The sequence below is a fragment of the Pinus tabuliformis genome, chromosome 5_1 (genome assembly GCF_031772625.1).
Source record: "Pinus tabuliformis cultivar Carrire ecotype Pingquan chromosome 5_1, CPIR1, whole genome shotgun sequence".
Taxonomy (NCBI): domain Eukaryota; kingdom Viridiplantae; phylum Streptophyta; class Pinopsida; order Pinales; family Pinaceae; genus Pinus; species Pinus tabuliformis.
In genome coordinates this window covers 41,937,301-42,081,479 of record NC_142305.1, presented here as the reverse complement: position 1 = coordinate 42,081,479, position 144,179 = coordinate 41,937,301, and the positions used below count along the sequence as shown (strand labels likewise).

Sequence of the window (144,179 nt, the reverse complement as noted above, 5' to 3'; positions counted from 1 at the left end):
TCTGTGTGAGTTGCCATCAAGGACAACACTTTTATCATAATGCCAACAGAAGTATGTGCCTAGACTGAAAAAGAACATGGTATCAGTTGTGATGTTGGAGGACAAAGGCTACAATGTTGTCTTCAGTAAGGGAAAGGTTTTCCTTAGACACATCACCACGAGACAGGTGAAACAGACCGGTTCACGAGTTAAGAACCTGTATGCTCTTGAGGTTCAAGATGCATGCAAATCCTTGAGGAGCAAGGAAACTATTAGAGACTTGGTGGTTGAGAGGGAGAGTAAATTACCTCTCAACATGCAGTCCTAGAAGAAGTCTTAGACAATTGTGGAGGAGCCACAATTGGAGAAGCAGAGAGGAGACCGAGTCAAGAGATCCACTCATGTAGATACCTCCATTAGGGGGGAGTTTCGATCCAAGTGGGTAGAGGGATCACATGCAGCCATACCTCTAGGTGTGAGGTGGGGTGATGTGAAGTGATCGTCCCAAGAAGGCTGAAATTGGGCAGGGTCCATTGAGAGATTTTATCTCATGGATCGTACCTTGCTACGGGAACCCAAAGTACATAGCAGTGGGAGGAATCAGTGGGATTGATGCAGTCAAAGATCAAAGTGACAGAGGCTAGAGCAACTAGATACTGAAGAGCCCAGAGAAGGTTTGACAACATTGCAGAAAGGCAGAGTCAACAGAAACGCAAAGTTTTCAGTTGATAGAGGCAATAGCAATCAGAGTCTTTGATGACAAATGCATCATACTGATTCAGGTTGGATGTTTTTTTTTTTTTTTTTTTTGGAGTTGTTGGAGCAACAACACTAGAGAGAAGTGTTGCATGCATAACATTCCAAAGGTTCACAAACAGGATCGAGTTGAATTCCTTTCTTGTTGAGAGGGAGTGTTGAAAATAGCAACAAGAAATGATAAAAATAGAATCCAGAAATTCCAATTTTAATTTGTCCTTGAATTAAAATTGTGAATAAAAATCGAATTTAGTCTCACCAGCTGCTTGGAAATAATTAATTAATTCATTATGGATTAATTAGTTGGATAAACTCAAGTTAGAAGTCTTTCTGAAGTCATGCAAGAGTTATCCCTTAAATTAATGAGATTATCCCTTAATTAAGGAGATAAGATTGAGTTATATTTGAGTTGTAATTAGTTACCTCAGTTTACTAAGTTAAGTCTAGTTAAATTAGTTCCAAACTGTTTGAGGAACTAATTGTGAGTTATCAGTCAGTTGATGCATGCATGCACTCAACTAGTGTACTCCAGATAACTGAAGATTCCCTCATCAGTAACTCGTGCATGTCTATTCTGAAAAAGACCCAGTTGAGATTAAAGACAAGGACAATGTGCTATCAGTTGCATGTGTTTTCCTATAAAGGAAACTTATGCGTGCAGTCAAGGTAAGGTTCCTTGAGGATTGCATAGTTCTGACAGTGTGTTAGAGTAGTGTGTGATATCATGTTACACTTGGTGACAGGAGATCATCCACTAGGAACAACATAAGGAAATAGGAGCTTGGAGGGCAGAGGATAAGGCTTGTGAGAAGCTTTGATTGTCTATGAGCATCCATAATGATTGTACTGAGAGCTGGCTAGCTGTGAGAGCTAAGGCTTTGTATAATTCTAATGTATTTCCACCTTGTATGATAATACAGATAGTGGGGTTTTTAGCTGAGGCTTTCCCCAAAGTATTTTCTATGTTTCATGCGCATTGATTCTTCTTCTTCTGGTTATATGTGTTCATCTCTGATTCAAATCGATCTTTAAGCTTCCACAAATTGATAATAGAAGTAGGTTATAGTATTTTGCTTCGGTTATATTGCATTATCAGGTTAATCTATAGTCAGATTTTCTTTATGGTCTTAGAGCGAGATTTGTAGAGAATTTGCATAATTTCTACATCACCCCACAAAGATCCAGCTAGAAGTGGGATATTAGGATCACCTCTGTAATCCATCCCAGCATACTGAAAGTCCTCGATTGGGACAATCTGTTGGCCTAGCCAGTCAAAAAACTTTGTCGTATACCTCACTACAGGCCCATCACCACCATGGTGTGCCATCAGTGCAACCCACCTCATCATGCGTGGATCCCTCGGACCTCCTTCATCTACCAGAATCTATCGTGGCTAAAGAATAGGAACCATCTCTAGGGAAAAAGCAACAAGAATGGCACCATAATCGAAATTCTTCAGTTTACCATTTTTGCACCTAGTCAACTGGCCCTTCATGTTTACCACTACTGCCTCGCACTAGTTGTATACCGTGGATTCCCAGCATTCCACGGTTGTTTGCATATGTGCCCATTTGGCTAGATGAAGGGCAATACTGCCACACAGTTTGCACATAGTGAAAGAAATTGTCCTCAAGGGTAAAAGTTCGATGGACTGAATGTCAATCCATCCATCTTTGGGCGATGCACCCCTGCAAAAAACGTTGTAAGTATCCATGAGTATTATCTCCCTCTACTCTCGAACCAAATAGTGAAAGATCGGCTCCCTGATGAGACAACCCAGTCAGGAAATAGATGTCATCAACATCAATGGTGAGGCAATAATCAACAATCACAAAGCATTGTTCTTGGACAATCCAGGTCCTCACCAATCATGTCATCAGATCTACCTGGGCTTTCATCCCAAGGATAATCCAATACTTCAGGAGGCCGCAAGTCATGAGAGCCTACAAAGTGGTCGGATCCGCCAAAGCAGCCAAATCATTGGGTTCATTCTCTTTGTCCCTCCACTCCATTTTTTAGCAATCAAATGACCTGAAATGATCATTTAAAAGTAGTTAGAAGCATTTTTGAAAGTCATTTCATGTTTTTGGGGTTCAAAAGTTGTTTTAAAAATAGCCCACGATGCCTGCACGACCTCCCTTTTATGGACATGTCATAGCTGCACGGAATTTTCCTGCAAAATTCTGCTCAGCCCGAGATTTTCCGTGTGGAAAATTTTATCGAATTGCACGGGCTCGATTGAATAGGACTCGTGCAGGGTCGAGGACGCATTTTTGAACAATACTTTGCCCCAAAAAACCAAATGAAGGACTAAACTGAAAAACTAAACAAATAGAAAGCTTAGTTATGGAGAGATCTTCTACTTGGAGGAAACAGTGCGCAATTTCATCCACCGGTTGGCTCAGAATCAGTCTTGGAAGTTTCACAGTAAAAACCCCTCTCTACTCTAAACTTGTGAAAATGCAAATGGTAAAAATAAATTACTTTTTCCCACTTTTATAAGTTTTTGAAGCTTAAAAAATATTCTTTTTATGTTTTGAACCCTTTTTGGAGGGAAAATGCCCTTTTTGAGTAGTTATGATGGGTTATTGAGTTTAAATGTGCAAGATCGTTTACGGAGTCAAGATAAATCATTTTTGACATTTTAGCAGACTTTTATCACTTTTCATGCTCTTAAAAAATTATGAAAAGAGAAAATCATGGAGTCCTCTTTTAAGCCCTTTTCAAACTCTTAAAACATGAAAAGATTGTTGAGTACTTGCTTGTTCGAACTCGTAAAAGTAAATGAACAACCGTCCACTCAGTATAAGTTTACCCCTTTTATGGACTGAGTTATGACTGCTTACGAAAAAGGTATACATTGATCAAACATGGTCAATAGAGTTCTCTCTTGTATTATTTTATCCTTTTTCGGACCCGAGAGACTAAACTGGCGAAAAAGAACCCGATGGAGTCTACTTATGTTTTTCTTCTGACTCTCTAAAAATGAAAAACGTCGAGCTTTACTTTTTCCGAGCTCATTAAAATTTTACAGTAAAAGAACTGAATGAGTTTCCTTTTTTGTGTCTTTTTCAAACTCTTAAAAGAAAACGACATCTAGTTACACTTTTACTAGATTCGTAAAATTAAACAGTACAGCATTCGTTAAACATAACGAGACCGAACCACTCCTTCTTAGGGTTCGTTAAAAATACTTCGATGGACTCATCCAAAGGATGAACTTACAATCCAAGAATATGTTATCCTCCTCAAGCTTGTAAAAAATAAAGAGGTACTTGCCAATAATGGTGGGGGGAAATTGGGGAAGGTGTCCATTATACATCATTATTTGAAAGGTAGCATGTCGCTCTTGAACACAGCACTCCATCACATTCATGTCCGGGTTGGGAAATCCATTTGCTTTACAATTAATCAAACCTCATTGAAAGTGTTCATGGTTTTGGGTATTATCGTTAAGTCAAATGCTGCCAAATCATTATAGTGTCGTTATGTGTTAAAGAGAAGTTCAACCTTGGTTCAAATCCCTTTGCAAAATCTATGCCTTCATTCGTGTCAGCCATCCTTGAGTCAGTCCTTGAAAACTATTTTCAAAACTTGATATCATCTTTCGTGTCATAGGCTTTCTTATGACGGATCGCTTCCTATCGACTTCAACTCATTATCTAGGAAGTTTATTTAGAAACCTTCAGTACCTTGGAGTCTGCATGCTTTAATGGCAAGTTTCTCGCTTTCGAAAATAGGTTCTCATCATTGGCCTTCGATCGAACGATTCTATGAGTGTTCGACTTCAGATCACATATTCGCACTTCATAGATTGTATTGGGAGTACCTTGAGAACCATTGCCACTATTGATGGTTTCTATCACGCTTATTAATGGTTCACATCATTGACTGGTAATCAAGTGGTTTCTACCATGTTTGACTTCGAGACATTCATGCATGGTTAGAATCATACTATGGATCGATAGATGTAGATCAAGACCCTGGATCTAGTTTCATCCATCTAGGTTGTGAGGATATTTTATATTCATGATTAGGTAGACAAATGGTTGTGTCTATGTTGTGTCTACCATCTATATGATCTTAGTTTTTCCATGCTTGTTCATTGAGTTCACTTTACTTTGAGTATGGGAATGCCTACCTCAAAGATGATTTTTGATATATATTTTGCACTGTGTTCCCTTGAATGTTCCTTGCAGGTTTCTGTTCATTTCCTTTGATCCGATCCTTGGAATGATAAAGCGCTTCAATATTTTAAACTTATTTTTCAGACTTTACACTTTAGGGGGCAATCTATTACACGTCAATTTGTTACCATGACACTTGATCAATTTATGGATATTTTTACCATTTGTGAACATGTTGAAACCAACTCCCTTAGAAGTCAAACAACTCAATATTTTTTGAAGTACATGAGAAATTTGGGTCAAATAGCTCTCACACCTTGTTAAGTTCCACCTGTGCCAATTTCTCTAGCATTTCCTGCGCATGTGCTGAAATTGACTCTGAGAACAGCGCAGAGCTGCACTCTGTCTATAACTATAAACCCGCGCAGGTGAATTCTCATAAGTAAAAATAAAAAGTACATTCTAGAAACATAGTTGGTCGAATATTTCCCAACTGAATTCTTCTAGGTGATGACTATTCGAACTATAACCCTCTTAAGATGAATTTCCATCCCTTTTCTCATGGTAACCTCATCCCTCATTAAAGGAGGTTCATCTTATTCTTAGGGATCTGAAACTTCCTCCCCTTTGGTCTATAAAAGGACTAGATGGTTGAGGGATGAAGGAGGTCAGAATTCAAAGAATACAAACTTATGTTGTTGGTTTGATATTGGAGAGCTTGTCATCTGAGGAGGAGATTGAAGGCATTTGGGAGGGACCTCACAACATCAAGGTGAAGGTTGTAAGGCTCCTCTTATCTTCTTATTAATAAAATGAGCACTTTCTCCCCTTGATTTTGTCTTTTGTGAATGATGAATAGTTTACAATTGTTTATTATGTTTATTAAGGAAAGTTCAATCCCTCATTTCCTTGATCATTAGGATAAGTTGTTTGGATTATTATATCACATGTGCTTTTGATCCTTTTCTGGTTTATGTTTATAGATCTTATCAAGCATTGAAGAACTACATCAAGTAACAACAAGGGATATTCATCAGGCATTTCATGAAATCGGTAAGAGGTCTATCCATTAGCAATACTATCTATAATTCAAACAAGTTTAACTTAGGAAAAGAGTCAGCTCATTTGTCATGATTGTTTCTAGTTTCCATTTAGGATCTAGGGAGATCACTCTTGTCCGCAAGAGGGATTATCTGGTGTAAAAATAGGGGAGGCTTTTATCCCATGTGCGTGGATGCTTTGAGTTGTACATGCACATAATGTGCACGGTCATCCTGTTGACGACCTCTATTTGGCCATCAGTTTGGGGGTGGAAATTCATGGACTTAGTGAGCTTGGTATCCAACATTAACTAGAGACTTGATCAAAATGTACTTAGGAATATGCTTTCCTGATATGAGATAATGGATTGTTGGATCCCAAAGTGTATCCACGCTCATTCAAATAAGAGCTTAGCAGTGACGTGTGTTTTGATACTCTTCTTGCAGGCCACTAGAATGGCCATCTTAGAAAATCTTTCGATGACCACAAAAAATGCAGTCGTTTCCATGCTTAGTAGAGGTAAGGCCGGACATATAATCCATGGATATGGATTCCCAAGGTTGACTAGGAGTGGGAAAATGAGTATATAGGCCTTGCTTCTTGATGGGTGGTTTGGCAATGGTGTAGGTGATGTAGGATCTGATGTACTTCCCAACATCCTGTCAAAGGTTCGGCCAATAAAAATACTTCTGCAACACTTCCATTTTTTTCTCTACTCTGAAATGTCCAGCGACCTGACTACAGTGTACCTCCCAAATCATATTGGCGTGATCGCTTGAAGGAAGACATATGTGTCCCAGGTGGCATAGAAATGCATCTTGGAGGTGAAAATTGGAACTTGCTTGCGATCCAGGAGTGTCTGCTATGTTTTGCCGAATTCTGGATCTCTCTTGTAAATATGTGGCCACCCCCAAAGTCTCGTGCCCATAGTAGTCGAGCACAGTGATCAATGTCATGACCGACAGTCGGTTGAGGTAGTCTGCAACATTATTAGTGTTGCCCTTCTTGTATTTAATGTTCAAATGGAACTATTGTAGGTATGTGGACCATTTCTAATGGCGATCGTTCTGCAGCTTCCCTTGTGTCTTTATGAACTACAAGGGTCAGTAGTCTATGTCGATGATCGTTTCCTTCCCCATAATGTAATTCTCCCATTGCCGATAGGCCTGCATAATGGAATACATCTCTTTTTCATATGTGGGATACTTTCAAACTATGTTTGAAAGTGTCTCACTGTGATATTCCACTGGATGCCCCTGATGAGTAAGAATTGCACCAATAGCATAGTCGGTGGCATCTACCTCAATATCAAAAGGTTGTTGCAGGTCTGGTAATGTGAGCAATGATGTAGAGCAGAGGTTATGTTTCAACTAGGCAAATGCCTTGGTGACTTGACTTAAAGGCCAAGTGATATGAGAGAACCCGAACACAATCCTGAGGTAGAAATTGGAAAGACCCAGAAATATGTGGAGCTCTGTTAGAGTGGTTGGGGATGGCCAATTCTGAATGACTTATATCTTGGCTGGGTCCACATGCACACCCTGCTCATCAATTATGTACCCTAGATATTGAACCTCGGTCATACCAAAAGTGCATTTCTCCAAATTGGCACACAACTTGTGTTGTCACAGGGTTTGGAGGACTTGTCGAATATGGTGGAGGTTCTCTTCCCAGCTTCGACTATATATTAGGATGTCATCCAAATATACCACAATGGATGAGTTGGTGAAGGGTCACAAGATGTCATCCATTAGCCTCATGAAGGTTTTGGGGGCATTTTTCAACCCGAAAGGCATGACTAGCCATTCGAAAAGGCCCTCATTGGATTTGAAGGCAGTCTTCCACACACCAGAGGGTTCAATTAGTACCTGGTGATAACCAGACTTCAAGCTGAAATATTTTCCCCCCTTGAGCTGGTCTAGAAGGCCATCAATATGTGGGATTGGATACCTATTCCAGATTGTGATCTTGTTCAACACCCGATAGTCAATACAAAGTCTCCAGGTCCTGTTCTTCTTCTGTACCAACACGATTGGGCTCCCACAGGATGATGAACTTGGCCTAATGTGCCCTTTCTGCAACAGCTCTTGAATATGCCTCTTGAAACTGCCTCCAACCTTCTTATTTCACCATGCTTCTCATCTAAGGATTTGATGAGATTAAAATCACTGCTAATAATCTAGGAAGATGGGGAAAATATTTTGCAGGTATTGATGATAGAATTGAGGAACAAATGTTTGTCTTTCATTATAGTAGGGTCATAGACATTGGATAAGTGACAAGAGTCCCCAAAGCCAATAAGCTAAAAATGTATGGTGATTATATGGAAAGAAGCAAACATATTGATAACCTTGATATCTTGGTCATTCCAGATGATGGCAAGTCCATCTACTTGACACTTTCTACCCCATTTGTTGATTATATTGTTGAGAGTCTCATTGGATATTTTTGTTTATTGGTTCATCATCATTGAGAGGTTTTTTGAATAACATTTTTCTTTCAAAAGCCTCTACTTTTCCTTATAGTTAAAACCTCACATATTCCATTAAATTATTTTCATAATTAAAATTTATTGAAGCCACAAAATACTTCTGTAATTACCTTGACTACCTTAAATTTACCAACACACCTCTTAACTCATTTAAGAATTGCAAGTTACTCTTTTTACCTTATTTCTTTTTAAACAAAGTGTTTCGGTAGAAATCACATGAGAGAATTTTTTGACCAATACATTTAAAACCAACAAATGTGGTCCATCATCAAAACTTTATTAATTAAAAATAAAATATCATATTAAAAATGAATATCTTTATTTTATCACATACAGTATTGAAAACTAAATTTAAAAATAAACACCTTTTCTTACCCATACAAAATTCTTTTGAAAACCACATGTTCATGCTTCTAGAACAATTTTATATCCCCAACAAAAATTCATATAACAAGAAGAATCTCAACATCTTAAATTCAAGAAAAACAAAAATTAGTCAAGCGTTTTGGCCAGTTGTGGCGACAACAAACCCCACCTCTGCCGTCGAGAGTGTAGGGGGCTACAAATAGGCAATCAGCGAGGTCGCATTATACATGTGACTAAATTCCTTATTTGCGGGCTCTCACAGGACGACGCCTATAAACTAAAACTAGCCACAAGTGGCATAGTCTACTTTTTAAGTTTTGTCTCTTCTGAGGTCATATTTTTCTTTAAATATCTGTACGGCCCTGCTTTGTTTTCGAAAATATCGTCTGTATTTTTCAGCTTTTATTTTTAAAAAATTTGTGTCTACATTCACGGTACAAAATTCAAGTCTACATTCACGGAATAAATTTTTATTTGTTTTCCCAAAATATTTTGGATTAAAAGAGTTTGTCACTTTTGTGGATATTAAAAGAGTTGAAGATGTAAAATAATTTCTCTTTTATTACCGAGTTTTTACTCATGTTGGTTTTAAATTTCAAAATCTTTGTTACACTATCAAATTTCTTGACTTCTTGACTTGTTAATAAAAAATAGTGATGTCGAAATACTTTTCTCCCTCTTTTTGGTTCATAAAAATAAAATATTACATAATCTCAATTAATCTCTTAGGTCAGGGAAATCATATTAGTCTTAGCGGATGTTAATCATTATCATCATCATTATCATTAAAAATAAAATAAAATTTCAAATGATGTAATTTGTAAATATGATAATAAATACTAGGTTGAATGTGTTTGTGTTTTTTATTAAAATAAATTAAAGATGATGGTTAACCTTCATTGGAAAATGTATATTATAATTTATTTATTTAATAATAATAATTTAATTTAAATTTCGATAGCAATTTAATATATGATTTTTATTTTTAATAAAATAAGAAATCTCCTTTTCATGTGTGTAATTTATAAGGCCTTGTCGATTTGTCTGGACTGTCAAAAGTGGTCAGAATTTCAGCAAATCTTGCAAAAACAATGTTTAAATCATGTTTTTGATGGTGGAAATGGATCCAGTACCATCAAAAATCTCTGGGGCACCCAAAATCTTGAAGTTTGATAACTATAATCTAGATTTATAAAAATCACTGCCCAACACATTACCTTATTATAAATTTGAATTGTTTACAATTTATTTATTTATTTATGAAAAGCTTAATCATTATTTACAATATTTTTATTTATTTATGAAAAGCTTAATCATTATGACGATGATAAAGACTATTTTGATAAAAGAATTCGTTCATAAAGATAATGATATTTGATTCTTAATGTAATTATGACATATATTATAATTTTTTATTTAATAATAATTTAATTTAAAAATAGACATATAATTAATATATTGAACTTTATCATTTATGAAATACCATAATCACTCAAATAAAGTGATTTGATTACTTAATTTATAAAAAAATACATATTATGCTTTACTACAAATTTAACTCTATAATTTTAGTAAAATAATTATTTTTAAAAATATTTATTAATTACTTTTTATTTATGAGTTATATTTTAAAATAGTAAGTAATAATAAAATAAATATATATTTTAAACAAGTGTTATGTAGTATTTAGTACCTGCCACTTAGTTTTAATATAGTTAATTGGAGTCTACACTGTTGATAGGTTGTGAGATGATCAATTAAAGCCTTCATTAACAAATAGAAGTGAAAGTGAAAATGTTATGCTAAAATAGTGTTTTTTGGTGAGCACCATATCTCATTGGCCTTAATGAAGCTTTATAACTTTACTTCTTTGCAAGTGTTTCAGTTAAACATGCAAATTGATATGGAGAAACTTAGTTTTGAGTGAATGAGATGTCAATGCCAAGAATTATTTTTTGCATAACCATTTATCTCCTACAAAGTTCATGGGCATTGTACATGATTGATATAGAGGTGAATACAATTGTGTTTGTGGCACTGAAAGGCAGAGGAATGTGGGACAAAATTTTTATTGCTATCTCTCAAATGGTGCTTTCTTTTGCACAACAAAATGGAGTTGGGATGATCTGTAATTTTTGACTTAGTATTAAATTAAATTTTAATTGTAAAGACAAGTTAATTAATATTTATGAATAATAGACAATAACAATTGTTTTATTATTAATTTAACAACTAAATTATAACTACTACAATTATAAAAATTAAATCACTAATAAATATAGATAAACATCACAACACAATTTCTAATCAAAATACTTAGATCTTAAAACATTTCATATCGTCAAAATTTAAAAAGATCATTAAAAAATTAAATAGTTTCTAATCAAAATACTTAGTTCCTAGAACATTTCATATTGTGAAATTTTTAAAAATTCATTAAAAAAATTAAATATTAAAACAAATAAAATATATGGGGGATTTACGCAGTGCATTATATTAGATATCATTTTTTGGGATTCAACTGCGTTAAGTAAGTCATTCAAACGTATGACCATTTCCATGAGAGGTAGTCGTAAAGTGACTAATTTCTCATGATTTTTTGAATAGTTCACTTAGCACTCATTGCATCGGGTGATGCTCACAGGGGTGAAGAAGTGGGATTGAAACTAGTGAAATGTGGAGAACGAATCACATAGCATCAATCATCACTTCCGGGGCTTGCACCCGGTAACCAGGACTTCCCAGGAGGTCACCCATCCCAGAACTCCTCTGGCTCAAGCGCGCTTAACTGTGGAGTTTTTCCCCACAATCAAGCCCACTTAGCTTGCTACCCCATTTGCAAAACCTTAGCAAGTATTGTGCCTCATGAACCATTCAAGTAGAGATCCCTTGACTCTTTTTGAATTTAAGTATGGGGGATTTACGCAGTGCATTATATTAGATATCATTTTTTGGGATTCAACTGCGTTAAGTAAGTCATTCAAACGTATGACCATTTCCATGAGAGGTAGTCGTAAAGTGACTAATTTCTCATGATTTTTTGAATAGTTCACTTAGCACTCATTGCATCGGGTGATGCTCACAGGGGTGAAGAAGTGGGATTGAAACTAGTGAAATGTGGAGAACGAATCACATAGCATCAATCATCACTTCCGGGGCTTGCACCCGGTAACCAGGACTTCCCAGGAGGTCACCCATCCCAGAACTCCTCTGGCTCAAGCGCGCTTAACTGTGGAGTTTTTCCCCACAATCAAGCCCACTTAGCTTGCTACCCCATTTGCAAAACCTTAGCAAGTATTGTGCCTCATGAACCATTCAAGTAGAGATCCCTTGACTCTTTTTGAATTTAAGTATGGGGGATTTACGTAGTGCATTATATTAGATATCATTTTTTGGGATTCAACTGCGTTAAGTAAGTCATTCAAACGTATGACCATTTCCATGAGAGGTAGTCGTAAAGTGACTAATTTCTCATGATTTTTTGAATAGTTCACTTAGCACTCATTGCATCGGGTGATGCTCACAGGGGTGAAGAAGTGGGATTGAAACTAGTGAAATGTGGAGAACGAATCACATAGCATCAATCATCACTTCCGGGGCTTGCACCCGGTAACCAGGACTTCCCAGGAGGTCACCCATCCCAGAACTCCTCTGGCTCAAGCGCGCTTAACTGTGGAGTTTTTCCCCACAATCAAGCCCACTTAGCTTGCACAATACTTGCTAAGGTTTTGCAAATGGGGTAGCAAGCTAAGTGGGCTTGATTGTGGGGAAAAACTCCACAGTTAAGCGCGCTTGAGCCAGAGGAGTTCTGGGATGGGTGACCTCCTGGGAAGTCCTGGTTACCGGGTGCAAGCCCCGGAAGTGATGATTGATGCTATGTGATTCGTTCTCCACATTTCACTAGTTTCAATCCCACTTCTTCACCCCTGTGAGCATCACCCGATGCAATGAGTCCTAAGTGAACTATTCAAAAAATCATGAGAAATTAGTCACTTTACGACTACCTCTCATGGAAATGGTCATACGTTTGAATGACTTACTTAACGCAGTTGAATCCCAAAAAATGATATCTAATATAATGCACTGCGTAAATCCCCCATACTTAAATTCAAAAAGAGTCAAGGGATCTCTACTTGAATGGTTCATGAGGCACAATACTTGCTAAGGTTTTGCAAATGGGGTAGCAAGCTAAGTGGGCTTGATTGTGGGGAAAAACTCCACAGTTAAGCGCGCTTGAGCCAGAGGAGTTCTGGGATGGGTGACCTCCTGGGAAGTCCTGGTTACCGGGTGCAAGCCCCGGAAGTGATGATTGATGCTATGTGATTCGTTCTCCACATTTCACTAGTTTCAATCCCACTTCTTCACCCCTGTGAGCATCACCCGATGCAATGAGTGCTAAGTGAACTATTCAAAAAATCATGAGAAATTAGTCACTTTACGACTACCTCTCATGGAAATGGTCATACGTTTGAATGACTTACTTAACGCAGTTGAATCCCAAAAAATGATATCTAAAATAAAATATATTTAAAATATTTTCTAAATATTATACATTTGTCTATAAATTGTGGTTTAGTATTAAATTGGTTGAATTTGAGACATTAACTTTGAATAAAATCAAGAATAAAGTTGCAGTACATTAAACCACTTTAACAAAATTCACACATTATTTTTTTCATGGTAAGTGAGACCAATCTTTTGTGTCTGGTTCGAGGAAAGAAGGTAAAACAACTTTAACAAAACAATTGAAAAATATGAGAAATTGAAGACTATCCCCCCAATAAATGTTGGACAATCTCTCGTTAAGCAACTCCTTGAAGAAGAATCTAGAACTTCAAAGTGGGATCCTGGCAATACCCCCAATGCTACACACTGGTAGAATTAGTTTGGATCTCTAGAATTAGTTTGGATGTCATACCCCAACCTTTGTACAGAGTTTGAATCCCATAAAATGAAATGAGGAGCTCTAGAGCAGCTCTAGAGCATCGCATTGAATCTTGCACCCGCCAAGTGTCCAGTTGGAGTTTCAAATATTTTGACCTAAAAGAACAGATACATGGGAAACCATTAATCACAAACACACAAAAGGAGAGAGGAAAAAAAAAACTTCTTGAATTCTTGAATTCAAGAAGATCAATTTCTTGAATTCTTGAATTCAATTTCTTGTAATAAAATCAATTTATTGAATTCTTGATATACCTTAAAGGGATGAATGACTCTTTTGGGATTGTTTGGCATTATCACAGAGGAGGAGCTCCCACTCCATAGACAATCATCACAAGGAGATTTAATGTAAATTCCATAATCTTATGGTTAGTAATGGAAGTTATTAAAGATGACAGAATAAGTTAAGTATAAATAAATTTAATAACAATAAAAAATAATGAAATTAAATCAAATGTTAATTGAAAATAATAATAATAGTAGTACTTAAAAAACAATAAAACTTTTATATATATATATAATAACAAAATTAAATCACATGTTAATTTGAAAATAATAATAATAGTAGTAGTTAAAAAACAATAAAACTTTTATATATATATATATATATATATATATAAAATAAAATTAAATCACATGTTAATTTGAAAATAATAATAATAGTATTACTATAAGTCAAATTAAAAAACAATAAAACTTATATATATATATATATATATATATATGATTTTTTAATTTTTTTTAAATCCGTCATCTTAAATTGAAAATATGGAGAAAAAAAATATAATTTTTGAAAATGGAAATAATACAAAAAAAAATCAAAATAAAAAAGTTAAGTAAAAAGGAAATAAAAATAAAAACAAAAAATTAGTAATTAATAGAAACGTAAGTTACTAAACAACCCATAATAAAACCTCAACCAATCACCTTACAAATAAATTCCTAATGTTAAACTATCAATAAGTTGTAGAAATTTTTGGTCAAAAACAAAATTAATATGTAGTCAAAAGCAAAACTAAATGTATAATGTGTAGTAGGTAGTATGTGCGGCTCAGTTTAAATATATAGGGAAATTGAAATTTGGAATGTTGAAACATTAAACTCTTATGAAACTATATAACTTTATTTAATGATAGGTTTAAGTTAGGGAAATATTTTTTTACCAACAAGTAAATTAATATATCCATTGACCTAATTTATATATCTACTGCCATTGAAATTATGGCAATCTAGGTGAGTTTGTTTTGTGCTCAGTGTTGTAATTAATAGAAATGGAGCAAAAATCAAAGTCTTTATAAATTTTGATGAGATTCTAAATTTATTAATTTTCTATCATTTAAAAAATTTTTAGTAATAATATTTAAAAAAAATAGTAACAATGTTTATTGAGTAATTTATATTTTAATTTTGAATTAAAATCATTATTATTTAAATAAATCTATTCAATATATTTAAAAATCTCAAAACACTTAATTTATACAATTTTAACAATTAAAAAATTATTTTAATATTTTATTATTAAATTTAAAATTAATAAAAATCTTAATCTTCATATATTCACACTTAAAAAAATATTATATTATAACTATAAACAAAATACAATGTAATAAGATAATCAAATGTAATTGGGCTAAGATAAATAAAAGACAAACAATAATGGTATTGGAAGCAGACCTACACCGTGATCGAGGTTCGTATAATGTGCTTCTCTCTTAAAAATTGGAATGATTAAATAATTGAATGGTATAACCTCCTACAGAACTTATGTTGAGAGTTAAGCGGTATCTAGGGTAAAATGCAAAGGACCAGTTTTGAGAGCAATCTCAATGGAGTAAATTCCTTGTCACATGACACGAAGTTGCATACCTTATATTGCGTAAAAATTATATTTAGTAGGCTTATTTTGGATTATTTCTGTCCTTAAAGGTGGAGAGTATAGAAATAGTGGCAAGATTCCTTGAATTGTTCATTCTAAATTTTCAATACCAATACCATAAGTAAATTTGTTGCATTCGAAAGGACCAATTTTGAGAGCAATTTCAATGGAATAGATTCCTTGTCACATGACATGAAGTTGCATACCCTATATTACATAAAAATTATATTTGGCAGGCTTATTTTCGGTTATTTGTGTCCTTAATGGTGGAGTATAGAAATAGTGGCAAGATTCGTTGAATTGTTCATTCTAAATTTTCAATACCAATACCATAGAAATAGTGGCAAGATTCGTTGAATTGTTCATTCTAAATTTTCAATACCAATACCATAAGTAAAGTTGTTGCATTCGAAAGGACCAGTTTTGAGAGCAATCTCTAACAGAATAGATTCCTTGTCACATGACACGAAGTTGCATACCCTATATTGCGTAAAAATTATATTTGGTAGACTTATTTTGGATTATTTCTATCCTTAAAGGTGGAGAGTATAGAAATAGTGGCAAGATTCGTTGAATTGTTCATTCTAAATTTTCAATACCAATACCATAAGTAAAGTTGTTGCATTCGAAATTCTGCATTGTTTTTGTACCAAAGGAATCCATTTACAGTTTTGAGTTTTGATTTAGTGATTTAGCATAACATTTGAATGAGGATGTGCTACTTCAATAGGCTTTCAGTATGTTTGACAAATGCACATAACCAGGATATCAAAAGACTGATAATATGTTCAAAAGACCCACAATATGTTCAAAATTGAGGAATTCCAAGTAGACATATGGCAAAATCAAAACAAACCCATAAAATATAAATAAATCGGACAATTTTGAAATGGCAGATTCAAAAAATAAAACATTTAGTCATTGAAAGATTTGAAAATCTAAATCAACCATTATCAATGGCGGATGTGCAACCATAAAACACCAAACCACCCTACCACGCTGCTTTTCTTCCTCTGTGTTGGTCTGTAACTTCTAGGTTTTCACCAATTAACATTGTCAATGGGCAATGTGCAACCATAAAACACTAGACCCTACCACTCTGTTTTTCTTCCTTTGTGTTGGTCTGTAACTTCCACGTTTTCACCAAGCCCTTGAATCTGCCCAATGGTGATTTTGAGGTTACATATGTTTTTAGGTAATTCGTTAAAAATATAGTAACCTATCCAAATGTTGGCAATGATAGGGGAGCTAAATCCATAATCTTTCACCTCCACTTAGCCTAATATTTCTATTATAAAAAAAAAATAACGGAAAAAAAAAAAAACATGATAATTAGGAAAAAAATATATATTTAATTTCATTTATATGAAAGTTCACATTGTAATATTAAAATTTTACATCCACCTTTGAATAGATATTTTTTTTTTGATATGGATTTTATATATTTTGTTTTAATTGAAAATTAACAAATTAACAAATTTCTAATAAAACTTATTAGATGACAAATCAGCTATAAAATTAGGATTAATATTGATTTTTTTTTTAATTTTTTTTTTAGTTTTTTCCACAAAAGGTTTTTCAAAAAATCACAGGCTTTTTTATTTCTTTTTACTTTTAAAAAATCAAGAAGTTAAATAAAAAAAATCATCAAATTAAATAGAAGGGAAATAAAACTAATTTCTTTTTAGCAACTATTAAATTAAGAAGTTACTAAAAAGCTCATAATAAGACCTCAACCAATCAATTTACAAATAAATAAATTTAAATAATAATAAAAAATGATTTCCTAATGTTAAACTATAGATAAACAACAAAAATGTTGGGTCAAAAACAACTCATAAGCAGTTAAAGGCAAAACTTGATCTGTTATACCATGCCTCTGGTAGATATAATAATGATGTGTAGTTAAAAAAAACCATATATTTTTAATAATAAAAATTATTTATATTCACAAAATATATATTATCATTATTAAAGTATAAATTAAAAACATTCAAATTTATTTAATATAAATAAGGGAAAAAAATGTCTTAAGTATATTTTAAAATTGTTTTTGTTTCGTTAAGAGTTTATCTTTCTACAATACAAGGAAATAGGATAATGACTCAAGAGCTAGAGTTAGTTGGCCAAAAGTCTGCTCCCTTATAGACTATTAGCTGGTCATTCTAGGTGGTATGATTTTCTTTAAATAATGGTGAACCAGCCCACATTAACGGATAGCAACCATAAATAACTGTCCTCGGTTCTAGTTTGACAACTAAATTATAATAAATTTTCCTATTATTTAAAAAACAAGATTGAAAAAAAGGTAAGGTGTATTTATCGAAAAATTTTGACATTACTTCACCCGCAAGCAAGGTTTTGTAAAACACGTTGAAGTTTTGCTATTGCTTCGATCGCACAAAAGACTTTGTAATCCGTTTTTACTGGGCCCTCGCATGCACGGTTTACACCACACCATCAATCATGGTCGGTTCCCAATGTTTTTGAAGAACAAATTGACTAAACATAGAACGAAGTAATTCCGTTGAAAGTCATTATATGTGTTATCACGTAGTGGTCACCCGTCAATTTCTGGGAAAACATTACCAGTCAAGTTGATATGAATATGCCAAGATTGTGAAATTATTTTGTAAAAGATTATAGGTTAAGTTGAAACTAATTTATCGAAGGCAAATATATTATATTATTATTAATATTATAATAATATAAATAACCAAAAATCTTATATGTACAAATTAAATCGAAGTAAGAAAAATAATAATATTTTTAAGTTAAATTTAATTAATTATTATTTTTAATAATTTTATATCTCAATAACGATAATTTTTTTAAGTGAACAATTTAATTTATCAATAAAATAAAATTATAACTTTTCTTTTCATAAATAATCAATAAATCAAATTATTTAAAAAAATTATTAATGATAAAGAAGCTTAACTAATCACATTAATGTGTTAAATATATTGTGAGATTATTTTGTAAAAAGCTTATCTTAATTTTGGATCTATCCAGAGTCTAGAAGAATCACATCTCTTTTCACTCAAAAAAAGGTTTGTATCTCAGGAGAATTGACCCTTTTCTGCACTTGGTAGATCCAAAGTTAAGATGGACCTAGCCTAGTTTAATTCCCCCCTTTAAATAGTCTATATTCCACATGAATACCATGGGTGAATAGTATAGAGTTATTTTATTTTAATGTTAATTTTATTAATTTTATTTTATTTTGACCTAGTAAAAACATTTCTATTATTTATTTATTTTTTATGTAATTTGACCGAGGGAAAATGTTTACAGGATAAAACAGGGTATTACAACATCGCTTTCATATTGTGTTGGAGAATGCCTCTCCCCGCAATAAAACATTACAAGTGAATTTAACAATAATATATCATAGATAACCATATTACATTATCATTAATATTATAATATTATACATAAATGTAATTGTAAAAAAATATTTATTATGAGTTAAGCAGATTATACATATGGATTAAATTTTGGTGGAAAGACAATAATAGTTTAAAACCTTTTAAATTAAATCTAATTATCTAATTTTTCATTGAAATATGATTTTATATTTCAATTAATATATGATTAATCTCATTTTCGTAATAACAATATTTTTTTAAAATCAACAATTTAATTCATCAACTATATATATCAAAAAAATTTAAATTCTAAATTTTAAAGAAAATTATAAAAATTATTTTTCGTAAATAACAAATAAACTAAATAAAAACTTAAGATTCGTGCTTATATATATCTATATATATATATATATATATATATATATATATATATATATATATATATATATATAAGGAGGTCATCAACCCCACCCTAGAAGATCAAAAGTATCTCTCTGTTTTAACTAGCTCAAAGAAGAAAATTAATATAGCCAAGATTAGAACGAACTCTCATGAGCTCCATAGTGAAACGGGTCGTGTTCTTAAAACACCTTGGATGGAAAGGTTCTGCCATCTCTGTGAGAATACAAACATCGAGGATGAAAATCACTTCCTCTTAGAGTGCCCGCTTACAACCACATTAGATCTTAGTTTCAAAATCTTTGTTGCAATACTGACCTTCCTAGCCTTTTACGTTGTCAAAATTACAGTGAGCTCGAGAGGCTTCTCTCCAAGCTTTTTGAGCATAGGAATAAAATCTTAAATCAAACTAAATAATTTGTTTCTTTAGGTTCGATAGATTGGATAGACCAAAGTTTGGTCTCAGTGGACGTTAACCACCACCACCACCACCACCACCACCATCATCATCATCATCATCATCATATATATATATATATATATATATATATATATATATATATATAGATATATATAATTAAAAAAATTAAAAAAATTACTTTTCATAAATAGCAAATAAGCCAAAAGAAAAAGAAAAAACAATGTTAAGAAGCTTAATGAACCATATTAAAAAGCAACTCATATTATTTATAACCTTAAGTAAATCAATATCATTTACCATTATACATGTCAAAATATCAAGCACTTCATAAAAACTTAGTCATGAGCTAAGTCACCTGACACATGGATTCAGGATTCCACGGATATAGGGATTCGGATATGGACATGTTGATCCCCCAGAACATCATTTGGTCCTATAAATATTCTATTTAGCATTCAAAAATACAATTTAAACAATGAAAAAAACACATTGTATTTTGGACTTTGCACGTGCATAAATTTGATCCTTCTCGGCTCATGTTAGATCCCTACTTAAGATATATCTATATCTATATATATCTATATATAATTATAAAAAATACTTTTCATAAATAGTAAATAAGCCAAAAGAAAAAGAAAAAACAATGTTAAGAAGTTTAATGAACAGTATTAAAAAGCAACTCATATTATTTATAACCTTAAGTAAATCAATATCATTTACCATTATACATGTCAAAATATCAAGCACTTCATAAAAACTTAGTCATGAGGTAAGTCACCTGACACATGGATTCAGGATTCGACGAATACTGGGATTCGAGTGTCGGATATGGACACGTTGATCCCCCGAAATAGGACACGTTCAGATATATATATGTATGTATGTATGTATGTATGTATGTATGTATAGTTCTTACACAAATTCTCATTCATGATACAAATTCATTGAAATTCATTGATTTCAAACATAGATCTTCATCTAGATCTTAGTTTTACTGTTTACAAAGTAACATTATGCAGAGTACATACAAAATTCAAATACAATTGTAATTTGTGACATGTCACATAAATCATAAATCATATATTCTGAATTCATAATACATATTCAATTCATGAATGATCCAATAGGAGAAAGAAAATATAGTAAGATAAAGATACTGTAGTTTTCTCATTTTGTCATCAAAATCAAAATGTGTTACATAGGTAGTGCAATTCCAATGGAAAATAGAAATAGAAAATACAAAACAACTATAAGTATACAAGCCTCAAGGAAGTAGGTAGCTCATGACTCATGAGTCATCAATCCTCATAGTCATCATCAAAATCAATATCATTGTCCTCATCATCATGGTCACCAATGCTCTCCTCTATTGCATCCTCCTCCCCTGTATCCAAAGTCATCTCTGCATCTGCTGGTGTGGAGGATGACCCTCTACAATATCACCATCATCAAATGTGATAGGCTCTAGCACTAGATCATTAAGATCCATGTTGGCCAATGTTAACTCAACACTGTTGTCTAGACCCATATCATTAGGAAAGACATCCCATATCTTTGCCTTTCCCTTCAACCACTCATCCCTCTATATGTAAATAAGATGAAGGTTGGTGTGCACATGCACCATTGTCTCTGCCTTGGACTTCTCAAGCCTTCTCTTCTTAACACTATACAAATTCCCATATGTGATCCAATTCCTCTCGCAACAAGAGGGTGAAGTCACCTGAGAGAGGAGCCTCATGGCTAATTGCTGTAGAGGAGGGCTTGTTGCCCCATGATTTTCCCACCACGAATAGGGCTTCTTAGCCCCCCTGTCTCTAATCAGACCATGTCTTGCAAATCGACCAGTGCCAGTGGAAAACTCTGCAAAGGCATCCTCCACCTCATCAAGCAATGCTCTATCCATGTGAGGAGGGAATCTGTGGGAAGGTCCACCATTCAACCACTCATGGTTGTAGTATTTTGGGTTCAATGAGTGAGCCAAACAATGTAAAGGTGTGCAATTCTTGTCCCATTTGCTGACAACAATATCCTATATAGTGGTGAAGAAGGCCTTTGGTGATGTCTCATACTCAAGGTGCACACTCTGTAAAATAATGCTCCTCACAGACTCAATCATGGAATCCCATCCCTCATAAACCTCTCCTAGGATGGGTTGGTCTATATCTAAAAATCGAAGCAAAGAAATGATAGGGTCCATGATTTGAATAAGTAGATATACCCTCTCCCACCAAGCATCATCTAGCATTATTTCCTTCACTTTTTTAGAGGCTACTTTATCTGTCTTTCTCCAAAAAGACCAAAACTCTGAAATAACCATGGCCCCAAGAGCGGTCTTGACCTCCCTCAACCTCTTTAACATGATGAATGAAGAGGAAAATCGTGTATCGGCAATCTTCAACAATCATAGATTGTTGTACTCCTTGTAGATAGTGAGGGCATTTGTATGATTTTGTACAAAGTTACGGATATGCCATGCATCCTCAATAGTGTTACCAATCCAAAGCGCATTAGAAGCAATGGATTTCAATGCTAATTTCAATGAATGGACAATGCAAGGTGTCAAAAACACTTGTGGATATTTAGCTTCCACAATCATGTCAACAACCTTGCAAATAGGTGCATTATCTGTAATGATTTGTACACAAGAATCAACACCTACATCTTCAATAAATTTAATAAACAACTAACCCATATATTGTGCATCCTTGTATTCTCCAAGTGTATCCACTACTTTCAAGAAAACTGGACCATTCAAGGAAGATACCATGAAGTTGATGAGTGGGTGTCATGCTGGATCTGTCCATCCATCAGAAACAATGCTAACCTACCATGAAGTTGATGAGTGGGTGTCGTGTTGGATCTGTCCATCCATCAGAAACAATGCTAACCCTAGATGTTGGCCATGATGCTTTAATAGGCTCAAGCATTTTTTGCACTTCTTTTTTTCCTTTGTCAACAATGTGGTTCTAAGATTCTCTAAACCAGGAGGCACATACCCTGATGGAGCCCCTTGAGTTAGAGCTTGACACATCTCAATAAATAGAGGTGAGCGTGAAACATTAAAGGATATGAATTTTTGATAGAAAAAAAAGGCAATGGTGAGATCAAGCTCTTCCCGTTTCTCCTTTTGAAAAATCTTGTCCATTGGACTAAGTGAAATTCTCTTTGTTTTGCTGCTTGTCCCCCACTAGAACTCTCACACTGGAATTTTTTGTTGGCTTTCCTAAAAAATGGAAGGGGGTCGTCATTCTTGGTTTTTTATTTATTTTGCAGCCACATTTTCCATACCAACATTGGACTCTCTTTCCATTTCTTTCCTCTTTTGTAAATCCACTTTTGTACAAGCTCCAACTCCACAACCTACTAAAGTCAACAAATGGCCTTTCACACAGAAATATGTGCTCGTGAAAGTATTGTGGCAAAAGTTTCATCTCCAATTCACATTGCCTCCTCCCTTCACCTTACTGCTTGGCTCTTGCTCTCTTGTGACATATTTCCACAAGGGATATTTCTCAATATTACATTGAGGAGGAAGTCTTCCCTTAGCATTACTTCCAATAGAGGGAATACTTGCAACAGACTCTGATGAAATTGGAAGAGGGGAATCTCCAATGGGGACATTCTTCCCCTTCCTTTACCCCTTCCCTACTGCCCTTGATTGAGCCATGAATATTGTAAACAATAAACCAAAAATGCACAAATTTTTAAAAGAAATACATATGCAAACTGTTGTAATAAAAATGCAAAAAAAATAAAGAGGAAATGCTCTTACTTGTTGCTTGAATCTCCTTGAAAATGCTTCCACACCCTTTACTCCTTGCTCCAAAACACTCACAACAAACCCACAACAAACCCACAACAAAATGGAGAAGTGAAAGTGAAACAAAACAACAACAAAATCACCTTTTTAATGTCGCGCGGGTGACTTTTTCCAGATTCGTGTCTGGAAATCAGGATACATCGTGTCTGATTGGGACAAGATACGAATTTGATTATGTCCCAATTGGATACAACGTGTCCAATTTCTGGACACGATTTAGCACGAATCGTGTCAGATTCGACGAAGTCACGACACATTGGCGAAACCACTACCACTATAACCTTCAGGACGATCTTATTATGTTGAAATCATTATATATATTATCATATAGTGTTTATCCATCAATTTTTGAGAAACCATCAATTAATTTGCTAGATATATTGTGAAATTAGTTTGTAAAACACTATAAATAAAATTGGCATTAATGTATTATAGATAAATATATTATATTATCATTAATATTATAATATTATAAATAAAAATTGACATAAATATATTATATGATCATTAATATTATAATATTATAAATAATATTTATTATGAGTTAAATATATTATATATATATATGAATTAAATTTGAGTAAGAATAATAATAATATTTTAAAGATTTTTTTATTTATTTTTTAATTATTATTATGTTAAATCTAATTAAGTAATTTTTATTTAAAAATAATTTTGTAATTGAACTAATATATGATTAATATTACTTTCTCAATAATAATAACATTTTAAAATAAACGAATCAATTTCTCAACAAAATATCTAGTATATATATATATATATGAAAGAATTCTAAATTATTAAAAATTTTTGTAAAAAATACTTTCACAAATAACAAATAAACCAAATCAAAATGCAACCATTTAAAAAAATATTAGAGCTAATTATGAGCCACAATGAAGTAGAATTGTGTTATCATAGTGAAGAAGAGTTGGGTTGTTACTCTTTTTCTTTTTCTTTTTTATATAAAAATAAATTGGTGTATTCCATAGAGTTTATTTGGAGGAGAAAGTGATTGAAAAATCTTGAAACATCTATTAAAAAAATGCAAATACAAAATATCATAATTTTTTTTTCTTTATATAGGAATTTTAATTGTACAATATTTAATGCCTACTTTATGTCAGCATGTAAAATGTTTGTAGATCAAATGAGAGTGGAGGATAGTGTTTTTATACATGAAGTTCCCGAGGCTAATTAGAAAAAAAAATGAATTTGATTGGAAAGTGTTAATCAATGAATCAATAGTTCTACGTTTCTCTTAACATAATGGGACAAGTTTACCCGTAAATTTATGCCTTTTGTTGTGACTAACTTCGAACGAATTTACAAGTTCTGGGTGATTTAAGAATATTATTTACAAAATATTTGAACATAAAAATGAAAGTAAGATTTAATATTCACAAAATAATGCTTGAAAATCAGTAATTTTTTGAAATATAAGTATGCATATTAAAATTCAGCAAGCAGAAATAAAAAATGAGACATTTTGAGGCTTCTTGACCTCAAACAACTATAGTGTGGAAAAAAAGCAGTAAGAAAGTCTCAATTTGATTTTGTCGTGGTCAAATTGAGAAAATTTGAATTTCCACATCAACAGATAAGTTGGATGCAGTTAACTTGTGTGACATGTGGCTCTTTTCACTTAGTTAGCTCAGTGAATTTGAGTTAGAGGAGTCAGAGTTCAATTAAGCATGTGTGATTGCTAATTTGTAGCAATCAAGGTTAGTTATTTCAAGTTGTTTTCAATTAAACTAGTTTTAACTGTTGGAGGAACAAGTGGAAGGTGAGTTGTGCAGTGGGACATCAGTCTAACTCAGTGATCATCCATTTAACTGATCAATCAACCCAAAATAGCTAGTGCATACAGATATTTTGAGTTCCCCAATCATGGTGGAGATTCCAGGGCATTGTAACATCAGTTTTAGACTAGTCTTGAGTGTAAAGGTGTTGCATGCAGTCAGATGATCAACCTTGGGGATTGTGCAAGCATTTTGGAGGAAATTCCTAAATAATAGGGGCCTAATTTCCTTAGGAATTGCACAAGGAAATAGAGGCTCAAGCAGAGGCAAAAATTGACTAAGTCTGGGTCAAAGCTTCGTAGTGAGCAAAGAGATAGGTTATTCACTTGTAGGTTGGGCTCAAATTTAGAAAGAAATTGTAATACATCTCTATTCATCAGATTAATGAAAGCAGGCAAAAGGGTTTTTAGTAGATTGCTTTCCCCTAAAAAAATATTGGGTGCATGTGCGTTATTTCTCATTGCATATTTGTGATTGATGTTGTAAATTGTGATATTAATTTCGCAGAGCAGTAGAGTAGGATTGTGTCTTGTGATTTAGATTAAAATTTCATGAACAATTGAAATTCAGGAGGATCGAATTTGCAGTTCAGTGTAGTAGGATCTCTACAGAGTTGGGAAGATAACCTTCAGCAGGTTGAGACTAGAGTATGCCTTGGAAGGCAACTCTAATTTTAGTGCATGGAAGGATCACATGGAGGTGTTATTGGATGACAATGGATTGGTTGAGGAAAATGCAACAAGAAAAATCCTGATTTAATTTTCCCTTGAATTAAATTAGGAGAAAAATTATAATTCCACATCACAAGACAACTTGTATGAGTTAACTAAGTTAATTTGATTTAGTTGGTTCAGTTAATTCGAGTTGAGGGTCTAACTTGAGTTATGTAGAGTGTATCCTACTTTATAGGAGCCTTGGTTGAGTTTATTTTTAGTTGTAATTGATTAATTTAGTCTAACTGAGTTAAAGTCAAATAAACTAGTTCTAATTGTTGGAGGAACTAGTAGGAGGTCTAGCAATGGGGTGTTGCTTCATGTGTTCAACCAGTTAACTGATAATTCATACATAAATAACTCATTCATGTGTGATATGAGAGTTACCCAGTTGAGATTACAGTTCAAGGGAAGTGTACTATCAATTGTATAATAATTCAAATTGTATAGGTGGTGCACACAGTTAGAGGAAGGCCTATGATGGATTGCACAATTCCAATTGAGGAATTTCCCTAATTAATAGGGGATTATTCCCAAGGAAATATGGACTTGGGAAAGTAGAAAATTGGTTAAGTATTGGGAAAGTCTTGTCTATGAAGTTGCGAGACAAATAGAGATAATGCAAAGGTTACTCGGGCTTGCGCAAAGCATTGTAATCTTCTCATATTTTTTGACTAATGCAATATAAAAATAGTAGGGGTTTTCAACTGTGGCTCTTTGTTGGCTTGATGGAGCCTAACCCAGGATCAACGTTATCTACGCCAAACAACAAAACCCTAACTGTTGGCCCTTTCAACAACAACCCACGTAGCGCAGGCTAAAGTCTCACCCAAAGCAGTATCAGGGGATGACAAAACTAGGTTTCTACATCTAGAGGCCTGTGTGATAGGCCTCTTCAGTGCTAGGGATTAGGTCTACCTTCGCTAACCCTTAACCCTTCCGAACATAAAATTACTATAAATGTGCTTAAACAACTTCCAGATCTTCGCGAAGGCTCTTAATCATTCATAACATGCATAAATATTACCGATGTACTATTTTTGCACACGAGATAAGTATAGATTCATATAAATTATAACATAGAGCGAAAATACAGAAACTTGCAGAAGTGAGAAAGAAGACATAGATGCATCAAAATTGGCTCCAACTGTTTTTATTAAGTATAATCAATTCAGTACATACTTCCTTTCCCTGCACACCAAGCTGTAGGGGCCCGTGCACTCAGCCTGCGGACTTACCAAGGTCTCTGCGCACTCAACTGCAGGAGCCTTCCCTTTTTGCCTAAGTACAGGAAACAAACCTTTCATGTCTTAGCTTACTCACCCTTACAAAAATTATTCTTAATTAGCTATGTCTTAGACTCACTATAACTCATATATATATATATATATATATATATATATATATATATATATATATATATATCATTTTGCTTACAATACCATGGCCTGCGGACCATGGGCAGGTCTCAAAACCTCCCTATTGCTTACCCAACTAAGGGACTAAAGCCCCTTTGACTCCTACTATCTTTGCACTCTGCTTCCACATTTCATGGAGACTTTACATACTTACAAAGAGATATTACAAAATTTACCCAAACTTTGACCAAAACTTAACCCCAGGGACCCCATCCCAACATGCCCCCAACATAAATTGGTTGACTCACCCTCGATTCACTCAATTGGCACTACAATATTGTCCTGGAGTTTGCGAAACTCCATCTTCAAAGCCTACAAATTTGTTGTACCATGCACCGCAACTTTTTGTACTTCTTCGACTAGCTTCTCTATAGTAGGGCCTTTCACTGCAAGGCCCATTATTCGGTGTGTCTATTGGATGGTCTTCAACTTGTCTTGAACTGATAGAGTGAGTTGGCTTGCTTCCTCTGTCCATGGTTGTGTTCTGGACCTCAAGTTGGCCTCTTTACGATGCAGCTCTTCAATCTCTTTCTACAACTATTTTCCTTCATGGAGTCAGACGAAGCTCTGGACTAGCACCAAAGTTCGCGTAGTCGACCTGAATTCGTCAAAATGTTGTTGCTTCTCCCGAATATCAGTACCGCTCTTCTGCAAAGTGGGATCCTCCTGAAGAGATGTCCAGAGTTCCATGACCTGCTTGGATAAAGTTGTGCAGTCCTTAACTTCTATGTCCAATGTGGCCATCCCCTCCTTAATCACTGCTCCACGTTGCTCCTGGACTTCTAGTGGAGTGGTTGGTTGCAACTTCAACTGCAACTCTGAGATCTATAGTTGAATTTTAGATCAAACTCAACCAATTTCATCCTTTGATTCCCTAACCGTTGCAGCCAACTTTTGAATCTTCTCTGCTAACTTTTTCTCTACAGGAATGTTGAGCTTTGGCAGCATATTACATGGCTGTGTAATTGCTGCTTCCAAGTTCTGGCTACGCGTGGCCATTTCTTCCTTCTCCTTTAGTGCCTGTGCCTTTTTTGTGAGTATATGCTCATTTTTGGTCTTGAACTCATTGATCACCAGCAGTGTGCGCTGCTCCCTGACCCTTAACTCGTTGGATACTCCTTGGTGCAGTTCATGGAGGGTCTGGATAGGGAGTTTTGTGAGATTGACACCCAGATCCTTAAGCTGTGACACCCTGGGTGTTTACTTCCTCTGACTGGGTGCGTAGGGCCCCATCTAGCAACTGAATGACTATGAGGTCCATAGTCTGATTTGTATCTAGCACGATCACACTCGCTTGTTGCAGGCTTGCATGAATCTCGCTCGCCTGGCCAATGCTCGCTTGCAGCTGCCCCATTTGGATCTGAAGATTGCACAAAACCTTCTGCACATTTCCCAACGCCTGCTGGTACTACTCGAACTACGTCCATAGTTCTATTGTAGTGTCATAGAACTTATCCCCGATTTCTTCCAAGGCCCCCTCAGCGAGGACCATTGGATCGACATGTGCGTGCCTGTCGGACTTCTGCTTCTTCCTATGTCCTGAAGTTGGCTCCTTAGAGCAGTTCTGTACTCTAAAGGGGGTGCCCTGCTCCGCACCCCCGCCTCCTTCAACATCGAAAGCCTCCTTGTCCTCGGTATGCTAAGAAGAAGACTCCTCAACGTTGATAGTAGTCTCCTTAGCCATATGTGCTTTCTTAGTAGCTTCCTTAGCAGTAGCTTCCTTGGCAGCAACTTCCTTCTTCTGCTGTGCAACTTTCTCTCGAGCTGCAGCTTGCTCAGCCTCCTTCTTTTGTTTTGTTGTGGTCTACACAGAGGAAATTTCCTTGGCCTTTCTTGTACCCGCACAAATATCTAAGGGGCACAACCACTCCCCTGGCCATTTCCCAATGACCTCCTATGCATATGCCTCACTCACCAGGTAGGGTAACTTGTACCATGTTTTCTTTGGATCCCACCTTGCACGGATAAACAACCTTGGTCTCTGGCTGATTACCATGCAGAGATCCATCTTGACCATCACCCAAAACATTTTACTCTCCATGGCCTGTGCAGGGTCCTTTATCGCCCATAGCGAAGCGAACTTCGCAGCTTCTAGTAAATCAAGTTCTTGTGGAGGGAATTGATTTCCTTCTAGCAGCCTCCACACGACTAGCACAATCAATAGTAATAGCTAAGCATAGTGAAATGCCTTGCCCTCATCTTGGGCTTCACGACAATTGGCTAAAAATTCCTTGCAGAGGTACTGCGCCTAATTGTACTGGACACCTTTAGCACATTGGGTAGCTAATGAAATTACTGGTGCTGGAACCTCGTCCATGCGAATTCTTCACCAAGACGAATTCGCTCTTCATTTGGTCCACGAGTTTCTTTTCTTTAGTTTTTCCTTCAAATGCCTTTGTTGGATCCACCCCTTGATAGGGCAACATAATGATGCAGTGGATTAGCATATCAATAATGGGGATGGGTTCTCCCAACCAGAGACACCCATCATGCACCAGGGTGGGCAGTTGTCGAACACAGACTGTTTTGATGGTGGTTATGCTGAAATGTGACACGTAGATCATGTTCAGTAGGCCTGCTTTCTCAACCCCTATGACCCACTTCATTGGCTCCAGTCGCATTACTCAGGTCTCTTCATAATAAATCTTCACCAAATACTTGTTCGGTGCAAGTTGTGGGAACTTCTCATGGTTTTCCAGATCCCAATCCTCCATCTTGAGCGAGGGAATGCGCCCTAATAATGTGCCTTCAAACACCACCTTTTCTGGCAGCAGTGGTGTAGAAACCATGAATTTGGTGGTATCTAGGTCTTTCGACACCTTCACTTAGCCTTTTTGTGGTGGGATATACTTCAGGAGTTGAGTCATAGGCTCACCCTCTTCGGCTTCAATCTCCTCAATTCCTCCATGAAGCTCTTCTTCATCAATATCCAGGGGCTCATGTGGTTGCTGTGACTTATCATTTTCCCCTTTTGGCGAATATCTGAGGGGTTTTTCCACATTGATTGCCTCACTGGAACTTGTTGTGGCTTCTTCTACTTCTTCTCAGTGACAGACGGATTAGGTCTAAGAGACCTAGACACAGTTGGAATAGGGGGTCGAACTTCAGTTTAAGTGGTTACAACTTCAACGGTTGTGGCTTCAGACATTACGGATTTAGATGGCATGGCTTTGGTTGCAGCTTCTGTTACGGGGGGAGTGGCCGTCATTCTCTCAAAGATGATCTCTCTGTGCCACTCAGGTAAGATGGCGAATTCTGGCTATGCTAAAATGTCTTCCCAAATCGTCTCAGACATACAACAAGCTCTCTTGTAGCAAGGATTAAGGCAAACTCATTGAAAGAAAAGTGTTCGAATTTTGGTCAGCTTGCCAGATTTATAGGCAAGTTTGAATTCAAATCCAACCATTCCATCCAAATTTCTATCATTAATGCATCTTTGGTGGTAGACTTCCAAATATTTGCTCCATAAATGCGCCCTCCCTGCTCCTTGTAATGAAAACTTTTCCATCCAATCATCTATAGTGCACCCAACGACTACTTTTTGACCCAGCTGTATGACACCAACCTCCATGGCACATCCATCTTGGCACAACTCTCCTCGGCGCCCTATTTTCTTCCATCGCACCGCCCCCTTACTTCGTCTTTTCAACTTTATGGCAGTGTAGTTTATAGTCCTATACTTCCTTGCAGCTGCCTAGAGTACTAAGACTATCCCTCCATCATATAGTCATTGCGCATAAGCTTTGATAAACTTCCTGTATTATCTAGTGTGGCCTAGAGTTGCGCGCAATTGCTTTACATTCTTTGGAGCCTCTAAATTGACAATAACAACCATCTTCGCAGGGTCTACCATTAATCCCTTCTTGCAGACGACATGGCCTAGCAATATCTTGTAGGGCACACAAAGGACACATTTCTTCAAATTTAGAGAAATCTGGTATTTGTGACAAGTATCCAACATAAGGCGCAGACTTGCAACGTGGCGATTTACCAACCCAAACACAGTCTAGCCATCAAAATAGACTTCTAAGAATTTATGGATGAATTCCTTAAAAGTTGCAATTACAACCCTTGAGAAGATCGCGGGCGAATTCTTCAGCTCGAATGGCATCACTGTGTATTGGAAGCATCCCACTCCATTGCGAAGGTAGTCTTCCTGCAATCCTCCAGCGTGATCTTAATCTCATGGTACCCTGAGAATCCATCAGTGAACGAATAATATTCCTTCCCCCCAACGTTCTCTAAGACTTCATCTATAAATGGCGTTGGAAATGGGTCATGAACACATGCATCATTGAGCTTTCTCAGATCTACGCAAATCCTGATTTCATCTTGTTGCTTCTTTTCCTGAACAACCATAGGGCTTACCCAAGAAGACTCTTCCACTAGCTCAATGATTACAACCTCCAACATTTTGTCCAGTTCTTTGCGCACCTTCCCCTTATATTTGGGATTTAGCTGGTAGGGTTTCTATTTCACAGGCTTCGCATCGGGCTTTAGAGTGATCTTCATTACACCCATATCCCCTAATATTCCTTTTAGATCTAAGAACTTGGTAGGAAACAAGTCCTGGTATTTGCGAAGTAGTTCCGCAACCTTATTGACTGTATCTTCATCTCAATAATCACCTATCTTTGCAAACTTAGGCTGCACATTGGATCCAATGTTCACTTCCTTGGTCTTCAAAGGTTTTATTAAATCAGGGTTTGCTACTTTGGGTCCTTCAACCTTGCGCTGTCCCTCGGATTCTGGAATGTTGATATTTTGTGGATCCTCTTCTTCTTCTGCAGTCACGTTGTAGCATTCCAGTGCATGGCGTAGTTGCTTATTCGATTTTGGTTGAACCCATTCTATCAGTTCCTCAAGCGTCCTGAATATTGCGGCCTTAATTTCTTGAATCTCTTCATCAATACACACAAATCCATCCTCAAAGCTGAAAGTTAACAAGAAACTTTCCCTCAGGATATCCCACTTGGTCGTCCCATGGCGTAGCTCTGTTTCCAAGTACCAGTTCATCGAAATAGTATCTAGGGTGTGACAAAAGATATGTACCCATTCAGGTTGAGGCTCTTCTCCCCAAGCTTTAGTCCATCGTGCCAAGTTCTCACGAGGATCATCCTTTCTAGTGTATTTTTCGGCCATATGGGTATTAGCGTACCCAAACCTTAGCTTCACCATTCGCTTGTACTCTTTCTAGTTAGCAAAGCTATGCTTATGTGTCCCCCACCATCGTGTAGGCGTAGTGCACAACGCCAGATCTAGCACCTGGAACCGATTTTCCTCTTGCACCTTATTTTCAAAATGATCCAAAAAAAAGTGAACATCAATCAGACAGTCATAATGAGGTAGATGTCGTACCTTTGTAGATATGCAGTAAAGCGATTTTGTCATCTTATTGTAGCATAGAGTTGAGACTTCATGCAACCTATTCTACTAATGCTCGAGTTCTTCATCTAAATCTGAGGTACAGGAGTTATCCCTATCCCATGTAATTTTCCCATATATAGTGGGATTGATCCAATCTTCATTGCTCATTGTGATCTTGTATATTTGATCTAAATTGTCTTCTTCTTCATAGTTGCAGAATGGTTCAGTGTAGCGCACTCCTTCAGTGGGATCCAGCGGGACAATAATGCGGAGTGTCTTCCTTTCAAATGTCATTCTTTGCTTTTTCAAATTAATTACTGCATCCATGTCAAAGGCCCAATCAATTCCTAATAGCGCAGGGTAAGGATTCTTGTCATCCACTATTTCAATTACTTCAAAGTCAACTAGAGTGCTTGTGCCCTCAATGTCTATTATTACCCCATACAGGCGGCCCATAGGAATGATCTTCTGTTGATTAGCCATGCCTAGCTATATAGGAGACCATTGTAGCACATGTCTCCCCATCCTTTCCCATTTCTGCTTTGGTAGCACGTTCACATCAGATCCCAGATCTAGGATAACTTGATCCATTTCGTACTCTCCAATCTATGCGTTCAACCTCATTTCGTGCCCTGTCTGCTTCTTATGTTTACTCAATTTCCTCATAGTGCGTTGTTCGGGAGGAGTCTTGATTTTACCTGTAAGGTTGTCAATTATCTCCTAGAGCCCTTCCACCACCTTCCTAACACACAACAAATTCATACATGTTTTTAGAAAAGTAGCCAATAGCGAGGGATCCACATCTTGTGCTTCATTGTTTTCAGTCGGTTTCTCCTGACTTCTTGACGTAGAAGCCTCAACAAAGTTCTTCTTGGCTTCCAAAAAAGTTTCTTTAGCCTTGTTGAGATCAAATCTGACCTCTTTTTCTTCAGCCTTGTGCACCCAACCCTCGGTTTTTGGTTGCTTTCCTTTATCTTCTCCCATGGCAATACCACTTCGTGTCACAATATTGATGCCATGGTCTTATTCTTGAGGCTCCACCCTCATCATCTATATATTTTGCGTGGTCAGTTGAGTCCTTTTCTCCTGCATTTTGGCTATCAGCACTGTGTAATCCTCTATCACATGGTCAAACTATCTGCAATACTGACAAGATGGATGCATTGGATTTTGAGAGTCGTGTGGAAAATGTTCTGCTTCTCCACAGTTGTAGCAAATAAATTGTCCACGACCTCTTCCAGCCCCTCCTCCTCTTCTTCTTTCGTGGCCCTGGAATCCTCTGTGCACTACAGACATGCCCTGATCCCGAGGCCGAGTTTAAGCTTGCATCCGATATGTAGGCGTTCGATCCATCATCAATTCGTAGCTTTGATAGTTTCATTCATCATGCCCAATCGATTTACAGAAGGTACAAAACACCTGTTGCAGAGTCTGTACAAACTTTTGCAAGAGGTAACAATGGTTAGTTGCATGCTTCCAAGCTATCTGGAAGATAATGCACCATAAGGGTACTCCTGCGCTTGGTCCCGCAATGTTCTCAGGTTTCAAAGGAACAAGACCTCCTCCAATCAGGTAATTCTGATAAACAGGACAATGATCCTTATCATGTCCCTTATCTTTACATTTTATGCACCAAACTTCAACGCGCATCTCAGGCTGAGCTTCCTTTCCTGTCTTCAAGCTCTGCAACTCCATGTGCAGGCTTGCCAACTGTGACTAAATCTGTTGTACTCCAACATTCATATCCTACACTAGTGAGGCTTCCAACCTCATCACAATCTCCACAACCTCTGCTTGCGTTCCTATTTTCTGTTGTGATAATGGAAATATCAGATGATGCAATAGCGAAGGAATGTACTAGTATGTGTGTTGATCATTCGTGATTTTCATATTAGCTCGCCAGATCAGGCATTTTAGCCTCTGATCGAAGTCTCATGCGAAATATTTTACCTCTGTTGTATTTCCTTAAACTCTGTTATACACTGCGCCTGAGATTTAGGCTTCTTAAACTCATTGTTTAGTGACTACTGAGTCTCTGCCATCGTTGTGCTGGGTTGATCTATACAAAACTTGATATACCAAGTCAACGCCCTGTCCTGCATCGCTGTGACCAGCTGTGCTTTCTTCATATTATCATTAGTAATCTAATATGCCTTCCACCCAACATCCATGATGAGCCATAATTGTTCGGGGTCCTCGCTTCCCACCCCTTTAAAGATCGGCATATTCATCGTGTTCACCATGTTGAATGGTTAATGCAGAGGTGGAGGTGGAGGTGGAGTAGATGGATGGGGTATCCCCCAGATACCCTGGCTTACTATCTGTAAAGCACTTCACGGTGTTCTCAGAATAGTTCCTTCTTCGTCTCTATCAAAAGATACTAACAACAGATTGTATTCAGAGCCTGATTCTTCATTCCTTCTGAAGGGTTTTCTTCTTCGCGTAGTCCCAAACATCAATGTAATGGCATAACCCATTTATCACACAACATCTTAATCCATATTTTCAGAGATTTTAAGTACTTGCCTCTTAGTCCCTTGAAGAACCTGTGTTCTACTTCACTATAGCTGATGGTCATATCGATCGCGAGCTCAGTGATGAATCCTCCTAAGATATGATCAATCCAGTGATCAACGACCCATGCGATGTTATTTTCTGAAGCTTCCAAGCGCTTCACCAGTTCTTGGGTCCACACAATAGGACCATCAATCTTCCACGTACCCTAACTATCCACTAACTTGGATAGCCACTCATGCAACTTGCAAGGAAAGAAATAGAAGAAGGCTTCAATCTCGTCTGTTTACATGTATATATTCAGGAAGTCTTCCTTGGATAAATGCAAATTTCTGTTCTTCTGTAAGTTTTCGATCAATCCACTTCTCAATTTCTTTCTTAGTAGGGAACCACTTATTAGACATCACACATTCCTTAGACAGATCCCAGTCCTGGCAACAAAACCATTTGTTGGCTTGATGGGGCCTGACCTAGGTTCAACGTTATCAGTGCCAACCAACAAAACCCTAACTGTTGGCCCTTTTAGAAATAGCCCGCATAGCACAAGCTGAAGTCTCACCCGAAGCAGTATTGGGGGATGACAGAACTAGGTTTCTACATCTAGAGGCTTGTGTGATAGGTCTCTGTAGTCCTAGGGCTTAGATCTACCTTCGCGAACCCTTAACCCTTCCGAATAGACAATTACTATAAATGTGCTTAAACAACTTCCAGATCTTCGCAAAGGCTCTTAATCATTCATAACATGCATAAATTTTATTGATCTACTATTTTCGCACACCAGATAAGCATTAATTCATATAAATTATAACATAGAGTAAAGATATAGAAACTTGCAGAAGTGAGAAAGAAGACACAGATGCATCAGAATTGGATCAAACTATCTTTATTAAGTATAATAAATTCAATACATACTTCATTTCCCTACGCACCCAACTGCAGGGGCCCACGCACTAAGCCTACGGACTTACCAAGGTCTCCACGCACTCAGTGACAGGAGCCTTCCCCTTTCACCTAAGTACATGAAACACACCTTTCCTGTCTTAGCTTACTTGCCCTTACAAAAGTTCTTCTTCATTAGCTACCTCTTTGACTCACTATAACTCATATACATACAACATTTTTCTTACAATACCATGGTCTGCAGACCATGGGAGGGTCTCAAAACCTCCCTATTACTTACCCACCTAAGGGACTAAATCTGTTTTGACTCCTACTATCTTCGCACTTCGCTTCCACATTTCACGGAGACTTTACATACTTACAAAGGGATATTACAAATTTACCAAAACTTTGACCAAAACTTAACCCCAGGGACCCCATCCCAACATTTTCCCCAGGAAATCATTGTGTAATGTGTTTATTTAATTCTTTCTCTTGTATTCTTTGTGATCATTTAATTGTTTCTGCTAATGAGTAGAGTAGACTCAAGTATATTGTTTTAGTAAATTACAATTAGCAGTTTGAATCTACAAGGAATTTCTACATGGTATCAGAGATGAAATCACACTAGAAGAGAAGAATACAAGTTTGTCTTTGCAAGTGAAACCGAATTTACAAGATCATTCTTCAGAGCCAACATGATATCGTTCTATGGATTGAGACTTGAATATGCCCTTGAGGGGAGTTCAAATTATATTTCTTGGAAGGACAGGATGGAGGCAGTGTTGGAAGACAATGAGATGAAGGAATTCATAGAAATGATATTCCTAAGCCTCCAACAATAGATTCTCAAGATCTGGCAGAGTGGAAGAAATGTGTGGCAAAGGCAAGAAGGATCATACTAGGAGTTCAAGATCATATTGTCTCAAACCTCCATGGGAAGGATACACCATTTGTAATGTGGAAAGCTTTAATAGACTTGTTTTAGAACAACAATGACCGCAGGAAGATGGCACTGAAGGACAAGCTTCGGAATATCAAGATGGAGAAGGGCAACACAATACCACAACACTTGAGCAGGTTCGCCCAATGTCAAGATGAGATTAGGAGAATTGGTATTACAGTTCCTGAATATGATCTGGTCAGCCTAACACTTCTTGGCCTTCCCAAGAGCTGGCACAACTACCAGGATTGAGTAAATGGGGGGAGCATCTACCAAAGTGGGAGCATTTGTGGTCCGACTTGGTGCAATAAGAGATAATGCGGAACATCACAGATGGAAGCTCATACAAGCATGATGATAAGGAGAACTATGCCTAGGATAGAAAGGCAAAGAAAGGGAAAGAAAAGAATTTCCAATCTAGAGGGGTTTCTAGTCAGGGCGGTAAGAAGAAGGACTTGTGGAAGATTAAATGTTTTCACTGTCATGAGCTGACACACTATGCCACGAACTATCTGCACAAGAAGGCAGATAAGAAGCCCTCAGGAGGAACGATAGGTGAAGCTCTTACTTCACAATTCGAGTTGGATTTCAACCTCATTGCATGCATGGTGACATTGGTGATGGGTAGTGTGTGGTATCTGGATAGTGGAGCCTCATTCCATATGAAGGGAAACAAAGAATTTTTCAGTGACTTGGAGGAAAAGGACCTCCAAATGCACATACAGATGGGAGATGATGGAAGGTATAGCACAACTGGCATCAATAGTATTACTTTTTAGAGGGAGTCTAGTTCTCCCCTCACATTAAAACATTTCATGTATGTTCTGGGTCTAAAGAAGAATTTAGTTTCAGTTTCTATGTTGGAAGACGGTGGCTACAATGTGATAGTTAGCAAAGGAAAGGCTTTCCTTCATCACATAGCCACGAGACAAGTGAAGCGAATCAAGGTTCAGGTGAAGAACCTCTACAAATTAGATGTAGAAGAATATGTTGCTTTGAGCACAAAAGCAAGGAAGGTGCAAAGCTGAGACATAGGTGAATTATGACATAGAATATTTAGCCATTTGCACCATGGAGCCTTGAAGATCATGCAACATATTTCTATAGGACTTTCCAAGGGCGCACTAGAGCAGAGAGATACATGCAAAGGGTGTACACTAGGGAAGTACACCAACACCACATTTCATGATAAGGACAGTTGAGCATAAGGGATCCTTGAAAGATTTCACTCAGATGAGTGTGGACCATTCTCGATAGCCTCTACGACCAAGCACAAGTATTATGTGATATTTGTAGATGATTTCTCACGTAAGAACTGGATTGCATTCATGTAGAATAAAGATAAGACATTCTCTAAATTTTGTGAATTTAAAGCACTTGTTGAGAAAGACATTGAAAATAAAGTGAAGACTCTCAGGAGTGACAATGGTGGTGAATATGTGTCAAATGAGTTCAAGAACTTCTAAGCATCAAAAGGAATTCGACGGGAGTTAATAGCACCCCATAACCCATAGCAGAATGGGGTTGCTGAAAGGAAGAACAAAATTATTGTGGGATATTCAAGGGCAATGTTACATGATTAGGGTCTATCATTTCACTTATGGGGTGAAGCATGCAACACAACTGTATATCCGCAGAACAGGAGTCCTCATCGGATTCTTGGGATGAATACACAAGAAGAAGCATTTGTAGGGAAGAAACCAGATGTGGCACACTTAAGGATCTTTGGTTCATCAGTTTATTATCATGTTACCGAGGATGCAAGGAAAATGCTAGAGCTGATAGTTGAGTTGGGTATATTTGTGGGTTACACTTATACACCTCACAACTATCAGGTGTACCTACCATCTCACAAGATGACAGTTTTTCATAGAGATGTGAAGTTTGATGAAGAGAAGGCCATGAAATGTTTCCTAGAGAGGGAGCTTTAGTTACATGCAGATGAGGAGATTTTGGCTCCAAAGGAAGAACCTCAGGATGATGTGGAACAACACATGCAGAGAAGCAAAGAGTGGAAGAACCCACCCATGCAGAGACATCCATATATGTAAGGAAGTGCACCAAAGAAGTTGACAAGTTGATGCATGATTCTAGAGAGAATGTGGGAGCACCCACATCACAATGAAGGTAGAGGAGGTCACCAGATCGATACATTGGCTACGTGGCTATGATGAGTGAGTGTAGAGAATGAGGCATCCTCATTCGAGGAAGCAATGTGGAAACTAGTATGGGTTGATGCCATGTTAGAGGAGTATGAATCCATTATCAGGAATGGTGCTTGGGAAGTTGCCCCAAGGATAGAGGACAAGTCAATGGTAGGTTCCATGTGGATCTACAAGGTGAAGCAAGCACCAAATGAGAGTGTTGAGAAACACAAGGCTAGATTTGTGGCCAAGGGGTTCTCTCAGCTGGAGGGAATTTATTACGAGGGGACCTTTACTCCAATAGCATGGTACTCTTCAATCAAATCTACTCTAGCACTTTCAACATATATGGGATGGAAGATACATCAGATGGATGTGAAGACATCCTTCCTCAACGGAGTGATTGAAGAAGATGTGTACATAGAGAACCCGGAAGGATTTGAGACCTTCAATAGAGAGTCACATGTGTGCAGACTCAAGCGATGTTGTATGGATTAAAATAAGAATCTCGTGCTTGGTACTCTAGGACCAACAACTATTTCACCAAGTTGGGATTCACCAAAAGTGAAGCAGATGCAAACCTTTACCATATTGTGGTTGAAGGTAAATTATTGATTATAGTATTATATGTCGATGATTTAATTCTAATAGGTGATGATAAGTTGGTTAAATCTTTCAAATAGGATCTTGTAAGAGAATTCAAGATGAAGGACCTAGGGCTCATGAGTTATTTCCTTGATATGCAAGCATAGCAAGGAGATGAGGAACTGTTTGTCTCTCAGGGAAAGTATGCCAACAAGATGCTAGAGAAGTTCCACATGGAGAGAAAAAACCAATGGAGACTCCTCTAGTGGGGAATTGGTGGAAGGAAGATGCTACTTTAGGTGAAGTGGTAGAGAATACCATTTACAGGTAGTTTTTGGATTCACTTATGTATTTGGTGAACACGTGACTAAACATGTGATTTGCAGTTAACCAGATTAGTCAAGAAATGGTTAAGGCAACCAAACTCTATTCAAAGGAAGCTAAAAATAGTTTCTTAACTTAGCTTATCTGTATGCTTTTAGTTATACTTAACAATATTCACCATTCATACAAGTGCGCAGTAAAGAAACAATATATTCGCAAATAATATTAACCATGTAATAAATCAAAACAGATACACAGAATTGGTAACAAAACCTTTCTTTATTAATCTCTTTTCTGATTACAGAATCGACTCCACCCTGCGCACTCAGCTGCAGGGGTACGCACACTCATTTGCGGACTCTACTAGGCCTCTACGCACTCAGCTGCAGAGACTTTTCCTACTCTACGACCTCAAGTGCATGTTCCAACATGCTGGTACAGTCGCGCACTGCACCTCCAATTTCTTCCAACCCTGCTGCGATAACACTAACATGTTGTTCTCTAATTTCTAGGGAAGTGGAAGGCTTCACCTTCAACCGCAGCTCGACGATCTGGAGATTCAACTCTAGCTGCACCTTTTTCATCTCTTCCCTGGCCTCGCGGACTCTGGTTGCCAAACTATGGATCCGCACTTCTACCAGTAGATCTGCTGCGATGGCCAACTCCGGGACACATCGGCAAGTGTCATCTACCATCTGCACCAAATGTTGATTTTGCGACACCAACTCGTTGTGCTGCAAGCTAAGCTATTCTATGTTTATTTTTTTCTCACCAAGAACTTGGATCACGTGGCTCTCCCTGGCATGCAACTCTGCTGTTATCCCATCCTGTAGCTGATACAATGTTTCTTGCAAAAGGGCATCCAAATTAAGGCCAAGTCCTTTCAACAAGCTAACCGTAAATCTATCAGTCACATTTGCTGTAATTATGGCTCCTTCCGGCAATACTATCGTATTGTCCATCCGTGCGTGCAACATCTACTCTGCTACCGAGGATCCTATTGCGAGGTGGGTAGAAAGGGTACCCACCTGAGGGGGTCACACTTGTAATTCCTACAGCTGCGCCTTGAGGGCCCCCAACATAGTTTGATGCTCCTGCATAAAATCCTGAAGCACTTCATTCTTGATATCACGGACCGTCTCACCGATGTCATGGAGATCACCTTCAGTTAAGGTGATTGGGTCAATGGCTAACTTCGAGGCCTTGACCTTTTTCCTTGGTCCTGCTCTTTCTACGATGCGTGGGTGCTTTGACTCTGTGGACGCGGCCCCTGGGTCCGTGCTCCATTCTCCTATTTCTGTTTCCTCTGCCTCCTACCCTTGCATGGATGTTGCTTGGCACTCATCTTCCTGTGATGTTGCTTCCTATGCTACCTGTGCTGTTGGTGCTGCTTCTGCGGCCTTCTTCTACTCCACGACATTTTGTGCCACTTCTCGCGTTGCTCCTACCTCAGTTGCTGCTTTTTCCTTTCACCTTTTCTCTATCAATTAAGTGATGCGTAGCTTGGCATCGTCATTTTTCTTTTGTGATTCCGCCTTCTCTATTTCTGCCAGATCCGGGGTGTGCCATTTGGGAGGCCATGTCTCCAAGATAGTAGAAATTGCATCATCAGTGGCTACAAATGGTAGCTTCATCCACTGCTTCGCCGGATCCTTTCACGCCTTGATATAAATGTTGTGCATATCAGCCTTGAAATTTGGAAAACTCTGCAGACTATTGTACACCATAGGTGACAGGCGCGACCTCCGATTGACCCACATCTGGATGCTCGCCTCCATGAGCACCTAGACAATTTTGGTTTCGCGAATATGTTTGGCATCCTTTGTGGCCTAGAGTGAAGCATACTTCACGGCCTCCAGTAAGTCTCTGTCAATGTTGGGGAATTGACTATCTTCTAGTAGTTCCCCTACTACTAGCATGATGGATAACAACAACCACGCATAGTGGAAAGTTTTACCCTGTTCCTGGGCTTCACGACAGTTTGTCAAAAATTCCTCGCAAAGGAATTTAGACCAGTTGAAATGGACCCCCTCTGCACACTTCTTGGCCAGTGCGACCACCGGCACCAATACCTCATCGGCGCGACACTTTCTCATAACTTTTCCGGCCAGGAGTTGGGTTGCTACGCGTACCCCTTTGTCCTTGATGCTACAGATGGCATAGCCCCTCTTCTTCTTCTCCAGCTTGTATTTTGCCTTCATGGCTTTTGCGAGAGCCAAATCGTTGCCCTTTCCGACAATGGTCGCAGGGTCCTTTCCTTTATAGGAGAGCCAAGAAATATGGTGAATGAAGTCTGTCGTGATGGGAATAGGCTCCTACAGCCATAGATACCCATCATGCACCAGGCAGAGCAACTGCCTGATGACAAAAATGGTGATGGGCGTGCGGTGGAAATGTGGTATCCATAATAAGTGCAGTAACTTGGCCTTTTCCACACTGCGCAACCACTTCCGCGGCTCTAACGTTATCACTGCCCCATCGGTGTTCTGCTTCATTAGGTTCCCAGTTTCTAGGTGTGGGAACTTCTCACAGTCGTCGAGGTCCCAGTCTTAAAATTTCATGGTTGGCATGCGACCTAGGTGCGTGCCCTCAAATACAATGCCATCTAGGAGGAGAAAGGTCTGGAGTGAACTCTTCGCTTCATCCAGGTCCTTCAGCACTTTGGTTTTCCCTTTCTGCGGAGGGACATATGCAGGCAGTTTTGTTGTAGAGCGTAATTGTTGGATATCCTCCTCCATGTCTTCTTCTTCATCTACTGCAGCAATCAGGGCCTGCAAGTCTTCTTCTTCCTCATCCGTTTCTATTGTGACTGCTTTCCCCTTCTTTGCCATGTTTAGTTTGCTGTGCCGCGGATTCCTCGGGGACACTTGTACTGGACCCATTTCCTGTTTATCCTTCTTGGGCCTCCGTGTTTGTGGTGATTTGGGTATTTCTATCACAACCCGGAACCTTCTAGTACATCCTTCATCATTTGGGTCTACGTGGCCTCACCGGTGGTTACCTCTTCAATTCCCAAACCAACCTTAGTGGTTGTCATCATAGCTAGGTTGTATTTTATCACTTGCGAACTTAGGGGTTCAATTATCGCTCAGCTCTCAATGCTTAGTGCTTTGCTCAAGCGCCCAATTTTCAAATGACCAAGTGTTGTTTGCTGGCCAGCCCTTTGTGTTTTATAGCGCCTTTCGAATTCGAATTCGACTGTTCCCCCCAATTTCGAGCCATTAATGCTTTCTTGGCGGCATATTTTCCTAAATCTTGTCCATAAATCATGTCTTAAATTCTCACCTCCCACTCCATTTGGCCTCAAATCACACATCCCATTGTGAATAGTGACCTCAACAGTCACTTCCCAGCCAACCCACGCAGCAGCACAACCTTCTGTGCATGGTTGCGAACCCTGTGACGTTCTGATTTTGTGCACATTTCCAATATCGCGCAGCTTTCAGGCAGAATATTTTATAGTCCCGTGCTCCCTTTCATCTGCCTGGAGCGCTAAGACTGTCCTCCCTACGGCTAGTCAGGTGGTCGCACCACCCATGTGGGATTCCATCTCATCCTCCACCATGGTTTGCGGAGAATCCCCCTCTTCCATTGTGGTGATCGGCACCGCACACGTTACTACTTGCAATGCGCTACCCTGGTCACTTCGTTTGGCGATATGCGGTCCAAGCCATGGCAGCAAACTAACCAGTTCATGGTGATAGTCCTCCAACTTGTTAGCACGATCGTACGCATATTGCCTTACCATTCCTAGTTTTTCAACGAGAAATGCTTCCTTTATTTCATCTTCCAGCTTCTTGACCTCCGCGTCCATCAAAGCGCTTTTCTCACTTAGCCGTACTTGGTATTTTTCAAGTTCGCGAAGTCTAAAGTTTCCTCATCAGATTTCTTCCTCAAGTCGTATATGTTCTGTTTCTCGTAGCTATGTGATTTCTTCGTTCCAGTCTACGCGGACCGTCGTATCTACGGGTACTGTTACACGCAGACTCGCCTTCACATGCGCCACAGGGATTACAGCCTTTACTTCATACTTCACGTTCAGAAGCACTCTCGAGGTCAGGGTTTTTCACATGGTGCTATAAGCCCATACAACCGCTGGTATGCGCAGGTCCCATTCTGTGTGTCTCACATGGTGGACCTTGTTCAACACTTCGCACACCTTGTCAAAGGCTTCCCCGTGTATGATTTTTGGTACGCTAGGTCTTATCATACTTCACCATTCATGCACTTGTCTTGCCTTCTTCTGCTTGTTGTTCTTGTTTCCTATCGTGAGAGCGGTGTGCATTCATGCAGGCTGCGTACCATACGCCTGTAACCATATGGAAAGGTGGGTGCGCAGGTTGTTTCATCCATCATGCCCGACTTTCATCTGCATATGAAGCTTCCCAAATAGTAAGCACATCGTTTTTTTGCATTCGCGCCAATCCCCGAAACTCTGCTGGTGCATACCCCACCACCTAGCAGGCGTAGCATGCAGTGTCCATTTCAGAGCATCGAACCGCTACTGTTCTAGCACTTCGCTTTCAAAGTTGTCTAGGAATTCATCTACTGCTGTGTTATCAGGAAATCTAGTGTCCACTCGGAGTTGTTAGTCCCACTAAGACTGGTAGCTATCTTAGAAACAAATAAACTAAAATTACTTTTGTTTTCCTTTATGAGAAGTAGATAAGAGTGGAATGAAGGACACCAACCTCAGTCTTGCGTTTGGTTCCTTGCTCGGTTCCTCTCCCTTCTGACAGATCCTTGCCACTTCTCCTTCGTCTACTCGGCTTCAAAGAGCACCTGTGGAATCAAAGCAGCATAATACTATCGAAGAATAGATATCTACAATCATAAACAATATAGGACCAGATGTATATTGACCACACAAATGCATATATCATCAAACATACAAGAATGTGGAGGAAAACTTGAATAGCTTTATTAATATCATGAATAGCAAAGAGGATTACAACTAATTGTTCTGACCTAGCGTCATCCTCCAGCATGAAAGCCCTTCTTTCACCTCATGAAAAGCTTAGATCACCCAACACTATGATATTCCAATAAGAAACCAACAACACTTCCTTACAAGATACAAAATTCCAGCCTCTGGATCTCTGGGATGAGGGATCCATATATAGATGATTGCAGGGGGGTGAGTAAGCTTCTGGGATTTTTATTAGTGTCCTCTCTCTGATAGTTCTTGATGCCACTTGGAGATTGATGATCTCTTACTCATCCCTGGGTGAATTCAAAGAGGCAAGTGTCATAGGAGAAGTTTCTGGAAGATTCTATGATCATCCACCTCACAAACTGTCTTTGCCATTTGTCCACTCTCGCCCATCGCACCCTACATAAGGGATTTTTAGTATGCATCACACCCTTAGCACTGAGCAATCTGTATGGTCCAGTTTTGACCAGTTCTGAGCAGTTTTCTGTGGAGAACTTCTGGGAGATGATGTAATCAGTTGAACTTGTTCTTTTAGGGTATGGAACAACACTTTTAGGGACTTAGGAGCCCTTGGTTTATGGACATGTTTGATTGGGGTTGCAATGCCCAAAAATGTCTATAACAGTTGCCCCCTAAAGCATGAGGTCGTTAATCTTTTGATGTCGGGTGAAATGCTTTATCATGAGGATCCGAAGTTTTTTGAGCTGGAAGGCGACCTGTAATAAGATACAATACAATACATTATCTTCATAATATTTTTCATGATCTAGCTGAGGTGGGCATTCCCATGCTCAGCTTTATAAATTCATTTTCATGTACATAAGACAGACAACTGTCTATGCGGGAGACTGATGATTCTAATAGAGTCATCATCCTTTGATTCGGATGATCATCTGTGCAGCAACAATGTACATTTGATGTCTTTATTTTCCTGAATATATCACAGCCCGGATGGATGAAACTAGATCTGGAGTCTTCAAACTCGTTCAATCTTCACTCATAGTACAATTCGATCCATGTGACAGATGTTCTAGAGTTGAACATGGAAAGACATCGCCTGATTACCAGCCAATGATGTAAGCTGTTAACAGGCACGAGAGGAATCATCGATAATGATGATGACCCTCAAGGTACTACAGTACAATTTGCGTGGTGTGAATAAGGGACTTGGCGTTGAACACCGTGCAAAATCTTTCGGTCGAAGGCCATCGATGTAAACTTGTTGCCAGAAATGAGAAACTTGCCATTGAGGCATGCAAGCTTCAAAGTACTGAAAGGGTTGTTCCTAGGTTGACTTCTTGGATAATGAGCTAATGTCGACAAGAAGTGACCCACCGTAGGAGGGCCTTAATGAATCCCACATCTACGACACGAAACAGAGTAAATGATTTTGGAGGTGAAAACGATCTGATGATACAGGGTTCAGGGTGGCGGTCATGAAAGAATGGAGCGTGAATGTATTGCAGCGGATGAGACACAGGTGAATTCTCTGAGCGACTTCTCTTGAACATACCGGCGACACTGACATGGATTGGTAGCGTTAACCCCAAATATGGATGGTGTGATGGACCAATGGTGATATGACCAATGAACGGAACAAACCAACCCGACTCAGATGCGGAGTGAAAGTGTCATGTTCAAGAGCGACTTGCTACCAATAAAGTTTCTTCAAGTTTTCTTCCCAATTTTTCCCCAGTCATTGCTGACCAGTACCTCTTTATTTTTGTCAAGCTTGAGGAGGATAACATATGCTTGTTCTATAATTTTCCCTTCGGGCAAACCTGTCACTATATTTTAACGAGCCTAGCGACAGTGAAACTCGTTCTTGTCTGTATGGACAAGTTTGTCGCTATTTGGTTTTAACGAGTTTAACGACAAAGATAACTCGGTCCTTTTCAATTTTAGAGAGTCTGAAAGGGACATAAAGGAAAATCCAATAATCCTTTTTCGTCATATAATTGGTTGAGGGGAAAGTACCCCTAGGGTCCTTTGGGTTAAGACTCTACCAGACTGAAAATTGCTTATTCAAAGAAACACACACAGCCATTATCTTTACTGTAAGCAAATTCTAATGTTGAGGGTACGTACCTAAGGTCCTACGTTCGAGAAGGCCTTTAGGGTCCAAACCCTTCTTGGAGTTCCCTTCTTCTCCTTTGACCTGTAAAACAAACAAATCAAAGAGCACAGCAGTACATGGACAAATACTTATACATAAACCATCTTCATGCTATAAAGTTAGTTATAAAAATCTTTAAGTAACTACTTGCATAAGAATTCAAAACATGAATCTCATAAGCACAAAGAAAGATTGTTTCGGGAACCAAGACGTGTTTCTTTATATAAAGGAAAGTAAAGTACATATGACGGAAAGATTTCACCTGAAACACCTTCAGCAGGCTCCAAGCAAAGCTTCCTCCCGGATTCGTTCTAGCCTCAAGCCTCCAACAAGAGCTCCTTCCAAGTCTTACTCAATGGTGATATAAAGGATGAGTGATCACCAATACACATGGAAACAAGGGTTTCCCATGCAGAATGGGGGAAGTGCAGAATGCACCAAGGACTTCAGACCTGGTCTAAGGAAAAAATCTCAGCATAATAATCTTGCTCTCTTTTCTCTCTCCCTTAGGCCTTCCCTTTGATGTCTTTTTATACCATCTCCAAAGTAGTTTTTAGTTAGGAGTTGGTTGGGAACAGTTGGGCCACGGGCACTAACAGGTGATCAGCAGGTAAAACCCGCGATCTCCGCCCGAAAATAAGGAATTATTTATTTTTTTAAGTGTTTTAATACATACATGCGGGTTGGGTATATACAGACCCGTGTGTACACGCGTTTAACTCAGGGAAATGTCGCGTATAAGGGATAAAACACTGTTTTTTAAATTTTAGGACCAGGTCTGGAAGGAGGGGTTGCCCTAGGCCATGAGTGCAGCATCACAAACCATAAGAGTGAGATTTGGAGCTATAACAGATGCCCCCTAATATATGAGGTCAGAAGGGGAACATGATGGCCGAAATATATTATGTAAGTACATGGAAAGGAAGTCTGTCGAGAAACCGAGGAGGACTTCACCAGAATTCAGCCTGCCAAGCCACCAAAAGGATATCAGAAAGAAACACTGTCTGAGGTGGGCATACCCATGCTCAGAAAAAGTAAAGCATGTCCGCATATCAAGTATAAGTGGATCCACTAAGTATACAAGTATAAATGACTGGAAGATACATAATGGATCATCTGATCATAATGAGCAAGTACATGTTTGAATATCACATATAAGACTGTCAATGATGTTGAAAGATGCAACGGATCACTGATATAAAAGACTGATCCCAAAAGGTACCAACTGAACATGATGGAATAGGATGGTACTACTCTGCAAACTCAGGTGCCAGCATATAGAATGTCGCCATGACTGACTGCAACATATAAGGTGGAGTGGTATCAACTAGCAGCAACAGGAGCAACTGTCAAGTGAACCAATGAATGCTGATACAACCTGAGGTCTTCATCGACCGCCGTGGTACATTTCTACACCATGGGAATAAATGATCTGAAGTCGACCATGTGAGAAATCGTTTGATTACCGGTCATTGATGTATACCGTTAACAAACGCGAGACTACTCACCGATAATGATAATGAGCGTCAAGGTACCCAGTACAATCTAACAAGTGTGAATAGATGAGCTGAAGTCGAACACCTATAAGAATCTATCGATCAGGAGACAATGGTGGTTTCCCACTGTCGATAGCGAAGGATCTGCCACTAATGACTGCAAACCCCAAGGTACTGCCAAATGGACTCTATATCTTTTCCCCAGAGCAATGAGTCGGAGTCGATAGGGAAAGATATGCTAGAAGGAAGGCATTAAGGCATCCTCCATCAATCTAGCACGAGTGTAACCCGTAGGCCAATAATGTGGAAGGAATCGGACGAAAAAGATGTAGTAACCCAACCGAAGTACGTTTCCGGCGTACACAAGATGTGGCTAGCGCACGGTAGAAACCCTCTGAACCAACCAATAATGAAAGCTGACACAGAGGCGAGGTATCCACCAATAGGGTCAAATGGAAACCAAGGTACTGCACGAATCCCAATGTGTGATAATGTATACTGATGTCGAACACAAGGGAAACCACTCAGTCAAAGACCCATGATACTGATCGATGCTGAGCACAAGGTGACCTATCAATAATGAAAATAGGGCCAGGGTGCGGCTCTAGGCCTGTCCTCAGAGCAAGGTGTCGTCGTTGATAAGGACAAGACCCGCCAGCAAGAAGTCAATGGGGACCTTCTCAAACCAACATGAGAAAAGGACCAATATAGCTGATGTGATGATAGACATGATACTGACAACCAGGGATGGCTGACTGAAAAATGAGTCAAGAGACACCGCAGAGAGGCCGACTCAGGCTAACTTCCCTTGAACAAAAGCATGACTTAATGTGACTATGTGGCAGCATATGATGAGTCTGTATAAGTTCGCCATGCAGGAGGCACGAACGAACCCTCCATATGATTGGAAGAGATAACCAATCGGGGGAGAATTGACTCAATAACAAGGTTATGGCATACCTAAGTCAAACTAAATCCCACCCATGTGGAGGAGACTTTGTTTTGAGTGCTTTGTTCAAGGGCGACACGACTGACTCTAGCTGCCAACAATAAATGGAAATAATGTCCCTGTTCCCGCTCTTTTTTGGAATATTTAATTTTTTTGTCTTTTTCTGTTAAGCCAGAAAAAGAATAAAAGAATGCTATGGTATAGTGGAAAGAACGAGTGTCGGTGAAACAGATGATCTAGTTCCTGGGAAAGGAACGTTCCTATGCTCAATGCAGGGAGGTGAAAACTGGTCAGTGACACTCAGAGGTATGTTCCTTCCACAGATCAGGGTATGTCAAGCTGCAGAAGTCAAAGGTATGCAAGGTTGATTTTGCAGACGTCATGGTCAAAAGTTGGCTTAAACACGAGTCCAAGTGAAGTCGGCTCTAGGCCAAAAGGTGCAAATGGTCAACATGCAATGCAGAAGTACAACTCGACACACATAGGAGCCTCTACGGTATAAGGCCAGAACGAAGCGAAGAAGCAAAGAGGAATGAGTCTTCAACGCATAAGTCATGGCGGGACTACAGAGGACTCCCGAGCCTACTCAAAACGAAGCAGCATGGGCAACAAATGTCAGTGAGGTGCTAACTACGATGCCCATGTAAAGGGGTGGCTCTACCATCGTGTCATGATTTAAAGAATCGGCGAGTGAAAATGGCTTACGAACCATAACACGATGGGATGGACCCTACGGCAGATGTATCGGTCAAATGGAGGCTAGTATGCATAATGCAACGGAAAAAATGGTGTCCCTAACCTATATGCCAGTTAAAACATGATACCTGCCATGACGGGTCAGCGGTCATGGAACCGTCTCGAACTGTCGAAAAAATGTCCAAAATGTCCTGAAAAACAAACCAAACTCAGCATTCCAAGCTCCCAAGTTAAAAGTCACATGAGGCCAAACAAAATAAAATTTTGAAAAAATTTTGCATTTTCAAAACTTATAAAAGGCATTTTTGACTCACCATTTTCACCATTTGACTTGGAGAGCAAAAATTGTGGAGCAAAAGGAGCAAACTTCCCTGTGACCAATTCAACCGTTCAAACTTGCTGAAAACTTCCATGTAAGCCTTAAACTTGTCTTGCAATTAATTGTGATAGTTTTTAGGAATTTTAGTTGATGTTTTACCGTTGGATTTTTGCAAAAAATTCCTTCGTGGCGTACACGCGGGTTGGCCATATTGAACTCGCATATACGACGGCCCTACACGCGACTGTGTATATAGGAACCCGCGTGTGCGCAGCGAACTAATTTTATAAACAAAACTAACGGATGAAAATGATTTTTTTCTTCCAGGATGACTATCACATGGCGTGAAAGGGAGCATTCAGCCATGGATAATGAAGTCATGGGCAATGATGAAGCATTAGATGCCCTACGGGGATGCGGGTTGCTAAAATTCTTCAAATTGCCAAATATGAAAGCGAACACGCCTCTGCTCGAGAGGCTCATTGATTATTGGGATGTCGATGAGGAAGCATTTGTAATTGATCAGATGCCACTCAGGATAGAAATGGAAGACATATATTTTATCACGGGCCTTTCCCGAAGGGGAGAGGTAGTACATTCCCGGGGCAGGACACGGAATAGCCTCAGTGTAGATGACTATGTACAGATTTACTGCCCAGGTCATCGGAAGGTCGGGAGCCAGATCTCTATCCCACATGTGGCGAGTTTGTCACTCAGGATAATCTTGTTCACCATAGCTCGAGTGAACGGATCATCCTCACTACATCAGGCGTCACGGGTAACCATGAGCGTGGCAGTGGACTGTCTCACTACTGTGTTTGACTGGTGTACTCCTCTTTTGGCCAACATGAAGGAACAACTCACTTCTATCAGGAGGGGACATACCAAGAACTTTGGGTTCAGAACCATCTTGTGCTCTTTCTTCTTCGAGAAGGTTCCCACACTCCGCCCCAGGGTAGCAGTTGCCATCAGTACCCCACGTGATCCACGCATGGGCCGGTGGGCTAACCTGATGAAACGTCTGGGGGGTGGGGAAGTCCCAAGGAATGCATTTGATGATGACTTCTTTACCTGGTGGGAGCAGCAAATCATCGCCATAGATGATTACCCCTATGCTGGGCTGGATTTCCGATGAGATCCTGATCTAGTGTTACCACCGGATGCAGCATGGGGTGAGATTGGTGAGAATTTTTTATTGATTTTATGATTTTTTGGATTTTTCAAATATAATGATGAATTTTCAAAAATATTTTTTGGTGAGATTCAAATGACTAATATGATGATCATGTTCCAGACATTGGGCCTATACGACCAGATGGATTCCCGCGGCATGGACGGCGTGGCCGAGGAGCCGAAGAGGTGGCTGCCGATACGGAACAGACCCTAAACAACGTCCAGTGACACTTGGCGAGACTGAGCTGCCGAGTACCGATGGCCGAGATAGAGGACCTTCCTCCGGATATGCAGCGTCATGTGGTTGGCATGCCACGTGACTGGGTTCACGTTTTTCGGCGCGTGGCCAATGCTATAGTGACATACTTAGACGCTCATCCTGAGCCGAGGCGTTAGATATGCCTGACATGATTATGGGCATTTGAGTCCCAATTTTGTATATTTTTGGACACACATATGTACACTCGAGGTGCTTTATGATATATATATATATATATACAGTTTGACTTTTTGATGCATGATTTTATGATGAAGAATGATTGATATGCCAGTCTAATGCTTGATTAGCGATAGAATCAGCTAACCAATTTTGAGATCTTGGAATGTGCAAATAATTAATGTAAATAAATGATCTTTGTAACAACCTCACCCTTAAATATTGGCGATATAATAATGGATCCCTAACCCGATAAATGTTATTTAATTGAGACACTATCAATTGAGAATCAAGATATACTACCAACGAGTCGATCCCATAAGAGATTGCCTCGGATAATAAATTGATAACCGCTGTATACTCGGCCATATTGTTTGAAGCAGGACCGATACACACGCCTCTTGATACCATCAATTGACGAGTTGGATAATAAAGTACCCAAGCTGCGGAAGCAAGATTCCGAGTGTGTCGACTAGCACCATCGGTGAACCCAAAATAGACCAAATCATCCATCAGCACCTGCCACAGCAGACCAAAAAGCACTGATATCAGAAAATGCTCGACGATATATGTATAAATATATACATAAAGTACAAAGAGGTCATTGCCCAGCCTAAATTAAGCAAAGTACTTCTTTAGGTAGAGCCCATTAGGGGGCTCCGCCAACTTACTCCTAGGGATGTTTATAGGTACGACGATCGAACCAATCAATTGTTGTGGGGAAAAATGCCTATGCAGGACGATCCTATCCACCTAAGGCGTGATAGTGCCTTAGCAACAAACGAATGCAGCTACTTTGGTTTTTTCCTTTATGAAATATGAAAGAGAGGAGATTGGTAGACTTACCGTTATCTTTCGGTTGTCCCTCGATCTAGATCCTCTCCGCTTTGTGTGTCCACAGCTACTTGCCTCCTCGCTTTTGCACCCACAAGATCACAAGAGAACAGCTACCTGTGACAAGAGAGCAGTTACATGCAACAAGGGAAGGACACAATACAAAGGCAAATATACATATTCATAAATGATTCAGGATTAGAAGTAAATCAAATACACTAATGCAAATCATACAATAAACACCAGCATATAGGAAAGAACCAAGAAGCTTTATTGATTGATAAACAGGGTTCAGGAAGAGATACAACCCATAGGGTTCCAACCCAGCATCTCCTTCCCAGCAGCAAGGAATTCCTTCTTCAGCCCCTTTCAAAAGCATAAACACCCAATGATCCAACCACAATCCAACAGCAATTCTTTACCATTACAATCCAACCTCCCTAGACCTCATGAGAGAGCTCTATATATAGGAGTTTTGGAGAAAGGATGAGTCAGCTTGAGGCATGAAGCTGACTAGTGTCCTCTCCCACTTCAGTTCTTGAGTCCACTTGGAGATTCTTACTTCCACTTGGAGATTTGGAACCTCTTACTCATCACCAGTCGAATTCCCTGATCCAAGTGTCATTTTGGAAGCTTCCTGGGCATTGACACCTTGAGGAATGAGTCTGCCACTTGTCCAAGTATGCTCAGCGCAGGTGGCCTTCTTTGCAGTTGACATTCAGCGCAGGTACCGAGTGGAGCACTTGACATTCAGCGCAGATGCTCAGTGGAGCAGTTGACATGATCCAGAAATTGCTTGTTTTTGAGTGTTTTCAGGTGGAGAACTTTTATAAACTACTATGGTTTGCTGGCCTTGTTCCTCTAGGGGTAGGAACAACATGTTTAGGGACTTTGGATCCCTTAATTATTGACATTTCATGCTCAGTGATACAAGGCACAAAAATGTCTATAACAGTTGCCCCCTAAAGTATGAGGCCGTTTATCGGGTGAAATGCTTTATCCAAGGGAGTCCGAAGTTCATCCATTTGCTGGGAGGAGACCTGTAATAAGATACAATACAATACATTATGATTCATTCTACTTTCATGATCTAGCTGAGGCGGGCATTCCCATGCTCAGCTTTATAAATACATTTTGGTACATAGAACAGACGATTGTCTGATGGTAGACTGATAGTTCTGGCGAAACTATCATCCTTTGAGGAGGATGATCATCTGCTGCAATGATGTACATAACAAATGTCTTTATTTTCCTGAATATATTATCGCAGCCCGGATGGATGAAACTATATCCGGGGTCTTCAAACTCGTTCGATCTTCACTCTAAGTACAAGTCGATCCATGTGAGAATTGCGCTGAAGTCGAACATGGAAAGACATCGCTTGATTACCGGTCAATGATGTAAACCGTTAACAAGCGCGAGAGGAATCACCGATAATGATAATGACCCTCAAGGTACTGCAGTACAATTCACGTGGTGTGAATAAAGGACTTGGTGTCGAACACCACGCGAAATCTTCTGGTCTAAGGTCATTGATGTATACCTGTCGCCGGAAGTGAGAAACTTGCCATTGAGGCATGCAAGCTTCAAAGTACTGAAGGGGTTGTTCCTAGATCAACTTCTTGGATAATGAGCTGATGTCGACAAGAAGCGATCCGTCACAGGAGGGCCTTAATGGATCCCACATCAGTGACACGGAATGGAGCTAATGACTTTAATGGAGTTGAAAATAATCTGTGACATATGATTCAGGGTGGCGATCATGAAATGGATGAAGGATAATGTATGGCCATGGATGGGACCTGGTTGACTCTTTCTGAACGACTTCTCTTGAACATATGGCGACACTGATGCGATGGATCGGTAGCATTACCCCAAATATGGATGGTGTGGCAAAGACCATGGTGATGTGACCGGTGAATGAAACAACCCAACCCGATGTGATACGGAGGAAAAGTGTCATGTTCAAGAGCGACCTGCTACCATCAAAGACTTCTCGATTTTTCCCAATTTTTCCCCAGTCATTTCTGACCAGTACCTCTTTATTTTTGTCAAGCTTGAGGAGGATAACATATGCTTGTTCTATAACCTGCCCTTCGGGCAAGCCTATCGCTATGTTTTAACAAGCTTAGCAATAGGGAAACTCGTTCTCGTCTAAAGACAAGTTTGTCGCTATTTAATGATTTTAACGAGTCTAACGACAAGGAAAACTCGGCCCTTTTCATTTTTAGAGAGTCTGAAAAGGTACATAAAGTCAACTCCAAAATTCCTTTTTCGTCATCTAATCCCTTAAGTCCGAAAAAGTATAAAACAATACAGAAGGGATGAGTTTTCGGTACTTTTAACGAGCCGAACAAAACAAGCGCTCGATCTTTTTGTGCAATAATCCCTTAGGTCCAAAAAGATTAAAATCTAGAGGAGGGATAGCTCTTCCGGTCCTTTAACGAGCTGGAAGGCCAAAACTCGACAATCTTTTCATATTTTATGAGTCAATTGAAAAGAGCTTAAAGAAGACTCGTCTTTTGAGGAACGAGTGATGAACAGGGATAGCAGCAGGTTCCAGGTACAAGTTGGAATTTTCCAATCACGGCAGTGTCACAAGGATGGCTAGGTGAAATCACTCTTCGCAGCTGTTCCTCAAAATGGGTAAACAATCATATGGAGGTAAGCGATTGGCCAAATGAACGGTGGAGGTGAGGCTGCAGAAACACGACCAAGGCCTTTTTATGGTTGATTAGGTTACATTCTTAATGGTTATTTACCGGGAAGTTCATTTTTTAACGAGCTTAAACTTGCTCAAAGCTTATGTTTATTTTTTAACGAGCATGAACTATGCTACTAAAACTGCTCGAAAGCTTATGTTTATTTTTTAACGAGCAGGAACTATGCTACTAAAACTGCTCGAAAACTTATGTTTATTTTTTAACGAGCATGAACTATGCTGCTAAAACTGCTCGATATACCAATCATATGATAAGATTGCCTCATTGTGAGATCCCTATTTTTTATGGAGCTTCATCTCACTACGCTTTGCTCCGCACCCTTCCTTTATGCAAGTTCGGAAATGGCTAACCCCAAAAAACAGATAAATAACCGGTTCCGACAAAGCTAACCCAAAAAGCAGGTAAATAGCCGCTCTTTTCTTGCACTCCAAAAGGGTTTGCATGCCCCCAGGTATAAAATATGATTTCAAGGTTGCCCCTCCTCCTTCTCACTTCTGTTTTTCTTTGGGTGTTCACAGCTACTCATCATTGCAAGAGAAGAACACTACTCAAAGACAAAACATTGGTGTTATTGAGGGAGGCTTACCTCTTTCTGGTTACCCAAAGATTGTCTCGTTAGATAAAACCCCTCCTTGGCCTACCTTTTTCAGGTTACCTAAAGATTGTTTCGTCAAACAAGACACTTCCTCGGCAATGCCTACCGAAATAGACAAAGATGGGAGACGGGCCCCGTCTCTCCCAAGTACCTTGACAAAAGAATCCTATTCTAGAACAACCCTCTTTCCTTCATGGACGGGGTACGGACTAGTCATATTCTTTCGCGGAAATCCTACCTTATACCCAAAGTTCTCCGCCGAAGCAGACCAGGACGCATGCCCCCTGGGTTCCAGTCATGTCCTCCCGAATTACTCGCGCTCATCAGGAGGACGGACCGTGGGTTGAGACACTTCTTGCATGAATAGACCATTTAGGGATGGTAAGCGACTATTTGCGATGTGTGATCCGGGAAACGAAAGTTGGTCCACGAGCTTGACCATTCTTCCTCCATGTGGAAAACACATTACTCTAAAGAGTGAGGAGACTACTGCTCCTATGCAATATATATAGTCTCGTCCAAGGAGTAGGTTATAATCCAAGGGTCCTTGAACGACCATCACGTTCATTTGAACGGTCTTCCCCTTCAATGTTATTGGCACATTGGGGAGGATTCCTAAAGGGCGACTGGTTCCTTTATCAAAGCTTGATAGATTTCTCATCTCAGGCGAAAGCGCAGGCGAACCAAGCGCTTTCCAAGCAATAGAGGAAAGGATACTCACAGATGCCCCCTCATCAATGATAGTGCCAGCCATTACCATTCTGTATATTTGACAAATAATTCTGAATGGTACACTGGCTGGCAACCGGGGTCTGCCTAGTTGGTTCCAATCAAAGGACACAACGAGGTTGCTTGGTGGTGGGACCGAGTAAACGGCCGGATAGCGCTCTGATGAACTTTCTTCCTGCGATAAAGGAATGGTGGCATTGCCCCCTTGATCATCAGAGTCAGTGCTGATGAAGAGAATCTAGACGGTGTCGTCTTGATTCTCCTCTGTGATGGTGTCATTTGAAGATGGAGCCTCTGAAGGAAAAACCGGGTCAACTGTCGTATCAACCTTTTGACTTTCGTCAGGCATGGATCCAGACGGTTCATCTTCAATGACAGGTGCTTCGGCTGACCACCTGGGCGGGTCAACCAGATTCTCAACTAGCGAGGGACATGGCAAGAGTTTTTGATATCCAGGAGGAAGATTTGCTCGTAAAATCGGGCGATCTTCCAGAACTCTTTTTGCATCGTCTAAGAAGGGACAACGGTGGATGGCGTGATCGCCTTCACACAGTCTGCAAGGAAATTTAGCTTTCCCGCTCTGTCCTGGAGCTTCACTCCCACTAGTTGACGGTGAACAATCGACATGGCTATCAGAGGTCGATGCTACCGAATTGTGCAGACGGGGGGACCAGTCTCTTAGTATCCGAGGGATACATGGACAATCTCTATGGAAGTGGTCTCCCCTGCATATGACGCATGGCGATTTAGGCCTTACGAGTGCGGTGTGTGGATTTTTGTTAGACGACGATTATTTACCCCCAGTCGCCTTAGGCTCCTTCTGCTTCTTTTCTTTCTTCTTCTTCTCCTTTTTCTCCTTAGGAACTCGGTTCTTTGACCGACCAGTTCCGTCAAGCGAAGAGGAAGGAGGAGAGGAAGATGAAGTAGAAGGCTGGGAGGCAACTCTTGTCTGATCTAACTGTTGACTCGACTGCTCAGGAATGGTGGCATTCTGAACGACATTGGTTGAAAAGAGCCAAACAGGTAGGCCAATTGTCAATCCTGGAAGCGACAATGTGGCCATGTGGGGCGCACCAACATCTCCCCAAGAGGAGAAGGGACTAGGATTCCCTCCAAGGGGAACTCCTTGGTTGGTGTGCTCCATCTTTTCAACCTAAAGATCAACACGGGAATAAGGGTGATTGTTCCGTTTAAAATAAATTGTTAACGACGCTTTTAGACACAACTTGCTTTTTCAGTTTTAAAGAGTCGAGAAAAAGCTAAAGATGACTCTAGTCTCCTTCGATGTTTTAACGAGCCCGAAGTGACAAATGCTCGGTTGGACTTTTTCTGTTATAGAGTCTGAAAAAGGCCAAAAGAAACTGCTCTGGAGATCTAGGCAGAGGGTGTGCCAAACCTTTCGCAAAACCACAGAATACGTTTTACGGTACGGGTGGTCGATCTTCGTGAATGCTGTGTTCACTGCATTGCGATCAGTAGGGCGGCCGACACGGCTTCCTAAGGATAAAGGATATATGCCTATAGGGGTCTCCCAATATATACGCGACGGTACGTGGGAGCACAAGTCCGTATTAGTGCAATCGTCCCTCAGGAGGAATCACCCACCTTCTTAGAGATCGACAGTCACTACGTTTAACGACGCCGGAACACGTCTCTACCTAGACCTCTACTGTGAGCGTTATGTTGCAAAGCGTTGTTAGGTTCATTCAATATATTTTAAGTTGATCTTTTTTAAAGTTTGTCTTTCAGGATCACCATGAGATGTATTGGTACAAATTCCTAAATGCAGTCTAAGATGATAAGCAAGCTTTATAATCTTTCAACTTTGAAAATCCTAGCTACTAAGGGAAAAGAGAGCGACTATCTTTTCTCAAAGAGCAATCAGCACACTCTAATGCACTCTTCCTAAATCCAATCATGCAAACTTATCAAAATGCAAAATGCACAATGCAGGTGTTTGTTTTCACTTTCTTAGTATAAATGCCTACAAAGAAAGCTTTTTGCACAACTTCGAATTTTCTTTTAAATGACTGAAAATAAACAAGTTTGCTTTTTCCCAAAATCAGCAAGGGTAGAAGAGATTACAATCACTTTGTGATTTTTCGAAAGAAATACTTGTTTCGACACTTAAAAATGACAAATTCAAACCAATAAGCAAAAGCAAACGATAGATCAAACTGCAAACAGCCAATGAACTCTCTCCTAAGATCACAATCAATCACTCAATCAGATCTGAATCAAGGCTACAGGATGACTATTTCGCTCATGCAAAGGAAAATTGTAAATGACGCCACAAACACATAAAAACACTTACAGTCTTTTTGTACAAAAATGAGGCTGAATACAAGCAAAGAAAAGGGATTACAGATGTGGTACCTATGCTGGTTAAAGGCAGCAAAAGCAGAGATCAAAACAGGGCAAAAGACAGCAAGGAACCCCAGCTGCACAAGGCCACACTGGTTCAGCGCAGGTAGAACACTATCAGTTTGACATTCAACTCAGGTAGCCTTCACGGGACCTGCGTTGAAATGCAGACTGCCTTCACAGTGCCTGCGCTGAAAGGAGAAACTCTCGTCTCTCTTGGTTTCCGGGTCATAAAATGTTCAAAAATCAACTGTTTCAGGCCAAATCAGAAACACAAGCAAGGTATAAACAGAGGGATACTTTGAAAGGGTACTAAAGACTATCACAAAGGATCATCAAGTCATTTATGAGTCCATTGTTAAGATCATAGACAAAAACCTAGTAAAGGATCAAAGCAGCAACATTCTACTTTGCAAAGCAGTTCGATTGTTGCCGTTGAGTCTATGAAGTAAACAATGATGCAAGCTCAAACAAAATGACTAAAACAAAGTTCTTCCCCAGCGGAGTCGCCAATTTGTTGTGGGGAAAAATGCCTATGCAGGACGATCCTATCCACCTAAGGCGTGATAGTGCCTTAGCAACAAACGAATGCAGCTACTTTGGTTTCTTCCTTTATGAAATATGAAAGAGAGGAGATTGGTAGACTTACCGTTATCTTTCGGTTGTCCCTCGATCTAGATCCTCTCCGCTTTGTGTGTCCACAGCTACTTGCCTCCTCGCTTTTGCACCCACAAGATCACAAGAGAACAGCTACCTGTGACAAGAGAGCAGCTACATGCAACAAGGGAAGGACACAATACAAAGGCAAATATACATATTCATAAATGATTCAGGATTAGAAGTAAATCAAATACACTAATGCAAATCATACAATAAACACCAACATATAGGAAAGAACCAAGAAGCTTTATTGATTGATAAACAGGGTTTAGGAAGAGATACAACCCATAGGGTTCCAACCCAGCATCTCCTTCCCAGCAGCAAGGAATTCCTTCTTCAGCCCCTTTCAAAAGCATAAACACCCAATGATCCAACCACAATCCAACAGCAATTCTTTACCATTACAATCCAACCTCCCTAGACCTCATGAGAGAGCTCTATATATAGGAGTTTTGGAGAAAGGATGAGTCAGCTTGAGGCATGAAGCTGACTAGTGTCCTCTCCCACTTCAGTTCTTGAGTCCACTTGGAGATTCTTACTTCCACTTGGAGATTTGGAACCTCTTACTCATCACCAGTCGAATTCCCTGATCCAAGTGTCATTTTGGAAGCTTCTTGGGCATTGACACCTTGAGGAATGAGTCTGCCACTTGTCCAAGTACGCTCAGTGCAGGTGGCCTTCTTTGCAGTTGACATTCAGCGCAGGTACCGAGTGGAGCACTTGACATTCAGCGCAGATGCTCAGTGGAGCAGTTGACATGATCCAGAAATTGCTTGTTTTTGAGTGTTTTCAGGTGGAGAACTTTTATAAACTGCTGTGGTTTGCTGGCCTTGTTCCTCTAGGGGTAGGAACAACATGTTTAGGGACTTTGGATCCCTTAATTATTGACATTTCATGCTCAGTGATGCAAGGCACAAAAATGTCTATAACATCAATATACTCTCTTCGGCAAATAAATGTGTTGGAGCCAAAGGAACCGTACAAACATCACTAGTCGAACTGGAGGACCGAGATTCTACTTCATGCACAGGGGAATGAAAGTGTAACCGACGATGTAAATCTTCCAAAGGTCGATCTACGACCGTCATTGCTTCGAATACCGCTTCATCCGATGGAAAAACAATATCCGAGCAATCCAATGCAGAGGTGGAATCAAGGGTCCGAAAATGAGCCACATCACCATCTATTTGTTTCCCAGAGGAAATAGTAGAATGGTTATCTACAGAGTTATCGATAGATTCACATCTAGGTTCTACTGTAGATACAAGAGATTCTATTCCACCCACCTTATCGTCACCTGATGTGGTCACAGATGAAGCTAAGGTTCCAGGATTCGAAGAATAAGGAGTTTGGACAAACTCTCTCCGTAAAGGATCCCTGGAGGATGAAATTGTGTCTATACCAGCTGTAGGAGGAGGAAGATTAAACGTACCCATCAATGAAGAGTACATCCCGACTCCTAGACTCTCGGTAGGCGGACGGGGGTTACCCACTAAAGGAATAGTAGAGTCAGAGTTTGCTTGAGGATCAACTGGACAATAGTCCAATTGGTCAACCTTAATGATTTTCCCCTCATGAGGAAAGCAAATGACACGAAACAGATTCGAAACTACGGCATCCATCTCGTATACCCAGTTCCTTCCTAAGAGGAGATTATAGTCTAGGTTAGCATCTATGACCTCTACTTCAATATTAACGACCTTTCCTCCAACACATATAGGAAAGGCCGGGATAATCCCGTATGACCTGTGAGAGTGACCATCAAATGCTGTCAATAGGGTAGGTGAAGGAACAACCGACGGTGATCCAATGGCCTTCCAGCATGACATAGACATGACACACGTGGAAGCTCCCTCATCTACAACCGTCCGAAAAATATTCGTTTTCTGGTAGGTAGACTTTATCTGGAAAGCCATGTGATGAGGAAGTCTCTTTTTGACATTATTCATATCAAAAGTGAGAGCTACGGAGTTACTTGGATCCACTGCCCCCATTGCCGATAGCAAGGCACTTCGTTGAGCAGGACATGACTGGAGAACCTCTAACGCGGACATAGCACATGGACTCTGGGCCAGATCCTCAACAATGGAGTAATTCTGGGCTGCCCTAATATTAGGGTTGATAGTCGCGCGTTTAGCGGAACCTTTTGGCACCCGAGGTATAGTCTCAACAGAAGGTCGCTCAATATGAAGTGGGTTGTTAGTTTTGGGAACTGATTTACCCTTAGAAGTTTCACCTTCACCATAATTGCGTGACCGTGTGGTCACATTAGCGTGAGCACCCATCATGAAAACATTCGATGACTTGTCCCCTTCCTAGTTGCCCCCTGCGGAGGTACCAGGGTTTGAACTCGCACCAACAAGAAGTTGCTACCCTTGGGGAAACGGGTTAGTTAACACAGCTTGCGAACTAGAAGTCCCTTGCTGTCCTAACAAGCGCTGAGCGTCTTCAATCCTAGGGCAGAGATGAGTTAGATGGTCTCCACTGCATAACTTGCAAGGAAACTTAACTTTCTTTCTCGACTCACCTTTACCACCACCAGCGTTGTTACCGGATTTATTTGCATCGGGCTTCCCATCCGAGTTCTTCTTCTTACCACGTCCTTTCTTTTTCCCATTGGAATTTTGATTTCCTTTGGGGTTATCGGATTGGACGGCATTAATTGAAGAAGTTTGGGAAGCGGGAGGATTAGACAATGTGACTTGGTTGTTAGAAGCAGTTTGCAAAGACAACTACTGCAATTGATTCAACAAGTTCACTGTAGTTGTGTCTACTGACCCGACGATACCATCCGCGTGCGGACCTGGCTTCGGCTTAGCTAAATCAACCTTAGATCCAGGAGCATCTGGCAAGTACTTTTGTAGGATCCCAGACTGAGAGTAGATCAATTCTAATTGCTGGGCCCTAAAAATGGCTTGCTCCTCAGAATAGACCCCAGACATGGAGACATCCTTGGAGATCTCGGGTTGTAAAGACTTCAAAAACCACTCGAGACGGTATTCCGGAGGAATTTCAGCTTTAATGAGCCTCTTTCTCCGTCTCCATTCCTGAATGTGATCGGAAATGTGAGTAGCCTTATCCTGACGAAAGGTGGCCAGAAGTTCAGTTTCGGCGTCATAGCGGACAGGCAACTGAAAGTGATTTAAGAAGATGTTGGCTAAGTCGGCGAAGGATGTGAAGCTGCCCCCTGGCAACTCTATATACCACTTGGCCGCATTTCCAGTCAAGGTGCGCTGAAAGAGTCTCAACCTAACCGAGTCATCGATAAGGGAGTTAGATGAGCACCACAAATGGAATGTGGTTACATGGTCGCCTGGGTCTTCACCACTCTTCCCTTCGAATTTTGGAATGTCCGAAGGGAGTTTGGTTGGGACCGGAGGCCAGGCCGGATTATACCTGATTGGGTCATTTGTTAACTTAGTGAGATCTGGCAAGTTTAACGTTGCCAGAAACGGAAGCCTAGGAGGACCTTGGGGATTCCACCCAGACTGGGCAGAACTCCCAAAGCTCTGAAAAGATTGTCCTGGAATTTGGAAGGCACCAGGCTGCCCGAAGTGACCAGTAGAACTGGCTGAACCAAAAGGCAAGCCTTGTGGTCCAGTAAAATTCGGAGTTTGACCAACTCCTGCTGTATAACCTCCATAACCAGCAAAGTTTCCTCCTAAAGGATGGTAGGGAGTTGATAACCCCTGATACGGATTCCAAGCCGAAGCAAGGGGAGGAATACTTTGAAACATGCTAACCATGGTGTACGGCCTATTCCCTTGTTGGCCGATAAAAGAATTCCCAGTTCCCGCGCTACTAACCCCGGGGTTATTCCAACCTTGGAAAGGATTGCTGCTTTGTCCTATAGAAGAAAAAGGCATGGATCCTACCATCGAGTTGGAATGTGGTATATGACCACTTCCGAAAGGAAAACCCTGGAATGAAGCCGATCCGCCCATCATGGACGTAGCGGCACTAAACGGAACCGATGGAATACCCTGTGATTGGGTGCCAAAAGGGAAGAGTCCAGTACCAAAAGGATTGGTTTGGGCATTTCCACTCGTGGATGGAATGGAGGTAGACCCCACTAAAGATGTGCTAGCAAAAGATCCGAACAAGGAAGCGGAGGGGATGGAAATGGTTCCTCCCCCTTGCACCGATGTAGGGGTTTGCATAGTCGTAGCACTCGTAGAAGCCATGCTTCCAGTGGTGGTCATGAATGGTAAGCGCGTAGCGTAACCTGGACTTGCTGGTCTATGTGACGGAGTCCCAACGTATTGCAATACGTCTGGATGACTAGATGGTAGTGGAGAATTTGGAGCCCCTAACGACTTTGAGAATTCTTCTACCTCTACGTTATTCTCCGCTTGAAAGCGAACTCGAGAAAGGACTGGAGTGTCCCTCTCTTGCTCAAAAGTGCCAGGCCTTGCTTGGCCGCTAATGTCCCCGAGAGGAGGATCAATCCCCGATGCGTCAACCAGCGTAGGACGAAGCCCGCCAGTGGTATTCCCTCTGTGCCTTCTAGGAGAAGGCTCTAAACTTGGTGGCGAGAGACCACGAAGTCTTCGAGACGGTCTTGGAGATCGGTCAGCCACTTTGAATTTTTTGTTATGATCTAACTAAAGACTCAAAAAATTAAAAGCTAGGCCAACTAAGAGCACAGAGCACACACTATAAAGTCCCTAAAGATACAGCCAGTCAAACAACTTCCACATATTTCCGCTCCGGGTGATTAGGACCGGACACCAAAATACGAGAAAGTGAATCAAGGGGCCTTCCGAAGATAGTCTGGGATGATGAGGGCCCAGTCCTATCAGTGAAGGTATCAGAGGAAGTTACACTGACCTCCTAACAATAGCCTGCGCCGGTGCAAGCCCCCAAGCTTCGCAAGGGTGCCCTCCAGTAGTACTGTCGAGAGTGATACAACGTCAACCTCAGGTGCCACGGGATTCCCCTCCACAGCCACCTGTGTAGATCCCTAGGAGAGGCAACTATGGGTACCAACTCGTCGCAGAAGCCAGGCGGAACAGTCGTGAGGTAATTTCAGACAAGTAGGAGAGGGGGTATCTCTCTTCCCTTTCTTCACAGACCCTCGTGCTTAACTCCCAGATCCGGAACTTTCCTGGTCTTCCTAACGCTATTGGATTTTCTCTCGTTATTCAGACTTTTATGTTTGACGTTTTATGTGGCCTTGGAGAGTTAACTCTCCACTCGCCTAATCCAAGGCCCTAAAATCCTAAACTTGTTGGTGTAACTGACAAAAACAAAAAGTTCTAGTGGATTTTAATTAGCGCTTGATTTTATTAGGCTGTTCTTTAAGTCACAAGGCAATGGAGATGAAACTTGTGGTGTTTTTATGGACGCAAAAGAAATTAATAAAACTTAGCTACATGCACATGCACTTTTTGTTTTCGATGAAGAGCAATTTCTATGAGGTTCAGAGGTACTTCTAATATAAATAAATTTTCCTTTTCTTTTCAGACTCCACACTCACAAAAACTAACAAAACTATATATGCCTAAAAAGAGATGCAAATCTATCCTAATGCAAGAACTATATGTGGATGCGAGATTTAAAGACTACTCTAAAAACAAAGAAGGAAAGTTGCTGCCTTATCAAATTTGTCTTGCCACTAAAATGCTTAGATAGAAGATGATGTGTTACCAATCATTTCGTCCAAACAATAAAAACAAGTTCTAAGATAAACACAAAGCACTTTGACTTCGCAAAAAGGAAATCAAATGAAAAGCAAGTTTAAGAAAGCGAAACTCAAAACTTTCAAAAGATTTTCTTTCAATCAAGCCAAGAAGTCTTTTTCAAAGAATGCTTTCAAAAATACTGACACCAATGATTGATGAATAGGCAACCAAACACTTTTGTGAATTGACACCTTTCAAATGATGAAAACCCAACAAAAATAAATGCGTTTGAAATCGCTCTTGACAATCAAAAGCAGCAATGAAAGTCCAAAAGATCAAAAGACAAGTTTCAAGAAAATGGTAACAAACAACTTTCCCGAAACGAAGGAGCAAATGGTCACAAAAATGGTTTCGTTAAGCAAACAAAAGGGTCACCAAACAAAATGAACACAAAGATTGAATCTAATCTTCCTACTCTGCCAAAACAGAGCAGTCAAGATTCTTAACCAGAACTCTTGTGTGTCAAAGAACAATGACGCTTGCAATCAACGAAAACAAGACTAATACTCCTTATAACTAGAGAGAGTTCAGAACAAGATTCCCCCTGTTAAACAGAGGACTGTTACTGGAAAATGACTGCTTCAAACTGACCCAAACCACCAGACAAACATTCAGCAAAAAGAAAATTTATAAATCTTGAAAATTATATAATATACGCGCCTGCAGTGATGTGCAGAATGCGTGTACACGCGACTGTAACTGAGGAAACCTGCGTATACGCGGGTTCACTTAGTTCAAATTGCGTATATACGCTTCTGTAATCCAGAAAAACAGCGTATCTGAAGATTTTCAAGAAAAATAAAAATACAGATTGAAAAAACTGGAAAAGCTTAGAGTTCAAGAACAGATCAGACAGTCAGAGCTAGCAAATAGAGGGGCTGAGCCTTGATTGGCTTGAAGACTACCCAAACTAGGAACAACAAGAGTGTTGTTCCCCAGCGGAGTCACCAATTCTGGTTGAGGGGAAAGTACCCCTAGGGTCCTTTGGGTTAAGACTCTACCAGACTGAAAATTGCTTATTCAAAGAAACACACACACAGCCATTATCTTTATTGTAAGCAAATTCTAATGTTGAGGGTATGTACCTAAGGTCCTACGTTCGAGAAGGCCTTTAGGGTCCAAACCCTTCTTGGAGTTCCCTTCTTCTCCTTTGACCTGTAAAACAAACAAATCAAAGAGCACAACAATACATGGACAAATACTTATACATAAACCATCTTCATGCTATAAAGTTAGTTATAAAAATCTTTAAGTAACTACTTGCATAAGAATTCAAAACATGAATCTCATAAGCACAAAGAAAGATTGTTTCGGGAACCAAGACATGTTTCTTTATATAAAGGCAAGTAAAGTACATATGACAGAAAGATTTCACCTGAAACACCTTCAGCAGGCTCCAAGCAAAGCTTCCTCCCAGATTCGTTCCAGCCTCAAGCCTCCAACAAGAGCTCCTTCCAAGTCTTACTCAATGGTGATATAAAGGATGAGTGATCACCAATACACATGGAAACAAGGGTTTCCCATGCAGAATGGGGGAAGTGCAAAATGCACCAAGGACTTCAGACCTGGTCTAAGGGAAAAATCTCAGCATAATAATCTTGCTCTCTTTTCTCTCTCCCTTAGGCCTTCCCTTTGATGTCTTTTTATACCATCTCCAAAGTAGTTTTTTAGTTAGGAGTTGGTTGGGAACAGTTGGGCCACGGGCACTAACAGGTGATCAGCAGGTAAAACCCGGGATCTCCGCCCGAAAATAAGGAATTATTTATTTTTTTAAGTGTTTTAATACATACACGCGGGTTGGGTATACACAGACCCGCGTGTACACGCATTTAACTCAGGGCAATGTCGCGTATAAGGGATAAAACACTGTTTTTTAAATTTTAGGACCAGGTCTGGAAGGAGGGGTTGCCCTAGGCCATGAGTGCAGCATCACAAACCATAAGAGTGAGATTTGGAGCTATAACAATAATCCCTTAAGTCCGAAAAAGTATAAAATAATACGAAAGGGATGAATTTTCAGTAATTTTAACGAGTCGAACAAGACAAGCGCTCGATCTTTTTGTGTAATAATCCCTCAGGTCCAAAAAGATTAAAATCTAGAGGAGGGATAACACTTTTGGTCACTTTAATGAGCTGGAGAGGCCAATCACTCGGCAATCTTTTCATATTTTACGAGTCAGGTGAAAGGAGCTTAAAGGAGACTTGTTTTTGAGGAAGGAGTGATAATTTCAGGTAGCAGTTGGTTCCAGGTAAGGTTTGGAATTTTCCAGTCATGACAGTGTCACAAGGATGGCTAACAGGATCACTCTTCGTAGCTGTTCCTCAAAAAGGGGTAAACAATCAAATGGAGGTGAATGATTGGCTAAAACAGAGTGGAGGTGATGATGAGAACATGACCAGGGCTCAAAAGCTGATGATAATGCATTCACAATGGTTATTTATTGGAAATTGGTTCATTTTTTAATGAGCTTAAACTCTGGGGGAACGTTTGCTCATTTCTTATGTTTAATTTTTAACGAGCTTGAACTCCACATAAAAACTGCTCGTGATAATGGTCATCGATTTAATTTCGCCGTTAATCACTTTGTTCCTTCAAAGGTTGTACTGCCTGTTCAATTGCTTCATCAAACTGATTAGAAATGAACAATATATGTTTCAAAATGAGTTAAAACACTAATATTTTACTCGAATTACGTGAAAAGTAATGTAAAAGTGGTTTTTTACTCCTCATTTTACCATTTCATTTGAACTTTGGTTTGTTGGAGCTCTGGAGGTGCTTTTCCCCCTTGATTTTCACTAGCTGATTTCGGGATATTCTGTGGACGATTCTGGGTGTTGTCTGGACCAGGTAGGAGTTAAACCTGAGCTCTTTAGTTGCATTCCTTCCTTTTTGAATTCTGTGCATGTTTCCTTGTTTTTCTGAGCCTCTGGGGTTTGAAAAATTCGCCCTGGCTCCATCGCACCCTTCCTATATCGAAAGGTGTGATGCATACTAGCTTGGCCATTGGCCAGTCAGTATGCATCCCACCCAATACACTGTTGGGGGTGCGATGGGCGCGAAAGGGAAATTTTTGCACTGTTTTCTCATGGGATTTTTTCCTGTTTTTTGCCAAATCAGGATCCTAACTCTTCTCTTGCTTGTGTTGCAGAGATTTATCGGAGCAAAATGGCTGTTACATGGTGAGAATGCGAGCATGAAGAAGAGGACATGCTTGCTTTACATGATCCGGTTAAGGTAACTGCACTACGGAATTGTGGCTTGTTCAAGTTTTTCCGCATCTCTAGCATGAGGCAACAAATCAACTTGTTGCAATATCTTCTTGATGCATGGGATCCTACCAACTAGGTGTTTCAGATCAGAAGCAAATCTATCCCCTTGACTATCGTGGACATCTATTTTTTGACCGGTTTATCGAGGCGTGGTGCCCCTCTTTCACTATTAGGTTCTGCCCGTGGGGGTGAATCCGTGAGAGATTATATTGGCCGGTATTGCAGAAAGGGATCTCAGCCGAGTAGGGACGGCAAGATCAACATCTGAGATGTCAATGACCAGTCCTTGAGGACCATTCTGTTCACTTTTGCTAGACTAGCTGGTAGTGTGGCTTCTCACATGGCTAACAGGTCCTATATGCAGTAAGCCTTCAAATGCCTTGAACCAAAGGTGTTCAACTGGTGTGATGCAGTACTCCCTGTGATGAAAGAATAATTGACCAAGTTAAAAAGTAGAAAATTGAAGAACTTCGGCTATGGTTCTATCTTGACCGCTTTCGCCTTGGAAAAGATCCCACTGATGCAGCCACAGTACATCTCACTCGGCTTACCTCCACTGACTGAGCCACGGATGCAGAGATGGGTCGACCTTATGGCCCGACATGCTGGTCAGTCCCAGGTTTCCTTTTCTAATACCTTTTTTGAGTGGTTCAACCGTCAGGAGATGGTTTTTTCCGAGTATCCATATGCTGGTATGGATTTCTAGGGTGACCCAGATTTTGTGTTGCCGGCTGGTGAGCAGTGGGGTGCTATCGGTAAATTCTGTGACCATATCTCCATTCATCGTTTCTTTTTATAATGTTCTTTTGCTTTCTTCTATCAGGACTAATCAAAACTCATGTGCTCATGCAGATATTGGACCAGTTTGGCCAGTAGTACGTTTGAGAGTACCAGTTGCCGCTCCAGCAGGAGAGGATGTGGGGAGGGCTATCCTTCGCGACCTTGATGTGGCCGAGCTCTTTCAGCATTACAGGATCAGGTCGAGGGCCTCACTCTCGGTATTCTGTACATGAGGACCGATGAGCTGCCCCTGAGGATGCAGCGACATACCACTGGCGTGCCGAGTCGATGGACTAGGCTTTTACACATGATTGCATAAGCGGTGACTTGTTATCACCAGCATCATTAGACTAGGGTGCCCCCTAGCATTTTTAGTTTTGGATCATTAGACCAATTTTGTCCTGGTTACAGAACATTATGTATGAACCATTAACAGTTATATATATATTTTTGATTTTCGGAGCTTTATTTTGGTTGAGTTATGTGATCTTGATGCAAATATTTGATGAAATGCTTCTTTTATAAATGTTGCAAATGTCTATCTAACACATAATTTGCCAATGAGTCTGTTAATGTGTTTAAGTTTCTAGAAATATGCTGATATTGAATAGAATCAAACTTCCTTTCCAAAATCTTGACCCTTAGGAACATGCAATAGATAGCTGGATTCCGTATGGAGTAGATACCAGTGAGCTGTAGGATGACGAGTTGTGAGTCTAGCCTGATGACTAGTCGGCGTATGCCATGCGTAATGGCATCAGAGAGGAGCTCTATCAACGTGCTGTATTCAGCAATATTGTTCGTTGACCGACCAATACATACCCCTCTAAAACTTACTAACTCGCCGCTTGGATCGAAGATGGCCCAGGCCGCAGAAGATAGGTTCCACGAACTACAACTCGCTCCATCAGCATATCCAACAAATGATTCCAATATGTCCGACATCTGCAACAAATGTAAAAGTGGATCACTTAACCAAAACAATTACCCTTAGTGAAAACAAAAATGTAACAAAAGCATAGGGGTTACTATCTTGAGTCAAGCATAGTAACGCTTAAGGTACAACCCATTGCGAGGTCGCGCCAGTGGAATCCCATCATAATCTACTAACTTGTAGGCTCCTTTTGCTAATACACATTTAACAATATAGGGGCCCATCCATAAGGATTTGAACTTACCTACTCCCAATTTGTCGGATTCCTAGTCGTAAAGTAAGACCAGGTCACCTTCTACGAAGACACGGGGTTTGACATTCTTGTCGAACTGCACCTTGACTCATTTCTTATGGGTTTCGTTAGCCAAAGCGGCATCACGACGGGTTTCATCCAATTTGATTAGTTCTAAGAAACAAGCCTCTTCTTCTGAAGTTCCCGGGAGAAGGTTGACTGCGAGTTTGAGGGACGAGATTTCACATTGAACTGGTAAGATTGCTTCCAGGCCATACACCAATTGAAAGGGTGTAAACCCGGTTGTATTCCTCACCGATGTCTGGTATGCCCACAAGGCTAAGTACAGGATCAGGTGCCAACTCCTTTTGTGGACTCCAATCATCCTTTGCAGCATCCGCTTCAGGACCTTTTTGATTGCCTCAACTTGTCCGTTAGCCTGTGGATAATACGGAGTAGAGCTGTCATGGGATAGCCATAACTTGGCAGCCAACTCAACCATCATGTGATTGCGAAAATGTGATCCATGATCTGTGACTATGACCTGTGGAACGCCGAATCTTGAGACTACATGATTGAAAAAGAAGAGGGCAGCCGTTTCGCCGCTGTTATTTAATGTAGGCATCGCCTCTGCCCATTTGGTAAAATAGTCTACTGCGACTATGATATACCCATGCCCCCCAGCCTAGGTGGGGTTACATGTCATGAAATCTATGCCCCATTTGGAAAATGGCCCAACAACAACTACTAGTTGCAGAGGTGCGGGTGGTATTCTAGTTTTTCGATCAAAGATTTGACATGCATGGCAACTTCTGACTGTGGTTATGTAGTCTTTAAACATTGTTGGCCAGAAGTATCCTACTCGTAAAATATTTTGCGTTGTATCATAACCAAATTGATGCCCCCCACACGCGCCTGAATGGCAATCATTCAGGACTTTTTCAGCCTCCTCGTGTGTGAGGCGCCTCCTCAGAACTGTATCGACACCACGATGGTAAAGTGTATCACTGACGATCATGTAGTCTTTTTCTTGGTATCGAATGCATCGTTGTTCTGAGCGGGAGGTATTAGACCTATATGTTTGGGTTTGGAGATAGATTATTATGTTTCCATACCACTGATTGCTTGAAGATATCAGAAACAAAGATTCGTCCACGATTGCTTCTTCTGATGTTACATCGTTGGATGACGATGGGAGATCGCATAGTAACTCCGCGGAAACCAGGGATTTCTTCGATTTGGATTTTCTAAATTCCAGATCAAACTCTTGTAGAATTGCTATCCATTTTGAATATTTTTCCCCCAGCAACTGTCGCGACAATATATAAGTCATGGGGTTGCAATCTGATAGAATGGTAGTATTTCGAAAGAGGATATAGTGTCGAAATCTCTGTATCGCTTGAATAGCTGCAAGAGCTAGCTTTTCAACGTAGGAGTACTTTCTTTTTGTATCATTTAAGTTTCTACTTAAATAATATATAGGATGTTCAATTCCATTGTCTTCTTGAACTAAAACCATTGCGATGGTTGTATCCACTGCAGCCAGATACAGGTTAAAGTCTTTTTGATAATCAGGAGCATACATTAATGATGCTTTTATTAGGGATTCCTTTAAAGCATCAAAGGAAGCTTGCGCAACTTGATCCCAGACGAAGGTTACTTCTTTTTTCAATAGATGAGTATAACCTTTAGCAAGTTCAGCGTAATTTGGAATGAACCTCCTCAGAAAGTTTGCTTTCCCTTGGAGTTTCTGAATCTGAAGCAAATTTAAAGGTGGAGGAAAATTAATGATTGCCTGAACCTTAAATGGGTCGAGACGAATCCCATTCTTTGAGACCACAATGCCAAGTAAACGACCAGAACTGACACAGAATACACATTTGTGTGGATTGAGTCGTATCTTGTAGTTTTGACAACATAGAAATATCGCTCTCAAATGCTGCGGATGATTAGTCCACTTTTGCGAATGAGCCAGAAGATCGTCGACATATGGTTGAACGATGTTTTTGATGTCATGGAAGGCATAATTCATTGCCCTCTGAAATTTTTCCCCTGCGTTCTTTAAACCAAAGGGTAGCATGTGATATGAAAATGTTCCCCATGGACAAATAAATGCAGTCTTTGACTGGTCCTGTGGGCGGATATTTATTTGATTATACCCGAAATATCCATCCATAAATGAGAAGATTTCACATCCGGTGCATTCATCAATTATTTGGTCAATGAAGGGTGTAGGGTAGTTGTCTTTCAGAAAAGCTTGATTTACATCCCTATAATCGACGCACACTCTAATCGTTCCTTGTTTTTTCATTACAGGAACAATATTCGATACCTAATCGGTTAGAGGAACCGGGTAAATAAAACCAGCATGGAGAAGCTTTTCAACTTCTGCCTTGATGGCAGCGGCTTTCTGGGGGTGCACCTGCCGTAGTCGTTGTCGTACTGGTTTGACATCTGGATACATCTTAATTTCGTGTTCAACTATGCTCGAGTCAATGCCTGGCATTTCATCATACGACCAAGCAAAGACATCTATGAATTCATGAAAAAGAGCGTTATATATTTCCAGTTCTGAAGGAGAACAAGATTTTTCGACATGAATATTCTCTACAACATCTATTTTGGTTGAGATATTTATGGCGATAGTCTCTTCAATATTGGACAAGTTTCGCTCGGAATCCACCGTGTTTATAGTATTTGATAGAAAATCAAAAACTGAGGGGTGATGAAGGTCATTAGGATTATCTTCTTTGTAATCCAGAAGATGGGAACGATGGTGGTAATCTTCCCATGGTGCCCCATCAATCATCATTGACCGAACAATTCCTTCGTCTGTATAATGTACTTGCGACCAAGGATCTGAAGGGGTACCATGTTCCTTAGACCTATCTATCCAAACGCTTGATGAGCGTTGATTTGGGTTTGCCTCCCATGCCGAAAAAATTGATTACTACAAGATTTATATTGGGCTTGGAGGCAATACCTTCAGATGATCCATTTTAATATCGTTTTCAGAGATCTTTTGAATAGAAGATATCATATTGCAGGTTCCCACTGTTTCCACTTCCGTCAGATTGATTTGAGGCGGTAGGGCAAAAGTCCCCATTAATATAGGGTCTTTTAGTAGGCCTACTCCGATATTTTGAAGCGAGTGAGGGCTTCCGTGGATCATCGGAATGCTTCCTGTAACTTGTGAACAGTTGGGGAGAAATATCTGTTGGTCGACGATTGTAATTCCTCCTTGAAAGGGAAATGCAATCTTCCTGAAGTAGGTCGACACAATGGCTACCATAGCATATATCCAGGGCCTTCCCAGTAGGATGTTGTAATCGAGGTTTCCATCAATTACTTCAACATCTATTTCTACTGTTTTGCCCCCCAGTTTGACTTGCAAGTTACTTAAAATCCCGTATGGGGTGTATGTTCATCCATCAAATGATTTTAATGTTGCTGAAGATCGCGACAAGGGTGGAGATCCCAAGGTTTTCCAGCAACTCATCGACATAATACATGTAGATGCCCCCTCATCAATAATTTTTCGATGAACAGTTTTGTCGAGGGCTTTCACTTGAATAAGGAAAGCTAGTTGAGCTAGTAACTGAGGGTCATATCCTTTGTGATTAAAGGACACAAGATTGGAATCCATTGGGTCAATCCCACCTATCACTGATAATAAAGCCTGCTTTTGAGAGGGGCAATTTTGTAGTACCTCAAGTGTCGACATAGCGGATGGCGATTGGGCCAGATCCTCCACTATATTATAATGTTGTGCTGCTCTGGCACGAGGATTAAATGTCGATTTGTGTACTACTCCCTTTGGCGACTTTATCGTTAGTTCAGGAATGATGGGTGGCACAACTTCATTCGAAGTTGTTGTCGAACTACTGGATTGATCATTGGCCTTGTTGTCCGACAGCTGTGGATTCCCGTAATCTTTATTCCTTGTTGATATCAAAGCATCGTTTTGCTGCTTTGAAACCAACAACATTAGCACTTGGGAAGAGGAAGCATTGTCACTAGCAACCAGATTTGTTCCTCGATTTGGAAATGGATTAGTCAATACTGCCGAGGTTTTTGAATTCTTGAAGAATTTTCTAAGCTTAGCTTTATACGGACACTCTCTCATCCAATGATCCTCATCACATATTAGGCATGGACGATTTGGTTTCCTATCTCCAGAAGGGTTTGCAGAAGATTTTTCAGGGGACGACTCTTCCTGTTTCTTCTTCTTCCCTTTCTTTTTCTTCTTGCCTCCTGGTTGCTTGGTTTCTTTGCCTTTGTCAGTTGATACGACATTTACTTTTGAGGTGAGAAGTTCTTCATTTGCATTTTGACTTGAAACCGTATGGGCTTTCTTTGACTTAGCCTTTACGGTTTTCATGCTAGTTGTTCCTATCACGCCGTCCTTGCTATGAGAGTCTTTTTTTGATTTAGGAGATGTAGGAACAAAAAATTCCGGTCTAGGAGCATCAGGGATTTTATCATAGAGCGTGCCAGACTGAGTATAGATTAAGTCTAAATATTGCGCACGAGCAATTACTTGCTCTTCAGTGATGACTCCTCCCTTTGCCACATCTTCCGTAATAGAAGGTAACAATGAATTAATAAACCACTCAGCCAACAGTTGATCAGGAAAATATGTTTTTACCATTCTACGACGACGTCGCCACTCATGAATATGATCGGATATGTGAGTGGCCATCATTTTCTTGAAATTGGTAAGAAGCTCTGTTCCCATTTTGTACCTTATGGGTAACTAAAAATGTGTTAAAAAGGTTGTGGCTAGGGTACTGAAGTTATCAAACGAAGCTCTAGGCAATTCGATATACCATTGTGCTACCGGACCAGTTAACGTTCGCTGAAAAAGGCGAAGCCTGATCGAATCATCATTTAGAGTGTTAGATGAACACCACAGGTGAAAGGTCATCACATGATTCGATGGGTCTTCACCCGGATTTCCATTAAATTTAGGAATATCTACCGGAAGTTTATGAGGAATCGCTGGCCACCAAGGGGCGTAAGCGATTGGATTATTTGTTAGCTGGTTTAGATCTGGTAACTCTAAAGTTTCCACGAAGGTAAACTGTTGATTTAGGTTTGGTGAAGCGTACCCAGGATAAGATGGGATTGCTTGAGCAGTAGGTCTTTGCATACCAGCATAGTGCATTTGATGCTGATAACTTTGATAAGGTTGATGGGCATAACCATTATGAAATGGTTGATTTTGTCCGTTTTGAATATACAGATACCCATTACTTGCAAAGACTTGGTGCTCAGATCCTTGGTAAACTTGTTGGAATTATGGTTGTTGATATTGCACCAGCCATGGTTGTGAGACCATGTGTTGTTGCCCAATACTGGCTGTTTGACCGAGATGAGGGGTAATGGTACCCGTTTGAGCTTGGGTCACTCCAGTTAAGGAGCCACTAATCGATGATTGTGGTGGCGTCGTAGGGACAAGGGGTTGTTGGATTACAACCTAAGAGACTTGAGGTTGGCATACAACAGGTAACGCTTGTACTTGCGACACCGTCACAATAGCCGGTGTAGTGGGGATATTTGACATAGGCATACTTTGTTGCATTGAGTATACAACTCTTGGTTGTTGAGGCAGTATTGGTATCCAACCACTGGATGTAATTCCAGGATAACCTGAATTCTGTTGCAAACTCTCATATGTTTGACCCCCTGGAGGCGACAATGAAAGGGCATATTACCCTCCATACAGTGGTAATCCGGTGCTTAAGGGAATTATTTTCCTTTGAGGACCGGACTACCCAAATTTACCTTCTGAAGGATCAATTTGCTGAGACTCAACATAAGAGATTCTAGATATTATTCCGAATGAACAAATGGGAACAGACCATACCGTCGAAACAACCCCTGGATGGATCCCATCCAGTGACTAAGAGCTAGTTGCGACAGATGGTACGCCGGAAAACATTGTCGGAGTAGCAGCAGGAAGTTCTGCCGCTGCTATGTCAGATGATACAGTCCTAGATGTCAACGGTTTTTCAGACATATCTAGTCTATCCAAAAGGTTTCCTAGCGATTCTACAAGAACTTCCAATAATGATAGACTAATTTCTGAGGAAGAAGGATATAGAGTGACCCCTCCTCCAAATTGCGATGGAGTACTAGATGGTGGATCCTCCACAATCTCTTCTATAGGAATCAAACTAGGTGGAAGAGGTAGACCGTCAGGTCTGTAAAATATTTCCGGTGCCGAAGAAGGTATAGATTTTGCAGCAACTGATGTTTGGGGAACAACACCTTTCGAATCAGCTATGGATGGAGCCAGTTCAGGTATAGAAATGTTTACCCTCACACTAGGATTAGTTCTACTATCCTCTCGTGGCTGCGGAACTTCTTCTGTAAAGGAAGGGGTACTAGAAATGTTTGGAGTAACCGGAGTCTCCGAGGGTGTCGGAACACTTGTTCCAACTCAACCAGGGGACTTTGAGTCGGTTAAACGAGTTCTCTTTGTCTGGAATAGTTTTGATTCTGGGGAAAAACACGGTTGACTCGTAAGTCTCTGCGAACGACGAGGTTTCAATTGACTTTCTTCCATGATTGTGAATTACTCGATAAACTAAAAATAAAGGGGAAAATGTTTCTGAATTAAATGAATTTTAGACGCTTTGACACAACTTGTTTTTTCAATTCTTAAGAGTCAAGAAAAGACAAAAGATGACTCTAGTCGCCTTCGATTTTTAATGAGCCTGAAGTGACAAGTGCTCAGATGGACCTTTTCCTTTAAGGAGTCTGAAAAGGAACGAAAGAGACTACTCTGGAAATCTAGATAGAGGGATTACCAAACCAATCGCAAAACTACATAATACTTTTTATGGTAGGGCAGTCAATCTTCCCAAATGTTGTGTTCAGTGCATTCGATCGATAGGGCAGTAGACACAGCTTCCTATGGATAAAGGATATAACCTATTGTGGTCTCCCAATATATACTAAATGGTACATGGGAGCACAAGTCCATACTGGCACTTGTCGTCTCAAAGAGGAGGAATCACCCAACCAACAGTGAAAGTGACAGTTACCAGGCTTTACGAAGCCGGAATACGTCTATAGCCTAGACTTCTAGATGTTGTGCGTTAGGTTCCAAAGCGTTTTTAGGTTCATTAAATTTATTTTACAGTTGATCTTTCTTAAGAAATTTTCCTTTCAGGTTCACCGTGTGATGTAGATGTACAATTCCTAAAATGCAATCTAAGATGATAAACAATCGTTTAATCTTCTTTTTGCAATGAAAATCCTAGCTACTAAAGAAAGAGAGATGATATTCTTTCAACATAGAGCAGAGAGCACACACTAGATTCTGTGATCATCCACCTCGCAAACTGTCTCTGCCATTTGTCCACTCTCGCCCATCGCACCCTACATAAGGGCTTTTCAGTATGCATCGCACCCTTTACATTTGGCAGGTGGGATGCATCGCACCCTTAGCACTGAGCAATCTGTATGGTCAAGTTTTGACCAGTTCTGAGCAGTTTTCTGTGGAGAACTTCTGGGAGATGATGTAATCAGCTGACCTTGTTCTTTTAGGGTATGGAACAACACTTTTAGGGACTTAGGAGCCCTTGGTTTATGGACATGTTTGATTGGGGTTACTATGCCCAAAAATGTCTATAACATGCTGTCAACTCATCATACATAGGCAGATCCATTACCTCTGTTGTCACGCAGTGCAATGATCTTACCATCATGTTGCAATTGAGCGTGGTTACCTCGTGTAACCGGTTCTGCCATCATTCTGTTTCCTCATCTGAATCTGATGTGCAGGAGCTTTCACGCGCTCATGAAATCCTGCCATCGGTTGTTGGATTTACCCAATCCCGTTCCCGAGTGGTTATCTTGTAGATACAGTCTAGCTCATTGTCGCTCTCGTCATCGCACACTAGCTCTATGTAGTGCGATCCTTCCACAGGGTCTAAAGGTACCACTACGTGCAGTGAATTTTTCTCAAAAATCATTTTGCACTTCTTTAGATTTATCACTCTGTTCATATCAGTGGCCCAATCAATTCCTAGTAGCGCGGGATAGGGATTGTTGTCATTGATAATCTCTATCACTTTGAAATCTACAAGCGCGCTCGCACCTTTGATGTCTACCTTTCTTCCCTGCAATCTTCCCATCGATAGGATCTTCTGCTAGTTCTAGAAAGGGTACTCCTTCCATCTATGTCTTCGTTTACTATTTTGTTTTTTAAACATTCGGTTACAAACCAATCTTGAATACGAGGAAAAATTTCCTCGTTCTTATTGGAAAACATTTCGGATAGTAAATCATCTTGATAAGATTGAGTTTAAATAAGACCCACGTTTGAACTGAAACCCATTTTAAAGCACTAATCAAAGTTGTTTTCTTTTGAATCGGATCTTTTAAAAAAAGGTTGGCCATCCACAATTGAATGGGGGACCATTGCAATGCGGTCTTACCCATGCGCTCCCATGTATGCTTTGGCATTACATTCACGTCCAATCCTAGATCCAGAATCACTTCATCCATTTCATACTCTCCAATTTGCACAGTCAATCTCATTTCCATTCCTGTTCATGATGTGTGCTTTCCAAGCTTGCGGACTCTGCGCGGTTCCCCTGGTCCAGCACATCTAGTGATGAGTTCTTGCAGTCCTTTCATTGCTTTGCTATCATGCAGCAGTTTCATGCATGTCTCCAGAAAGGTAGTGAGCATTGAAGGATCCATCTCCAGTTCTAGTTGATCCTTACTACCTGAAGTGGAGGCCTCCATGAAGCTCTTCTTAGCTTCCATGAATGTCTCCTTCGCGTGCTCCAAATCAAACTCTGGTTCCTTTGTAGGAGCCTTGCGAACTGAAGCACTTTCTTCGGATTGCTTGCCCTTGTCATCTCCTATTATGATACCACTTCGGAGTACGATGTTTACATTCGTGTCCTCTTCACACGGCTCAGACCTCATCATTTGCAAATTGTGAGTCGAGGGAGACTGGAGTATTCCTTTATTGTGTAACCTCGCTATCAATGTAGGGCAGTCCTCCCTCTCATGATCAAACTGAGTACAATATAAACATGATGCTCTTGTTGGGTTTGTACAATCATGAGCATAATGTCCTAGCCCTCCGCAATTGTAACAAATTAGTTGTCCGCAACCCCTTCCTAGTCCCATTCCACCTCGACCTTGTTCATGCCCCTGAAATCCAGTGTGTGCCATCGCTGCATTTTGATCGAGGGCTCGCGTTTTGGTCTGCACTCTGTAGGCAGGAGTCCGATCCATCATCAGCTCATAGCTTCTACAGGTGCACTCATCATGGCCTACTGATATGTAGAAATTACAGAATAATTGCTGGGACGTCTATGTATACTTCTGTAATAGATGACAATTATCCGTAGCATGTTTTCCTCCTATCTGACAAATCGCGCACCATAATGCAGGCACGGTGCTTGGTCCTACTTGTGCCTTTGTTTTTAATGGCATCAGCCCTCCTCTCGCCAAGTAGTTCATGAAGACTTGACAATGGTCCTTGTCATGCCCCTAGCCTTTGCATTTTATAAACCATACCTCCTTGTGTGCCTTTGGCCGAGTTGTCCTGTCTTGTTTCAAAATCTGCATTTCCAGACACAAATTTTTCAGTTGCACGTGGATTTTTTGGACTCCCAGGCCAGAATCTTGTATTGGGGTTTTGTGTAGTCTCATTGAATTCTCCAAACCTTCAGCCTGGTTGGATAACTTCTGCTGTGACAATGTTGTCCTTAAATGCGGCATTAGTGACGCTACAAACCATTCGTGGTGTTGTCCATTCGTCAAGGTCATGTTGGCTTCGTGAATCATACTCTTCAGTCTCTGATCCAGATCCCATGGGGTCTCACCTAGAAGCATCATGATTTCCTTAAACCTGATAATCGATTGTGTCTTCGATTTTGGCCTGCTAAATTCCCTGTTTAGCATAACCTGGATATCTGTGATCCTCATGTTTGGATGGTCATTAGAATGCTTAATGTACCATGTTAGTGCGTGATCCTACAACGTGCTTACCAGCGTTGCCTTCTTTATATTGTCATCCACGACTCCTTGTGCTTCCCATACAACTTTTACCATGAATCAAAATTGGTTCGGATCCTCATTCCCTACTCCTCTGAATACTGGCAATTTTATCGCGCTCGTCATATTGAACTATGGTGGTTGCAGAGGTGGTGTGGCCGAAGATGGAGGTGAAGATGGTGAGACTAGTGGTGGTGTCGGTGGAGGTGGTATGCGCAGAATTCACTGCCTTATTAGATTGATCGCACTTCTTGGTGAAAATTTCGCGAGCTCTTCCTCGCTTTCTTGCTGAGGTGAAATCAAGGGGCTAGTTTCTATTTTTGCGCTACCTTCATTTCTATAGATCCTCCCACTTTGTGTAGCCCCAAACATCAATTATTCGCATAACCCGCTTTTCACACAATAGCATTTTAATCCAAGTGTTCAAATATTTAATGTACTTACCTTGTGGTCCTTTGAGGACTGTAGCTGACTGTCGTGTCTACCACAAACTCAGTGATAAAACCTCCTATAATTCGATTGAGCCAATGGTCCACAGCGCGCGTGATCTTATCTTCCGATGCATCTAGTCTGTGCACCAATTATGGAGTCCACATAATCAGTTTGTCGAGCCTACGCCTTCCCTGACTGTCTGCTAGCTTCGCGATCCACTCATACAACTCAGAGGGGAAGGATGCAAAGAAAATTTCATGGATTTCCGTATATAAGTAGTGCTCTAACCATTGTTCCTTTGATACTCGCGGATTCCTGTTTTCCTGCACCGCGAACTCGTGAATTTTTCTTTCCAACCACCCTTCAATTTCTTTCTTTGTTGGATTCTAGTGACACGACATCAGACATCCCTTATGCAGATCCCGTCCTGGTAATGGAACCATTTATTGGCTTGTTGGGGCCTAACCCAGGTTTGGAGGTGATTTAGCCAAACAAATCCCAGTACTACTGGCCCTTTCGGCAATGGTCCGTGGAGTGCGGACTGAGGTCTCAACTGAAGTAGTATGGGAGGGTACTAGAACCATGTTTCCGTACCCTGGGGATGTCTGAGGAGTTCAAGTGGTGTGCTGTAGGCACATCACTATGTGAACTTACCCGTTCCCTGCAGCCTGCGATGCTGCCTTCACATAGCCCTATTCGGGGGCCGAACAGTGTTATTACCCAAGTCCTTACTAGTAATCTAATATTAGTTGATTAACTTAGCTTATCTATATGCTTTTAGTTATACTTAATAATATTGACCATTCATACAAGTGTGCATAATATGTTGGGTTGTGTTATATTCTTTCCACAACTAGCCCACATAGTTAATCGGGGGGTTAGAGGGGGGGCAGAGCCCCCCCCCCCCCCCCCCCTTTCGTTGCACCGATTGTGTAGCGGGGGGGTCATAGCGGGTTTGACGGGTGTAGGTAACCCCACTCTATGGGGTTTCTTGCACCACTGGAGGGGTGCAGGTAACCCCACTTTTGGTTTTGGAACCTATGTTAGGTTGGGCGGACCCACCTATGGTTTTGTGCATGATTTTCGCACATGTTTTTGGAAGCGATGGTTTTCAGTCCATGGTTTTGGACGCGATGGTTTTCGGTCCATGGTATTGGATGCTTCGGCATGTATAAATATGTATTATAACATTGAAAGGAAAATAATGAAAAATCAAGCTCATAATCCTGATTTTGGGATCCAGGGGAAAATCTTTGTGTATATGTGTTTTATCTGTTATGCTCTCACACTGTTTATTTTATGTGTTTTAGAATTCGTATGCAAGTAATTTCTATACAGGGTTAAAACCTACATTTGGTATCAGAGTTTTTTTGGCTTAAAGGGGATGCCTTTATTGCTGAGGGGTTTCTCTTGGGCCTGTGGTAGACCCTGTTCCATGTGAGATTGATTCTAGTGGTGAAAGAAGATGGCGAGCAGTGGAAATATAGAGATCGAGAAATTTAATGGTCAGAGTTTTGAGTTGTGGAAACTCAAGATGGAGGATCTGTTGGTGGATAAAGATCAGTGGATCGTGGTAGATTAGGGTACTAAACCAACGGGAGTGTCCGATGAAGAATGGAAGAAGTTGGATCGGAAGGCAAAGAGCACAATACAATTGTGTGTCTCAGATTTAGTGTTGCTGAATGTATCAGGGGAAGCTACAGTGAAGGCTTTGTGGGACAAGTTAGGGACTTTGTAGCAATCTAAGTCTCTGGTGAATAAAATGTTCCTGCGGAAAAAGCTGTATAAAAAGGATGAAAGATGGAGACTCGATGACAGAGCATCTGAACGCATTTAATACTGTGGTAAGTCAATTAGCGTATGTTGATATTAAAATTTCAAATGAAGATAAGTGCATCAATTTTTTGTGTTCTCTACCAGATTTGTGGGATAGATTGGTTATTGCAATAGGTAGCAATGCAACTGCCTTGCAATTTGATGAAATAGTCTCATCCTTATTGACAGAGGAGATGAGACGGAAAAATATGGAGAGCCAGAATGGTGATGCCTTGTCTATACAAGGATGGTCCCAGAACAGAAACAAAAATAAGTCATCGAGTGGGAGATCTAAATCTAGAGGGAGATCTAAATCTCCAGGAAAATCTATAAAGGTGGTGTGCTGGAAATGCGGAAAGGAAGGGCACTACAAAATGGGCTGTAAATCTAAAGCTCCTAATAAAGGAAAGGGATCTGATGATGCTCCTTCTGCAGAGGCGAAAACCACCTCAGATGAAGGTGGGGATGTGTACTTGGCTTCTTCAAGTACACATGTAGCTCATGAGGCATGGTTGATTGACTCAGGTGCATCCTTTCACTTCACTCCCCATAGAGAGTGGTTCTGTGAGTATGAGAAATATGATGGTGGTGATGTCTTCTTAGGGGATGATAGGAAGGCTAGAATCATTGGCCACAGAAAATTAAAGTTGAAGTTGCAAGGTGTAAGGGTTAGAACACTTCCGGGTGTTCTGCATATTCCTGTATTGGCCAGAAATCTGATTTCGGTAAGCAAGTTGGATGATGCAGGTGTAAAAATAGTGTTCGAGAAGGATACCTACAAGATGGTTCGAGGAGCACTGGTATTGATACAGGGAGTTCGGATTGGTACTCTATACAAGCTGCAAGGTAGCACTGTTGTTGATGGGTGCAATAGTTCTGTGGTTCCTGAAAGTGGAGCAGAAAATCTAGTGATCTTTGGAGAGAAGACCATGATGTGGCATCAAAGGCTTGGACATATTGGAGAGAAGGCCTTCAAATACTTCATGGTAAAGGTATGGTAGAAGGTATTAGTAATAACTCTCTGGACTTTGATTTCTGTGAAAATTGTGTATATGGGAAGCAGAATCGGGTGAGTTTTCCCTCTGGTGGTAAGAGGGCGAAACATATAATAGAGCTTGTGCATAGTGATGTGTTTGGACCTGTGAAGGTTCCATCACTGGGTAAGTCTATGTACTATGTATCATTTATAGATGACTTCTCAAGGAATACATGGATATATTTCCTTAAGAATAAATCTGAAGTCTTTGACAGGTTTAAAGAATTCAAGGCTCTGGTGCAAAACTAGATAGAGAAGAAGATAAAGGTGCCGAGCACAGATAACAGTGGGGAGTTTTGTAGTAAGTAATTTGAAGAATTCTGTAAGAAGTGTAGTATATCACGACAGGAGACTACTTCATATACACCTCAGCAAAATGGAGTTGCAGAAAGAATGAACAAGACGTTGATGGAGAGGGAAAGAAGCATGCTCAATGGTGCCAGGTTAGGACAAGAATTTTGGGCAGAGGCGGTGGAGAAAACATGTTACCTGGTCAACAGATCACCTTCATTAGTGTTGGAGGATAAAACTCCACAAGAGGTATGGACTGGTAAGAAACCCTCTCTTTCACATCTGAGGGTATTTGGATGTGATGCATATGTACATGTTCGAGAGGAGAAACAAACCAAGTTGGATAGTAAATCTGAAAAGTGCATATTTATTGGGTATAAGGATGGTTTAAAGGGTTATAAGCTTTGGAACCCAGTAACAAGGAAGGTTGTGTACAACCAAGATGTGGTGTTCAGAGAGGTGAAAGATGTTATTAAACATGAAGTCCAACCAAAGGAACCCAAGAAGATAGAGTTTGAGCTAAAGGAGGAAGAATCAAACTCTACAACAGAGGAGGAATCAGAAGATGAAGAGCCACAAACTCCAGGTGTGAGAAGATCAGTTCAAGAAAGAAGGCAGCCAGAAAGGTATAGTCCATTTACTTTCTATTCAAATTTTACTTTATATATTACTGATGATGATCCCAGAATTGTGAAGGAAGCAGTAGATTCAGAGGATGGAAAACTCTGGAAAGAGGCCATGGTTTATGAAATGGAATCTTTGCACAAAAATGAGGCTTGGGATCTGGTGGAGTTGACAGCTAGAAGGAAACCCATTGGTATCAAATGAGTGTTCAAGAAGAAGACAAATGCAGAAGGAAAGGTGGAGAAATACAAAGCTCGATTGGTAGCAAAAGGTTATTCCCAGGTGCTGGGAATTGATTTTGGTGATATTTTTTCTCCTGTTGCCAAGGTAGCTTCTATTAGATTAATTTTATCTGTTGCTGCTGCTTTTGATTTTGAGGTAGAACAGATGGATGTGAAGAAAACATTCTTCATGGGGATCTGGAAGAGGAGATCTACATGAAGCAACCTGAAGGCTTTGCGGTGAAGGGTAAGAAAGAATTGGTATGCAAGTTAAAGAAGTCTCTGTATGGGTTAAAACTGTCACCAAGGATGTGGTATCAGAAATTTGATACATTTATACGGGACTTGGATTCACCATAAGCAAAGCAAGTCATTGTGTGTATTTTAAATTAATTGGTGACCATGTTATTTATTTGGTCTTGTATGTGGATGATATGTTGTTGGTTGGAAATGACAAAGAAATTATCCAAGATTTGAAGACCCAATTGTCCTCCAAATTCGACATGAAAGATCTTGGTGCTGCAAACTATATTTTGGGCATGGAAATTAAAAGAGATCGGGCAAAGAGGAAGCTCTGGTTAAACCAAAGGAAGTATGTCGAGATAATATTTTAGAGATTTAATATGCAAGATAGTAAACCGGTGAAGGTTCCTATTCCTGTAGGTGTAAAGTTATCTGCTGAACAGTGTCCCAAGGCACATGAAGAGGAAGATGACATGTCCCATGTTCCATATGCAAGTGCAGTCGGTAGCCTGATGTATGCAATGGTATGTACTAGACCAGACATTGCACATGCAGTGGGAGTATTGAGCAGGTTTATGTCAAAACCAGGAAAGGAGCATTGGACAACAGTGAAGCGGGTTTTCAGGTATTTGTGTGGCACTAGTGATTATGGTTTGTGCTACCAAGGAAGACCAGGATTGGATAGAGTGTTGGATATTCGTGGCTTTGTTGATGTAGACTGGGCTGGATATCTGGATTAGAGAAGATCTACAAGTGGGTATGTGTTTAACCTATTTGGAGGTGCAGTCAGTTGGATGAGTAAGAAACAATCTGTAGTGGCACTATCAACTACAGAGGTAGAATACATGGCAGCCACTCATGCAAGCAAGGAAGCAGTTTGGTTGCAGAGATTGTGTTCAAGTTTGGGGTTAGTATAGGCAGCTATAAGGATAGACTGTGATAGCCAAAGTGCAATTTTCTTGGCAAAGAACCCTGCATATCATTCAAAGACAAAGCACAATGATGTTCAGTATCACTTTGTGAGGGATATGATAGAAGACAAAAAGGTGTTGCTGGTAAAGGTGGACACTTTGAAGAATACTACAGATGCATTGACAAAATCTGTGAGATCTGAGAAGTTCTCTTGGTGTAGAGAAACAATGGGCGTTGCAGCACTGGATAAATGAATAAGTTCTCTTATGGCCCCCTGTGGAAAGAAAAAACCAAGTGGGATAATGTTGGGTTGTGTTATATTCTTTCCACGACTAGCTCACGTAGTTAACTGGGGGGTTAGAGGTGGGGCGGAGCCCCCCTTGCCTTCTTTGCACCCTGGAAACTTTTGGTTTTGGAACCTATGTTAGGTTGGGCAGACCCACCTATGGTTTTGTACATGATTTTCACACATGTTTTTGGACGCGATGGTTTTCGGTCAATGGTTTTGGACGTGATGGTTTTTGGTCCATGGTATTGGATGCTTCGGCATGTATAAATATGTATTATAACATTGAAAGGAACATAATGAAAAATCAAGCTAGTAGTCCTGGTTTTGGAATCCAGGGGAAAATCTTTGTGTATATGTGTTTTATCTGTTATGCTCTCACATTGTTTATTTTATGTGTTTTAGAATTCGTATGCAGGTAATTTCTGTACGGGGTTAAAACCTACACTGTAAAGAAACAATATATTCACAAATAATATTAAACATGTAATAACTCAAAATAGATACACATAATTGGTAACAAAACCTTTCTTTATTAATCTCTTTTTCTATTACAAACTCGACTCCATCGTACGCACTCAGATGCAAGGGTCCGCGCACTCAACTGCGGACTCTACTTGGCCTCTGTGCACTCAGCTGCAGAGCCTTTTCCTACTTTATGACCCAAGACACACTTTTCACTTTTACTTAATCTCTAAGACCCTTCATGCCTATTCTATATTTAATTCTCTTATATGTATTTACAACTTAGAGCCTCACTCTATTTATACAATCCCATGGTCGCAGACCATGGGTAGTCCGACATTACATTCAAAACTTAGGGCGGACAACCCTATGACTCTAACATACATTTTACACCCACAATTCGCGGAGATTTACAACAATATCAACTCAAAACTTGGGCTTTGAGCCCCAAAACATGTCGTGGGGGGATTCCATGCCCAACACCTTTAATATATATCACAGGCCTTACAGTGTGGTTTTGAATCTTGATGAAGGGTTGGCCACCACAACTCTACGCGGAGAATCTTTTACGTGGTTTCTCATCCCGCATAGTGCCCTCCTGCAGCGCCCTCATGTGCTTCCTCGAGGATTTGACTTCGTTCAAATTCAGGTATGTACCTTCGCAGTATCTCATCGTTGCCCATTTTGTGTAGGCACCCCGCAATGACAGAAAAATCAATCACGCACACCACTAGTTCCTTCTTCTACTGGACAAAGTATTCCTTCAGTGAAGTTCTCGTTGTCAAAAAGTGGATTATATATTCAAAGTGTTCGTCTGCTATGCGCACAACAAAGAGCTGTGCGTCATGTAATCCTTCCTCCAAACTAGTAGGTTCCTCTCCCATCTCAATATGCGACAAGTGATCTGGTCCCGTGTTTAGGCATCCAGGCTTCACCACGAACTCAAAGTCATATTCTTGGAACAATAGGAGCCACCTGCATATGTGCCCCCCCAACATAGGCTTGTTGACCAAGTATTTTAGCACATAATGGTTTGTATACATCTTGAAATGTCCCCCTAGAAAATAGTGTCGGTATTTTTGGAGCACATACACCATAGCCAACCCCTCATGTTTGGTTGTGGAATAGTTCTTTTCTGCTTTAGACAATCTGTGACTTGCGAACGTGATAGGGTGGTCCAAGCCCTCTCCACCTTCTTGAGTTAGCACCACTCCCAATGCTATACATGATGCGTCAACATGGACATGAAACTCCACATCCCATTTTGGGAAGACAAGGATTGAGGCGAAGGCCAATTTCTCTTTTAGTACATCTAGGCTCTTCATGCAATCATCATTCCAGTAGAACGTGACATCCTTTTTCAAAAACTTTTCCATTGGTGCGGTGATTTGGGCATATATTTTGATGAACTTCCTGTAGTACCCCATATGTCCCAAGGTAGCACACAAATATTTAACACTTTGCGGTGCTTCCAAATTTAGAATTACTGCAATCTTCGCGGGGTCTATCATTAGTCCCTGTTTGTAGACCACATGTCCCAACAGGTTCCCAAAGGGAATGAGGAACGTACACTTTTTTAGGTTCAGCGCGATTTGATGTCGTCAGCAAGTATCCAGCATCAAGCGTAAGCTTGCTACATGGTGCTTAACCAATCCAAATACAGTCCAGTCATCCAGATAGACCTCCAGGAATTTGTGGATATACCCTTTGAAGGCTGCAACAACTATGCACGAAAAGATGGATGGCATGTTCTTCAACTTAAACGGCATAATGGTGTATTGAAAGCATCCCCACTCATTCATGAAGGTGGTCTTGCTTCTGTCTTCCGGCACGATTTTGATCTCGTGGTATCCTGAGAACCCATTAGTAAAAGAATATGCTTCTTGCCCATCGACATTTTCTAATACTTCATCTGTGAATGGAGTCGGGAATGGGTCGTGCACACAGGAATCATTCAATTTCCTGAGGTCCACGCATATTCTTATCTTTCCCTTCTGCTTCTTCTCATGTACTAGCATAGGTCTTACCCAATCGGATTCTTCCACGGGCTTAATAATTCCGGTTGTGAGCATTTTGTCTAGTTCTACGTGGACCTTTCCTTGTACTTTGGATTCAAGCAGTAAGGCCTCTGCTTAACCAACTTCGTGTTGGGTTTTAGGGTGATCTTCATTATCCCTAAATCGCCAACGATCCCTTTTAAGTCCATCATCTTGGTCAGGAATAAGTCTTGGTATTTGCGGCGTAACTCAGCGACCTTATCCACTGTCGCGTCATCCCAGTAGTCGCTGAGCATTGCATACTTCGGTTTGGCCTCCGTACCAATGTTTACCTGCTTTGTCTTTACCGGCGTGGTTATGTCAGGGTCTTCAATCAATGGCCCTTGAACCTCGTGGTAGCCTTCAGTTTCTAGAATGTTAACTTTATGCAGATCTTCGTCGTCTTCTTCAATATTTACGTTGTAACACTCCAGCGTGCAGCTTAGCTGGGTTGCCCATTCAGGCTGAAGTACTTCCATTGGTTCCTGGGGTATTTTAAAGATAGCTGCTTTTACTACTTATAGCACATCATCAACAGTATCCCACCAAAAATCCTCAAATGTGAAGGTTAATAGGAATCCTTCGTGCAGGATATCGCATTCGCTTGTGCCATGGCGGAGCTCTGTCTCTATATACCAATTCATGGGTATAATATCCAGGGTATGACAGAAAAAGTGCACCCACTTAGGTTGTGGCTCTTCCACATTAATATTTGTCCATTTTGCGAGGTGTGCATGTGGATCATCCCGTCCGTCATACTTGTCTTTTAACCGCATCTGAGGCGTCCCAAACCATATGTGCATCATCCTTTGGTAGTCGCGCCAGTCCTCAAAACTTCTTTCTTGCATACCCCACCACCTCGCAGGCGTAGCATGTAGTACCCACTTCAGAGCATCGAAGCGTTGCTGTTATGACACTTCTCTTTGAAATCTGTTCAGAAAGTCATCCACCTCGCTTAACCCGTCATACATAGGCAGATCTCTTACCTCTGTTGCTACGCAACGTAGTGACCTCGTCATCGTGTTACATTTGAGCGTGGTTACCTTGTGTAACCGGTTCTGCCATTATTCTATCTCCTTGTCAGAATCTGATGTGCTAGAGCTTTCATGCTCCCATGAGATTCGGCCATCCGCGGTTGGATTTACCCAGTCTTGCTCCCGCACGGTTATCTTGTAGATGCAGTCCAGATCATTGTTATTGTCGTAGTCGTGCACTCGCTACGTGTAGCACGATCCTTCTACAGGGTCTAAAGGTACCACTACACGCAAAGACGTTTTCTCAAAGATCATATTGCGATTCTTTAGATTTATCACTCCATTCATGTCAGTGGCCCAATCTATTCCCAATAGTGCAGGGTAGGGATTGTTGTCATCAACAATCTCTATCACTTTGAAATATACTAGTGCGCTTGCTCCTTCGATATCTACTATGATTCCCTGCAATCTCCCCATAGGTAGGATATTTTGTTGGTTCACCATTCATAGTTGGATAGGAGACCATTGCAATGCAGACCTGCCCATGTGCTCCCATGTCTGCTTTGGAAGGACGTTCGTGTCCAATCCTAGATCCAGAATCACTTGGTCCATCTCATATTCCCCAATTTCCGCGGTCAATCGCATCTCTCTTCCTGTTTGCGTCGTGTGCTTCCCGAGTTTTTGGACTACACGCGGTTCTCCTGGCGCGGTCCTAGCACATCTAGTTATGAGTTCTTGCAGCCCCTTTACAGCCTTGCTATCGCGCAAAAGCTTCATGCATGTTTCCAAGAATGTAGTGAGCATCGATGGGTCCATTTCTGGTTCCATTCTATCTTGACTTCTTGAAGTGGAGGCACCAGCGAAACTCCTCTTAGCTTCCATGAAATTCTCCTTAGCGCACTACAAATCAAATTTTGGTTCCTTCGTTGGAGCCTTTTAAACTAGGTACTTTCTTCAGGTTGCTTTCCTTTGTTATCTCCTGTTGTAATTCCACTTCGGAGCATGATGTTTAAGTTAGGGTCTTCCTCGGTGCGGTTCAGACCTCATCATTTGCAGGTTTTGAGTTGTGGGAGGTTGGAGTGCTCCTTTATCGTGCAACCTCGCTATCAGAGTGGGACAGTCCTCCGTCTCATGAGAAAACAATGTACAGTACAAGCATGATGGTCGAGTTGATTCATACAATCACAGGCATAATACCCTAGTCCTCCATAATTGTAAGATATCAGCTGTTCGCGACCTCTTCCTGGCCCCCCTCCACCTCGGCCTCGTCCGTGCCCTTGAAATCCGGTGTGTGCCATTCCTGCGTTTTGATCGAGGGGCCATGTTTCAGCCTAAACTCTATAGGTAGGAGTTCAATCCATCATCAACTCATAACTTCTATAGGTGTGCTCATCATGTCCTACTGACCTACATAAATTATAGAACAACCGCTGTGAATTTTGTGTATACTTTTGTAATAGATGGCAGTTATCTATAGCATGCTTTCCTCCTATTTGACAAATAGCGCACCACAGTGCAGGCACTGCGCTTGGTCCTGCTTGTGCCTCCAGTCTTAGTGGCATTGGCCCTCCTCCTGTAAGGTAATTCGCGAACACTGGGCAATGCTTCTTGTCATGCCCCTGGCCCTTGAATTTTACGCACCATACCTATTCGCGCATCTTTGGGTGGGTTGTCCTGTCTTGTTTCAAACTCTGCTTCTCCAAGCACAAGTTTTTCAACTACGTGTGAATCTGCTGAACTCCCAGGGTGGGATCTTGTATTGGGGTCTTGTGCAATCTCATTGTGACCTACAAGGCCTTGGCCTGAGTGCATAGCCTCTGTTGCAACAACGCATTCCAAAGATGCGGCATTAGCGATGCTACAAACCATTCATGGTGTTGCCCATTTGTTAATGTCATGTTTGCTTTGCGAATTGTGCACTTCAATATTTGATCCAACTCCCACGGGGTCTCGAAACTTGGATATCCGTGATCCCCACATTCGGATTGTCATTGGAATGCTTAATGTACCAGGTCAGTGTGCGATCCTGCAGAGCACTGACCAATATTTCCTTCTTTATATTGTCATCCATGACTCCTTGTGCTTCCCATACAACTTTTATCACGAACCAAAACTAGTTTGGATCTTCATTCCCTACTCCTTTGAACATTGGTAGCTTTATCGCGCTTGCCATATTGCTTCGCGGTGGTGGCAGAGGTGGTATGGGTGAAGACAGGGGTGAAAACAGTGAAACTGGTGGTGGTGTGGGTGGAGGTTGTATGCGCAGAATTCTCTACCTTATTAGATTGATCACACTTCTTGGTGAGACCTTTGCAATCTCTTCTCGCCTGCTCGCAGAGGTGAAATCAAGGGGCTAGTCTCTAGATTTGTGCTACCTTCATTTCTGTAGATTCTCCCACTTCACGTAGCCCCAAACATCAATTTATTCGCATAACCCGTTTTTCACACAGTAGCATTTTAATCCTAGTGTTCAAAGATTTAACGTACTTACCTCGCGGTCCCTTGAGGAAGCATTGTTCTGCCTCGCTATAACTGATCGAAGTATCTACCGTGAATTCAGTGATGAATCCTCCTATGATTTGATCAAGCTAGTGATTGACAATGCACACGATCTTATCTTCTAATGCTTCCAGTTTGCGCACCAATTTTGGAGTCCACACAATAGGTTTGTTGAGTTTACACCTTCCTTGGCTATCTGCTAGCTTCGTGATCCACTCGTACAACTCAGTGGGGAAGGATGCAAAGAAAATTTTGTGGATCTCTGTATATAAGTATCAGTCTAAACACTCTTCCTTTGATAGTTGCGGATTCCTATTTTCCTACATCGCGAACCTGTGAATCTTCCTATCTAACCAATCTTCAATTCCTTTCTTTGTTAGATTCCAATGATACAACATTAGACATCTCTATGAAGATCCTGGTCCCAGCAATAGAACCATTTCTTGGCTTGTTGGGGCCTGACCTAGGTTTAGAGTTAATTAGCCAAACAAATCCCTGTACTACTGGCCCTTTCGGCAACAATCCGTGGAGCACGGACTGAGGTCTCACTCGAAGTAGTATGGGAGGTTGCTAGAACTAGGTTTCCACACCCTTGAGATGTTTGAGCGGTTCGACTAGTCTCACTATTTGTCCCTGTGCGGAGGTCGCTTCATGCACTTCCTTGTTCCTCATGCCCTGATACACTGCCTTCGCGTAGCCCTAACCAGGGATTGTGGAGCTTCTACATTGCTAGAGCCACGCTCTATGCTATTACCTGAGATCTTACTTATCTTCCTATACTAGTTAATTACCTTCACGTACTTGAATGTATTATGTTATAATTAGTTATACAAAACATTCAAATAAGTTCGTGCAACATATAAACAATATACTTGCAAATTATACCCGATCATCTATTAAAATAGGAAAAGATGCACAGAAATATGGTAAACTTTCTCTTTATTGATTCTTTCAACGGTTACAGACTCAACCTTCCCTACACACTCAGCTACAAGGGTCTGCACACTCAGTTACGGACTACTAGGCCTCTGCGCACTCAACTGCAGAGCCTTTCCCTACCCTACGACCCACAGACACACTTTACACTTAGCGTAATCACTTAGACTCCTCTTAATCTCCTCTATTCTATCTTAGCTCTTCTCTTTACTTAGAGCCTCGCTCTATTTATACAATCCCATGGTTCACGGACCATGGGTAGGTCTATTAAGCTAACATTACATTACAAAATGAGGGCAGACAACCCTGTGACTCTATCATAATTTCGCGCTCTACGCCCGTAATTCGTGGAGCTTTTTACAAAAGGATTCAGTCAAAACTTGGGCTTTAAGCCCCAAAACCTGCCTTAGGGGGATTCCATGCCCAATAGTTGGAAGCTACATCCAGAGTTGAGACCGAAGAGATTCAGTTGAAAGGGAAAGTAGAAGACAGTGGCAACAACACAGAGGATCTTGGATCAGATTTCGGTGGTGAGACATTGATCATAGCCATGGGCACAAAAGGTACTCCTTCTGTTAGTAATAATTCTGATTCAATGACAATTACTAGTTATTTGAATGAGCTTGTAAGTAATGAGTAAAAGAGAATTGAATTATTCCACATTAGGGTTATTATAAAATACACAAAGGCGGGAACTCTATTCGATTCAGGTTCCCAAGAACATTTAATCTCAGAGTCCTTAGCGAAAAATCTAGGCCTTGAAACTAAGCCTCATCCGAGTCCATACCCGCTTGGTTGGGTAAGCGATAAAGAAAAATTATAAGTAACCAAGCAGTGTAGGGCTAGATTTGTAATTGTTTTCAAATTAGTTGACGAGGTAGAGTTAGATGTTGTGCCTTTGGATATCTATGGAATTATTTTGGGAAGTTCATATCTATATGACAGAAAGGCAATTTTCTTTCGGCATGAAAATAAATACCACCTCACGAAGGACGAGGTAGAATATATAATCAGAGCTCATCATACAAAAGTTAATGCTAGCCTTGTAAGTGTAGGACGTATTAAAGAACTAGTTAATTCCAACAAAGGGTGCATGCTCATGATGGTGAGAGCGAAAGAGGTTGAGATGGATGACACTTTCAAAGGTTGTGATCTTGATCATAAAAAAGAATTGTCTGAAATTATTTCTGACTATGATGGATTGTTTCAGGAACTGAGAGGATTGCCCCCAAAATGGTAAATCCAACATGAGATCCATTTACAACAGGATGCTTCTTTACATAATATTGGCATGTATAGGATGGCTTCTATCGAGATGGAGGAGATCAAAAAACAGGTGCAAGAGTTGCTAAATCAAGGGGTCATCAGACTGAGTTCTTCTCTGTGCGTCTCACCAATTGTTTTGGTGGCAAATAAATATAGCACATGGAGAATGTGTGTAGACTACAGGGTGCTAAAAAAAATTACGGTGAAGAATCAATACCCTCTCCCTCGCATTGATGAATTATTAGATTAGTTGAAAAATGTGGTCTATTTTACAAAACTGGATTTGCGTAGTGGATATCACCAAGTTAGAAATGAAGAACAAGACAATTGGAAGACTGCATTCAAAACCAAATAGGGGTTGTTTGAATGGATGGTGATGCCATTCAGACTGTGCAATGCTCCGACCACATTTATGAGGGTAATGAATGATCTGTTTAGGCATTTTCTTGATAATTTTGTGCTTGTATATCTAGACGATATTCTTGTTTACAGCAGGACATGGGATGAACATGTATGTCATGTGAAGAGAGTGCTTTATGTTCTAAAAAAAGAAAAATTGTATGTAAGATTCTCAAAGTGTGAGTTTGGGAAGACCTCTCTGGTTTATTTAGGTCACATAGTCAGTAATGGGCAATTGAAAATAGATCCCTCTAAAGTAGATGCGATTATGAAATGGCCTGAGCCCACAAATGTTACAGAGGTCCAAAGCTTTTTGGGCATAGTACAATATTGGAGAAGGTTCATTGCAAACTTCTTTGTTATCGCAACCCCCTTACACACATTGACAAGTTTGAAGTAGGCCTTTCAGTAGGGAGGAAAGCAGTGGAAATCCTTTGACACGCTGAAAGAGAAGATTAGCACAGCACCAGTGCTAGCCTTACTAGACCTTCAGCAACCTTTTGAGATTGAAACAGATGCCAGGGGATATGCCATGGGCACTGTATGCAGCAAAGGAAGTCTGTATGTTACCATTCGAAGAATTTCTCCCAGGCTGTTGTGAATTATCCCATGTACGATAGGGAGTTGTACGCCTTGGTTCAGAGTGTAAAGAAGTGGAAACACTACCTGATCGACAAGGAGACCATCATCCATACAAATCATCAACCCTTGTAGTACCTTCAGTCACAGACCAAGCTTCAACAAGCCCGTCATTTCAAATGGATGGGATTCCTCTAGTAGTTTCATTTGGTAATAAAATACAAGAAGGGCTTCAGCAACAAAGTAGCAGATATGATTTCTGGCCCTCCTATTTCTGCATCAGTAGTTTTGAAAAATGCTTCTTTATCTTTAGAAGGCTATGCTGAATAATATGTTAACGATAATAATTTTAAAGATATTTATGCAAAACAGACTTGTGGATCTTAGGTGGACAATTATTATTTGTAGGGAAATCTATTTTATCACCTGAAACTATGCATACCCATTGATGAAAGGGTACATGTAATCCAATAGGCTCATACCTCTTTTGTGTCTGGTCATTTTGGGGTTGAAAAAAAATTATGTCATTTACAGAGGTTTTGTTTTTGGCCTCATATGAAAAACATTGTGAGTCATTTTGTAAAAGGTTGTGTGTTGTGTTCTGTTTCAAAGCCCTCTAATAGAAAACTTGGGCTCTACACACCACTCCCTATTCTGAGTCGACCATGGGAAAGTGTGTCCATGGATTTTGTAGGTGGTTTTCCTATGTCTAGGAAAGGTCATGAGTATGTGTATGTCATCTTGGATCGTTTTAGTAAAATGTGTATTTTAATGCCTTGTAAAACACAGGTCACTATTAAGCAGACTGCTTATCTTTTCTTTCATCATGTTTGGGTCCATTTTGGGTTGCCCACAGCTATTGTGTCAAACCAAGACTCTCGCTTTCTTGGAGATTTCTAGACCAGCTTGTGGAGAATGATGGACACTAAGTTGAAAAGAAGTACGACATTTCATCCATAGACTGATGGGCAGAAATAAATCATCAACTGCACCTTGGTACACTTGTTATGAAGCTATTGTGGAAAACATCTCAAGTAGTGGGATGAATAGCTTCCTTATGTGCAGCATGCATACAATCGAGCAACACATTCATCCACACAAATCTCACCATTCGAGACATGTTTTGGTTATCTACCAAGGGATCGCTTAGACATGGTCTTTGGGAAATATGAGGATGGAAATGGACCAGATGATAGGGACAAAGCACGGAAGTTTATTCAACGGGTACAGGTAATTCATTAGGCAGTATAGGAGCAGTTGGAGAAGAGTCAGGCTTAGCCTAAAGCTCGACATGATAAGCACCGAGTTGACCATTAGTTTCAAGTTGGGGACAAGGTATGGCTCCATATTAGAAAGGATAGAATGAAGGGGAAAGGGAAGAAATTAAGACCCATTCGATATGGTCCCTTCACGATATTGGCAAAGATTGGAGACAATGATTTTCATCTTGACTTGCCCGCTTATATGCAAATGTACTCAGTATTAAGTGTTGAAAGCCTGAAGCTTTATGAACCTCTATTGATTATGGATACTGAAGAGGTTGCACATATTCCTACAATGGCTGATTTTGCACCAGAGTATCTAGACAAGTTTCCCGAAGATATCACTCTAGATAGGAAAACCAGAACTTCAAAACGGGTAGATGTGGAGTACATTCATGTTGGCTTCAAAGGAATGCATCCGAGTAAAGCTCGATGGATGGAGAAAGAAAAAGTGAGGGAGAAATTTCCTCACTTTCTAATTGGCTGAAAAGGATTTTGGCAGTCCAAAAGCTCTTATTGGGGAGGATTGATCTAGGTGGATCTCTAAAAAGTAACAGTGGCATGGTAAGAAGGCTAAAAAATCAAAGTGGTAGAAACTTTAGAAACTTAGCATTGGATCGAAGTGCTCATCATCTTGATTCCAACGGTGTGAATGGCACTCAAATCCGAGTTCATATGAAGAAGATAGAGAAAGTCAAAGATCAAGTTTGACTTGGACAGGTGGTAGGAGGAAGATGATGTGGCAGACACTCTCAAGGAATGGGGAAGCGCTAAGTGGTAGGCTTCCATTGGCCCTGCATATTGCATATCGCAAAAAGAAGTGGTCAGAGTTAAAGAAAATTAGCCCCAAGGAAGTCAGGGTTGCGATGCGATATATCACAATCGCAGAATCATGTTGCAATTTGTGATATCACAATCACAATTCACAAAGGGGAAACAATCACATATTGTACCAACCTTGGTTGCTGTCGATTGTGATATGAGCATCCGGAGCTGATATCTTATATGTTGTGTTTAATAGCCCGTCAGGTCCACATTCATCGTAGGGCGCCTGTTGTAAAGGCTTCGTTTGTACACCAATTGAACACCGATTGCGATTTTCTATCTGTGTCGATAAAGTCACCGGTTAAGGAGTAAGTGTCGATCCTTCGTATTCATATGCCATTTGAGGTTTAATGCGGTAAACAATCCATGGACTGTTTTTCCATATTCGAAAGGGTTGTTGCCACATACTACTTAGGGGCCTAAGAAGCCTGAAACAAACCTGCCATCTAAAACTTGTCCTTTGTTTGGGACTGCTATGAAATTGAGGAGTTAGCCACCATCATATATATATTGGACTGCCTGCATATAAGAGCTATATGCATCGGTATCTCGACCTGGAAGAAGGGGTCGAAACCTCGCCTTGAGCAGTAGGGAGGTTCCAAGAGGATGTAGAAAGCCCGATTATCCGAATTGGGTGCTCGGATAGACATTTTTGCACGAGTTTTCGCTAGGATTTCGGTGGTATTGTCTATTTTTGAAGCTGGGCTCTCCATTATTCATCCATCTTCCATATTGGAGGTATAAGGATTGTAATTGAAAGTTTCTTGTACTTTTATCTCTTTCTATGCCACTTAATGAAAGAAGGTCTCCCCCCACTATTGAGCAGGGCTTGGAGACGTAGTCCAAATTGGACGAACTCCGTAATCAAATCTTTGTGTCATGGTTTATTGCTTATTGTGTTATTTCCACATTTGTTTATGAGCTTTTAATTTCCATGGTTAATAAGCTCTCTTTCATGTAATTCTGATATATCTATAAGTAAAAGATCTTGGATCAATACCAAAGTAGATCTGAAACTTCGCGATGTAATTAAAACAATATTACAGAGAATGGAATCATAACTCAGCTAAAAAAATAGAACACATAAATATACAAGGAATACACAAATTTTCTTCAAATTTGCTTTATTAATTCAGAACTTCAATACATACACTTCTTCTGACCCTGCACACACAGCTGTAGGGGCCCACACACTTAGCCGCGGACTTACCAAGATCTTTGTGCACTCAGCTGCAAGAGCCCGACCCTTCGCTAGAATATAGACTTACAACTCAAAATATTACTTATTAATTATCCATAAGCTTATACTTATCTCTAATGACTCCTAGATGACTCCCTTTTATATCTTTTACATTACATTACCATGGTCCATGAACCATAGGCGGAGTTCATTGTATCATAAAAACAACCCATCCCTTTACAAAATAAGGGGATTTGACCTTCCAAAAAGCCCCTTTGATGCTTAATTTTCTGCGCTCTCCGCTCCTAAAGTTGTAGAGACTTTACAATATTACAATTTTTTCTCAAAACTTAGACAAAATTGGAACTGGGGGTCCACATCCCAGCAATGGCCCAAAGCCAATTAGCCCAGAAATTGCGCGAAACCCATTGTGCTTAGAAACCACGTCCTTGATCTCAGGCATGAGCATCATAAATTTGAATTTTCTCAATTATATGTAATTGACACCTCTAGAGCTCATTTGTACATTCAATCATCAAGATCTAGCATTCCCGAGGAGATCAAGGAGCCTTTGGAGCATTGTCATCACTTTTCTAGATGAGTTTTCCTTTTATCATCTTTTGTCACTTTTTCTGTCGCTTTTTGTTGTTTAGCTTATGTGAGTGTTGATTCACTTGTTTCTTTGCACGACTATTGGCTTTTAAACTTATTTTAGCTTGTAGAAGTGTTGTTTCAAGTTAGAGATTTCCTTTACCAAGTGTCACATGATTTTTCCTGTTTTTGCACCAACAGTCACCGTTGTGGAAACTCTCTTCACATGCTTCATTTTTCTTTCATTTAATCAATTGCTGCACTTGTTTCACATGCATGCATCTACACTTAGTCATATCTACACTCAACCTCAAGTCATCCTTCAGGTTTGCTTACTTTTCACACTCCCAATGGGCAAATCTGGGTCCCCTTGCCCAGATCTCACACTTCGCTACATGCACTACGCAGTCTATGAGCTCAAGGTCTTTGCCTTGGCTTTTGCAATTGCATAGATCCTATCGTGGGCTATCTCCAACTGTGCACTGCATATTTTTAGGAGCTAGTCTCCCATTGGACACTGAGATTGTGTAATGCATAGTAGTTCGTAGGCCTTGGTCCAAACTGAACTACACATTGCGTAGGTCCAGTCATCAAGCTTCCACACTAACTATTGAGATTGCACAGTTCGCAGTTCCCACAGTTAGTCAGTCACCCCTTTAGTCAAAATTGTGCAATCCCTCTCATCAGATTCCCTGATTTATGCTTGATCATGTGTTATAGCTCCAAATACCACCTTATGTATTTGTGATGCTTGGTTTATGGCCTAGGGCAACCCCTCCTTCCAAAATTGGTCCAAATATTCAAAAAATAGTGTTTTACTCCCTGTATGCGACTTTGCCCTATATTAAACACGTGTACACGCGGGTCAGTCTATACACAACCTACGTATATGTGTCAAAACACAAAAAAAATTAAATTTCCTTAACTATGGGTGGAGATCACGGGTTTTTACCTGTTGATTACCTATTAGTGCCCGTGGCCCAACTGTTCCCAACTGTTTCCCAACTAAAAAACTACTTTGGGAGAAGTATAAAAAGACTTCAATGGGAAGGCCTTAGGGAGGAGAGAAAATAGAGAATTACTCTGCTGAGATTATCCCCTGATCAAGTTTGAAGATCCCTGTGCTTCAAGCACTTCCCCAAGTTCAGGAAACCCTTGTTTCCTTGAGAGTTGATATCCTTTCACTTGTGGGAGATATCCTTGTGTTGGTTATGGAAGGAGCCTTTTGAAGACCGGGACTGGACAGACCTGGAGGACGGTTCTTCTTGGAGCCGAAAGAGGAAGACTCAGGTGAACTCTTTCTATGTTTTGATTATAGTTATCTGCAATAAAAGAAACATTGTCTTGTTCCTGATATCAACTTTGTTCATGCATCTGATGTTATTGTTATGGTTTATGTATGAATGACTATTTCAATGTATAACTAACCATCTACTTATATGCTATAAATTTGATTTCACTATAATTCTTTATCTATATGCTGCTGTGTGTCTTTGAATTGGTTGTTTTGCATGTTCAAAGATCATGAGGAGTTGTAGAGGGTTTGAACCTTGGCTAGAACTACCCGAACGAAGGACCCTCGGGTATGTACATCCTTGCATAGTTTGCTCGTTTAAGCATTTTTCCTGAGTTATTTTCTTGTTTCTTGCTGTAGACTACTCTTGCTCTGCTAGGGTTCTGACCCAAAGCCCTATGGGACTTTATCCTTTAACATCATGTTGTGAAGTTAGATTTGCAAGAGCTAATATTTTCACTCCATGAGTGTCCTTTCTGTCCCTAGGTACCACACTCGTGAATCAATTTTCTTTAGCAAACATTGTACCATGGCACCAAAGAGAGATGATTCAAGAGAGACCATGGAAAGAAGTATTAGGGAAGAGAAAGCGTCATTTAAATTACCAATATATGTGGACATTCAATTATTCATAGAAAAGGAGTCAACACTAACATGGCAACAAGTCCAATAGAAGTAGTAGAAGGTAGCAATCTAGTACACGATTAGGGAAAGAGGAAGTTGATGACTGAATAAAGGGAGAGAAAAGCTACAAGGTTAAATCAGATTCAATCTTCACATAGGGAGCTTTGGCAGCAAAAGAAAAAGGAAGCATAGGATACATACAACAAAGTGGAAGAAGAGAGAAAAGCAGAGCTTGCAGGTAGCAGAACTAAGATTGTAGCAAGAAGAAAAAGAACAGAAGGAAGAACGGTAGATGAGGAGGAAATAATAGGAATAGAAGAAGAAAAGGAAGAAGAAAAAAGGCAAGGCGTGATGATGGAGGGAACAACACCCATATAGGCCAAAGAGTTAGAACAACCAACAACAGAGGAGGAGAGGGAACATATGCAGGATCAGGAGCTTGCTCAGTAAATTGAGCGATTGGTTGAAGTGAAAAACATGGAGTTGGAACAGGAGCCATAGAATGAAGACATTGACCTAATGCTGAGAGCACCATAGGTCATCTCTATGTATCCACCGCCTCCAGTGTTAGAACGAGCCCTGAGCGATCAAGATGTTGTTCTCTTTGATGATGATCTGGTCATGGATGTGTACAATCTATCATTTGACGATTTGTAGAAGAGGATTATGCATGTGTAGAGGAAGCACTTTCCGGATGATCATACATCACCTGCATTCATCAAGGAAAGGGTGATAGTGTTAGATACTAGGAAAAATCCAGCTACCATTGCCCAAGCCATCTTGGCCTATGCTGGAGAAACAAACTCAAATGTTCAGTACTTGACGACAGAGAATGAACAATTGGCAAAGAAATTGCAGGATGATAGGCAAGAGGCAGAACAACTTTGAGCATCAAAGAAGAATGCATTTTCCGCATTAGGGAATATGAGGAAAGTGATGCTTGCTAAAGTAAAAATAGTTGGTGATACCATGCAGAGGCTCTATAACAGATTTGTCACAGTGCATAAAGAAATTGTCCGTGTGCATGGACTACAACAATAGAGAAAAGAGTTTTTTCAAACTATCAAGAAAATACATGTTTCCATCTCCCATGTAAAAGAGTGGACCATGTGGTACAAATATGCCCCACTTGACTTAGCAAAGAAGATGAAGCCACAGGCAGAGTTGGAGAAAGAAAAGGTCTGAATGTTGATCCAGAACTACGAGTAGCTCACCCCATTCATCGACAACATACAGGAATCATGTGTATAGTTGTATAATATTTTGGATGTCATGGTGAGAAAGCACATGATCCCATCAATCGGTTCCCTCACTGATTCTAAACCCAATAATCAAGTCCGGATAGAGATCGATGAGTACGTGGAGCAGCTGACATGAGAGGAAAACAGGGAAGACATGGAGCTAAACACACACAACATGCAAAAGTACATCGGTGGTCTTATCAAGGTCAACACCATGCTTCAGAACGAGTTGGATACAGGTTCCAAGACAATTTACCCGGCTACCATGGAGGCAAGGGTTTGCTTCCAAACATAAACCACCATACAATTTGAGGACACCATCACACAGTACCAAGATTAGCATCAATATGTGACCGAGAAACATCGAGTGGATGTTGTTGAGATAGAATTTTCCCAAACTGCAGAATCATATAGTTGTTTCTTGATAGGTTATCTCTATCTTATTTTGTCTTATATGGGTACATGTGGAAATGTAATATTATTTGTAAATATGTTGTAAGTGCAATTACAAGTGTCATTAGTGGAATGTGAAAAGTCATCATGTTATGTAATGAGTTACTTGTAAATAAGTTGAAGAGTCATGAGGGAAGTCAAAGAGTCATAAAGGGGAATGTCAAGGGTCACCCAACCCTTTGTTATAAATAGAACCTCATAACTCATAGAACAAGCTTTTTGGGAGCCAAACTTTTGAATAGGCTTAGGCTTAGAAAAGGCTTGGGAGTATTGTGATGAGCCTTGGCTTCTCCACAATGTAAAGCGATTATACCTCTTTGGAGGAGCAGATCTTCTTGACTGTAATGTTCCACTATTGGGGCTAGTGGTTGTCGATGTTGTATGTATGGATGGAACTTTCACTTATAATAATAATATCAGAGACAAGACGCTTTCATGCATATTTTGTTATTATAGTTGGACTATTCTGGCTGCTTTAACAATGTATGTTGTTTAACTTACACATTTTCTTATGAACTACTTTGTATGAAATTGTACGAATCTTATTGAATGTGTGTTGTTGGATTAACCCGTCACTTTAATTTCTGGACTATTCCACATTTTAGCTCGTGATGTCATTCTGCTCGTGTGTTCCTTTCAAGTTGTGTACTATTACAGGCTTCTAAGGGTCACACACTTTCTCTCATCCAAAGTTATATTACTTCTACACGTTACCGTGGTCAAGGAATTACACTACCACCCACTGTTGGGACTCCTACTCCAAATGGTTTGAGGCCTAGTTGGGACTTCTTATTATAGAGATCCCTTGAACGTTGGCAGGTCCAATACCATCAATAGGCTACATGACACTTAGGGAACAAAGGACCAATCCAGGTGATAAGAATCTAAGATGGGGTTGCTTTTCTCACATTTTAAGCCCCAACTACATGCACAACAAGGAAAGGGTATCGTTATAGGGCTCCAATTGCACACATGGCACTACTTCCATGTGGTTATAGCCCAAATTCTTTAGTTCAGAGAATGCGGTCCCAAGATCTGAGCCACAATCTTAGGGAAACCTCCAGACCACTACCTAGAACTGTCCGAGAATTTCCAGAATCATTATTGGCACAAGGAAAAAGTAAATCATACAAATATTAAACAATAAATAGACCCATAGATGCCTAATCCATATCAGGCATTTTGTTAGAGTCGGTCTTGTAGCCCTCCATCAGCGATCAAAGCTCTTTGCATTTGCATAAGTAGGTGTCTCATCAGTGTCAATTTTTGCATTCCATTAGGCATGCCATAACCCTGATGGAGGAGCTGGTGTCTTTGTCCCCCTCTTGGCATTGCTGGATCAAGTCATTTCAGTCCTTAGTCACTTTCAAGCTTGTCTTGTCTTGGCTTGAGGTCAAATTCCTAGGTCTAGGGTTTTGGTCAAGTTTGTTTACAAGGTCATGTCTCTGAAGGTCAATAAGTGCTCAGCAAGCCAGAGGGATGATTTTAAAGGTGTTTCTTCGCAAATTTCTATCTTGTATAGTTAATTTTCACCTTGGATTTAAAAACCCTGTTTTTTAAAGCCAAGGTCATTTTTTCAAATTTTTGTAAAAAGTGATGAAATTTCAAAAAGCTTCCAAGGACAGCATGTAACCCTGTCTCCCTTGCCAAGATCCCTCAGATGATATCCCTGCAAAAAGTATCGAGCAAAAGCATTAAATGAGTCAATTTCAGGACAAAGGAAACCAAAATGGTCAATTTTATAAAGTGTCAAAGAAAAACATTATAAAGTGGGTTTGGGCATGAAATTATTTCAAATCAAAGTTATAAAAGCCCAATCTCCCTCCATTTACCCTCATTGTGCATCTAACTCACTTGCAAGAGAGATTGGGCGAGGGTTTGAGCGAATTTGTGAGCTTGACAGGCGCGCGACCCGTCAGAGGCGCGCGACCCGTCAAGCGCGTTCCAGCAGTGTAAATTGCTAACGGGCGCGACCCGTCAGTGGCGCGCGACCCGTTGGGTGAGGCGCGCGACCCGTCAGTGGCGCGCGACCCGTTGGGTGAGGCGCGCGACCCGTCAGCACCCTCCTTACCAAATCACCTGCAAATTCATCCAAGGAGCCAACAAAATTGCTAAATTGCCTAAGGTAGGCCCTCCAACACACAAATTTCTGCTTGTTATGGTTAAAGACATCATGAATACATGTTTTAAATATCTCATTGTGCAAGAGAAAAAGCTCTATATGGCCGTGGTTTAAAATTGTAAAATATGCCTAGGGTTTTATGCTGTTTTAAGGTTTTTCCCTTGTAAATCATTTTTCCCATTTTCCATTTCATTTTCCTTGTCTTCCTATATAAATATCCCTTTTAAATTTGTAAAGAAAAACTAAACCCTACCCCTCTTCCCTAAAAAATGAAAAATCAAGCCCTAACCCTACCTCTCATTATACCCATGTAAACAATGTATATAATGATGCATATGCAATGATTTTTGCAATGTTTTTTCCCTTAAATCCCTGTTTTATATATTTATTCCCATTTTCCCTTTAAAAGTGTCCCTCCCCTAACATTCCCCTCGTGCTCCTTGTCCCCTTGAAACAACATATAAATCAGCATTTTACAGGACAAAAACAGCAGTACATTTTGGCCACTCTGCTCCTTAAACAATGTCAGAAACCGAAACCTATGAGCAGAGTGATGACCAGGCATCAGCTTCAGAGATTGAGGTACAGAGGAGGCCTCATAAGGGTGGAAAGGGTGGACATCATAGGCGAGAGGAGCCCACCTCTTTGGCAGATTTACAGGCTTGTCCTATGGCAGTTTCATGTTTCCAGTATATGTCTTGTTATGAGTTTTGCGAGAGGATCTCTCGGATTCAGCATCATAGAGAGTTAGCTCGCCTATTTGTTTTACATTTGCATGATGGACATGTCAACCTTGCCGGGGTGGACTTTACATTGACACCCGAGACGATTGCACAGGCCACAGGGATACCTAATGTCGGAGAGTTATGGAATAAGCACAAGGTGCTGGACAGTGTTCATTTTGAGCCTTTCGTTAGACCAGCACTCATGAGACACTTGACAGGAGTGTTTCCCTTCAGATTTCTTAGGAGTGAGTATGCTCCCATGATGAGGCTCATCATGCTCTATTTTACCTGTGAGGGTAGATTTTCACAGGTATATTCATACCATATTCGCCTCTTGATGCACTTCACACGGGTGCGGATGATGAACATCCCTGTTTTCTTCTATCAGAACATTGAGAGGATGGTGTCCACGATGCAAAGGAAGAGCCCGGCACAGCAGTATAGGAGCCTTTACCATTATGGTTTGATTCAGCTTGTGGTATTACATCAGTTGGCTCAGCAGGGCATCTCATGGGAGGAGTTCATCTCTCGTGAGCCTTTCACAGCACCATCACCGCCACATCCTGAGGTTATTCACGAGGAGGGAGGACCATCACAGCAGTATGACATCCCCGTCACTAGACATGTCAGCTCCTCACCTTTGGTTACTTATCAGAGAGGCCAGAGGTCCTTATTTGCAGCGGCTCGGCGAGTACTTTCTCCACAGCATGTGGAAGGGGTCTCGCCTTCTTCATCGGCTCAGCGAGTGTTATCTCCACATTAGGTGGAAGGGGCCTTGCTTTCTTCAGCAGCACAGGTACCAGGGAGGGGCAAACAACCCAAGATTGATGAGGGACCATCAGGTGTTCCGGATATAGAACTTATTGATCTTGATGTCAGTTCTCCTAGCCGAGAGTCAAAGGAGATCATTCAACACCTTAGAGCTGAAAATGATACATTGCAGAGGATATTAGAGGGGGCACAATGGAAAATCTCATACCTGGAGCAGCGCAACAAGCAGTTGGAGGATGAGCAAGCTCTTGATGAGTTGTGGAGGATTCTTGGAGACCGCATCTTGAATAGAAGAAGACCCGGTGATCTATTGCCCGCTGAGCGAGAGTCCATGCTTATCCGGCTCAATGCTCACTTGGAGAGGCTGTTGGCTAAGGCCAACCAAGATAAGAAATTGTTGAGAAACATGAAGAACCATTATTGGGCGAGAATGCACATGTGCAAGGCAAAGATGAAGATGTTCCAAAGGCGATTGGCCAAGGCACAAAAAAGGAGAAAGAGGCCCGATCCCCTCCATATCTTGGCCAAGGCTTCACTGAAGGACCAAGGCACTAAATAGCCTAGCCACAGCACAAATCCCAAGAAATTTTGAGCATTTTGGGTAAATTTTGGTTTTTTCAGGCAATTACAGGTTTTCTCCATTAACGGGTCTCACCCCCCCGCGCGACCCTTCATCCTGGCAACTCCATTTTGCAAAAACTCAGCATTTCCAGATTTTTCATGAGAAGTTACATATGCTCATCCATGGACAAGAGATTTTATGAAGATTTGGGCCTCCAGAAAGTCAAAAAACAAGCAAAAAATGACTTTCTGCCACATTTTTGAGACACAGAAAGCAGTCTTGGGAGATTGCAATTTTGGAGGGGCAAATGACCACCAAATTCAGAAATTCTAGTTGGGTTGGAAAGTAGACTCACAGACCTTTCCAACAAGCCTACTCTTGCTCAATTTTGCCACCTGGAAGTGCCCCAAAAGTGGTCCCAAAGGCGCGTGACCCGTTAGGCAGAGGCGCGCGACCCGTCAAGCAAATTTCTCCAAATTTCAGTGTACAGCTCAGAAAAACGCAGTTTGACCCTGTTTGACTTTTTGGGGTGGATTATTATCCTCTTTGACGTAATTAATGTACTTTTATGACACTTTTACACTTATGTACCTCTTCTAGAAGATTCATTCATGGAAAAGGTGAAAATTAAATGAATGAATTGGTTTCCTAGCTTATAGAGGTAAGTTGTTTTGACTGCCTAGTTTGTAGTGCTTAGTTTAGAAGTGGTTGAAACAGCTCCTAGGATAGTGAGCTCGACCCATGGAGGTAGGGAAAGAGGTTAGATGATCTATATTATGTACTTTCTTGCTCATTTTCATGGTTGGACTCTTGAGGGAGAAGCTATCATTGTATTATTCACTGTATCTCTGCAATTTTTGGCTAAGGAAGACCAGGGTTTTGCAGTCCTTTTTGGGATTCTTGTGGTTACATGTATTGATGGTGTGTTTCTCTATGTACTTGTAAGTGTGTTATGTGAATCATTTCCTTTCTTTTCGTTCTGCACATTAAGCAAACGAAGTGTTAAAGTAAGAATTCATGGCTGTCATGCTCTGCTTTTAAGTTTGTTTAATTTCAATGTTTTCTACTGTTTAAGGAGAATTCAAAGTTAATGTTTGCTCTCCTTAGCTCCTCACCTGTCATTCCTGACCATCCACCTCAATCAAAGGCATCAATACTGTCTCCTACCTCGCCCCAAAGAACCCCCTGCAGAAACTGTGTCCAATCCCCGCACCCAAAATTGCCATCCCCTCAATTTGCCACCAAAAACCCTAAAAACCCCAAATCAACCCTTTTGATCAGTTTACTAGCCTAAAATCAGTGTTACCCTATTGGTCATCTCATCCATTGAAGATCTCACCGAGATAGACCGGAGAGAGCCCTCTCCTGCCCCGTAGGGCTAGCTACGAGGCTAAGTGGTTTGATGTTGCCTTGAGGTTTACCTTTCTCAGCCTGAGGTGAAATTTCAAGCGCTAACACATTTCATCAAACACATGGAAAATGCAAGAGTTACAAGTCATGAATGCATATCTCATCATAAGAGTATGAGATTCATCTATGAATCACCAAGAAGGCCCTATACCCTCTCCACATAGCTGCAAAAACACTTATTAGTCCATACATTCGTCAATCAATCAATAGCTAAAAAATTCATGACAAGAGCCATAGACAATACACATCATATAACTAACATATAACTATAAAAAAGTAGCATAGGAACCATTGTAGAGAATCCATAACATAACCATCATAATCAGCACATATACTCATATATCACCATAGGAAAATGTCTCATATTAACATATGAAAATGCGAACCAAGGAAGGAACTTCCACATACCACCTGACCATAGATTGGGCTGAAACAAATCTCTCTTTTAGCCAATCACCCTCGTCTCATATTCCAAGAATGAAAGTGGGATCTCATGGAATAACCAAAACAAAATCAAACTAGGGAATCTAGAGGCAAAACCACCTCAACCCTCAACCACAGTGATTCCACCTCCACGGTCAAACATCTCTAACATTGACCAGATCAATCTCTACCCAAGTTGTCCATGACTTTAGGAACTAGTAAGTCAACCCACATCCTTCTAGGGCTCCAGAGTATTTGTCCAAACTGACTCCAAGGACTAGTAACTCAACCCACTAAGGGCTCCAAAGTGTTTGTCTCAAACTAGGCTCCAGGACTTGTAACTCTACCCAAGTTGTTCTAGGGCTTCCAAAGTGTTTTTTCCAATACACAACCATAAGGTATTATGAGCACCAATCAGAAAAAAATCAAGTGGAAAAACCCACAACAGCATGGCTATCCAAGAAATGGAAAGGAAAGGCTAAAACCACTGTCAATCTAGGAAAATCTCCAGGCTAATGATATCACATATCTAGAAAATCACATGCATATGCCATGCATCCATAAATCGGCAAGGAAATCAGACATGCAACATATTAGCTACAAAGCAACCCAACTGTAATTGTTGATCCACCTATTCCCTTGTGCTTTCCTTGTTTCCTTTTCCTTCTTTATGCAAATCTAATGTATACCAAAGTGCTCCAAGAATTCTCCAAGAATACTGTAAGTGTTCAAGAGTATGAGAGAATGAGAGAATATAAGAGAGCTCCACCCAAAAACTATCAAAAGGTTGTGAACTGATCCTCAGAATCCTTTTTATCATTGAGGTCTTTATTTTCTTCATCTTCCTTAAATTTCCCTTTCATGCAAATCTGTGAGTCTTCATATTCCTTTCTCCTATTTTCCTTTATTTTCATAATTAAATGCAACTTATTGCCACTTTTCCTTTTCAAATTCCTTTGCTAATTTCCATAGCCACAAATTAATCACTAGTGATACCCATCACTATGTTTCATCCAACATTTATCTTGGAATACATGTCCCATGACCTTGGTTATATTTTATTTACATGGAAAATCAACCAGGGGATGTTACAAACCCATCCCCATTGGGGGAACACCATCCTTGGTTTTCAATGAAAGTTATAAACCAACAAAACACATGCTTCCCATGGAGCTTTATAATAAAACTCAATGCAACATTTACATCATATCATACTTCTCAAACCATTACCATCATAACATGAACACCATATCACTTATTGGAGCTTTATAACATAGCTTGATGCAGTATTACAACATACATATGCATATACATATAAGTAACATAACATCAAACACATATTCCAGAATACATTAGCTCAACTAGAGAATAAAGAAGGATACATAGCCTACATCTGATAAGCGATATCTCTTGTAGCTTCATCAATCCCAAAGTGATTCCACTGCACTTTATTCTTCTCGATTTCTCTATTTTAGAGTGATGAGCCTCGGCATTACAACATAAATATTGCAACTCCCAAGGCTACCAACTTTAATTATCAACCCGGGGTTCGTACAAAATTAAGAGGTATTGAAACTATATGTGCAGCATACAATGCATTCTTACTTTTCTGTCATGATGTGATGGAGTGGATGTACTAAAATCAAATCCTAAACTAATTGCAGAAAATGAAATGCTCGAAATGGAAACCTTAACCTATTGCAAGAAAGAAAGTACAAGGAAATAAACATATTCTAATTGCATAAAGTATAGATCATGAACTAAATTCCAACCATTACATTTCAAGGATTTTATATCCATTAATAGAGTTCATTGGATGTGGTAATCAAGAAAATCATCATTGTATTATCCAATTCATAAATTTGTCCATTAAATCAAATCGTTGAAATGTTTTGCATGGCTAAAGAGGCAATTCCTAAGTGGTCTTTAGTCTTCCCTAATCATATATTTAGAGCCTAAGGGTCTTGATTCAACACTAAGGGACAATAACCAATATTCTTGAGTGACTCTGGGCAAGTATATGCATGTTGGAAGGCTACTATAGGGTTTCTTGTAGTACTACTATAGGAAACAACATATTTGCTATAGGGAGTTATAATTCATCGCATGATTGACCAAATAAAATCAAAATTGGATGGGACAATTTTTTTTATTGACTAGGATGTCTTAGGTCTCCATTACAAGTGGAATCACTCAAAAATACCTCTGTTAACCCATGCTAAAAAATGGTAGAAAATTACTAGTTTAACATCTAGAAATTCTAAAACTAGTGAGCTAGTAAATATATCAAATGCCTAACTTAATCATGTGCAAATTCAATGGGGTATTTTTCTTATTGAATAGATTTTTTTTGTGATCTAATGCAAGTGGAATCAACCTGATTGAATCTTGTTAGCATGCTCTAAAAAATAGTAGAAATTTACTGTTATTTGCCACGAAAAACTTCCAGACATCTAGATTTGGGAATAAGCAAACTAATACAAGTAGCTCAATGATTAATATGAATTTTCAAATTTTTTCCAAGGATGAAATTATGCTTGTGATCCTACAAAATAACTTCAACCATTTAACCCAATCCTACAACAAGAAATCATTAACACTAAATGCAGAAATAGAAAAAAAACAAGAACAAGAGATGTATGTGAATAAGAAGTGAAAAGAAGAAAAGTAAATGATGAAAAAGGGCTCCGAGGCTCCTAGGATGGCCAAGCCCAAGGAAAATCAGAGTACTATGGAGGATACCAAGATTTAGAAGCTGAACATGGAACCAATCTTCATTATTTCCAATTACATCCCTACAAGCAATGACAATGGAACTGCAGTGTTCTATCCACAAGAAGACTAATAAAAATCAACCCCTAGAGGAAAATTCGACTTGGTAATTATAATAAATGATTAGGAATCATTCCCCATTAAAGGCGGAAGCTTTCCCCACCAAAATCCCTTGATTAGTGGATCTGGTTCCCAATAATACGAATCCGCATTAAATGGCAAGGAACACATTCATAGATTTTCTCAATCATTGGAGCTCCACAATATGTGCCATAATTCAAAAATATCTTGTTGATTTATTATTTAATATTGATCCTCCTGTAGTAGGGAGCAAGTGTTGTCTAGCAAATCCTCTCTGTGGACATAGACAATCCCTCTAGCCCAATGAGTGGGACTAGCAACCTACGTGACAATCTATTGAAAACTTTCCTAAGTTACAATTAAAATAAGAGATGAAGAAGAGGGCCTACCTTGTTCTGATGCTATCATGTCTTCCTTTGTTGAAGACCTTGAATCACTTGTTTCACAGGCTTGGTCTTGCTTCTTGTTACACAAAAATATCATCACCATGATTATTTGCAGTCAGTATGGGTCTATCATCACTTGTACTGTCCTCCTAAGCAAGTCTTAGACCTCAGCTCTTCAAGTCAAGCTTTGAAAATGGGAGAAAGACATAGAAAATCAATAAAACTCTGGTTCCGCACTTTCTCTCACTGTCACCTGCGGTCCCGCACCTACTGTTTACAAAACCTGCGGACCTGCCCGCTCTGTCCCTAACGGTGTGGGTGCGGACCCCTATGAAAGTCAAAAGGTGCAAGTTTTATCTTAAAAAACTCACTTTGGGTTAATTCTAGAGGTTTCTAGAAGGAATTTTGACGTGGATTGTTCGCTTTGAGGTGGTTCATGCATCCCAAAAGAGAAGCAGCTAATCCCTTGATGAGAGGAGCTATCCCTTTGAAGGAGGGCTTTATCCCTTTGAAGGAGGACCTAGTAACCTCCCTCCATTGCACTATAAATACAGGCATTGGGCTGGTTGCTAGAGAGGTTAGAAGCTGAACATTTTTGAGGGTAAATGCTGGTGAAATCAAGACTTCCTAGTTGAGCTTAAGAGGAGAGATCACATACCTTTTTGGCTTCATTGGGGAGTGAGTGAAACTTGTCAAAGTAGAGTAGACTTCTTGCTGGACCCTGGGAGGAGCTTGTACAGCGTCAAGGCAAAGGTTGTAAAGTTCTTCTTCTTTTGAATTAATACAATCAAACTCATTTTTCTCAACAAGTATCTTATGTTATTTGTTTCATGGACTCCTTGACTTTCATGTTAAATATGTTTTATGATTTTGGCTTTCCAGGTGCTATTTAATTTGTTTGCTTTGTTTGTGTTTGCAGATTCGCGACAAAGGAGCTCATTTGGATCGAAGGAGTGAGGGCATCCACAAACTTGCGTTGGACCTAAGGTAGGCCCTAAAACCACTTGTTTGCCATTGTTTATAAAAGCATATTTAGAGAAAGATAGTGTCTGGTTGGTTTGCTTGTCATTAGGTCTTCTTTAGATTCTAGGAAGGTCTATCTTGTCCTTAAGATCGACTTATTCCATGTGACAAAATGGCGACCATACCGGGGACTTGATTGTTTTCCTTGTTTTTACTTTGACCTGAGAAACTGTGTTATTGTTTCTATTTTTGGCTTGTTATGTGTAAAATTGGGTAGAGTTTGTAGATCCAAGGTTATTTTTTATTTTTCATAGCTTTGGGAGAGGACCACACCCTAGCATTTTGACATAGTGCGTACCTACCCACAGCTTGGCGTTTAGCACAGAGCGGGACCGCACCTGTGTCAACTGTGGGCCTACGGACCCTGTCAAAATTTTGAAAAACCTAAGATTTCCTCTGTTAGTCAGCTTAGTTTTTGTTTAGAAATTGTTATCCACTGCCCAGACCTGCATATAACTTGTCAGAAGCTTTCCTTAGGTTGATTTCGTTAGTGTTAGGGTTTTAGGTGAAATTCCTAGGAGTTTTGCTTGTTGGGTTTGTTTTTCATTTTGGTTGTGTAGTGGCTCTGAGCTTAGAAGCTGTAGGGACTTCAAATCACCTTAGTGTCTACCAGCCTTCTTATGAGTCTGACCATTTATGAAATCTCCCCTTGTTGAGGAATCCGCTTTGAGTTTTCTCTTTACAAAACTTCGAAAAGCTTGTGTTTGAAAGTTTGGATTTTCATTTTCAAAAAGAAAACAAAATTGGTTGTTCTTGACTGATTTGTGATTCTGCATAAATTAGTCCTTAGCTTACATCTAGCTAAGTAAAACATCCTTAAAAAAGACATCTAGTAGGCTTTGACTTCAAATAGGTTTTTATAATTTATAGATCTCAAAGTTAGTCATTTTCATTAGTTTTGAGTGTTTTATAAAAAATATAAAAATCTCTTTTGAAAAAAGTTTGTTTTTTGTAGTGATTGAGTGCTTTGAAACGAAAAAGGGAAATTTTTGTGAAATAACTAGTTGTCTCGTTTTGAGTGCATTGGAAAAAGCAAAAGCTCTTCTTTTAATTTGTTTGATTGAGAAAGATTTGTGTTTACAAAGTATTTGCATTTTCAAACTCTTTCTTAGTTTAGAAGTTCATCGAAGAGAAAAAGATTGTTTAAATCATCTCAGGTGCATTTTTAGTGATTTTGAGTCGAGTCTTCATACCACGGGTTTCATCTCTGCACCTTTTGACTTAAACAAAAACCAATAAAAAATAACGCTTAAAGTAAAATTCATCTAGTAACATTTTTATTTTTAGGGCTCTGATACACCAACTTAGCTTAGGCTAGTGTCTTGGAGTAGGAGAGTAATTAACTCTCCAAGACAGTAAAAACAAACAAGTAGCTGTATGTTGTGGTAGGGAAGAAATCCAATTGTTGCATTTATGCTCTAGGAAAGCTCCTCTTAAAGGAGAAGCATGAGATCGTGTTCGAACCAGTGTGGGAATCAATCCTTCCTCATTGGGAACGATGCCAGATATTCACGTATTTAAAACGGTAAACCTTGGATTAACCATTGTTGAGGAGCCTGGGGTCACTTGTTGGTAAACCTTGGATTATGTCAAGGAGCCTTCAAGGGGATTGAGCTTGCTACTCTTCCCTTGCGTGCGTATCGGATCGTAGACTGTTCCCCCAGGTATATTTGTCTCAGTTGGTAACCTTAGTGGCCATATTCTTTAGGACTCTTCCTGAGGTGACAATGGTGGGAAGATCCCACTGTACCTGGAGCAGACGTCGGCTAGACTCACTTGGATTTTCTGGGGGGTTCTCTTCACTCGAGAGGGTTAAGTGGAGGAACTTGTGCCAGTCTATTCATTAAGCAGGTTGTCGGGGTAACTGTTCCAACCACCATTTCTGTATTGAACTCTGCGACGTTGGATTTCATCACCAACTAGTGTTTTCAGTACGGAAAGTTACTGTTTGTGTGTGTTTGATCTCCTAGATTCTTTAGGTATGTGATTCAAATTTGTTTGGTTCTTTAAAGACTTTAGGTGCTTTTCATTGAGATTTTACTCTGTTTGCGTGTGAAGTAGTTAAAAGTTTTTAACTGTGGCTGAATTACCAAGGTAGTCCCATAGACTTCGGGGCCAATCTCCTGAATTTGTAAACGTGGTTGAGTTACTGAGGAAGTCCCGTAGACTTCGGGGCCAACCTCCTGAGGAAGTACCGAGCCAGCTTGAAGGCTTGAAAGTCCTCGTAACTCCTAGAGACAGTAGAGTTGGGTCACCTGAAGAAGGAGAATCTTCTTTGATAGTACATCCTGATTTTCAACCGTTAGTGGCAGATTATAATCTATAGGTGAGGAACTTGAAATATCCGAGCCTGAAAGTGAATTTGCTACTACTTCGACATCGGGGTTTGTTTCTCCAGCTTCTAGTGGTCCTGGTTCACCTAGGGTAGAAAGAGTAATCACCCAAGATCTTCCTTCTGGACTTATTGCTATTGAAGAACTTGCTCCGGAAGAAGAAGTAGGCATCCCTATCCCTAAAAATCAACCTGTTATTGAGATAAGGGAGCATGAATCAATTTTTTATAGTCCACCTAGGAGCAGTTCTTGGTATCTTTCTTTGACTAATTTCTTAGAAAACTCAGGGTTAAGTTTTTCACCACCTCACGCTCCTTATCACCCAACACCTAGAGGTTATTACACTCCCGTAAATATGTCAGGATAGTCATCCATGTTTACTCAATCGCCTGAATCTTTTTTGTACGGCGGTCCTTCTGTTCCCTCCGGGTATCAGTCACTTTCTGATACTTTTTCGGGAGCATCTCCTCAACCCATCGAGCAATGGTTATTAACTGGAAACAATGGTACTAAGCCATTGAGCGTAGAAGACATTCTCATGATGTCAGGTTCTATTCCCAATCCTCAACCTCAAGGTGGCTAGTTACCACCTGGGGGGCAGCCTCAATTCTCGCCTGGGGGGCAACCTCAAGGTACACAATTTGCATCTGGGGGGCAACCTCAAGGACAGTACATACCTACGGGACAATACGTTCCTCAAGGTCAACCCCAGACTCAATATGTACCCCAAGGTCAACCCCAGTATCAATTTATACCTCAAGGTCAACCCCAGTATCAGTATGTGCCTCAAGGGTATCAACCCCAAGGTCAATACTCGAACCAAGGTTTCCAACCACCCTCCGGTCAAACATATGTTCAAGGAATGGGAAATGTACCTTTCAATTATCAATCCTACCCTCAACCCAGTTATGGTCCTCAGTATTCTCAACCAGTTATGGGTTAGTACCCCAGAATGAATATAGTGTGGGATCCATCGCAAACCCAACAGGTGTTGCAGCCAAATGTACAGTTGTCATCTCAAACTGGACAACCCTTAGTTTCTGGTTCACCCCAGCAACCAGTCCAATCTAACATTCAAACTTCTATACCTTCGATAGTTTCTCAGCCTGGGCCTAGTACACCTCGTACTCCATCTCAAATGACTGCTACAACTACCGCAACATCTGTTCAATCTACCCCACCTACGTCTGGAGTATCGACAGCTCCGGTTTCTACTGTTCCTGTATCTACTCCTCAGACATCTTTACCACCGTTTGGATCTACAATTCAAACTTCGGTTCAGATGCCTATAGGACAACCTGGTTCAAGTACAGTTGTCACAAGTCAACAACAATTTACTTATCAACCATACCAGGGACAGTACCAATTCGGTCCTGCTGTGCAGAAGCCAATCTATCAGTATCAACCGTACCCTGGGTACACTTATCAACAACCTCAACAACCCCAGTATGGTCTAGTTAATCCTGGTTTTCCGGGAGGATACAATATCCCAAACGCAATTCCTATTCCTAGTTATCATGGATATCCTCCTCCTGGGGTTGGTCTCATGACCAGAGTTTTAGGGATCCTAATCGGCAGTTACCGTTTATCGCAACTTTGGACTTGCCTAACTTGTCGTGCCTAACGAACGATCCCATTAATTATCTTCCGTTTTGGCTGCCAATGCCGAATAAGTTGCCCAGTGACATTCCCAAGTTCAAAGGTAAATCAGGAGAGGACCCGTTGAACCATGTGATGACTTACCACCTATGGTGTGCGTCTAACTCCATTTCGGATGATTCAATCCGTCTTAGACTTTTCCAGCGCACTCTAATTGGTCTCGCGTCCAAGTGGTACATTGAGTTACCTCGAGGCACTTTTTATAATTTTAGTCAGTTAGCAACCTCATTTTTAACTCATTTTCAGTTGCCAGTCCGATATGACAATGGCACGGAATTGTTAACTTCGTTAAAGCAATCGACAGCCACTTACATTTCAGATCATATTCATGAGTGGAGACGTCGACGACGTTTAGTGAAGGTATTTATTCCGGATCAGATCTTGGCCGAGTGGTTTGTAAAATCTTTGTTGCAAAAGATCATTGAAGATGTAGCTAAAGCCGAAGTTGTTACTAAGGAGCAAGTGATTGCTCAAGCACAGTACCTTGACTTGGTCTATACTCAATCAGGTACGTTACACAAAAAAATCCTCGATATTCCCAAGCAAAATCAAATCGCTGCAGCTCCTTCAGGATCTCATGCCGCCGATGGTATGATTGGTACGGTTAACACTAAAAGTAAGAAGAAATCTTCGAAGAATTCTTCTCCTATCATAACCTTGCCTGATTCCCCAATAGGAGATTCTTCTGCAGAGATTTCCGCCGATATTCATGTTGTAGATTCATCTACAGCCAAATCAAAATCCGATGGGAAAAATAAAGGAAAGAAGAAGAATAAAACAGACAAAAGTTCAAAGGAGAAACCTGAAAAGGCGGAATCCAATGATGAAAAGCGCAAACCTCGTTATCCTTGTCTCATTTGTGACGATGAACATTTTACAAGAGACTGCCCTCATCGTGCAGAGGTTGCGAAGATTGTCAAGGGTTCCCAAACTCCTGCTGTTTTGAAGGATCCTTTTCCTTCTCAAGACAGTAAGATGATAGGTTCGTCCTCGAGTGCCAATGAAGAACCCATACTGATGATGTCCCGTGTTAGGATTGCGACTCGATCGCAAGATTATGGTAGTAAAAGTCCCGTTGATGGTAAAGAAGCAGAATCTTCTCATTCTAATCCATCAACCTCAGCTCTCGGTTCCGATCCACTACAGATCGAGAAACCTAATCCAGACTTGGTAATCAAACCGCCCTCCAAGGGTATACTTCGAAAGTCAGCTTTCAATCCACATGCGAGAGCGGCTCAGAATTATAACATTGTTGAGGATTTAGCTGTTTCACCCTCAGCAATGTCGGCTTTGGAAGTGTTGCAATCATGTCCAGCACAACGTAAATTACTTCTGTCGGCTATAGGAGCTGTTGACGTTCAGGACTCGAACCTAATAATTTTCGATCTAGAAAATAGTACACCACGTTTGCCTCATCAAATGGCTTTCCAGATTCCAGTGATAGTCAAAAAACAGGCCTATTCATCGGACTGTAATTGATGAGGGAGCCTCAACGTGTATTATGTCGATACAGTGTTGGAGATCGCTTGGTTCTCCTTTGCTAAACTGAATATGTCAAGGAACCTCAGAATCCAATGAAACATCCCGATTCAGAGTTAAATTTGGGAAACATCTCTCGAACTATTCCTATTGACATTTCGGTTAAGCCCGGAATTGTTGAGAACATTCATATAGGTGCCTCGTGTACAGATGATGAAATTCAGCTATATAAGGCCCTATTTCAAGAATTCCGTGACGTGTTTGCCTGGTCCTATGAGGAAATGCTAGGAATTGATCCCGCAATTGTTGTTCATGATATCAAGACTTACCCGAATGCTAAACCCGTCTGGCAACGTTTGCGTCAGATTCACCCACGAAAAGCTGCTGCAATTAAAGCAGAAGTTGAAAAATTATTGAAAGTAGGTTTCATTTATCCAATCCCGTTAACGGATTGGGTATCGAATATTGTTCCGGTTAACAAAAAGCAGGGAACAATAAGAATATGCATTGATTATAGCGACATTAATCGAGCCTGTCCAAAGGACAATTACCCAACTCCCTATATCGATCAAATTATTGATGATTGTGTCGGCAGCGAAATATTCTCCTTTATGGACAGTTTTTCCGGATACAATCAAATCAATATTCTACCTGCCGATCAACCAAAAACGACTTTCATTTGTCCATGGGGGACATTTTCTTATTGCAAATTACCTTTTGGGCTCGAGAATTCCGGAGAAACTTTTCAAAGGGCGATGTCTTATGCGTTTCATGACATCAAGCACATTGTGAAACCCTATCTTGATGACTTGCCTGCTCATTCATTACATCGAGTTGATCACCTCGTCCATTTACGAGCAATCTTTATGAGGTGTAGGCATTATTGGATTCATTTGAACCCACACAAATGTGTCTTCTATATAGAAAGGGGTCGATTGTTGGGGTTTGTAGTTTCGAAAGCCGGCATTCACGTCGATCCCTTGAAGGTCAAAGCTATCATCAAATTGCCTCCTCCTTCGAGTCTTTGCCAACTCCAAAGTTTGCAGAGGAAAGCAAACTTTTTATGACGATTCATTCCTAACTACACCGAGGTTACAAAGGGTTTTACCCGGTTGTTGAAGCAAAATACTCCACTCTATTGGGATGAGATAGCTCAGAAATCTTTTGATGCACTCAAACACGCGTTGACCCATGCACCGTTGTTGCATCCTCCCAGCTACAACCAGGATTACTTCTTGTATCTTGCCGCCTCTCATTCCACCATTGGAATGGTCTTAGTTCAGGAAGATGAATTCGGAACTGAACATGTGATATATTACCTTAGTCAAACTTTAAATCCAACTGAGCTAAAATACTCACATGTGGATAAATTGACATTGGCAGCTGTTCAAGCTGTCCAACGTTTTCGTCACTACATTTTATTACGTAAAACTACGGTAATTTCGAATTGCAACCCTATGATCTACATTTTGACCAAGCAATTGCTAAGGGGCAAGTACTCTAAATGGATCGTTATCCTACAGGAGTTTGACTTGGAATTCAAAAAATCCAAGTCTAAGAAATCTTTAGTTTTTGCAGAGTTAATGTGTGATTTCCCGCGTGATGACACGGAAACTGTGGCGGAGGAGCCCATTGCGGACGAATCCTTGTTTCTAATCAGCACTTCAGATCCGTGGCATGGGGATATCATTGTTTATCTCCAGACCCAATCCTTTCGCCTAGAAATTTCAAGGTCAAAACGTCGAAAAATTCGATTCCAATCCCAACAATTCAGGATTATTGGAGATACTCTTTATCGCCGTGGGGTGGACTCTATTTTTCGACGTTGCTTAACTCACGAGGAAGCTGAAAGGGTTCTAAATGACTGTCACTCTGGAGCGTGTGGCGGTCATATGTCTGGGTATGCCACAACCCAAAAGATATTGCGCGCTGGCTACTTCTGGCCGTCTTTATTTAAAGATTGTATCATGGCAGTCCGAAAATGCCACAACTGCCAAATTTTTGATCAAAAGATGCGCGCTCCACCTACTCCTCTCCACCCTATAATTTTCGTTGGTCCTTTTGCCAAATGGGGTATCGATTTTATTACATGTAACCCTCACTCGGCCGGGGGGCATGCGTATATCATCCTTGCGGTAGATTATTTTACCAAGTGGGCCGAGGCAGATGGAAAGACAGCTGCAATTTTCATGTTCAATCATATAATTGCTCGGTTTGGTGTCCCGCAAGCAATAATCACTGATCATGGGCGTCATTTTCGAAACGTTATGATGACCGAACTTACAGGCCAGCTTGGTTTACGTCACGATAGTTCAACCCCTTATTATCCACAAATGAATGGTCTGGTTGAATCCATCAACAAAGTTTTAGTTATCATGATCCGACGAATCATTGGGATTCATCGGTCGAATTGGCACAACATGCTATTTTCAGCGCTTTGGGCGTACCAAACTTCAGTAAAAACATCAACGGGGTTCACTCCTTTCCAACTAGTCTATGGTTTGGAAGCTGTGTTACCCATTGAATGCGAAATCCCGTCAATGCAAATGGCCATCGAGTTACTTCCAGCCACTTCCGAAGAGGAAAAGCGTTTGTTATACTTGGCTCAATTAGATGAGAATTGACGTGATGCTGCGTTGGTGATCGAGACTCACGCAAAACGCATGAAAGCTTAGTATGATCGAAATGTGACCCCTCGAAATTTTTCGGAAGGAGATCTAGTCTTAGTTTACGATCAAGCTAATGATAAATTAGGCGCTGGAAAATTCGTTCCTATGTGGCATGGTCCCTATGTTGTCAAGCGAAAGCTAGCAAAAGGGGCCTATGAATTGGTAGACTTTGACGGGGACTCTTTGGGTAAACCCAGAAATGGTCTTTACTTGAAGAGGTATTATGCTTAAAGAATGGGTATGGAGATTTTTTAGTTAGGATAGTTTTTCTTTCTAGCTGGTGTGTTTTAGTTTAAACAATGTGCTTAGCTTAGAGAGTGTTTTTTTTTTGTCGTTATTCCTGCTTATCTTGGTTTTACTCTTGATATTTCTGATGTCGATGCCTCTCCAAACATACATTGGTTTCATTGATGGTGCTTGTCGTAATACACAGAACATCTCTTCCGAAGCTTGGGTTATCTATTCGCCCTCTGACGAGTTAGTATCTATGCATGGGGTAAGCCTCGGTCAAACAACAAACAACATTGCCGAGTATAGTGTAGTGATTGAGTTATTATCTGAATCTATTTCATTTGGGATTCGGAGTTTAATAGTGAGGTTAGATTCTGAACTCGTTGTATTACAACTTAATAGAGTGTATGCCATTAGAAATCCAGTGTTATTAAGATTATTTTTGAGAGTGCGTCTCTTGGAACGTGAATTTGATTACATTGAATATCAGCATATTCCAAGATCTTTAAATACATTAGCAGATGCAATTTCTTCTCGAATGTTAAATAGACATTTGCAACAATCATACATGTAAATTTAAAACCATTCCAGAACATGATTTACAAGATAAGCCGGTAATAGTGATATATATATAGGAGTGTGTCAAAAAATACATCGTCCTCGATCATAGGTTGAAAAACACCTTTTGATCGGCAAAAATGATAAGTACAAAAAACAAAAATGTCACATGTGCCCACAATAGGCGATCATCCTATCACTGGTGATGATCTCTATAAGAAACCACTGCACGGGCTACCTTGCAAAGGAACCTCCTAAAAGGTCCCGGGACCCCAATCACATAGCGCTGAAGTCGACGAGGAATGTCATCTATAGTGGTCTCCAGAATATCTCATGTCAAGCGCTCGAGATGACCCTCCAACTCGGCCAAAACCTCTGCTGATTCGTCCTGTGGGGCTGGCGCGGGTGCAACTGGTTGCTTCCTCTCGTAAGGCCGGAGAGCGGCTGGTCACTGTGGACCCACAACTGCATTTCAAATTTTTACTATCAATTTTGAGACGATGGAAAAATAATAAAAAAATTAAAATAGGAAAAATGTTGAAAAGGATTTTACCTGACTCATCCCACTGCTATCCTGGTGGAAGAACCATGTCTAGGTCACCACGAAAATCTATCCTAGCGTAAGGGAAGTCCTGAATAGAAAAGATCTGGTTTTCCAGCCATTCTAAATACTCAGGTTTGAATCGAGCAACCTCTGTCCTCTCGTCCAGGTGATGGGCCATAACTGTGACCCATCGCATCAGTTTGGGCTCTCGACGAAGCCCAGCTCCAACAATAAGGTGCTGCGGGATCAACATAGGAACCCTCTCCAGGCCAAAACTCACAACCAAAGCCCCATAACCAAAGGTCTTTAGTCGTCCGTTCTTGGCCCTGGTCAGTTGGCCTTTCACATTGGCCAACACGGCATCGCACCAATTGAAGATGGTGCCTCGGAAGCAATCAACTGCCATACGCATCTAGGATCCGGTGGCAATATGTAATGCGGTAGCTCTGCAAAGTTTGGTGACAGTAAACGCAATCACCATGAGTTCAGGATGGGATATGGTCTTTATGTCTATCCCTTTGTCTCTATCCTAGCTATTGCAATACTCTAGCCGGAGGCTATCGACAGACTGGCCACCTGCCCTAGCCCCAAACAGAGTCAAGTCTTCGCCTCTCTTAGGAAAACCAGTCAAGAAATATATGTCCGCCAACTCGATTTCAAGTTGGTGGCCGCAAATGAAGAAGCACTGGTCCTGTATGCTCCATCTGTCAACCAACCACTGTAAGAAATCCACCTGAGCCCTCATGCCAGGAATGGCCCAGAATTTGTACAAACCGCACGCCCTCAAAGCATCAAGTGAAGGCCGATGATTCCATGCAGTGGCATCTACGTCCTCATGCTCTCTTTCATGCCAATCTAGCATGATGTACTCTCTGCATCAAGTATAAGGATAAATTAAATTGCTAGAAATTATTTTGATTGGTCCATTTTTGAGAATTTTTGGGTTAAAAACCCTTGCGACGGGGACCGCACCCTCCAGGTTAGACACAGCGCGTGGGATCGCACTTTGTCTACATGGAAGGTGCGGACCCCGAGCTTTTTCCCAATGGAGAAAAAGTCGGGGTCCGCAGGCCAGCAGTGGTAAACCTGCGGGCCCCCGCGCGTGGGTTTTATGCCTAAAAACCCTCCCAAAAATGAAATAAATGACTAAAACAAAAAATGAAACGGTTAAAAATGAAGAGTAGGTTGATGTGGATTACCTGGAGAAGATGGTGTTCGATTCTGACGGTTGGATTTTCCACAATCTTCACGGGAAGTTTTCTAAGCAAAAGCACTATTTTCTCACCCAAACTCATACGGTAAAAATGAATTGACAAAGGCCCTTTTTATAAGTTTTTTGAGTAAATAAATTGCAAATTTATTTATGTTTCACTTTGAAATGGTATTTTTGCGACATTTTTATCTATTTCAAACAGGTATGAGTAATGTTTGTGTTTTTGTGCAGGATAACGGATTATTCAAGCGAAATCTATCATTTTCGATGGAAAAACATTTAGAGTCACCTTTAAGCTCTTTTTTGACTCCTGAAACATGAAAAGATTGTCGAGTGTTTCTTTTAAACTCGTTAAAACAGAATTAAAAGACGGTCCACTTGCAGCTCTTTTCTGACCGTTAAAACATGAAAAGATTGCCAGATTTTTGTCGTTTCAAATTCGATATCGGTTATAAAATGACGTGTCATTGATCGCTTTTTTACTTTTTCGGGTCAAGGGCACTAATGACGAAAAGTACTCCTTGGTCGTAAAAGATCAAGAGGTTCTCTCAAGTATTATTTTATACTTTTTCGGGCTTGGGAGACACAAATTTACGAAAAAGGTCAACCCTGGAGTCTTCTTAAGTTTTTTTAGACTCTCTAAAATTGAAAAACACCGAGTTTCTCCTATACTGGACTCATTAAAATTTCACAGTAAAGGACCTGTTCAATTACAAACAGGAACGAACCACTCCTTCTTAGGGTTCAAATTTAAACTAAGTTGGACTCATCCGAAGGATGAGCTTATAATCAAGCAAATGTTATCCTCCTCAAGCTTGTCAAAAATAAAGAGGTACTTGCCAGAAATGGTGGGGGAAAAGAGAGAAAAATGAGCCTGTTTGTCATACTTTGTAACCACTCTTGAACACGACACTTTCATTCACCTGGGTTGGGAAATCCTTTTCCTAACAGTTGATCAAACCACATTGAAAGTCTTCAACCGGTTTTTGGGTATTAACTTTGGGTCAATTGTCACCAAGCCATCTGTCGTGTCGTTATGTGTTCAAGAGGTCACTGCCAATAAGCCATTCATCTGCAAAATATCTGTCATCCATCTTGACCATCCCTGAGTCAGTCCTTGCAACTAAATTTCTTCAACTTGATCTATGATTTTGTGTTGTGGGCTTGCCTGCGACGGATCGATTTCTATCGACTTCAGCTCATTATCTAGAAATCGTCAGTACCTTGAGATCTGCATGCCTCAATGGCAGGTTTCTCGCCTTTGACGACAGGTTGCATCATTGACCTTCGATCAAAGGATTCCGTGACATGTTCGACATCAACACATTTATTCGCATCTCATGGATTGTACTGGGTGCTTTGAAAGCCATTGACATCACTGGTGGTTTCTCTCACACTTGTTAACAGTTTACATCATTGACTGGTAATCAAGTGGTTTCTACCATGTTTGACATCAACACATTCATTCGCATGGATAGAATCGTACTGTTTCGGGAAGTAGAAATGAAGACCCTGGATTTAGTTTCCACGATCCAGGCTGTGAGGAATTTTGTATTCATTATATAATGGACTATTCATAAACAGATGGCTGCGTCCATACTGTGTCTACATGAGTCTATACTTGTGATGTTTTATAAGATCATTCCTGTTAGACTCCGTCTTATGTCAGTGTGAGATTGATTCTTCTTCAAAACCCTGTTTTGAAGAAGAAATCATTAAATGTGTTGTTTTAGAATATGTAATTTATTCTCCCGCTCTTCAAATGGCAGCAGTTTCCTCAGCTCCTATCTCTGCAAAAGCACAAACAAAAGAAAACAAAACATCATCAGCAATCATGTCCATTTGTTTGATCTGGTCTAGAAGCTGTCTTCAGTTGTCATTTGGTTATACAGCTCTCCATACATTTGGTTGCTCAGATCTGGTTACTTAGCAAAGGAATCGCTGGAATGAAAGGCATACTTTAATCTCTTGACAAGCATATGCCTGCGGCCTTGTTGCTTAACCTCTGCTGCAGACTTCTTGGCACATGGATTTACATTATGTAGGGAATTCCTGAAGCAGTTCTTGATCTGAAGGTTCGGCTTGGTATGCCTGCTACACAATGGATCAGTGTTTATAATGCTCGTCGGCCGATGAAAACAGAGATACCACTATAATGTGGCTGATACAAGACTTACACAGCATGTTGAGAAAAGAAATGAAGATGGCCTTTTTATAAGTAGTGAGCTTCTTGCTCAAATTTGTGGGCTCTTATCATGGATGCGGGAAATGGATTCACTGCACAAGTTTATGAGCTTGATGATAGTCATGATTTCAAGATAAATAAGAAAATGCGATGGCAGAACTGGGGAGGCTTCTTATCTATGAGGCATCAAGGGATTGGTTGCCCATTGTTAGCGGTGAGATCCAAACACCACTAGGAGTTGCACCTGTTGAGTTCATTGATCCAAGAGAGCCTGTGATGATAGTGCCAGTTTTGAGAGCTGGTCTTGTATTGGTGGAGCATGCTGCATCTATTTTGCCTGCAACAAAAACCTATCATGTTGGCTATTATAGAGATGAGAATACACTTCAAACAACCTTATATTTGAACAAACTGCCAGAAATATTTCTAGAGGGTTCCCGTGTGCTTGTAGCTGATCCAATGCTTGCAACTGGTGGGAAAATTGTTGCACAATTAATCTACTGAAGGACAGGGGAATTGATCCCAAAGATATACGAGTGGTTTCGGCTGTGGCTGCTTCCCCTGCACTTCAAAAAATTAAGTGATAAATTTCCTGGGCTTCATGTCTATACTGGAACTATTGATCTTGGTCTGGATGAAAACGGTTTTATTATTCCAGGTCTTGGGGACGCAGGAGACCGCAGTTATGACACTTAAGATACTTTCATTTGGTTTTGATGCTTATTGGCGTGAAGGACAAAACCTTATTCCCAGTTTAACACCATATCTTGCCATCATCTTTTGCGTAATGTGTCTCTATTTCTCCCTCGGTTTACAGTCATTTGGTGGCCTTGTCTATGCAAACAATCCTAAACTGGAAGGGGCAAGTCTCAAAAATGATGACTACATAGTCTTCAACTTTAACGACTATCCTAGTGGTATTGGTAAGTCAATCAAGCTCTCATCACACGCTGCGGTAGCAGCTCATGATAAGGACATCAATTCTGTGGCTGTTATTCCAAATGATAGTCTTATCTGTACTGGTTCTCAGGATCGAATAGCTCGTATATAGAGATTACCAGATTTGGTACCAGTACTAGTGCTAAGAGGCCACAAAAGAGGAGTTTGGTGTGTGAAATTTTCACCGGTAGATTAATGTGTGATGAAAGCATCCGGTGACCAGACAATCAAAATATGGGTATTATCGGATGGCTCTTGCTTGAAGACATTTGAAGGTCATACTGCAAGCGTACTGCGAGCTTCCTTCCTCACTCGTGGGACATCAGCTCCGGGGAAAGATTTGATATTTCAAAAGACTTTGTACGTTCTGGGCTTCAACATTGGGTCTCTTAAAAAGATATGTCATTGATCCAGGCTTTGTGAAGCAACGCCAATACAACCCTGGGACTGGGATGTACTCTCTTGATGTGGTGCAGATTAGTCGGCTAATCAACGAGCAGGCAGAGCCGGAAGGACACGTCCTGGAAAATGTTATAGGCTCTATCCATTATCTGTGTATGAGCATGAATTGCTTGAGGCAACGATTCCTGAAATTCAACGTTCATCGCTTGCTATTGCCGTGCTTCATTTAAAATCATTGGACCTTACAGATGTAGATGTTCTTAACTTTGATTTTCTTGACCAGCCATCACGTAAGGATCATGCGACTTTCCATGTGAGTCCTTGGAGGATGCTTTAAAGCAGCTGTACCTAATTGATGCGATTGATGAGGATGGATTGATAACTAAAATTGGAAGGCAAATGACAGAGCTTCCATTGGAACCTTCACTTGCAAGGGCTCTGATAGCAGCAAATGAGATGGGCTGCTTATCTCAAACTTTGACGGTCGCAGCAATGCTATCATGTGAAAATGTATTCTCCTCGACAAACAGGTGAGATCTATGATGTTTTCCAAAGATGTGAGGCAACAACTCTCGGCCATAATGCATAAAATAACAAATGAATCTCTAGATGTGCGGCCAAAAGAAAATTCACGAGAAAATGGGGGCATTAGTAAAAACTTGAGGAAAGCTTTATGCATTGATTTTGCAAATCGACTTGTACAGCGAATGGAACGCCAGGAACGTGATGTGCACAATTGACCCTCGACATGGGCATTACCTGATAGCCTCTAATTAAATAGTGGATGCTCTGTTTAGTACCTGATTTTCATGATGTTTTCTCTGAGATTGCCAAGTCAAAATACGCCTAAAACAAAACGAAGACACCTGTCATAGCAGCGAAACAGGAACCGATGATCTATTTTTTGACTGCAGTTGCAAAGTGGCATTCAAAGGTCGATTGCCTATTTCTGTCTTTAGTTAGTCTACGCTCCAGGATTAGTTTTCATGGAAGCTGGAATATTGGAAGGCTTTTCTATCTTTAGAGATTCTTTTCTATTTTTGTAGCTTCAAGTGAAACAACGCCCCTGTTTTGGGGTCGATTTGTTTTCCCCTAGCAAAGATTATTTAATGTATTAAAAAATCATTTATAAAGGAGAGAGTGTGAGGGGAGAAATTCTGAGTGCTGGAGGAGAGAGAGCTTACCATGTACAGTTTTTGGCAGAAAGTTTAATGAAAATACAGCTCTGACTTCTGAGATTCCTGTGGTATGACAATTTAGCATAAGTTTTCCTTCTGTTTCATATGTAACCTGTTATGTTTTCATTTCACTTCATGATCATTTCTAATTGAACAAATGAAGTGTTAAGGTAGAATTCATCATTTGTATGCTCTGCCTTTAAGTTTGTTCAATATTTAATGTTTTCTTCTGTTTGACAAGGATTCATCTTCTATGCCCTTGTCAGCTCCTCACCAGTCTTGCCGTTCCATTTAATCTCAATTTGATGTTAAATTTCTTGCCTACCTTGCCTCAGGGGATAATATGTGTTCTTGATTACATTTCTCTGCTCAAACTGTTACTTTGCCCATGCAGCCCAGAAAAACGCCGTCATTTTATTAAAAACCCCTTTTATCAATTTACTAGCCTAAAATCAGTTTCTTTTAAAAAGTCATCTTAGCCCCTTTTGGAAATTTTTTTGCTAAGATAGACCGAAGAGAGCCCTCTCCTGCCCCGTAGGGCTAGCTACGAGGCTAAGTGGTTTGATGTTGCCTTGAGGTTTACCTTTGTCAGCCTGAGGTGAAATTTCAAGCGCTAACATACTGGCGACCATACTGGGGAGAACATTCGACTTGTGGATTGTCTTGTCCCAGTACATGAAATCAAATTGCAGATCTGATGCTGATGGTGGACAGCATTCAGATACATATGCAGGCTGAACCATTCACCTGGCGACTCCAATTCGATCCAGACATTCCAGTGCTTGCTGATCCATTCATGTAATGGAAGGGTATGTGGCAAACCCTGCCCTGTGTGAAGCTGTAGAAGGAATAAGAAAGGAGTTAGAAGATACTGAATTTGATGAAGATGTTTACAGTGCCTGGCTTCATTTGTTGAAATCTTCAAAGTCTTTCAAAACTAAATTTTGTGAGTTAATTGGTGAAAGAATCGAAAAGGAGATTAAATGTTTAGATGAGCAAATCCAGTCATATGATTTCCAAGACCCTAAAAAGTTCTTGGAAATCCTTCCTCCTTCGCAACAAGAAATAACATACTCGCCTACAGATGTTTACATTGACAATGTGCAGCTGGAAATATGCATTGAAGAGTTGGGACAACCAACGGAGTCCGGCTTCCGCGATCCAATGGCAACATATATAGACATGTTTTTCACTTTGATTGATAGATCAGACTGTCTTGTACGTGACCAGGGTCATTACGTGCACGAAGGGCTGCCAGCAATTGCATCTGTGACCTGGTGGAAGCTTCCTCAACCGACATCATTTTCAGGTTTACTTGAGTGGTTAATCTGGCATTTCAGTATTACCTGATCTATTTTTTGTACAATAGATTAGAGTAGCTTTTGTAAATAAATAAGCAGCCATAAGGGCAGCATCTTGTTTTAGTTTGCTTGAAGATTGTTAAGTCGTTTTTCAGTCATTTCAGTCTTGAGATCAAATCAGTTTGAGTTCAGTTTCAGTTGTGTCGATGATGACTCCATTGCCCAATGGGTGGAGGCACTGCCTGCTCTCCCAAAGTTCTGCGGTTCTTGGCACCTCCACGAAGCGGCAGCTACCATCCCAAGTGGAGCCGATGTTAGACTCCGTCTTATGTCAGTGTGAGATTGATTCTTCTTCAAAACCCTGTTTTGAAGAAGAAATCATTAAATGTGTTGTTTTAGAATATGTAATTTATTCTCCCGCTCTTCAAATGGCAGCAGTTTCCTCAGCTCCTATCTCTGCAAAAGCACAAACAAAAGAAAACAAAACATCATCAGCAATCATGTCCATTTGTTTGATCTGGTCTAGAAGCTGTCTTCAGTTGTCATTTGGTTATACAGCTCTCCATACATTTGGTTGCTCAGATCTGGTTACTTAGCAAAGGAATCGCTGGAATGAAAGGCATACTTTAATCTCTTGACAAGGATATGCCTGCGGCCTTGTTGCTTAACCTCTGCTGCAGACTTCTTGGCACATGGATTTACATTATGTAGGGAATTCCTGAAGCAGTTCTTGATCTGAAGGTTCGGCTTGGTATGCCTGCTACACAATGGATCAGTGTTTATAATGCTTGTTGGCCGATGAAAACAGAGATACCACTATAATGTGGCTGATACAAGACTTACACAGCATGTTGAGAAAAGAAATGAAGATGGCCTTTTTATAAGTAGTGAGCTTCTTGCTCAAATTTGTGGGCTCTTATCATGGATGCGGGAAATGGATTCACTGCACAAGTTTATGAGCTTGATGATAGTCATGATTTCAAGATAAATAAGAAAGCGCGATGGCAGAACTGGGGAGGCTTCTTATCTATGAGGCATCAAGGGATTGGTTGCCCATTGTTAGCGGTGAGATCCAAACACCACTAGGAGTTGCATCTGTTGAGTTCATTGATCCAAGAGAGCCCGTGATGATAGTGCCAGTTTTGAGAGCTGGTCTTGTATTGGTGGAGCATGCTGCATCTATTTTGCCTGCAACAAAAACATATCATGTTGGCTATTATAGAGATGAGAATACACTTCAAACAACCTTATATTTGAACAAACTGCGAGAAAGATTTCTAGAGGGTTCTCGTGTGCTTGTAGCTGATCCAATGCTTGCAACTGGTGGGACAATTGTTGCACAATTAATCTACTGAAGGACAGGGGAATTGATCCCAAAGATATACGGGTGGTTTCGGCTGTGGCTGTTTCCCCTGTACTTCAAAAAATTAAGTGATAAATTTCCTGGGCTTCATGTCTATACTGGAACTATTGATCTTGGTCTGGATGAAAATGGTTTTATTATTCCAGGTCTTGGGGACGCAGGAGACCGCAGTTATGACACTTAAGATACTTTCATTTGGTTTTGATGCTTATTGGCGTGAAGGACAAAACCTTATTCCCAGTTTAACACCATATCTTGCCATCATCTTTTGCGTAATGTGTCTCTATTGCTCCCTCGGTTTACAGTCATTTGGTGGCCTTGTCTATGCAAACAATCCTAAACTGGAAGGGGCAAGTCTCAAAAATGATGACTACGTAGTCTTCAACTTTAACGACTATCCTAGTGGTATTAGTAAGTCAATCAAGCTCTCATCACACGCTGCGGTAGCAGCTCATGATAAGGACATCAATTCTGTGGCTGTTATTCCAAATGATAGTCTTATCTGTACTGGTTCTCAGGATCGAATAGCTCGTATATAGGAATTACTAGAATTGGTACCAGTACTAGTGCTAAGAGGCCACAAAAGAGGAGTGTGGTGTGTGAAATTTTCACCGGTAGATTAATGTGTGATGAAAGCATCCGGTGACCAGACAATCAAAATATGGGTATTATCGGATGGCTCTTGCTTGAAGACATTTGAAGGTCATACTGCAAGCGTACTGCGAGCTTCCTTCCTCACTCGTGGGACATCAGCTCCGGGGAAAGATTTGATATTTCAAAAGACTTTGTACGTTCTGGGCTTCAACATTGGGGCTCTTAAAAAGATATGTCATTGATCTAGGCTTTGTGAAGCAACGCCAATACAACCCTGGGACTGGGATGTACTCTCTTGATGTGGTGCAGATTAGTCGGCTAATCAACAAGCAGGCAGAGCCGGAAGGACACGTCCTGGAAAATGTTATAGGCTCTATCCATTATCTGTGTATGAGCATGAATTGCTTGAGGCAATGATTCCTGAAATTCAACGTTCATCGCTTGCTACTGCCGTGCTTCATTTAAAATCATTGGACCTTACAGATGTAGATGTTCTTAACTTTGATTTTCTTGACCAGCCATCACGTAAGGATCATGCAACTTTCCATGTGAGTCCTTGGAGGATGCTTTAAAGCAGCTGTACCTAATTGATGCGATTGATGAGGATGGATTGATAACTAAAATTGGAAGGCAAATGGCAGAGCTTCCATTGGAACCTTCACTTGCAAGGGCTCTGATAGCAGCAAATGAGATGGGCTACTTATCTCAAACTTTGACGGTCGCAGCAATGCTATCATGTGAAAAATGTATTCTCCTCGACAAACAGGTGAGATCTATGATGTTTTCCAAAGATGTGAGGCAACAACTCTCGGCCATAATGCATAAAATAACAAATGAATCGCTAGATGTGCGGCCAAAAGAAAATTCACGAGAAAATGGGGGCATTAGTAAAAACTTGAGGAAAGCTTTATGCATTGGTTTTGCAAATCGACTTGTACAGCGAATGGAACTCTAGGAACGTGATGTGCACAATTGACCCTCGACATGGGCGTTACCTGATAGCCTCTAATTAAATAGTGGCTGCTCTGTTTAGTGCCTGATTTTCGTGATGTTTTCTCTGAGATTGCCAAGTCAAAATACACCTAAAACAAAACAAAGACACCGGTCATAGCAGCGAAACAGGAACCGATGATCTATTTTTTGACTGCAGTTGCAAAGTGGCATTCAAAGGTCGATTGCCTATTTCTGTCTTTAGTTAGTCTACACTCCAGGATTAGTTTTCATGGAAGCTGGAATAATGGAAGGCTTTTCTATCTTTAGAGATTCTTTTCTATTTTTGTAGCTTCAGGTGAAACAACACCCCTGTTTTGGGGTCGATTTGTTTTCCCCTAGCAAAGATTATTTAATGTATTAAAAAATCATTTATAAAGGAGAGAGTGTGAGGGGAGAAATTCTGAGTGCTGGAGGAGAGAGAGCTTACCATGTACAATTTTTGGCAGAAAGTTTAATGAAAATACAGCTCTGACTTCTGAGATTCCTGTGGTATGACAATTTAGCATAAGTTTTCCTTCTGTTTCATATGTAACCTGTTATGTTTTCATTTCACTTCATGATCATTTCTAATTGAACAAATGAAGTGTTAAGGTAGAATTCATCATTTGTATGCTCTGCCTTTAAGTTTGTTCAATATTTAATGTTTTCTTCTGTTTGACAAGGATTCATCTTCTATGCCCTTGTCATCTCCTCACCAGTCTTGCCATTCCATTTAATCTCAATTTGATGTTAAATTTCTTGCCTACCTTGCCTCAGGGGATAATCTGTGTTCTTGATTACATTTCTCTGCTCAAACTATTACTTTGCCCATGCAGCCCAGAAAAACCCCGTCATTTTATTAAAAACCCCTTTTTATCAATTTACTAGCCTAAAATCAGTTTCTTTTAAAAAGTCATCTTAGCCCCTTTTGGAAAACTTTTTGCTAAGATAGACCGGAGAGAGCCCTCTCCTGCCCCGTAGGGCTAGCTACGAGGCTAAGTTGTTTGATGTTGCCTTGAGGTTTACCTTTCTCAGCCTGAGGTGAAATTTCAAGCGCTAACAATTCCTATATCAGAGCAGTAGTTAGTTTTTCTAGTCAGTTTTGATCTGAGTATGGGAATGCCTACCTCAGCGATGATATGATCTCATATATATATCTTGCATTGAGTGTTTTTACAGGTTCCAACCAGGCTCTCCACAAGATGATCCTCGAAATGATAAAGTACTTCACTCTTCCTAAATGATCAATGAAATCCTCATCTACTACAGACTTCGCACTTTATGGGGAAATCTGTTACACAAAAATATCGTCACCATGATTATTTGCAATCAGTATGGGTCTATCATCACTTGTACTGTCCTCCTAAGCAAGTCTCAGACCTCAGCTCTTCAAGTCAAGCTTTGAAAATGGGAGAAAGACATAGAAAATCAATAAAACTCTGGTTCCGCACTTTCTCTCACTGTCACCTGCGGTCCTGCACCTACTGTTTACAAAAACTGCGGACCTGCCTGCTCTGTCCCTAACAGTGTGGGTGCGGACCCCTGTGAAAGTCAAAAGGCGCAAGTTTTATCTTAAAAAACTCACTTTGGGTTAATTCTAGAGGTTTCTAGAAGGAGTTTTGACGTGGATTGTTCGCTCTGAGGTGGTTCATGCATCCCAAAAAAGAAGGAGCTAATCCCTTGATGAGAGGAGCTATCCCTTTGAAGGAGGGCTTTATCCCTTTGAAGGAGGACCTAGTAACCTCCCTCCATAGCACTATAAATACAAGCATTGGGCTGGTTGCTAGAGAGGTTAGAAGCTGAACATTTTTGAGGGTAAATGCTGGTGAAATCAAGACTTCCTAGTTGAGCTTAAGAGGAGAGATCACATACCTTTTTGGCTTCATTGGGGAGTGAGTGAAACTTGTCAAAGTAGAGGAGACTTCTTGCTGGACCTTGGGAGGAGCTTGTACAGCGTCAAGGCAAAGGTTGTAAAGTTCTTCTTCTTTTGAATTAATACAATCAAACTCATTTTTCTCAACAAGTATCTTATGTTATTTGTTTCATGGACTCCTTGACTTTCATGTTAAATATGTTTTATGATTTTGGCTTTCCAGGTGCTATTTAATTTGTTTTCCTTGTTTGTGTTTGCAGATTCGTGACAAAGGAGCTCATTTGGATCGAAGGAGCGAGGGCATCCACAAACTTGCGTTGGACCTAAGGTAGGCCCTAAAAACACTTGTTTGCCATTGTTTATAAAAGCATATTTAGAGAAATATAGTGTCTGGTTGGTTTGCTTGTCATTAGGTCTTCTTTAGATTCTAGGAAGGTCTATCTTGTCCGCAAGATCGACTTATTCCATGTGACACTTCTCACAACGTTTAAACACCTACACAAGATATCAAGACACGACAAGGCATGCAAATACAAATAGCATATTCAAAAGTAACCTACTTAACATTTCAAGTAGTGTTAAGGCAAATGATACACATTTGTGGAAAATGAACCAACAGTTGTATATTAATATAATAAAAGAGGAAGCATACAACTAAGCCTTGATGTCGATAGGCTTTCCTTGAATGAATTTCCAAGTCCAAGCTAAGCTCTCCAAGCACTCCTTCCCCAAGGAAAATGAGTAGCATATAGGAACAATCTTAGCATAAGCGTACAAATAGACAAAGACCAACCATTTGGGAATGGGAGAGGATGAATATATAGGCAGCGAAAGGGAGTTAGGATCTCTCCAAAGATAGGAGAAGGCTCTCTTCTCAAGGATTTAGCTCATAGGGATAAGACCAAGAGGCAAAGTTGGGAGAACTCAACCTCATCTACGCCAAACAACCTCCAGCTCGTCACTCTGGAAGTTGCTAGATCATGAAGCTTCTCATCCTCTTTTGGAAAATTTCCTTTTAGGGATCATTGCGGGTATACAAGCAAATGGATCGATGGCATCCTAGGTCTAGTATAGTGCAACAAGTGACCATAGCGGTTTTAAATATCATAAGAGCGATAATTCTCAAATTAGGGTTTTAGAGCCATTTCCTTTAGTGGAAGCTCAATGAATTTTCCAATTAGTGTTTTAGGGAGGATCTGAGTTGCATATCTGAATGATTACACTACATTATGGTCATGTCATAGGGAATTATGGGAGGTCTGACAAAATACTGTGTAATAGATGCCCGCTAAAGCATGAAGGTAGAATGGGGAGTGATGGCTGAGATGCTTTACGAGCTTTTGTAAGGACGAGAACAAACACTGTTAGGAGACTAGTAAATCAAGGACGCATATACATATACATACCTGATATCAAAACATGAATCCACGGTATGGGCGCAGCCATCCTGATAGTAAGGACTATATGAAAGGATCCATGGTATGGACACAACCATCAAAATTAGAAGGATCATCTGTAAATCTAAGATCCAAGGTATGGACGTAGGCACCTGATATAGAAGGATCATCATAAATGTAAAGTCCCACGGTATGGTCACAACCATCCGTATAACAGAAACATGTGTACAATCATGAATAATACATAACTCCACGTAGCCTAAGTCATATCAGACAAGACTTAGGGTCTTGTGCTCCATCCCAACCCAATCAAAGTATGAATTATAACATGCAAATGAATGTGTCGAAGTCAAACATGCTAAAAAACTACCTGATTACTGCATGATTACTAGCCAATGATGTGGATTGTTAACAGGCATGAGAGAAGCCACCAATAATGACAATGGCTCTCAAGGTACGACAATACAATACGCAAATGTGCTAATGAAGTTGAATTCGAACACTCGTGGAATCACCCGATCAAAGGCCAATCATGAAAATGAGTCGTTGGATGCAAAGAACTTTCCGTTAAGGCATGCAAGCTCTAAGGTACTAAAAGGGAGTTTCTAAGTCATATTCCCGGATAATGAGCTGAAGTCAACAAGAATTGACTCGTCGAAGGAGGGCCATGATGAGTCCCCCATCGTCAACACGAAACAAGGAATAAAGTGGAATGAAATGAATAAGATCCAAGACTGCAACAATGGGTCAGACAATGTATAGGTAATAGATTGTAGATAAGACTTCTCTTGAACATCAAAGACACGACTCTGGAGTGTGGTAGTATTTATCTCAACATAGGACTAATGGTCATGATGACAAAAAGGAATAGTCAGATGAGAGGTGTTAACACTCTGCAATTTTCAGATATTGCAGAAGAAAATCACAAAGGTAAGCACAAACCAACTTTGGAAGCTGGGATCTAGCCCTGCCAGCTTCAGAGAGGGCTCTCTCTATACTATTTAACTTTGTTGGATTGAATATTAGGCTAATTACGGAGTTTAACATTTGATTTGTATTTGAATGGTTGGTTGATAACTATATTTCCATTGGGCTATGGAGTCTGTTACATAAAATATAGATTAACTATAGTATCTATAGATAGATCTCACAAGGCAAGGTAGCCAAATCGAATGGATTCTTTAAAGTCTATGAAATGGAGAAGAAGAATAGATGTAAGGTTCACTTCAAATATAGAGAATTGTTACTTGAATTCTATATTTAAAGATCAGAAGAAAACATAGAAATTATTTGTAGCTGGGTGAAGAGTGTAGATTTAAACAAATTCTATCCTTTATTTATTTATTGAATAATTCAGATTTGGAATACAAATATGTGCTATAAACAGAGAAATATAAACACATAAGACAAATAGATGCACTTCACCAACAAATTGACACAAGAATCCTGTGAAAGAGCTTCTATATTACTAGTAATATGTTGATGCTTCAGAAATATACAATAGTGTTCTTCATACAAAAACCAACCCTTGATACTTCTGAAGATGAAGTATTTATAACTAATTTACAAAAAATATCTTGTCAGAATGACTAGGATGTATCTAAAAATAATAAAACTGAATCAATCTAACTTATTACAATGATATCAGGGAAATTCGAACTGTCTGAAGTGGTGGCACTAATATGATGGAATAACTGGCTTTCTGGCACTCAAATCCTACATGTGATGTAACGCTGAGTTGTGCCCCTGAGACTACATTTTACTCCAGTAACTCACAAATTTTATCCTTATGTTGTTCACTCGGGATATTCATCTTCATCAAATTCCTGTACACTTCGTCGACTTCAATATATTTGACAAATGTCGGCCGGGTGATGAATAGATTTGGAATTTCATACTAAATGTCGAGATTGTATGACAATGCTTCCAGAAAATCTTTTCCTATCATACTGAGTCTTCTGGCTATAACCTTTGAACTATCTCTTGCCTTGGTCATAGTCTGCTCATTGTAATCTGACCACGTGTTGAGCTTGTCATTAATCACTAACAAGTTAGGAAGTACTTTCTTGTAGAGAGGCTCTAGCTTGGTGAACAATTTTTGTATACCTGTGTTCATAATTCAACCCTTCTCTTCAAGCTGTCTCATAAGATTCCTTTTAGTCAGCACTTTCTTGACTTCCAAAATCGTTTCAATTTTGTCTTCAATTTCCAACTCTTCTAATTCTTGACTATTCTTGGAGTTGAGAAATTTGATAAGCTTAGTGGCTTCATTGGGTTTATCTCCCAGCTTCTTTCTGACCTGCTTGACAGGTTCATTGGACCATTCAATCAACTCCTGCTACTCAAAAATTATTTGGATTGAAGGCCAAATGTCTTCCATGTCTTCATTAATCCTTTTCCAGATATCTTCTTTTACCTCTGCCAATGTGTTATAGATCCATTTGGGCACATCAAATCCAAACATTCAGATCAGTGTTTTAGGGCTCATCAAACCCTAATTTTAGTTGCTTGATGCCCTAAACAAGTCACCCCTTTGAATGCCTCCTTCCCAGAAAATTTCATGACTTGAAGACATCCAGAAGTAGCCTCTAGAGGGACCAGCACAGGTAAGGCCTTATGAAGGTGCGTTTCAGAGAAGTTAAGTCCACTGCCAGGGTGCTTTGTAGAGCACTTAGGCTTCCTTTCACTTGTGCTGGGTGAGAATGTGTGAGATTCACATAGAGTTTGGGGAATATTCTTATCATTTGGAGTCATCTAGAAGTTTCCCTCACTTATCAACTCCTATGAGCTTGAAAATGGATGAGGAATGAGTTAAGGTGCATCCTATCCTCTCATCCCTTCCTCCATGGACTTAATTCTAAGTATGGAAGGCCATTTAATGCCACCATTAATAACAAAACCTCCTTCATCTTCCTATAAATTGACCACTCATCTAAGTGATCAGGGGCTGGACTATGTTGAATTGTAAGGAGATAATGCTGCTATGAGATTTGGCTTTGAAGCAAGTATTGTGATGCTACAAGTTTGTCATGCTTTTGATGTGATGTGGATGGGATCCAAGCTGGAGGAATGGCTTTGAATCTGACACCAATGGTTGTAATTCCTTCTTCTATCTAATAAAGTGTTTGAACCTTTTTCCCATATGTTTGTATTGTTTCATAATGCTTATGTGTGTGATTTGTATCTGATTCCTTTCACTTATATTCAATAGATAGTATGCTTTGATTGGTTTTTGTCTTCTATTGTGTTTACATGGTACTTCTCAAGTGGATTAAGTATGGGAAGGAGCGACGGAATTGATACAAGGGAGATGAGAGGAAAGTGGAACTACAGGTAGGCCTTCTATCTTCTCATCTTATCTATTGCTTATAGGAAAAGTCTAAAACACTTGAAACTGTTGTTCTAGATACAACTACTTATCTAGGGAATTAGTATTTATCCGTAAATACTAAATTCTCCAAAACAAATTGGTGACCATACTGGGGAAGAATCCTCTTTCCTAGTAGCTTATCCACCTCCTAAGACATCCTCATAGACCCTACTTGTGTTCATTGACTTGAGGTTAGATGACTCTTGAGTAGCCTCTTAGAAATTAGCGCAGGCTTAGTCAGGGGACAATTCTCTGCAAAGCACCCTTGAGTGAGAGACAGTGCTCTGTAGTGCAGTTAGGCCCTCTTTGACCTGTGCTGATCAACCTTAGGTCAAATTCCCACCTTTGGAAAGTGGTTTTGCCAACTTTTCTCTGTTTGTTTGTTTGTTGATTGATTAATGAATGCTATGTCTTAGAAAATGAGTTGTTATCTCCTGGTCCAGCCCCACCTTGATTTGATTGATTAATGTTTCTTTAATTTTTTCTTTGTCATTATCAGTCTATATTCAAAGTTAGAATATATTTGATTAATCTTCATTCGAAAGAAAGTGTTGTAAAGTATTCTTTTCCTTCGAAACAGAATTGTCGTCAAAGTCTTCGTTCTTATTAAAGATTGATTGATTGTATGTGCATATTTCCTTTTGTTCATATTCACATTAAGGAAATTGAAAAGAAAAAATTGCATTGTTCATATTGTAGTTTGTGAATGTTTGAAAGGAATAGCTATGGAAATTGCATTAGATGTGCTCTTTGCTCTTTGTCAAAAATCTGATTGCTCCATCCCTACTAGCTAAGGATTTTCATTGTTAAATTGAATGGAAAGAATGGTTATCATATTAGTTGCATTTTAGGAATTTCAAATGTACATCACATGGTGAACCTTGAAAGGAAAATTCTAAAGAATATCAACTTAAAATTTATCTGAATTTACCTAATGGAGAATTGTCATTAACGAGAACATTTAGTGGTTCTAGGCTAGAGACGTGTTCCGGCGTTGTAAAACAAAGTAGTTATCGCTAACTTGTCTACAATACATCCCGAGTGTGATACCTCATTCCACGTATGTGAGTATATCATAGCTAGTCCACATACCTTCGGGTATATAGGGTGGTGTTACAGTACGTAAAGTATATGGGAATGATCTGACTGTGTGGTTTTGCATTAGACAACGCTTATATAGATTGGGCCTCCATGTACCTTCGGGTATATATGGCTTGAACAAAGTTCCTTCTACAAATTTAATTACTAGTTTAACCTTGTTGTTACAGAGGACAAAAATAGGTTGCTATCCATCCTTAGGTAACCGAGTTAGACGCCTTGTACACTGTGATACACCGAACACAACATTCAGGGAGATTGCTTGTCCGTACTTCTCGGTTCGTCGAGGTATTTTGCAGTTCATAGTTCCTTGGTAAACCTTTTGCCTAGATTATCCTTCTTTTGTTTTTGTTATGTTACTTTGATTAAAATAAATTAATTGACTGTGGATAACATCCTCCATGCTCGCTCCTTAGTTGATCTTGTTGGCATTATGTTTTCTGGTATGACTGTATGTTACAGATGTTGTACTTGATGGCAACTCCAGTGGCAAGGCTCTCAGTTTGTTGAAAATTAAGAAAGACGCAGGAAACCAGTTCAGAAGGTGCGTACCCGCAGGTACACCATGCCGGATCCGCGTCCGAAGACGCAGGGCAGCCGTTCAGGGGGTGCGTCCACCCAGTGCACACATTTCAAGGCAGAGAAAAAGCACGTGGGGGTTTCTTGTGTGGTTTCTAGCCGACGGTTTTGTGTTTCTATGGTGTCGGCCCGCGGTATTGTTCCATGTTTTGAGGAGGAGCTTGCCTATATAAAGCAAGGAGATCATTTGGCTAAGAGTATCTTGTCTTGTGGAATATCTTATTGGGTGAGATCTGGTCTAGATCTAAAAGGCGAATCTACTGAAGGACTGAGATCTCTTTGGCGCAAGATCAGATCTGTAGATCTGACTGTTTGGGTTACACTTAAGGTCTTGAATTCATTCATACCCAAAGGGACGCAGGTACAGTGAAAGGAAAGCGCGCCGGGACGCAGTACAGAGTCCGGAGATCTGCGCCGAGACGCAGGGCAGATGAAGTTCAGGTGCGTCTGGGACGCAGCTCAGTGACAATAGATCTGCGTGGGGACGCAGAGCGATCAAGGTTCAGGTGCGTCTCAGAAGCAGAAGGACGCGGCGCGATAGTGTTTTCAGGTGCGTCTCTGAGCAGAAGGACGCGGCGCTATTGTGTTTTTGGGTGCGTCCCTGAAGCAACAGAACGCTGAGCAGTTGAAGGAACAGTGCGTGGGTACGCAGCGCAGCAGAAGGATATCTGCGTGTGGACGCAGAGTAGCAGAAGGTGAACTGCGTCTGGTCGCAGGCCACAGAAAGAAAAGCGGCGTCTGGTCGCAGGTCACAGAAAGAAAAACTGCGTCTATGTCTTAAGATGTTCTGTTGATTGAATTTCTCTGTTGATAAGGTGTTCTGGGTTAGTTCTATTATTGCTGATCTGATATCTATAGTGGTCTGTAACTGTTATGTATTTGTTGATCATCTGATGCTTCATGAAAAGAAGTAGGGGGTTGTAGCTCCTTTCCAAGAGTAGACTGGAAAACGAGAGAGAGAGAGAGTTGTAGCTCTCTGCAGGTTGCAGCCTGCGTACTGGTAAAGGACTGCACCAGTACAAAATCATTGTAAAAGAAGTTTCTAAATTGAAAGAAGATAGAGACATATTGCAGCAGGTGGTTTTCACCCACATTGGGTTTCCACCTTACATCTTGTGTTCTTTGGTGTGACTATCTATTTTTCATGCTCATTATTTTATGGTACTGACATGCTAAAATAATTCAAGGATCAAATAAGGAAGATTTATTAAATTGCTAGATAATACTGATTCACCCCCCCTCTCAGTATTATTTCCAACAATTGGTATCAGAGCAGGTCCTTCAGAGAAGCTTGATCGCTTGAAGGTAGATCGTTCATCATGAGCAACTACGAGAGAGAAGCATCAATCAGGCCACCGATTTTTGATGGGACAAACTTCAATTATTGGAAGGTAAGAGTTACTGCATATCTTCAATCTCTTGGTACAGAAGTTTGGGACATTGTAGAAACAGGCTATGCTTTTCCTTCAGCTACTCCTACAGATCCAGCTGAGAAAAAGAAGTATGAAACAAATGCAAAAGCAGTCAGTACTCTATTAGGAAGTATATCCCAAACATAATTCATGAAGGTAATGCACTTCAAATCAGCAAAAGAGATATGGGACAAAATGATCACGAGCTATGAAGGAGATGAACAGGTAAAACAAGCTAAACTTCAAACTCTCAGGATTCAATATGAGACTCTCAAGATGTATAATGATGAAAGTGTGGCTAATTATTTTCTTCGGGTAGATGAGATTGTTAATTGTATGAAAAATTTGGGTGAAGAAATAAAAGAGGCTATAGTAGTTCAAAAGATTCTAAGATCATTATCCCCCAAGTTTGAATCTAAAGTATCTGCAATAGAAGAAAAGGAAAATCTCCGTGTTCTCACTATGTCTCAGCTACATGGAATTCTAACTGCTTATGAAATGAGAAAGGGAGGTCCATCAGACAGAAGGGAAGCTGCTTTTAAGGCATCAGCAAAGAAGATTACTATGAAGCAAGCCATGTTCCAGAAGAAGAGGAAGAAGAATCAAATTTTGTCAGAAATCTTCAAAGGGGTTCTGGAAGGTTCAGAGGTAAGCTACCTTTCAAATGCTTTGCTTGTGGAAGAGTAGGTCATTATGCTGCAAAATGTCCTTATAAGGATAAAGGAAAGGAACCTGCTAGATGGAACAAGAAACAAAGTGCAAATAAGAAAAGCTACTATACCCATGAAGATAGTGATGGTCTATCAAACAGTGATGAAGATGAACGACGTAATGAATAT

The 144,179-nt window shown here is 40.3% G+C and overlaps 1 pseudogene; it reads left to right on the top strand.

Annotated features, from left to right (window-relative positions):
* The first annotated feature begins 30,688 nt into the window (after positions 1–30,688).
* LOC149163380 (uracil phosphoribosyltransferase pseudogene) lies at positions 30,689–127,558 on the top strand (annotated as a pseudogene).
* Positions 127,559–144,179: the final 16,621 nt, after the last annotated feature.